General features: G+C 35.0%; 9 protein-coding genes across 9 annotated transcripts; 2 read left to right on the top strand and 7 right to left on the bottom strand.

The window, feature by feature from the left end:
- Positions 1 to 57,334: 57,334 nt before the first annotated feature.
- LOC145002326 (uncharacterized) lies at positions 57,335 to 59,604 on the bottom strand. The gene is made up of 7 exons (XM_078961623.1): positions 59,599 to 59,604; positions 58,743 to 59,481; positions 58,516 to 58,671; positions 58,276 to 58,446; positions 57,696 to 58,163; positions 57,484 to 57,602; positions 57,335 to 57,379 (listed from the first exon to the last, which is right to left on the bottom strand). The coding sequence occupies exons 1-7, from the start codon at positions 59,602 to 59,604 to the stop codon at positions 57,335 to 57,337; spliced, it is 1,704 nt and encodes a 567-aa protein (XP_078817749.1).
- A 13,233-nt stretch (positions 59,605 to 72,837) lies between these two features.
- LOC145002325 (uncharacterized) lies at positions 72,838 to 73,812 on the top strand. Its single transcript, XM_078961621.1, has one exon. It carries the CDS (start codon positions 72,838 to 72,840, stop codon positions 73,810 to 73,812), a length of 975 nt encoding a protein of 324 aa, XP_078817747.1.
- A 5,717-nt stretch (positions 73,813 to 79,529) lies between these two features.
- LOC145003481 (peroxidase 24-like) lies at positions 79,530 to 81,218 on the bottom strand. Its single transcript, XM_078962607.1, has 4 exons — positions 80,942 to 81,218; positions 80,654 to 80,845; positions 80,360 to 80,525; positions 79,530 to 80,192 (listed from the first exon to the last, which is right to left on the bottom strand). Exons 1-4 carry the CDS (start codon positions 81,179 to 81,181, stop codon positions 79,783 to 79,785), a joined length of 1,008 nt encoding a protein of 335 aa, XP_078818733.1. The 5' UTR covers positions 81,182 to 81,218; the 3' UTR covers positions 79,530 to 79,782.
- Positions 81,219 to 88,648: 7,430 nt separating this feature from the next.
- On the bottom strand, positions 88,649 to 90,920 carry LOC145002195 (replication protein A 70 kDa DNA-binding subunit B-like). Its single transcript, XM_078961490.1, has 8 exons — positions 90,797 to 90,920; positions 90,429 to 90,696; positions 90,201 to 90,285; positions 90,004 to 90,128; positions 89,667 to 89,748; positions 89,471 to 89,602; positions 89,236 to 89,390; positions 88,649 to 89,158 (listed from the first exon to the last, which is right to left on the bottom strand). The coding sequence occupies exons 2-6, from the start codon at positions 90,631 to 90,633 to the stop codon at positions 89,536 to 89,538; spliced, it is 564 nt and encodes a 187-aa protein (XP_078817616.1). The 5' UTR covers positions 90,634 to 90,696; positions 90,797 to 90,920; the 3' UTR covers positions 88,649 to 89,158; positions 89,236 to 89,390; positions 89,471 to 89,535.
- A 1,497-nt stretch (positions 90,921 to 92,417) lies between these two features.
- Positions 92,418 to 98,132, bottom strand: LOC145001273 (uncharacterized). The gene is made up of 3 exons (XM_078960642.1): positions 96,607 to 98,132; positions 93,598 to 96,509; positions 92,418 to 93,415 (listed from the first exon to the last, which is right to left on the bottom strand). Exons 2-3 carry the CDS (start codon positions 95,161 to 95,163, stop codon positions 93,386 to 93,388), a joined length of 1,596 nt encoding a protein of 531 aa, XP_078816768.1. The 5' UTR covers positions 95,164 to 96,509; positions 96,607 to 98,132; the 3' UTR covers positions 92,418 to 93,385.
- LOC145002324 (uncharacterized) lies at positions 95,617 to 97,213 on the bottom strand. Its single transcript, XM_078961620.1, has 2 exons — positions 96,607 to 97,213; positions 95,617 to 96,509 (listed from the first exon to the last, which is right to left on the bottom strand). Exons 1-2 carry the CDS (start codon positions 97,211 to 97,213, stop codon positions 95,617 to 95,619), a joined length of 1,500 nt encoding a protein of 499 aa, XP_078817746.1.
- Positions 98,133 to 101,131: 2,999 nt separating the features above from the next.
- LOC145003183 (magnesium transporter, putative (DUF803)) lies at positions 101,132 to 104,177 on the top strand. Its single transcript, XM_078962314.1, has 9 exons — positions 101,132 to 101,361; positions 102,216 to 102,314; positions 102,470 to 102,599; positions 102,774 to 102,862; positions 103,025 to 103,081; positions 103,176 to 103,234; positions 103,341 to 103,461; positions 103,546 to 103,694; positions 103,766 to 104,177. Exons 1-9 carry the CDS (start codon positions 101,251 to 101,253, stop codon positions 103,974 to 103,976), a joined length of 1,026 nt encoding a protein of 341 aa, XP_078818440.1. The 5' UTR covers positions 101,132 to 101,250; the 3' UTR covers positions 103,977 to 104,177.
- A 681-nt stretch (positions 104,178 to 104,858) lies between these two features.
- CYP711A1 (cytochrome P450, family 711, subfamily A, polypeptide 1) lies at positions 104,859 to 107,014 on the bottom strand. Its single transcript, XM_078960185.1, has 4 exons — positions 106,635 to 107,014; positions 106,278 to 106,430; positions 105,336 to 106,188; positions 104,859 to 105,252 (listed from the first exon to the last, which is right to left on the bottom strand). Exons 1-4 carry the CDS (start codon positions 106,901 to 106,903, stop codon positions 104,923 to 104,925), a joined length of 1,605 nt encoding a protein of 534 aa, XP_078816311.1. The 5' UTR covers positions 106,904 to 107,014; the 3' UTR covers positions 104,859 to 104,922.
- Positions 107,015 to 130,939: 23,925 nt separating this feature from the next.
- LOC145002323 (uncharacterized) lies at positions 130,940 to 131,388 on the bottom strand. The gene is made up of 2 exons (XM_078961619.1): positions 131,049 to 131,388; positions 130,940 to 130,956 (listed from the first exon to the last, which is right to left on the bottom strand). The coding sequence occupies exons 1-2, from the start codon at positions 131,386 to 131,388 to the stop codon at positions 130,940 to 130,942; spliced, it is 357 nt and encodes a 118-aa protein (XP_078817745.1).
- Positions 131,389 to 144,179: the final 12,791 nt, after the last annotated feature.

The raw sequence follows: 144,179 nt of genomic DNA, 5'->3' as shown, positions 1-144,179 counted from the left end.
CAAGTACGCATACTTCAAGTGTTGATGTAGGACTTTCAATTCTAGATCCGGTGGTTGAACAAGGGAGGGTGGCAATCTTGTGTGAGTTTGAGGTAATTCAATTTGCCTCACACTGAATTGAGTGGTTTTCTTAACCTCCAAATTGTTAACCAATCTTTTAAATTCGGGGTCTAGTGAGTAGAGCTTCAACTTCTTGGCTAATTTTCCACAATCAAATCCTTTGCTCAAAATCATCTCCAACATGTAACCATTAGACAACTCAAACAATCATTGGGTTAATGGTTCAACAACATCCACAAAATACAAAGATGTATAACACTCTAAAAATTCTAGCCAATTTTAACTTTTCAAAAACAACCTAATTTCATTAAGTTATTACAAAAAGGTTTTCAATACATTTATTATCAGAGTATTCTCATAACCATATCATAAAACAAGAACATGAGGAGCGGTACGATCACGCCTTCGCCTTGCCACGGTCTCCTGAAGTACCTGAAAACATTAAACCACAACTGTAAGCCCGAAAGCTTAGTGAGATACCCCCAAAATACCAACCGCATATACCATACACATAACATATCATAACAGAACATAACAGCCATGCACTTCGGGTCTACTGTGTGACTGGTCCGCCGCATCGGGCCTTCAGTCCACCTGGTCCACCCTCCGAGTCTAGCCATATACGTCGAGTCTACAGTGTGATTCGTCCGCCCGCACCGGGCATTCAATCCACCTGGTCCACTCTCTGAGTCTACAGTATGACTGGCTCGCCCGCACCGGGCCTTCAGTCGGCCTGGTCCACTCTCCGAGCCTCGGCACATCTGGTTCGCCCTCGTGGGGCCTACAACCTATCCGGACCGCTCGCTGGACCTTCAGAATATCTTGTCCGCCCTGGGTATGTTGTCCTACAACACAAAGCAGGACCCGCCTCAACCAAACTCCAGTCAACCAACCATGTGCACATGAACATATAACCATATAACAATTAATCATCAATCAACCGATCTAAAAGATCACATACATAGCTTACTCTAAACAAGATACCAATCTAACCGGTCACTAACATAGCATCATCCTATGTACCAGGATACCGACCTTAACCAGGTCTCTAACATATACCATCCTCACTACCAGGATGTAAACATAGCAAAGCAATAACATAAGAACAATACCCGGGTTACAATTCGATAAAGGGCCAGCCTTTGTGCCTTAGACCCTATCGATATAGTGAGGATAACTCACCTCGCAACTGCTGACTGAAAAGATAAGATCACGCTGCTCCAACCTCCGACACGAACTCCACCACTGATCAATACCAAATGACTGAACTCAATAAATACCAATAATTACCAAAATACCCTTGGGAGTCAACTGGTCAACTCTTGGTCAAAGTCAAAGTCCTCAGTCAAATTCAAACTTCCTGACTGACTCTACTCGCTGAGTCAGCCCACTAACTCGTCGAGTCCCTAGGCTCTGAAAACTCCCATATCAAGACCCAACTCGCCGAGTCGCCCCAAGACTCGCCGAGTCCCACGAACTCTAAGTCACTTCCTGCTCAACTCACCGAGTCGTCCCTCGACTCACCGATTCACAGCTCAACCAAAAAGGTTAGGAATTCACAACCAGACTCGTCGAGCCCAAGAACAGACTCAATGAGTCCAAGGAAATCTTCAACAGACTTACTGAGTTGTTCTTCTAACTCGTCGAGTTCCTGGCTATCTTCATCCAACTTGTCGAGTACACCCATGTGACTCGCCGAGTACCTTTAGTTCTTAATCCATACAGTGGCTTTCTAAGCCATGCAGGGACTCCCAACCATAGATCTACTCTCCTACAACCCATCCATCACATAAAGTGGCAAACTTTACGTGAATCCAAAGAGATTTAAGCATAATACACACTTGGGCTAAGGTTTGGGGCAAAAGAACTTCACCTTTGTCTCTTGGACATAGACTTTATAGCTCTTTGGATCATTACAAGCCTAGATCTGAGGTAGCAACCTCAGATCTTACACCAAACTCGAGATGGACCTCATTTATGCTCCAAAAACCCCACAATTGATAAATCTAGATGCACAAAAGCTCAAGAACGGATCTCTTACCTCCAATGCAAGCTCCCACTGAAAAATGAACCAAATCTCTGCAAAGCCCCTTGCTCCAAATCTTTTTGCTCTTCAAGGATCTCTTCACCAAACACTTATCAAGGTTCCAAATGCTCTCCAATGCTCTCACAAACGGATTTAGGGTTTCTGGACTTCAAAAGGGGCTAAAGGGACTGAGGGGAGGGCATTAAGTCCTTTAAATAGGGTGAAATCCTGAAGATTAGGGTTTTTCTCTCTTCAGCACCAACTCGCCGAGTTGGCCACTTAACGTGTGACCAGAATCGCGACTTGACTCGCCGAGTCTATCCATTGACTTGCCGAGTCGGCGTTCCTCATCTACACTAAGAACCCTGAACTTGCACTTCTGAACTCGGGGTGTTACAAGATGAAACATCACTAGGATATCTCATAGCATCGTAGATATTGAAACATATTGTTTCCCCATCAAACTCCATCGTTAATCTTCCCGCATACACATCAATCTTCGTTCTAGCCGTCTTCAAAAATGGTCTCCCAAGTAAAATTTGACCCGACTTGGAGTACACTTGTTCTTCTAAATCAATCACATAGAAGTCCACCAGGAAGACCAATTGGTTCACTTGCACCAAAACATCTCCAAAACACCCCTAGGAAAGACACTTGATTTATCCGCAAGAGAGATTATGACTCCGGTTTCACTCAAAGGTCCGATATTCAAGGATTCTTACACCGAATAGGGAATGAAATTAATAGAAGCACTAAGGTCAAGCATGACACTACTAAAAGTGACATCACTAATCTTGCAAGGAACTGTAAACATTCCAGGATCTTTGCATTTGGGTGGAAGCTTCCTTTGTAAAACCGCAGATGTGTTTTCGTTCATTGAGATTTTCTCATTTCCCTTCAAATTCCTCTTGTTGGTACAAAGCTCTTTCAAGAATTTTTCATATCTAGGGATTTGCATGATTTCATCAAGTAAAGGGGTGTTTACTTCCACCTTTCGGAAGGTGTCTAAAATCTCTTTCTCCTCCATATTCTTCTTTGAAGTTGCAGGTCGGAAGGGAATAGCGGTTGAGTGGCTATTGGTGTCACTAGGGGAATAGTCTTATTTTGAACTACGGATTGTGTAGCATTCTTAACAACGGGATCCTCAACGGGAGTGATCTCTATTTCTTCCTCCTCTTCCATTGACTTCTTCTTTAAACTACTTTCTCCGGTTCGTTTACCACTTCTCTGTTGGATTAATGTCTAAGTCCATAACTATAATTGGTAAGACTTGACCCGACCCAGCATGGTCCATTTGGGTTGCATACCATCATGCACTTGGATAGACTAAATGAGAGAAATAAGACACTTATGGTTATTAATATATTATAAGTTCTAGTATATTAATAATAAGAATAATGAGATTATTTAATTAGTATTGATCAAGAATTAATCTAGCATTAATTGAGTGATCAAAAGAAGACTAATTAAATATATGGGTTGATTGTGTAAATCATCCATACTTGTATAGTGGGCTCCATGGATTATCTAGTTGGGCCAAAACCCATATGATGCTCCATGGATGCTCCATGGTGTATTTGAACCCATGGATCCAAGGAAATGGAAAGTCATGACAATTAGGGTTTACCCTAATTGTATAACTATATAAGCATCTTATTCTTGAGGAAAATTGGCCACTAGAGAGAGTAAGAAAGGGCTAGCCGATTTTCATGAAGTGTAGAATTCTCTCTAAGTTATTCTAAGTGTTTTGATGATTGTGAACCATTTGAGGTGTTACACTTGGGGCACTAGGCACTCAAGCTTCATGAAGACAAGCACCATCAAAGAGGTATGTATTCTATCTTGTTATATTGATAGTTTTGTATGCTAGTTTAGAACAATACCTTGGATGTTCATATTTGCATGTATAATAGAGAAAACATAGATCCAAGGTATTTAGGGTTGCATGTACACTTAGGAGTGTTAGAATGCTCATAACCCAACAGTGGTATCAGAGCATAGGCTTGTTTTCTTGTTATACTTGCAAATGGAGCTGAAAAATCGAGTTTTGATGTTGTCAGCCCAACAGACTCGCCGAGTCCATGAAGGGACTCGATGAGTCCAAGGCAAAATGCATCCAACTCGCCGAGTTGTGTTCATGCACTCGACGAGTTGGACCCCAGACAACATATTTTCGAGGTTTTTGGCTAGAAATGGACTAGGAACATTACCCTAAGTTGTTTTGAACTTATAAACTTGTTTTTTGATGTGGTAATGTTCATGCTAATCCATTTTCAAAGATAGTTGTCAATAGATTCATGTTTTGTATTAGTTTAAAGGTTAGACTAATTACATGAAAAAGTTTGATTTGAATTATCTTGTTCTTATGAGTTGCTTAGATTAATAGAAAAGTTAATTGAAATAGTTATTTTCAATCCATTTTAATCTAAGAGTTGAGTATAAAATGTGTTTGTGTAACTTTTCCTCAAGTTACATGAAGAGTCACATTAAAGACTCATAAAACTCATAAAATTGGCAAAGGTTACAAAAATGAAGAGTCTAGTTCTAATTAATTGGAGTTATGACTCCATAATTTGTCCTCAAGTTATGGAGGACCAAGAGTCTCTTCATTAAATAATAATAAAAAAAGTGTAACCTTAATTAATTCCATAAGTTATAAAATAAAGAAAAGTTAAGTCTTTTATTAGTTTAAAGTCTTCCATAACTTGTCCTCAAGTTATGGAACTTGAAGAGTTTTTGGATTAAAACTACTTTAAACAAATAAGTTATGGAATTAATTAATTTTGAATAGTTTCAAAAAACTTGCCCTCAAGTTTTGGACTTTGTAAAGTTTTCACTTATGAATACTTTAATTCCAAGTTAGCCCTTAGAATTTTAAAAGTTAAAATTCAACCCTTATACTTTATAATATTATAAGTTAATAATATATATATATATATATATATATATATATATATATATATATATATATATGTATAAGAGTAAAGTCGGTCTTACCGCTAGTACGCCTCATTCACGAAGCCGGTCTATAAGGTGGGTATAAGGTTGTTGCCTATAAAATGGCAACTTAATGGGTGTCCACTCTCACCCACCGCTTGCTTGACTGGTGGAGGGTCGTTAGCCGAACGGGTTTGACAGGACTATAATTCTCCCTTCATTAAAAGTATTAATGATAAATACTAAGTAACTAAACTCTTAAAAAAAATACCCAATCTTAGTTACTTAGGAAAATATGAAGAAGGTGCTAATCCATGAAATTACACTTTGCACTTTGTTTAAGTCGGTTAGTGGAGCGTGTGTGGTTAACCGGCACACTAACTCGTAGTTAACAAGGTAGGGAAAGGGTAACTTAATGTTTATCATAGTATCGATGGAGCGTGTGTGGTTAACCGGCACATCGATTGAGGGGTAAACACTTAAGGGTACCAAGTAATTTGCATGGTTACTTCACACCTTGTTTTGTGATCCTCGGCATCCCAGTCACAAAACCTGAAGGGCACACTCGAGATTGAAACATGCCATTGAACAGTTCAATGAATCTCAAAGATCTAGGAGTTTCAAAACCAATTAAAACCTAATAATACATTTCGTTTATCTTGGTGGAAATTGGTGAATCGTCATTCACCTACCTTCAAATTGTTTTATAGCTTGGATTACGGCATACCTCTTCTAAGTTATAAAATAGTATGTTGGGTCCTAGCCTTAATATTTCATATTGGGTGTCATATTAAGGACTTTAAGATCAACTATCTTGAATATCTCCCAAAACATGTCTGGTTTAGACATTTATGATCTTCCCAAATCTCTTGAAACTAGCTTTCCTAAATGAAGATGATGTTCCAATGGAAATCATACTTCTGTCACCTCCCCCAATTATTCTCCCTACCCCACAAGTTCTTTAAAAGTTTAAAGTCACTCGAGCATTGGCAAGTAAAGGTCTTGGTGTGATCACATCTTGGAGATGTAGTCACATATTGACAAGTCGGGAGAGTTGGGTGTCAAAGTCTTGAGAAAGTTGGTGGTTCAATCACTTTCTAAGTCACATAGTGAGTTCTTTTGGAACACCTATGAAACAGACTATGACAAGACCCTTAATGATCTTATCTATTTGCTAAGATCAACTTCCTGAAACTTTATGGACATTGACAATGGTGACACTGGAAATAAAGAAAAAACATTCTCTTCCCAAGGAAAGGGATTGACCGTAGTCAACTAGGTTGACCAAATGGTAAAGAGAAAAAGGCTAAGTCTGTAATAGTCCTGTGTACCATTATCAAAGGGTCCATATGTTTATATTGCCAAAGTAAGGGTTATTAGTTGCGAAGCTGCCAAATTTACCTAAGGATGTTAAAGTCAATAAGTTTGACTCTACTTCAGGTAAAGTCCACTATCTAACTCTGCTAAGTTTCTATTCTGAGATTCTTATTACATGATGTGATTGGGTCACATGTTGATGTTTTAAGAATCAAAGAAAAGTGAAGAAAATTAAAGAAAGAATATGTTGAATCTGATCGCGTAGATGGATTTCTATCGCGTAGTTTGAAGATCGGATTCCTGAGCTACTTCTTAGGAGTTATGAGATATTGCTTAGGAATAGATAACAACAAGTTTTTATATGGATTGTAAGGATAAGATTTTCCGCAAAGTTTTAAAATAAAAGAAAATTTTTGATTTTATTTATTTTAATATATCCTTACAATGGCATTTGAGGAAAAATTGTTGCTTATATGATTTCATTAAGAGCAAGAGTGGAAATATGAAATTGATTCTTTCATTTGTGGTAATGTCTAAATTTACCAAATAAGGAAAGATTCTCATCATCCAAAGTCTCAATTGGACCGGGACTTGGAATCATGCAAGTTGTATAGCATGATGAATGAGAACTTTCAAGTATTGGAAAAATTAAGACTAATTACTTGTTCACATGGATGTGTGAGTCAAGTAATGGACTAAGGGATCGAGTACATAGTCATGTGCACTGATTAAGTCCACCACAAAAGATATAAGGCTATTCATCATAGTTTAATAAAGCTCAGTAAATATGATTATACTTACAAGCTTAAGTGTAACTCTGAGAAATTGGAAAAGGTTCCAATGCATGGCAGAGCGAATAAGAAGAATCAAATTAGGCAGAAGGATAGAAGTTCCTCAAATCTGAAAAGATGGGAGAGTACTTTAGTATCAGTTTTGTGATCATCTTAATGATTAAGAAACCATATCAAAATTAGTTCTCTAAGGAAGTCTTAGTGCATTCTTATGACTAAGAAGAAGGGATCTTGAATTTTGAAATGGTTAAATCAAGAAGATGAGTCATACTTCGTTCCAATACAAGTCTTAGAGTCATACTCCAAGATTGTAATTTAAGTGACATATCTTAAATAAGGTTTAAAACACGTGTCAAATGTAAGAGTAAAAGTGTCCTACTCTTGTTCATTTGAAGTTGGTAAGTTGTGATGTTTTGGATAAAACAAAGACCAACTTAGGCCAACTGTGTGAAGTGTTTGTCTTGGTTAGAATCCACACTATCTCTTGGATGTTTGACAAGGGAGTCTTATAGGTCAAGAGGACAGTGGGAGTCTTAAAGGTCTTGAAAGTCTCAAGAACTAATCAAGAATAAAACCTAAAGTCCTTCACTAGCACACGACTTGAGGTTTATAACCTATCGTGTTGACATATCTGTGCCCATTCCAGTTAAAGTTGGCTTTGCATATGAGCTCTTAGAGTTCTCAGTTTGTTGTACAACAACTTGGAAGCAATGGCAGGCCCTTGAGCTGCCAGGTGGCAAGAAATTAAGATTGAGTTCAGTCCATATGAGTTTGGATTTGTCATTATCCTTGTCTTGTGACTATGGTTATGACAATTCACATGGATAAGAACACATACACCATTAAATCTAAGTGTCATAAGGTTTCTCTCCGATTCATGAAAATGATGGTGAGGAAACACTTTCACTAAGTAGATTTTAGCTAGATAGCAATTGTGATATTTGCATTCTCAAAGTCGTTAGTGGAGCGTGTGTGGTTTACCGGCACACTAACCTGGACTTGTGAGAAGTGGCAAAAAGGTCTAACCATTATGATTACGGCATCCCTCTTCATAATTGTTTAGACACACAAGTGTGCTATCTAAGGGAAGGTGTATGATTTTGATAAAGTTCTATCAAAACAATCTAGTATCAGAAATCTGAACTTTGGTAAGAAAGTCAATAAAGTATTGATTTCTAGAAGTCCAGCGGATTTCTGAGTACATGTCAAAGCTAGTGGGAGCATAAGTGTTATGCTAATAATCATCATGTTAGTGGGAGCATGATAATTATGATAAATATTGCAAGTTAGCAATGTTAATTATAGAAAACAAAAGGTTTCAATTGGGAAAAAGTTGTTTTGCTATAATTAAGGGAGAGGAAATTATACTTCATCTCAAATCTATAAGCTTAGATCGTGAGGTTTTAATCATTTAGTCAAGGATATATATGAATTCATGTTGGAATGGCTCAACATAAGGAAATTCTGTATATGGGTCCATTATTTGCGTTCTAAAATTCGATTATGATTACGACATCCCTTTTTATAATCTGAATTATGAGAACTTGGTAAATAGAAATGGAAATGTTATAGCAAAAGACTGGTTTAGTCTTTATGTGAGACATCATGAATCGTGTCCCATATGCTTCGGATATAGGATCGATTACATGTGCTATATTCATCCTTTCTAAAATTTTCCAAATGCCTAGGGCATTAAGAAGGGAAAAGGTTTAGAACTGGATATGACTAAAAGGATTAAACAATTGTCGAGGACAATCTAAGGTTTACCAAAGATTGGTTGCTCAAGGACAGTTGGAAGTGTAGTGATAATTCTGGAAGGACCACATTGACATAATCTGTAAGGAGGCAACTCTTGTTCAGAAATGATAGTCAAAATGAATCTGGAAATTGTAAGGAGGCAACTCTTGTTTCAAAGTTAGAAATTTGAATCTGTGTAAGATTAAGGAAACTTAAAGCAAGAAGGATGTTTCCAAGGAATTGATCTCCTTTGGAATACTCTGTAATGATTGTTGCCAAGTCTTTGTGAATTTGTGCATAATCGTTACAAGAGGATCAATGCATATAAGTTTAGAATCTAACAGATTTCAGTAAATGACATGAATTTGGAATTCTTGTATTTACAATAAGGATTTGGGAGTGTGAAAAGAGAATCATTGAAGTTATGTTCAATTGATCTAGTTCACAAAGTAAAGATCATAGACAAACATAGTATGCATACTTGGTGTATGGCATGACTAGTGTTTAGAAAAACATAGTGTACATGCTTGGAGCATGGGACAACTATTGTTTTAAATTCAAGAATAAAGTTGATAGCTGAAACAATATACAATGAATAATGTGTAATCATATGGTGATAAATAAAAAGTGTTTTATTTATATTCATAAGTTCTGAGACCATATTGGATTCAATTATTATTGTGTTTCACTTTGCATGTTTTGACTTCCCGAATAAACTAGGTTATTCTTCCGGAATGACTAAGTTATTCAAACCATCCACAGTAGGTCATATGTTGGAAGTAGATATGAATTAAGATTGTCATGGGTTGGCTTGTAGAGGTCTAAGGTATTGGACAAATGGCTACAACACTCATGAGTGCTCATAAGTTCTGAGTATTGGATTCAACCCGCGCTCATTGGAATCACTTCATGGATTTTATCACAAGTGATCATGAGATGATAATATCTTATATTCTTCAAACCTAGAGATATGAGTTGTTACTATGAGTTGGTTGTACATTAATTGCACGAAACCGCATTTGGTAACTCGGTGCTATAAAACGTGTCTTTGTGTATGATTCAACAAGTAGTAGAACAAGCCATATGAGTCGAAGTTTATCCATTCCTTTTACCTTCAGGATAAAAGCGATATCTGTGGGCCCCTCGATGATTTGATGATGAAAAATGGAAGTGCTCGGCCGGGCCAGGACTGATTTGATTTGTTCAATTAGTCAGTCGTCATAAATCGGAAATCGGGAAACAACTAATGGATAGAGAGAATGATTATAATCCATGTCTCAGTCCATATGATATCTAGAATGGAGGAATATATGATCCCTTATCTAATGGACAAGTCATTGACAAGATCAGAGTTCATCTACAAGGTCAGAGTTCGACAGAAGCTTTTGAGAGCTAGGATTGCCAGTTGGTTCCTGAAGTCATACACAATAATAGTTTTAGACTTATCCAAGTGGGAGACTGTTGGATTAATGTCTAAGTCCATAACTATAATTGGTAAGACTTGACCCGACCTGGCATGGTCCATTTGGGTTGCATACCATCATGCACTTGGATAGACTTATTGAGAGAAATAAGACACTTATGGTTATTAATATATTATAAGTTCTAGTATATTAATAATAAGAATAATGAGATTATTTAATTAGTATTGATCAAGAATTAATCTAGCATTAATTGAGTGATCAAAAGAAGACTAATTAAATATATGGGTTGATTGTGTAAATCATCCATACTTGTATAGTGGGCTAATGCTCCATGGATTATCTAGTTGGGCCAAAACCCATATGATGCTCCATGGATGCTCCATGGTGTATTTGAACCCATGGATCCAAGGAAATGGAAAGTCATGACAATTAGGGTTTACCCTAATTGTATAACTATATAAGCATCTTATTCTTGAGGAAAATCGGCCACTAGAGAGAGTAAGAAAGGGCTAGCCGATTTTCATGAAGTGTAGAATTCTCTCTAAGTTATTCTAAGTGTTTTGATGATTGTGAACCATTTGAGGTGTCACACTTGGGGCACTAGGCACTCAAGCTTCATGAAGACAAGCACCATCAAAGAGGTATGTATTCTATCTTGTTATATTGATAGTTTTGTATGCTAGTTTAGAACAATACCTTGGATGTTCATATTTGCATGTATAATAGAGAAAACATAGATCCAAGGTATTTAGGGTTGCATGTACACTTAGGAGTGTTAGAATGCTCATAACCCAACATTCTCAAGGTCACCACATTAGCATTTGGGTTCTTTTCCATTTGAGAAGGGAGTTTGTCATGGGACTCCAAATCTCTTATAGATGTAAGTATATCTCCCCTGTGTGCTTCAAGGTTGGAGATACTAGACCTTGTTTCTTTTTGGAATTGTTGGGTACTAGTGGCTAAGGATTTAACAATGTCTTCAAGAGATATTTCGGACCTACTCGGTTGGGATTGAGGAGGTTGTTAATGATTATGTGTAGGGTGCGGTTTGGGTTGATTGTTTGGTTATGGATGTTGGTAGTGAGGTTGTTGTGGTGGGTAGGAAGGTCTAACCAATGCATTTTAGGGCAATGGTCTTGGGTTGTAACTCATGTTGGGATTTGGCTTCCAACTTGAATTGTAAGCATTTTGGTAACTGGATGCCTTGTTATGGTAATTTTGGAACTCTTCCATGGCGTTTACAAACCATCACATGTGGAGTTTGTCCTATGGCTAAATTTTGGATAACGGAGGTTAAATCCTTGATTTGAGACTCGAGATTTGATGTTCCTACTTCATTGACTTTGTGTTGTGTGTCTCTTTTCATGTCTTGGCGCGGTCCAAAGTGTTGGGAATTCGCGGATATGGTGTTGAAAAGTTGTCTTGTTTGTTGTGGAGTTTTACTAAAGACATCACCATCACTTAAGGCATCAACTAGTCTTCTTTCCATTGGTAACAATCCCTCATAGAAGTGTTGAATGAGGAGTTGTTCCGGAATTTGATACTGTAGACAACTATAGCACAAGTTGTTGAACCTTTCCCAATAATCATGAAAAGTCTCATTTTGACCTTGGCAGATTCCACAAATCTCATTTCCGGAGATTCTCCTCCGTCCCCTATTGCAATTGGGTTTATGGTGGGTGGATTTTATTATAGGGGTGGTGTTTTGGGAATTTCTTGGCGAAGGTCGGGGCTAGAATCGGGTTCTGTATCACTTAGTGAAGCGGTTTCAACCTCCGAATCCTCGTGAGGATTAGAAGTTTGACCAAGTTCTATTCTCTTTTCCTTCGCCAAATGCCTTGCTTCTTTTTCAATTTCCGGATTATAAATCAAGTCACATGTACATTAAGATCTGGGCATAGAGAAACAAATTGATTAAAAATAAACCAATCCCCAGCAACGGCGCCAAAATTTGGTGGTTGTCGAGGCCAACAAAATAAATACCATAAATATTACACACTAGAACAGTGTATAGCGGTAAAGGGATCGTTTCCACGGAGATTTGTTAAATTCAAATCTCTATGTAAATAACTTATTCAAGTACTTGTAAAACAAAAGTATAAGTAAAAAAAAAGGGGGGGGGGGGTTGTTTAATTCTTTTTGATTGTTTGACAAAATTAAAAATTAAGGTAGAATATAAGTATCACAAGTAAACAAGTGAAGGATTTGATAAAATTCAATGAAGTGAAATTGGTTGATATTGGATACACCACATGGATGACCTGGTTGACTTATCATTAGACTAAATGGAACAACACTTATGAATTGATTTAATTTGGTTATAGAAATCCATAAGCACAAATTACCTCAACTCTTCATTGTTATTAAAATGGCTAGAGGAGCTCTGAACACATTTCCTTAATTAAAATCACAAAATCAATGAAGCATATAATCTTGTGAAAGTCAATTAGCTTTAAGTTCTAAGAGTTACCAAATCCAAAAGATAATCAAATGCTTACATTATCATTATGGATGAAACATTTCCATGGTGTAAATGAAATGAAAACAAACATTTAAACCACTTGTTGCTTACTGATTTGAGGGTCCATTACTTAAGCAAGAAATTAGTCAACAAAAATAAGCATTCATTCATCAAAGCTCATGATCAAAGATAAATAAACACAAAAAGATGTTTAACTAGAAAACATTTACATAAACTTCAACACAAGATAACATTTAGACTTCAAAGAAACCAATCATCCATGGGATTTAACCCTAATCAACCAAATGAGAATCTAGCCAAGCATGGCCAAAATAAAAGAAATACAAGATAGTTTAGAAATAACAAACATGATTCAAAGTGCAAGATGAAATGAAATTACACCAATCTTCAAAATCTTCAATTTCTTCCCAACCTTTCTTGAGAGCAAAAGAGTAGTTGTTCAAAGTCTTGATAGTCAAAATCCTCCCAAATCTTCAGTAAAAAGTGCTCATTTCCGAATTCAAAAGCTCCCAAAAGCCATCCACCAACCTTCCAAAAATAGAGTCAAAAAGTCAAAACTCGGATTCACCACAACACGATCCACGCGGACCATTTGCGGATCCACGCGGACCACGTGGGTCTCGCTGATTGCATACCTTGGCCTATTTAAAATACAATCCAGCCCAATCTTCTCATTCATGCTTTAGCCCACATGCACAACTCTTGGTAGCCTAATTATGTTATTCTAAAGCCTCTAATGATGATCCAATGTTTCTTTGTCTTCCTTAACTTAGGTGCTCGTCCAAAGATTAAGTCCAACGTACTTCTTGCTTATATTGACACCAAGCCCAATTGCGACACTTCAAGCCCACGAGCAGATTATAAACTTCCAACAGTCCCGCACTCCTTTCAAACCTCTATAATGATTAGTCTTCGATAAATCTTGCAAATAAGCTCAAGAGACTGGAAAGCACCCGGTAAAGGAGAAAAATAACAAAAAGAGAAAATATGCATGAAGATTAACTAAAATGAGATGGTTTTGAACTAAAAATAAACTATGAAAAGAAGTAATAAAAATGAAACTATCAGAAACCTTATTCTTTACTGAAGGGTCCTGCAGTAGACATTTATCATCCGTAAAAAAAAAAACAAAGGTATTGAGTTGTGAAGTAATCTTAGGAATAGAGATACGATTATATTTGAAAGAAGGAACATACAGACCATTTGTAAGAACAAGAGACTCATGTAGGGGAACATTATAAACAAAGGAAACAGTGGTGTCATTTCCATTAGGAAGGCCAATGTATTGTGTTTGTGGAAATTTATATAAAAGTTAAAAAAGAGGTTTGTTGGAACAAATGTGATCTGTGGCTCCAGAATCCACAATCTAAAAAATATGAGGTTGTAACAGGTTGGATGACTTATAGACTTTGCAATAAAGCATTTAAAGTTAAAAGAAATACCATCGTTTTACATAGCACCATCAGTCACTTAGGGATCATGAGAGGATGTTGAAGATATGGATGTAACATAATTGTTTTGAATAAGTTAAAGCAACTGAATGTACTGATCTTGTGAAATCATTGGAGAGGTAGTGTAAATCACATTTTGCATACTTGACTTAGATTCTTCCTTCTTATATTTAGTAAAATTGAAATTAGCAGGAAAACCATTAAGTCGATAGCATTGAGATTTAGTGTGACCTGGATTCTCTCAGTGGTTGCATGTAAACTTCTTGGAAAGAGTAGATAAATCAGATGATACTTGCATTGGTACAAAATCAGTTTCAAGATAAGAAGGAAGATAAATGTAATGGTTTCATCATCAATATTTGCATATGATGATTTTGTAGGACTCATTTAGTCCCATGGGAAGTTGTATAAGTTGTTGGTGTTCAAACAACTTGTTAAATGTAATAGCAGCTCCACAAGTGCAATCAGGAATAAACTAAATTAAGAGAAGTTCATCCAAGAGTTTGGTGAATTTGGTGAAGTATAAAAAGAAATTATTAGCACCTTGAGAGAAAGAATAAAATTATTATGCATATGTAGATCAAAACACCATCAGATTATTCATGTCGTTATTGTAATTTATTCCAAATATCAAGAGCAATGGAGAAGAAAAGAAGACTTTCGGAAATATTTTTAGAGAAAGAATTCAAAATCCAGCTGATAATCATAGAGTTTTCTCAATACCAAGAAGAATAATGAGGAGAAGTAAGATCTGGTGGAGAAATGGTGCCATCAATGAATCCATTTTTTATTAGGACCAATAGCATAGCTGGTTAAATCATTTAAATTTTTTTTATTTATGGGAATGATTAGTCTCAATATTATCACTAATTTATCTCCTTAGATAGTTCATGTATTTTCTCATTCCTATTGTTGTAAATCAGCTATATATCTCCTCATGTATAGTCACTTTTGATTAATATAAGTGAACATATCTTTGCTCCTTTTATATGATATCAGAGCGTGTCTTTGCTCTGAAGAGCCGGTCCAAACCCTTATAACCAACTCTTTCATCACTTTTAATCAACTTCTTCGTGAACCTTCAAACCCGAAAAATGGCATCTAAATCTATTGTCCAAATCACAGCTGCTACCTATTTTTCAATCAAATTAACTTCCAACAATTTTCCAGTGTGGCATAAATTGATTGAATCAACGTCGATTGGTCTTGAACTTGAGTCCTTCATCTTGGGCATAAGCATTCCGACTACACATTTCATATCAAACAAATATTGTCATAAATAGAACCTACAATTACTTCCATGGTATCACCAATATCAAGTCGTCATCATTGTGATTCTTAGGAGCTGTTCGAAAACCATTCAACCTCTTATCTCATCTACTTATACTACCAAAGATGTCTGGGAATGATTGAACTCTAGTTTTGCAAGTGCTTTATGTTCGTGAATAATCTCACTCAAATCCAGACTGATTAAAAACCCTAAAGGCAATCACATTATTGTTGAATATCTTTAAGATATGCGTTCTATTGTAGATGATATCTCCCTAGTGCAAAGCCCTATAGCCAAAGAAGATCTTCATGTTCACATCTTATCTTAATTAGGTGACAACTACAACACCATTGTGGCTGCCATAAAAGTTCGAGAAATTCCTCTATCTTACCCATAACCCTTTGACAAATTAAGTGACTTTAAAAGATCACTTAAATAAGCTATAATAAACTCCGAACCAATTCTGGCTCCTGCTACTTACACCACCTGTCAACAAGGACGACAACACTACCGGTAGCCATCGAAAAACTTTGGCTCACAAAAGGTGACAGATGCAACAAAAGAGGAACATGTCACTCATCTTAGATAGCATCTCAACCACATGGAGGCCGAAAAACTCACAACAACAGGTTCTGCCAATTCTATAATATTTTTGGTCATCAGACTCTAGACTGCCAAAAATTGTCCAAGTTTTTGAGAGACAACAACATTATTGTAACGCACGCAGATTCGGGCTAGTCAATTTAGAGATAATAAGCGTTAAAAATGACTTTTTGATAGAAGATTATTTAGAATAAATAATCTTAACCAAATTATAGTATATGTCACAAGGATTTCGTACATTTAAAAACGTTGAAATCCGACTTATAACGAAGAAGTTATGACGTGTTAAAGTTTTGCGTTTAAATCGACATGGATCTGTGTATTATAAAAAGTAAATTTTTGACAAAATACTTTTTAGCCTTAGCGACCTAAACGAAAATCATAGTAGACGTTAAACCGAGAGTGTGCATATAAAGAACATCCAAATCTGACTTCTGTAACATCCGAAATTTTGAAGAGAAATTATTGAGAATAAGCCTATTTCTAGGTCAGCTCGACGAGTTGGAGTGACCAACTCGTCTGTTGAAGATGGATGAATCATGAGGGTTTATTGAACCAGCTTGACGATTTGGGGAGCCTCAACTCGACGAGTTGGTAGCTGGGAAGGAAACCCTAATTTTTTAGGTCTTGCACCCTATTTAAATTCCTTAAGTCCTTTTTATGGCCTCCTTATTCGCCTCCATTGTTGTCCAAACCCTAACTCGAGTTGTAGCCTACATTCTCAATTTTTTGGAGCCTTGGAAAGAAGTTTGGTGTGAATTTTGTGCACCTTGAAGGAATTAGAACTTATAGTTTCGAGCTTGGAGAAGGAAGTCTTGGATCCAAAATCACTCCATTTCTTGCAGTCATTTTAAGTTATCAAGTTCATACCTTGACTTATAGATGATTGGATCTCCTTATTTTGGGTTTTGATGTGTTTTATCCTCTTTTTCGGATGATGATTGAGTAATGTCATTTTAGGGGTTGCTCTTTCTGAGTTGGTTTTGGTACCCTTGAGCTTAAAGGTGAAAATTTTATGAGGATTTTGGTGTCATGCATGCATTAAGTCAACTATTAACTCCATTCCACGTCTAGGAGATTCATTTGGACATGCATGAACATAAATTTGGCAACTTTACATGGTTTTCCAGCTCAAGGAAGTCAGATCCATGTTTTGGAGTCATGTCCTCGTGGATTAAGGACTTAATGTGTTAAGAGGTGGGTTTCTGGCGAACTCGGCGAGTTTGTTGGTTAAACTCGACGAGTTGGCTCGGTTTTCCCCGACATTTTCAAATTGATAGAGGAACTCAGCGAGTTGGTGGATAAACTCGGCGACTTGACTTGGTTTTTCTCGATCTGTGCAAACCGATGGAGAAACTCGACGAGTTGAAAAAGGCGAGTTGGGTCAACTTGGACCGTTGACTTTAACTTTCGATCTATGTGTTTGATCAAGTTTGTTCCTAGGGGTGTTTTAAGTAATATGAATTTTAATAAGGAAAATTATGGGCTTAGGATAAGTTCCATATGGGGTTGGTCCCAATTTGGAAAATTGGGCGATTAGTGGGCCTTTGTGTATCTTTTGGTTTTAGGTGTCAGTTTTGGTTCATGTTGGATTAGGGGTAAAATGGTCATTTACCGCAAGTAAGGATTATGGATTATAACATGAAACCCAATTGCTAATTGGGTGTGTTGTTAGTATTGATAGCTCGGGAAGCCGGCAGGGCAGTAGCCAAGGATTTCCATTGGGGAGCTTCTGCATTCGATGTGAGCTTTCCTTATTGTACTTGCGGTTCGAAGGCATATGTCGGCCCTTTGGATTGTTATCATGGTTTATCGTATGTTTGTATGTTGTAGTGATTTGTTAGATCGGTATCTTAGTAAATAGGATGTTGTCATGTTGTATTGATCTGTTAGATCAGTATCCTGGTAGATAGGATGATGATATGCCTAGTGATCTGTGAGTTCTTCTTGTTATTGTTGGATTAGGTGTCTAAACCCATAATTGTAATTGGTATGTACTTGATCTAATAGTAACATGGTCCTTTTGGGTTGCCATCACCATAGTAACTGATAGGATGAATTATAGAGAAAAAGCTTAATTTATGATTTATTAATATATTATAAGAATAATATATTAAATGAGAAATCATATTATTTAATTAGTATTGATCAGAAATTAATTCGGTGATCAAAAGAGACTTATTAAAATAAGGGGACTAATATTGTAATTATAAGATAATTGCAAAGTTGGGATTGTGGATCCCTATGGAAGGGGTGTACGAATTCTATGTGTTAGCCCACATAGATTTCATCCAAAGATAGCTTCTAGAAGGATCTACTAGGCTGTTTAAGGCTTAAGCAGTCAGATAAGGGTTTTGCCTGAAACCCTAGCAGCTCAAGTATAAATACACCCCTAGGCTAAGGAAATCGACCCTATGCTTTTCTAAGGAACCCTAGCCGACTTCTTTAGGTCTACTCTCTCTCTCTCTCTCTCTCTCTCTCTCTCTCTCTTTTCTTGTTCTTCCTTGGTGTTGCTTGGTGTTTATGACTCCATTAGAGGTGTAAAAATTGAGACACTAAAGCTCTAAAGCTCAAGATCAACAAGCTACAAGAAAAGGTATTCTTCCAACTTTGTTTTTATGTATTGAAGTTCGAATATTGTATGATAGAAGTAAGGTTTATGCTTTGGATGATTATTTGCATGTATAACTTGAGAAAAACCTAGATCCAAAGCACTAGGGTTGCAAGTACACTATAGGAATGTTGTAGTGCTCATAACCCATCAGTGGTATCAGAGCTTAGGGTGTTTTTCTGTTATATTTGATGCGATGGTTAATTGTTCAAAGATGAAAGCAGTCGAAATCTGGACTTTGCCAGATGAACTCAACGAGTCCATAGTGGGACTCGACGAGTTGAGGCTACTCGAAGAGTCCAAAGCCTGACTTGACGAGTTGACTCGTCTGTTGGCAGATTTTTTGGATTTTTTTGGCTTAAATTAGATTAGGATCATTACCATAAGTTGTTTTAACTGATTAAAAACGATTTTTCTGATATGGTAATGAACACACTCATCTAATTGAAAGATAAATGTCAAATTTTAAGGTAACTACTAGATTATATGATTAATTGATTATTTGTAAAATTTGATTTTAATTTTTCTTGCCAAATAAAGTTGAATTAGGTCAATTTGATAAAGATAAAATTATTTGATTATTATTTGTTTGAAAATTTGATCTAGAAGTTTTGAAAAGTTTCAATACTTGTCCTCAAGTTTTGGAATTTAAAATTTGATTAAAAGTTTTAATTATGAAATATTAAATTCTAAAACCCTAGTGTTTTAAGTGTAAAATACAACCCTTATACTATTATAATATTAAGATTTTAATACTTATATATATATATATATATATATATATATATATATATATATATATATATATATATATATATATATATATATAAGACAAGTTAGTCTTACCGTTAGTAGGCCTCATTCATGAAGCCAATCTATAAGGGGGTATAAGGAAACTACCTATAAAATGGTGGTTGAATGGGTGTCCACTCTCACCCACCACTTCCTTGATTGGTGGATGGTCGTTAGCCGAACGGGTAGGATATGAAAACTAAGTCCTCATTAATAAGTATAATGAATATTAAAAAGTAAGTAAACATTTTTTTATAAATTCTCAATTTTAGTTACTTTAGGAAAAATTTGAAAATGATGTTATTCCATGAAATTGCACTTCGCACCTTGCCAAGTCGTTAGTGGACTGTGTGTGGTTAATCGACACACTAACTTGGAATAACAAGGGTGGAAAAGGGTAGCTCGAGAATTATCATAGATCAATGGAGTGTGTGTGGTTAACCGACACATTGATTAGATGGTAAATGAATCGAGAGTGCCAAACTAATTTGAATGGTTATTCACACCTTGTTTGTGATCCTCGGTATCCCAGTCACAAACATGAAGGGCATAATCGAGATTAAACATTCCATTGAAAAGTTCAATGAATCTCAAAAGAATCTAGGAATTCATTTCATTTAAAACCTAATTCCTCATTTCGTTTTTCGTGGTGGAATTGGTAAATCATCATTTACCTACCTTCAAATATTTCACAATTAGATTACGACATCCCTCTTCCAAATTGTGAAAAAATTGTGTTGGGTCCTAGCCTTAATATTTCATTTGGGTGTTATATTAAGGATTCATTATCTAAGCTAAACTTTGTCTTTTTTCTTTTCAAATATGGACCGAACAACGCTTCAAGCTCGAACTCCAACCCCACTGGTTCCTTTTCCCTCATGAACATTTATGCAAGGATGACCTTCGATAGATCCAACTTCAATGATTGGATTCGCAACATTTGAATGGCCCTTCATTATGAGGAGAAAGGATACGTTCTCGACAAGCAACTCAATGATATCAATGAAACTAAGTCCACTCCGCAAAAGATAGTCGAGTACAAGGCCCATGAAAAGGATGCCAAAAAGGTGTCGTGTATCATGGTCGCCACAATAACTCCTGAGCTGCAACGATTTTACGAGGACTACTAGCCTTACGAGATGTTGCAAAACTAGGTGGAAAAGTACCATCAATATGCACGTCAAGAGAGGTACGAGATTGTTGCCTCGTTGATCACGACCAAGATGAAGGATGGAGAGTTCATCACGAGCCACTCGCAAAGGATGCAAAGGTATGTGGATCGATTGCTCAAGTTGAACATCAACTTTGACAAAGAGTTAGCGATTGATATAATCCTACACTCTTTACCTTCTTGCTACAACCATTTCAAAATAACTTATCATATGAACAAGGAGGATGTCACCTTAAGCAAACTTCAAGGTCTTCTACGAACCGCTGAAAGTGGAATCAAAGACAAAGCTGTCATGTCAACTCTTGTTGTTGTTGTTCCAGTACTGACTATTGGACATGGTAAGGGGAATAAGAGGAAAGATCGCTCTAAGATCCACAAGGGAAAGTATCAAGATGGATCTTCTTCAAGTGGATCCAGAGGAAAAGGTGGTTCTGCTGCTCCCTCATCTGATCCAAATAAGGCAGAGTGCTTCTACTGTCACGAAAAAGGGCATTGGAAATGAAGTTGCCCGAAGTATCCGCATGACATCAATGATGAGAAGATAAAGCCCACCTTCGCAGGTATTTACACCATTCAATCTAATAACTCATCACATGCTAGTTATTCGGTCCTTGGATTTTATTCTTTAGTGATTAGTAGTTGTTTAGTTTTAGATTATAAATATTGTTGCTACTCATCTGATATGGCGAAGAATATTTTTTCTTTTGATGGTTTGTATAGACAATGTTTTAGATTTTCATTTAATAATGAAATTGGTTCTTATAATGCTTTCTATAATGGTTCTTTTTATTTTGAAGCATTGCCTTGTAATGGTATGTATGAAACTATGATGGTTCTAGACAACTTAGGAAATAATGTATTGCATATTGATTCGTCCAATGGTTTGGACAAGGCATGCTTGTGGCATTATCATCTTGGACATGTCAACAAGAAACGCCTAACCCAACTTCAAAAGGATGGAGTTTTGGAGTCGTTTGACCTAAAATCAGATGACACATGTGAATCTTGTTTACTTGGAAAGATGAATAAGTCTCCTTTCAATGGTTCATGTGAGATAGGTGAAGGATTGTTGGATCTCATACACACATATGTGTGTGGGCCCTTTAGATCCACCTTAAGGGATGTTAACCGCTTCTATGTGACGTTCACCAATGACAATAGCATATATGGATATATCTACTTAATCAAGCACAAGTCAGAAACCTTTGAAAAGTTCAAAGATTTCAAACATGAAGTGGAGAATCAATTGGGAAGGAAGATGAAGATGCTCAGATCCGATAGGGGCAGTGAGTATCTTAGTATCGAATTCCACGATTATCTTAAGGAATGTGGAATTGTTTCACAATTTATGCCACCTAGGACACCACAACTTAATGGTGTGGCTGAGAGGTGAAATCGAACCTTGTTGGACATGGTTTGTTCCACGATGAGTCTAGCTTCATTACCTATCTCATTCTGGGGGTACGCCTTAGAGGCTGCCGTCCATATCCTTAATCTAGTCCCAACTAAAAAGGTTGCCAAAACACCTATGAGATGTGGACAGGGAAAGTTCACTCGTTGGCACATATCAAGGTTTGGGGTTACGAGGCTTTCTTAAGACGATAGACTCACAACAAAATTAAACCTCGTAGTAAGTGATGCAATTTCGTCGGCTACCCATAGAAATCTTTTGGTTATCTTTTATATAGACCTAGTCACAACGTGGTCTTCGTATCAAGGAGATGGGTTTTCCAGGAAATAGAACTCATATGCCAAGAGGACAGTGGGAGGAAAATTGATCTTGAAGAGCTTCAAGAATCAAGCGATAAAGGAACCTCTAACACTAGCACTCAATGTGAGGAAGAGATTCCTATTGAAGCAATTGATGAATCATTTCCTCTAAGACGTTCATCTCGAGTTAGGATGGCTTCGGAGTTTTATGGTTTTCATATACTTCCAAAGGTGATACGTTTATCAGTGATAGCACACTAGTAAATTTGGATGAGCCTAATAACTACAAGGAAGCTATGGAAGGCCCTGAGTCTGCAAAATGGAAAGAGGCAATGGACAGTGAGATTCAGTCCATGTATGACAATCAAGTTTGGAACTTGGTTGACAATCTACCAGGTCGTAAGATGGTCCGGTGCAAATAGATCTTCAAGAAGAAGACCGAAATGGATGGGAAGGTGCATACATTCAAGGCACGACTGGTTGCGAAGGGCTTTACTCAAAACTTGGAGGTTGACTATGATGAGAACTTCTTGCTAGCAGCCAATATCAAATCTATTAGGGTTATGTTGGCTATCACTGCGTTTTATGATTATGAAATCTGGCAGATGGATGTCAAAACCGCTTCCCTTAATGGGAAGATGGCTGAAGATGTTTACATGTGTCAGCCAGTAGGTTTTGTAGATGCTAACTATCCCAATAGATTATGCAAGGTTGAGAAGACTATTTATGGATTAAAGCAAGCATCTCGTAGATGGGATCTTTATTTCGATGAGAAATTCAAAGAGTTTGGATTTTCGAGAAGCGAGGATGAGTCATGCGTATATGTCAAGGCTAGTGGGAGTATAGTTAGCTTTCTAGTATTGTATGTGGATGACATACTACTCATAGTAAACAAAATCTCGACCTTGCAGGAGGTTAAGTCCTGGCTTGGAAAGTGTTTCGCTATGAAGGATATAGGAGAAGCTGCTTATATTCCAGGGATAAGAATTTTGAGAAACAGGGATAGAAGACTGATAGGACTCAGTCAAAGTACTTACTTGGACAAGGTGCTGAAACGTTTTAGCATGGAGAATTCCAAGAAGGAAGAGTTGCCTATTCAAAGCAATACCAAGCTGAGTAAGACTCAGTGTCCGAGTAGTGATGCCGAGATAGCAGAAATGAGTCGAGTACCATATGCTTCCAACGTTGGCTCGATCATGTATGCTATGACATTTACTCACCCTGATGTGGATTTTGCCCTTAGCATGGTAAGCCGACATCAAGGGAACCCTGGTAGAGCTCACTAGATAGCAGTACATAATATTCTCAAGTACCTGCTAAGGACTAATGACTAGGTTCTTACACTTGGTGGGAGTGATGAATTGAGAGTGACAGGATATAGTGACACCAGTTTTCAGAATGAAAGAGATAACTTCCACTCTCAGTCGGGTTGATTTTTTACCCTAAATGGAGGAGCAGTTACTTGGAAGAGTTCCAAGAAAGAGACCGTAGTTGATTCAATGTGCAAATCAGAGTACATAGTAGCGAGTGAAGCGTCGAAGGATGCGATATGGTTGAAGAACTTCATTAGAGACCTTCGAGTTGTACCAGACATAAAGGAGCCAATGGAAATTTTCTTTGATAACGAAGTAACGGTTGCCTTAACCTAGGAACCAAGGGATCATGACAGATCTCGTCATATCAACAGGAAATACCACTTCATCAGACATCGGGTAGAAGAAGGACTCTTCGTAGTAAAGAGGGTATCATTAGAAGAAAATCCTACATATCCCCTTACGAAGGGTCTAAGTATGGTTAAGCATTTGTATCTGCGAGGAGCATTGGATCGAAGAATGATATTAGTTTTTGTGATTAGATAGGTGTTTAGAAACTTGTAATAGATAAATGTAATTGACATTTGATGATTAATTAATGGAGATTTATTTATGAGTAAAGTTTACTATCTTGTGTTAATTGTTTACTATTGTTTCACTTTTGCATGTTTTACTTCCAGAATAATTAGATTGTTCAAATTATCCACAGTCAATCTTACTTTGGGAGTTAGTTATGAGGTTAGACTGACATGAATTTGTGGTAGATTGTCTAAGTGTTTAGACATGACAAAGGTTTGCCGCAACAATTCATGAGTACTTTTGAAATAAGATTTGAGTATTGGATTTAACCCACGCTCACTTTAATCACTTCATGGAATTTATCACAAGTGATTGTGAGATGATAATATCGTATAATATTTAAACCAATATATATGAGTTGTTGTTTACAAGTTGGTTGTACATTAATAATGCGTAAACGCGTCAGTAACTTGATGTTATAAAACGTATTGTTGTGTACGATTTGGCAAGTAAACAGTACAAACATATAAGTCAAATTTTGTCTATTCCTTTTATCCTACAAGGGTAAAAGAAATATCTTAGGCCCCTCGATGATTTTATGTTGAATTGTGTCTCGGGCCCGGTCAAGACTGAATTGATGTGTTCATTCAAGTTCCATGTCAAACAAATCAGAAATCGAGAAACAGACTATTGGACATTGAGTATGACTCTATTCCATGTCTTTTTTCACATGATATCTTGCAGAACGGAGGATTATATGACCCCTTATCTAAAGGACACATCATTGACTAGGTCAGAGTCCAACAATGGCTTTTGGGAGCTAAGATTGATAATTGGATATTGAAGTTGCAATGGCAGTTATAGTTATTAGACTTATCCAAGTAGGAGACTATTGGCTTAGGTGTCTAAGCCCATAACTATAATTTGGATGTACTTGATCCGATAATAGCATGGTCCCTTTGGGTTGCCTTCACCACTGCAACTGATATGATGAATTATAGAGAAAGAGGCTAATTTATGATTTATTAATATATTATAAGAATAATATATTAATTGAGAAATCATATTATTTAATTAGTATTGATCAGAAATTAATTTGGTGATCAAAAGAGACTGATTAAATTAAGGGGGCTAATATTGTAATTATAAGATAGTTGTAAAGTTGGGCTTATGGATCCCTATGCAAGGGGTGGACGAATTCTATGTTTTAGCCCACGTAGATTTCATCCAAAAATAGCTTCTAGAAGTATCTACTAGGCTACTTAAGACTTAAGCAGACATATTAGGGTTTTGTCTGAAACCCTAGCAGCTCAAGTATAAATACACCCCTAGGCTAAGGAAATCAGCCCTATGCTTTTCTAAGGAACCCTAGCCGACTTCTTTAGCTCTCATCTCTCTCTTGTTCTTCATTGTTGCTACTTGGTGTTTGTGATTCCATTAGAGGTGCAACAATTGAGGCACTAAAGCTCTAAAGGTCAAGATCAACAAGCTACAAGAAAATGTATTCTCCTAACTTTGTTTTTATGTACTGAATTTCAAAAAATTGTATGCTAGAACTAGGGTTTATGCTTTGGTTGATTATTTGCATGTATAACTTGAGAAAAACCTAGATCCAATGCGTTAGGGTTGCATGTAGACCATAGGAATGTTTGTTATGCTCATAACCACTCAGTTATCTGTTCTGGCTAAATGTTTATAGGTTGCGTGAGCATTAGTAGTTTGGTTGGGTTAAGATTGTAATGCTTTGTGCTGTCAGTCAACAAACCTGGTAATATTTAAATTGATGTGTTATATGCCTGCTTATCTATTATGTGTATGTTGACATGGTCGTGTGTGAGGTTGGGTTGAGGCAGACCTACTTAGTATTGAAGGCTAATAGACCCAGGGTGACCCGTATAGACTGAAGGCCAGAGAGGCGGACCAATTAAGTCGAAGGCCCGGAGAACGGTCCAGACAGGCTAAAGGACCGGTGAGGCAGTCCAGACATGCTGAAGGTTCTATGAGCGGTCCAGACGGGCTGAAGGCTCTACATGCATGTTTTTTTTTTGTTATGTTTATGATTATGTGTTGTGGCGGTACCTTGGGGGAACTCACTAAGTTTTGTGCTTAAAGTTTTGGTTTATGGTTTTAGGTACTTCAGTAGATCATAGCAAGGTGAAGGCGTGACCGTACATATCCTCGTGTTTTTGGAACTTATGGGTTCTGGGATACTCTAATAATGTGAATGTTTTGAAAACTATATGTAAACGATTCCGGTATTAAATAAATGTTTTGGAAACAACTGTTTTTTTTTTTGTAAACAGTTCTTTAGAGAAAGGGTTGTTTTGAAAAGTTCAAATTTTATGAATTTTTATAGATGTTACAACTTTGTTTGAGGAAGTTATGATTTTTCTAAGATTTAGCGTAGGAGTATACAACCCGAAAATCGAATTTTAGATTGGTCGATTATTAGCCCACACAACGTAAATGAGAATTCAAGATCTCGTTAATAGGAGCTCAATGACATAAACACAGTCAAAAACAGACGCCGGGTGACAAAGTTATGAATTTTTAACGGACTTTAACTGTTTACGCCTGTTAAAATATAACTTTAAATAAAGTCAAAATTAGCCGACAGCGTCTAAACGAAAGTTGTAGATCTTGTCACTACCTATGTGTAGATATACAGAACATCAAAATGAAGCTCGTATACGAAAGTTACGGATTTTAGAAGATAATCAATTTGTGGATTTAACCTCGAAGTGCCACGTGGCAAGATCTAGGCCACAACTTCCTCCCCACGGCTTGGAACGAGATCGCGACATGTGGATTGATTAAGCCCAACGTAGCTCGAAGTACGCCCAACGTAACCCTTAAAAAGCCATTACGCCCAACATAATTCGTGAGTGCGCCCTTGTACTAGGTTGTTGGCGGCTATAAATAGTGGTGCTTTTCACTAATTTCTCCTCACCTCTTCACTCATTTCTCCCCCAAACACCCCCAAACCCTCTAAGCCTTTCCCTAGTACCTCCTAGGTTTTAGAAGTGAATCTCGGAGCGCAAGAATGCCATGAGAAGAAGAGCTTTCGGCTCAAAATTTCTGCCCGCACAGAGCCTGGTTTCTCGCTAAACCCCTCTGTTACGTCAAAGGAAATGACATTTTCTAGAAGCAAAGTGCTACCCGAATTTTGATTCATCACTTTCTCAAGTGAGTGCATAGTTACTTTCATCTTACATATACATATGAAGTATATAACATTAATACATGTTATATGTGTTTATTATCTGTGTTGTTGATATCTATGCTAGATGAACGATTTATACATGTTTTACTTGATTTTACCTGTATATGTATATTTATGCCTATAAATTGTTGGATTAGGTGTCTAAGTTCATAACTATTCCTTGATGTACTTGACCCGGTTGGCTTGGTCCATTTGGGCTGTATGGCATTACAACACCTGGATAGACTAAATGAGAGAAAGGACGCTTAAGGTTTATTAATATATTATAAGTTCTAATATATTAATAATATTATTTAATTAATATTGATCAAAGAATTAATTTGGAATTAATTAAGTGATCAAAAAGAGACTAATTAAATATATGGGGTTGATTGTGTAAATCATCTAATCATGTATAGTGGGCTAATGATCCATGGTTTATCTGAATTGAGCTAAAACCCATAAGGTGCTCCATGGATTGTCCATGGAGGTTACAAACCCATGGATCATGGAATGTGGAAAGCCAAGGCAATTAGGTTTTACATGTTGTAACCCTACTTGTGACACAACTATAAAGGACCCCATGACTAGCAAAATCGGCACTACTAAGTGAAGAACAAGAGGGCTAGCCGATTTTGAGTAATAAGTGTACTTCTCTCAAGGTTATTACAAGTGTTGTGTGAGACATTTCAGGCATCACACTTGAGGTGCTATGCTCACAACGTTCTCAAGGAATCTAAGTAACAAAAAGGTATGTTCTCTACTAGTTATTATGTTTCAAAGTTCCCCATGTCATGCTAGTTAAGATAAGAACCTTGGAAAATCAATTTTTCATGTATCTTAGTAAAACATAGATCCAAGGTTTCTAGGGTTACATGTACACCTTAGGAGTGTTAGAATGCTCAAAACCCTTAAGTGGTATCAGAGCCTAGTCTTGTTTTCTTGATACTTGATGCAAATAGTTGAAAAAACTCATATTTTATGCATTCTGCTGAGTGGACTCGCCGAGTCCATGCATATCTTCAACCAACTAGCCGAGTCACTTCATGCACTCGACGAGTTGGCATGTCAGAGTGCAGTTTTTTTGAGTTTTGCTGCTAGAAATGGACTAGAAACATTACCCTAACCTGTTTTGGTGTTTTAAAACTTTTTTAAGATTGTGTAATGTTTATACTAATCCATTTACAATGGCTAATATCAAATTTCCATGTTTTATATGTGTTAATATGATTCTTAAAAATTTGATATGAATGTTCATGTTTTGATGAGTTATTGATAGATCATAGTAATTGTTTGCTAAATTGTTTAATGATTAATTCTTGATCAATTATGTGTTTTAATGGAGTCTATAATTTGTCCTCAAGTTATGGATTACCAAAAGTCACTCTTTTAAAGTCCATTAAAGAAACACATAGGTTACATAAAATGAAAAATCTCTCATTTTAATACACCATTAACTCATAAGTTATGAAAGATGAAAAGTTTTGAAAGTTACAAAACTTGCCCTCAAGTTTTGGAACATGTAAAGTCACTTTAAAAAATTTAGTTCCAACCCCTACAATTTTAAAAGTTAAAATTCAACCCTTATACTTTATAATATTATATATATATATATATATATATATATATATATATATATATATATAACAACAAGTCGTTTTACCGTTAGTAAGCCTTATTCACGAAGCCGGTCTATAAGGGGGGTATAAGGTTGTTGCCTATAAAATGGCAGCTTAATGGGTGTCCACTCTCACCCACCGTTTCCTTGACTTGTGGAGGGTTGTTAGCCGAACAGGTACGACAATGACTTTAAATCCTCATTAGAAGTATGATGAATGTAAAGTAACTAAATATTTTTATAAATTCCCAATCTTAGTTACTTTAGGAAAATGTGAATAAGGTGTTAACCCATGAAATTACACTTTGCACTTTGCTTAAGTCATTAGTGGAGCTTGTGTGGTTAACCGGAACACTAACCTCGACTTAACAAGGTAGGCAAAGGGTAGCTTAAGCTTTATCATAGGTCGGTGGAGTGTGTGTGGTTAACCGGCACATCGATTGAGTGATAAACAGTAAGGGTACCAAGTAATTTTCATGGTTACTTCACACCTTGTTTTGTGATCCTCACAAAACTTGAAGGGCACACTCGAGATTGAAACATGTCATTGAAAAGTTCAGTGTACCACCCCAACCATCTCCATTTCTCATGATGATAATTCCATTCACTGCCCGATCCGAAGAAGGGTTTACGGTTGGTCCTCGCATATACAGCTCAACAGCCTCGTTTGCGGTCAGCACTCGCGTTCTCGGCCCAACAAGAGATCAATCCAAGCAATCATGAGAGGGTTCAGCATCTCGCATTCGCAGCCATCAGCGTTCAAATTTTTTTTGGGGGTTGCCCGGATTCGAACCCGGGTCTCCCATACTTTCCCCCCATCGTCTTACCAACCCATCTAGCTTGCTAGATATTGTTTTCCTTCCCAATTTAAATCATATGGACTCGCAACTTCAACCTTAATTTCGTAATTTTGACAAATTCAGCGCAAAATTCAATTAATTAAATTTTAAATTTCTTTTTCAACCCAAAAATTTTGACTTTTAATTTTTGACTTTATAAATTGACTTTTGACTTAAAATTTTGACTTTGACTTTCAAGTTTGACCTTTGACTTTAAACTTTGACTTTCTCGTTTAACCTTAAAATTTTCACTTTTAGCTTTTTGGTTTGACTTTTTAAATTTGACTTTTAAGGTTTATAGTCAAAGGGCATTTTTGATAAAAATGAGTTCTTCAAACAGTTCGGTCAATGAAGTTTCATGTTCTAAATCTTGTGAAGCTACGATTAAATTTCTTCGTGAACAAAATGATTTGCTAAAAAGGGAAAATGAGGATCTTAAATACGAAGGCTATACACTTAGGAAAAATCAAAAGCCACTTAAAAAACACTTAGAGACCAAAACCAAGTACTTCCGAAAACTTCAAGAAGAATATAGCAATAAATGTGAAAATTATAAATATGTTAAGGAACAACTTGCTAACTTGACTGCCGAACTTGATGCATTAAAAGCAAAATATAAAGATGTTGAATTCAATTTTAAGAAATTTGATGTGTCAAGTGAGGTAGTTGTGTCCATGATTGAAAATAGCTTAAAATTTAAAGATAACCAGCAAAAGGGTCTAGGGTATGATAGTGTTCCTCCTCCTTTCGCTCATAACTACTCTTATAACCCTCTGAATAAGGAAGAAATCGAAAATGAAGCACACCTTCAGTATGTCCAACCCCCTGCACCAGCTTCAGCTAAGACTAAACAATCTGGGACAACTGAGGGTGTTGAGGTGTAGAATACTAATGCATCTACTTCATGTGCAGGTAAAGTAGCAGAAGATGAGAACAAGGAGAACACTATTGAACAAACCAATGACTCCTTGAACTCTAAATCTGTTATTTCAAACTCAGTTTCTTCTAATCAACCTGCTGTTAGTAAATACAGGCCACCAAAACAAGCAAATTTGACTATCTGCTGTATATGTGCATGTGGGAACAACACGAGACGAGGAAAGGAAACGTCACCGGGGGTAGGAAGAAACAATTCCTACGTGAAGTAAAAGTCTTGTTTTCACTGTGGAACACCTTGACACATTGCCAAAAACTGTCCAAATCGTGCATACGTTCCCTACTACGCATAAGGATGGCAAAACGCACCAAGAGGGAGATACTTCAAAAGAAACTCTTTGAGGCCACGTTCAAACAATGATAACTGGAATGCCACGAAGGACAAGAATTCAACTCCCAAGGCCAAGAATCCAACTCCGATGAACAATAAGGGAATAGTGGCCAAGATATTAAATTCAAGAAATGCTCCAGTAAATCCAAGACCGGTTAGGTCAAAGCCATCTCGACGGCCGACTTCAAGTTCAAAATCATGTGATAAGGCATCCATCCAAACAAACAAGAAGTGAGTTAAACCTAACTACAGATGGGTATCAAATGTTCAGTCTCCCAAATCCTCTAATGATTCTAATATTTCTTCATAATTTGTTTGTGATAAACAAGATATGTCATGGGAGAGAGTACCTTGCAAAGATGACAAAGGTCAACCCAATTTCAAAATGGATTGGGTTCCAAAGACCAATTGATCATGCTTTGTGCTGGAGCAGCTATGGAGGTATATCATCAGACTTCAGTTTGTTAGTAGCGCCTATTCCAGGCACATGATAGGGGACATCTCGTAACTGTACAACATCAAAGATTTGTTAGAGAGTATGTGTCCTTTGCAGGAAAGGAAGAAAGGAAAGGATCACACATGGGGTTTTATGCTTAACGATGCGAAGAATTTTTGGATCTGTTCTGAGATAGAAATATGTGTGTTGTTCTCAGGCCTTCTGGATGCAAATTCAATCGGTGACTTATGGTTTGAGTTTTCTTCTCAATACTCCTAAGTTTTCTGTTACAATGATTCGTTTCAAAGACAATATTTTCTAAATTCCTTTTATGTCTTTCTCATGGTTGTAGAAATCGGGATTAATCGGCGATTAATCGAGGATTAATCGTTTGACGTTCTCCAACCGTTGAGGATTAGGGAATTAATCGGAAATTTAGGATTAATCGGGTTTGGCGGGATTAATCGGCCAACAAAAGTCTAAAAAGTCGAAAAATGTCAAAAATATCGAAAAAAAGTAAAAAAAAAAAAAAAGGTCAAAATTATTAAAAAAAAATTTTAAAAAAGTCAAAAAACTAACTTTCTTTTCTTACTCCAAAATTTTCAAAATTTCAAAATTTCAGATATTATATCAAAATGTTCATATTTTCGTATTTCCAAATTTCCAAATTACAACTTTTCATATTTTCTAATTTTGAAGTAGTTGTTTTTCTTAAGATATATTAATATTTAACTAATTTTAATATTTTATTAATAATTATTGGTCCTCGATTAATCCCCGCCAAGACCGATTAATCGCTTAACACTAGTCGACCGTCGAGCTACCGTTAAACGATTTTTACAACCTTGGTCTTTCTTTGTTGGTATTTTTTGTTGGAAAGTGATATAAAGTCTAGTACTAAAGGGCAATATGAAATTCATGTAATGCACTAAAGCCAAATTGTTTAGACTCTATGTTCAATGTGCTGGTTGGCATAAAGGATACAAAAGGACTAGACATTGATTGATAAATGAAAGGACTAGACAATATGAACTTAGATAGTTTCATTTGGTCTGACAATACGACGCGCGGATAGATTGAGCAGTGAGATAAACATGGGAACCTGCAAGATACACTAAAAATTAATTATCTAGAACTGTGGATCAACATTTCCCTGATGTATGGACTTATATCCTTAATTCCGGTACTGATAGGGCGACTGCGGGGTTCTGATAAAGTAGGTCTATAGGAAATTATTTTATTGTTTTCTATCTGTCAGTCATATGTTGCCTCCTCTGCGTGATTGGAACATATCCGACCTGGAATGCAACATATGCAACTCTATCTCTATGCATATCCTTATTTATGTAATTCTTTCTATCTGTTAGCCATATGTTGTCTCCTCTGCGTGATCAGAAGATCCAACCTGGGACACAACATTTGCACCTTACTATCTCTATAATCCTCTATCTCTGTTAGTCATATGTTGTTCCCTCTGCATGATTGGAAGATATCTGATCTGTGATACTACATATGCATTTCTATATATGTCTTCTATCTTAATGATTGAATACTCACCTAAAGTAAAGAGTTCTTTGGAAGTTCTTGATTACCGGGGTACACTAGGAAGTGGGAAACATGTTCTAGTGCATCTAAAATTGAAAACTTTAAAAGGTTGTCTGTAGATCTCGTTGCTTAATTTAAGTGGCCAACAATATCATGGGTTGTCGTCAGCTAAATGGTCCATTTAGGATCATATATATCACTATGCCTTGTCACTTATAATCTGTCCAATTTTTCAATATCCATTGTGTTTAAGTGGACCGCAATACCGATGATTTACCAGATTCAAACATACAGGAGTGTGCAGATAAACGATATTGAATTGATTGACAACTTTGATCTCAAATATTGTTGTTTTTGTTAAATTTGTTCATAGTTTTCTTCTATGCACAAATTTAGGGGAGAATTAAAAATTTTAAAAACCAAACCAAAAATCTAAAAATAGTGTTGTTTCTCTCTAATTTTTTTCAAAAAAAAAATCCAAAAAATATTTTTGTCTCTGTTTTATTTTTTTCAGAAAGTACGAAAAATACAAAAATATTATGTGTGAGTTTGTTTTTAGTTTTTGTTTTTATCTCAAATTTTCTTTGTCTTGAAAAGTGAATTCAGATGTAGATGAGACTCATGAACCTGCTATCTATAAACCTGCTAAAGTGATCCAGAATATTCGTTCTCTTTGATTTTCACTCTAAAGATTCTCAAGCTAAAAGCACTAATTTTCAAGAATCACTACAAGATACCTCCTCATCCAATGTGCATTTAGAGTCAAATTTTGAAGACATACCCAACTGCTCAAGAGGAAGTCATTTATTGAAGATTCATCATGTTCATCTTGAAGCTGTGAAGCAATCAAAGATAAACGTTGAAGCCAAGCTCCAAATGAAGATTGACAAGAAAGGCCAGCTACATTTTTAAGGGGAGTTTGTTGGGTCAAAAAGAAAAGAAAGCTATAAACCACGAGGGAGATTGTTGGGTCAAAAATATGGTTTATACTTTGCTTTTCTAAGCATTTACTGTTTTTAGTATTGGGTCGAAAATAATATTTGTAGCTTGGAACGAAAACCCATGTGTTTTCGGTCTAGCATTGGGTCTTGGGGTTGTTTTTTGGTCCATAAGTATAAATAGGGGTGAGGAGTGGTAGGAGATAGAGAAAAAGGGGGTTAAGTGTGTGTAAATCAAGGTGTTTTAGAGAGAGAGAGAGAGAGTAGAGAGAAGAATAGAGTGTTTGAGTGTGAATCTAGTGTTGGAACATCGTTCTAATCATTAAATATTATTGAATACATCATAGATTCATCAAGTTCTTCTTCTCCTTTTTCTCTATATATTTTTTTATCTTGAATCATCCAATTGATTGACATCAATCACCATTAATTGGATCTGATTAATACATCAAGCGGATTTGGGACTTACAGTTTGGTTTATTTGCTTAATCGATCAAGTTCTTTTTGAGTTGGGTTGGTAATCTGAGGAGTACGTGGGGCTTACCCAGCTGGTACGTTGTGCGTACTTGCTCCGAAAGGAGTACGCTAATAGTACGAGTTGAGTACGCCCCGCATACTCAACAGATTGACTTTTGGTTTGATTTCCTTGGGTTTGGGCCATACTTTGGGCTTTTAGGGTTTGGGGCTTATTAGGCCATTGGATTTCAAATTTTGGACCATGTATAGACTATGGACTTTCTTTTAAGTCCATGATGATTTTTGCGCCCAATTTGGAAGTTGGGCCTTATTTGGCCTTCGGATGCCATTTAAGGAATTTGGTCCTTTTGAGTAGATGGGTTGGGCCTTGGTTTTGGGTCAAGTAAGAAAAAGGGTAAAATGGTATTTTACGTTGGATGTTGGACAAGTAGCTTGGATTCTCGATTATGGGTCAAGATATTATTAAATGTGTATTTTTTTTTTGATGATGTTAGCACAGGGATTTTCCGGACCAACAGACCGAGATTATTTGAGAGATTCAGTAGCTAAAGGTGAGCTTCCTCATTATGTTTAGTGGGTCGAAGACACCAATGTCGTCCCATGGTTTATTATGATTAGGATGCTAGTTGTGTGTGTCACTGTTGCATTTATGATATTAATATGTATACTGGGCGGGACCCGATTATTATCCTGTATGCTATTTATTTTTGTGATTATCGCATGTGTTTATATGTTTATATGTATATCGAGCGGGGCTTGATGCCAGGCGGGGGCTGATGACTCATAGATGTGTTCCGAGCGGGGCTCATTATATGTCTAATATGTATGGTATGTGGTATTTTGGGGAACTCACTAAGCTTTGTGCTTATGGTTTTTAGTTTATGTTTCTGGTACTTCTGGTTCGAAGGGGAAGAGCCTGGGATGATTGTAGTGTACACACCACATCGTTCCACATTTTTATATTATTCTGATGTACTTGGATGTCATTCATACATACACTTTGATTCACCATGGTTTATATGATGTTGTTTGGATAATGGTTTTAATATATTTAAAATTGAAATTTTTAGTCTTAATGTTTGGGACGTTATAATTTGTACTATGATGTTTTGAATATTATGACTTGGTGTTTGATTTTGAACAATTGATGAATGAATTTCTAAACTTCCAAACAAAAAAAATTATTACTATATTTGGGACGTTACAGCACACAACTTACTTGTTATTATGGGACATATTAAACAATTTAAATACATAAGGATGTCTTTTTTTTATGATAACGATAAAATAATGGAAAAATAAATGCTTACTTCAAGACATTTGCGGACCTTTGAGTAAGGTTTGTGGTCTTAACTGATGAGTATCTATATCTCTTACATATAGTTATGAAATTGTTATTCAAGATGAATTAAAAAAACAATGTTTTCTTGTTGCTTCGATGCTAAACAGATAAAAGAACAAAAAAAAACTTGATTTTCATTATATACCCATTTAGTACAAAAATAGCCAACCATAATTAAGGAAGGGACAAAACCATTAAGGAAATTGGTAAATTGAGGTTTTATTTCTTAAACATGTGATAAGGTAGAGACATACCAGGACATGCAGTTAAAAGCTCGAATTCCTTCATCACCGCCTTAATGGCTTCAACGGACAACCCTAAACAGATCAAAAAAGTTAAAATTTTAAGATTAGTAAAATTGGGCCGAATTTGTGAAAATGTTTAAAAAAATGGAGGTGTCGATAACCGACAATTGGATAAATAGGGGATCTATTAAACGATTTAAAATGGAAGTCGCCTACCGAGATGAATACAACACCAAACGATCATAAATGGGTAATGAAAAGAAGTGTCAATTGTAAGGAATGAAATTGAATGTTTTTGGAAGGAATGAAATTTGTCAAATGAGTATAGCATATACCTCCAACTATCAGGCATTGACCAATTTGTAGTAAATTTTGTATTATTTGACCAATTTTAGCATTATTAACATCCTAACTTTCATATAAAAAAAATTCTTTTTTGCATCTGACCAAACTAATGCTTTTATCACTATTCCCTTTATCATTGTTAGTTCGTTGTTATTTCTTATTGCTTTTAGACATAAGTTTTAAACTATTTTTTGTATCACACCAAATTTTAAGCTAATTTTCGCATTATTACCATCGTATATATTCCATTTCATTTTTATTATTTGAATATAGTTTTTGTAGTTCAAAACCGATACGAATATAACAATACTGATTATATATTAATCGACTCTCTATAATGTATAATTAAAAATCAAGATAGTGTAATCATAATTTATTTACGTTAGTTAACTGTAATTTATTTGGGGATGAGGTTAGTTTTTGATTATTTATTTACGAAGTATAATATGTATTATGTATTAAAAGTGCTTACCTTTTAAATTTAGCATTTGTTACTTTAGAATTTTATTTTGGTTTGACATAGCCATGATCATCCCATATTTAATAATTTGCTCGTCTTGCACCTTTACTACCTGCTGACCGGCATTCATTAAATCAAGATTTAACATTTTTTAAAAACAAATATCGACAATAAAATTTTAAACTCAATGGGTATGCTAAAAGAGATATGAGACTTGGCTTTTGTGAGATCAATAATACCAAATTGGACCACTTTCTGCAAAATAATTTAAGAAACGAAGAAAACCTAATTGCCCAAATATCTAATATCATTATTTAGGTCATAACCTTGAAAATTTCAGCCAAAACTATGTTACATACTATCAAAGTTAAAAAATATCATTTAAAGTTAGATGAGAGTAATAATTTAAAAAATCATCTTTAATTTTTTGTTGGATGTATTTTCTGATAGCAGAAACAATTATCGGGCCAATCATAATCCTTAAAAACCATCCTAGCCAAATCATAGATCGCTTAATCAACAAAATAGAATACCACAGTCGTAAATGGTGATCAGATCCAGCTCTTGGGGTGGATGTGTCGATTGAAGAGATCAAAAGGGCCGTTTGGGACTGTGGTTCGGATAAGTCGTCGAGTCCTGATGGTTTTACTTTTAAATTGTTTAAAAAAATTTGGAATTTGGTTGAGAATTTTGTTATGGTTGCGGTTTAATAGTTTTTTAATTCTGGTTTCTTCCCAAAATGTTGTAATCCTTCTTTTATTGCTCTTATTCCAAAGGTTTCAAATGTTATTCTGTCAAAGATTTTCATCCTATCAGTCTTATAGGATGTCAGTACAATATCGTTACTAAAATATTAGCAAATCGTTGAACATGGTGATTGGTAATTTGGTTAGTGAGGATCAAATTGCTTTTGTGGCAGGTCGTCAGATTCTTGATGGCCCTATGATTCTCAATGAAATTATTTCTTGGTGTAAACTAAAGAGAAAAAATGCTATGATTTTTTAAGTCGAATTTAAGAAGGCTTATGATTCAGTTAGGTGAGATTTTTTGGAAGATATTATGTGCAAGTTTGGTTTTGGTGATAAATGGCGGGTTTGGATTAAAGGTTGTTTGATTTCTTCCATGGGTTCAATTTTAGTCAATGGAAGTCCTATAGATAAATTTCGGTTTTAGAGAGGCTTACGCCAAGGAGATCCTCTTTCTCCGTTTCTTTTTATTTTAGTTATGGAGGCGTTAGATATAGCGTTCTCTCGTGCTATGGAGCAAGGTTTCTTTTTAGGTCTTTCTATTGACTCAAGCATGAAAATCTCTCATCTCTTCTATGCAGATTATCCAGTTTTTGTTGGTGACTGGAATGACAAAAAATTCTCTAATATTGTTAGCATCCTGCAGTGTTTTTTCTTATCTTTTGGATTAAAGATAAATGTTCACAAATCTAGAATTTTGGGAGTTTGTGTTCCGTTCCAGGAGGTGGAGATGGTGGCCGCGACTTTAGGCTATCTTGCTATGAAATATCCTTTTACGCACCTTGGTTTGTTGGTAGGTGGTTCTATGTCTAGACTATAGTCTTGGTCAGAGGTCGTTCAAAAAATTAATGCTATACTTTCCAAATGGAAGATTAAATCTCTTTCGAGTGGGGGTGGTCTTAGCTTGTTTAAATCAGTTTTGGGTTCTATACCGACATATTTTATGTCTCTTTTAAATCTCCTATTGGTGTTCTGAATAGTTTAGAATCTTTGAGAATCGCGTTCTTTTGCGGTCAGGACAAAGAGGTTCGGAAAATAGCATGGATTTTTTTGGAATAATGTGCTTTCTTCAAAAAAAAAAGATGGTGGTTTAGGTGTTGGGAGTTTGTTTGATTTGAGTAAATCACTTTTGTTTAAATGGATTTAGATATTAAGGTCTAATCTAGATTCTTTGTGGGTTAGGACTATGAAATCTATTCATGGTAAGTGTGGTCTTTTGGGGAGTCCTGTTATTCCTAATCGTAAGTCAGTATGGCTTGATATTCTTCATATGGTGGTTGACTTGCGAGATAAAGGTATAGATCCTTTCTTCTATTCTTGACTCGGTTTCGCTTAATTCCATTCCTGATAAATGGGTTTGGGACTTAGATGTTTCTGGTGAATTTTTAGTTTCTTCCGCTCGGCATTGGATTGATCATCTATATCTTGGGTCGTGTCTTTCAGCTACTAGATGGGTGAGGGTGGTGTCTATTAAAGTGAATATTTTTTGTTGGAAATTGTTCATTGATAGGCTACCTTTAAGACTTAATTTGTCCATGAAAGGAATGGATATTCCCTCCATATTATGCCTTATTGTAATACTACTACTTAAGATGTTAATCACTTATTCTTCTCATGTACGGTTGCCCAAGCGGTGATTTCTAAAATTCTAGCATGATGGGATTTTGATTATCATCTTTTCTGTTCGGTTCAAGATTGGGAGGACCGGTTCGCTAATGTGCAAATGCGTAAGAAAGCTAAAGATATCATTGAAGGTGTTTTTTTGTTTCGTGGTGGTATATTTGGTCTTTTAGAAATAATATCATTTTTGCTAAAGACGAGCCTAAAAAGAGTCTTATTTTTGATGATATTGTCACTCAGTCCTATTTTTGGTGTTCAAATAGGTCTAAGTTAGATGTTGATTGGGCGGTGTGGCTTAAAAGCCCTATTTGTTCTTTTTTGTGATGTTTTCAGACTCGTGTTTCTAACTCCTTGCTAGTTTTTAGTTAATATAATTCTCCCATTCAAAAAAATAGTCGTAGATGGTAATCCAGTTTCAACATCTTTTTCTAAAAGATCAAGAAATGGACAATTTATTAGAATCTTATCACATTGATAAAAGTCATAACAAATTACAATAGATTTAATTGATATTTTACAATAATTATAAAAAATGAAGACCTGTCAGTGATAGAAAAAACCGAGGATGGAAAAAAAAAGCATGTAGCACTACTAAGTAACAAACAACAAAAACACATGATGCTAAAAATCTAGAAAAAATAAAACCAAAATTTATACATGGTTGTGAGGTGAGCGTAGAGAACTTGTGTCAGATTCTGTGAGACATTTCGCCAAACACCTAACGTGATTGTTCTAATAACCCATATTTTGAATGTAACATGACAAAAAATCATATGTTACAGGAAAGTGTAGGAAATGAACTAAATAACATGTATTTATATTATGCGAATTATTTTGAACAATGTTCCTTCAAAAATAAACTTATTGTTGTTGCATACCTACATACAAAGTTTAATAAAAAAATGTTAAGTGTAATTATGCAATTTGAATCTACCATATAAATACGAGCACATAGAAATTTAAGAAACAAATAAAAAATTTGTCTATAATACCGTAAATCTGATATTTAAGGAAATAAGATCATTCCTAATTTAGATTTTAACTTCTTAGTCTACTTCTGATATGGTTCATGTATTAATATTTAGAGAAACCGGTAGGCAATGATGTTGATATTAAGTGTTCTATATTGTTGTTACCAGTAAAAAACTAAGTTGTAGTTTAAAATTAAAAGTTTTTTTCATGGTAAGTATGTTGCTATAATTTGTAAAAAAAATCACATAGCTATTGATAGATAAAAAGAAGCGTATGTAGCTATTGCAGTTTGTAGAGGTTGTTGAGGATCGATTCCAAGTTAATAGGTTAAAATTTTAATATGAAAAAAGTTATACATTGTTGTTTTGTTTGACTTAATCTAGACTAAATGATGTAATATGTTAAGCCAAAAAAACCTTATAATGTTTTATGAGAGTTCAAAAATAGAAACATAATTTTGTTAGTCACATAAAACAATATTTGAAAGGTTGTATTTACTATATAGAAACATATACAAATTTGAATAATTATAGTTTAACCCTTTTCTATATTAAATTGTTTATAAAATCAATCCCATTAATAGTGAATAATATATAAATTAAAAGAGACATCTAAAACACGAAAAAATACAACAAGTTACTATTAAAAATGGTATAACAATGTACTTTAAAAGTACATTCTTAAAAATTGTATAATATGAAGTTATTATATTCGACAATAATGTTAGAAACAGGAACCAAGTTGAGATAATCAAACAAACAAAAATAGTAGTAGCAACTCTCACACTCTTTGCCCGACCTTTGGTGGAAACACCGAACAGTGTGATGGTATAAAGAGCGTCAATCTTACTAACTTGAGAATACATGCGTTTTGAAGTCAACATAATGCTGGTGAGTGCACGAATTTTTATTTTTGAAACTTTTTAAGAGTCTTTTTTCTTTGAGAAAGCATTTCTTAATCATTGACCTAACTTTCTATCTTTTTGGGATATCTAACGATCCTAACGTCTTTTAATTAGGATATCTTTTATTAATCCTACTATACCATCATTTTAGGATATCTAACTATTTTAATTATCATATCTGTTATTAATCCTAATTCACAATCTTTTTAGGATATCTAATGATCCTAACATATTTTAATTAGGATATCTTTTCGTAGTCCTAATTTACTATCTTTTTAAGATATCTAACGATCCTAGCGTATGTTAATTAGGATATCTTTTATTAATCTTAATTTACTATCTTTTTGGGATATATAATGATCCTAACGTATTTTAATTACCATTCCAGGTGTCCCTAATGGTAATCTAAACTCTAAGACAATTTTTAATGTATTGTTGTGAGCCCCTATAATCGACGCTATGACCGTAAATGTACCCCAAATCATGACGCTTCATCGGACGTTGACTAGTAACTTATATGGAATATATCCTGTTGGGATTGTAACTAGCAATCACAGGTGGGCTTGTCATGGCCCCGTATAGATCTACACATAACTTCCTATCTCCCACAAGACTAACGATTATAGGTATCAAGGATTTGTCGAATTTAATCAAGACTTTTGCATGAATAACCAACTCACTAACACATTAATGGTGGGATATCAAGTCCGCCAAGCAAATTACACCCTTTGTTTGCAAATAAAACGTAATATAACGGTAAAAAGGGGTATCGATCATCGGAGAAATAGTTCTTTTCAATCACCAATGCAATCTAATAGAACTGGTGTAATAAAACTAACTAACCACAATTAAACTAAAGGAGGGGGCGGGGTTGTGATTGTTTGAAAACTAAAAGACTTGAATAACTAAAAATCTTGAAATTAAGCAAGATGGTGAGACGCTCAACTATTGGGGGGAATTGGTTAACCAAGGCAATTCAACACAATGAACATTTGTGTGTTTATCATTAGGATTCAATATGAAGCTTATCATTCACCTCAAATTGGTTATAGCAATCATGAAGCATGATATGCCAAGATTCCTCATAGGTAGTATGGAGATTGGGGAAATCCACAACACACCTTCTTAATCAAAATCAAGGATTCAATTGAAGCAGTTGAACCCGATAAGTTGATTAGCCTTAAGAATGAAGGAATCCCCAATTCCTAAAGGATGTCAATGCTTACACATCCATAAAGGAATCATGATTCATAAGCTAGAGATGATTTCTACCATCATAAAACCCTTGTTCTAAGTAAATTCAACGATTCAATGCTAAACCAAAGAATTAAACCAACAATTGCTCATTCAAGTACCAAGCTCATGATCAAAGTATTAAAAAAGCATAATAAATATAAACTAGAATCATAAAAATAAAATAGATGAAAATTAAGCATGAATCCTTCTAAACCCACAAATATCCAAGGGTTTTAGCCAAAGTTAACCAAAATAGAGAAACTAGCCACTCATGGCAACAAAATAGCAATCACAAAAGTGTTTTTGCATCAAGAAACTACCAATTACTTAGAAAGATGATAAGAATATGTATCAAGCTCCAAAAATCTCCTCTAATGGTCTCTAATGGTGGAAAATCCAAGTATGAGCTGCTAGACCTAACCCTCAAAGTAAATGGTGAGCAAAATGACCAAAATGCCCAAAAGTGTGCAGTTGCGCAGGTACCCTCGCAAGTGTTGCACGACCGAGACTCCACCCTCACAAATATGGCTGGAATGCTATTGGCTAATTTTTCTCCACTACACACCCTACTACCCAAGATTCCTCCCTTGGTCCCCTCCACACCTCACATGATTCAAATTTGACCAATCATCTTCAAGCTTTAAATATGGATAGTCCAAGCCCAAAATAAGAATCCATGACCCATCTTCACAAACCCACTTCATCCAAATCTTCAACTTTTTAAGTCCAAATCTCCGTTGATGGATCTGTAAAGGCCAATAATACATCGAGAAGCCCACCAAGCCCATCTCCAGTCAAACCGCAACCGCAACGAGCTCCAAAACCCTGTAAAATATCTCATGCAAAATAGAAACTACCCGACATGATCCATGATAAAGAAAATAAAGAATATACAATGCAATACCAATAAAAAGACCTAAAAATTCTAAAATTAAACTAATAAAAAGAAGAAAATAAAATAAACTATCAATTAACCCTAGGCTTTTATATTTTATCTTTAATCCTTTATCTTATAATAATTACCCTTGTGTGTGTGTGTGTGTCTATATATATATATATATATATATATATATATATATATATATATATATATATATATCAAGGTTGTAAAATGTGACATCCCCATTTTCACAGCTAGAAAAGACCGATTTTTTTATCCTTTATAAAAATCAGAGTACCTCCTTTAATAAAAATGTTGCGGAATTTGTTCCAAGTAAAACATGATAAGTACGTTATCAAGGCATTTCCAAAGAAAAGTATTTTCATTCATTTTAAAACATTTGGGATGTCATCGTCAATACCGAAACATAAACATAAACAAAATTTACATTCATTATCACTAGTTATTTATATCTCCTTTAATCTCTCAGTGTAATGTGACTTCATATCAACACCTTTGATATAAATAAACTGAGTGGGTCAGGTTGGGAAACCCGGTGAGTACATAGGGTTTTCAACCCACAATAATATAATTATTATGTTTAATCATCAAACAGTTAACCCAATTACCCATCCCTATTATCTTCTTTACTCTTAAGGATCTACCCTAAAAATCAACTATTTCTCATTGATTCATTCCTAAGGATTATCCTAAGGAATAGGTATAAAGTCCATTGTTGTCAACGACACAGCTGTCAAGCACAACTACTAGTTCTATCACTTAGGCGCAGCTGCCAGAATTGTGACATTCTATGTGAGGTGCAACTGCCAGTATTATCCTTCGAGCACGGCTGCTAGGGTTATCTTGTTTATTGACATTATCGTTTTCAAGAGTCCACTCGCAATACATGTTAATGGGTTTTTAGAGTACACCGGTGAACACATCGTTCACAACACCTACAGGTTACGAGCCTGCTAGTGTTCCACTGGACTGTCTAGAATAGTCCATGGTTTTCATCCATACTCTGCTAGATGATGGGGACATCGCTTGGTTCATCACTTAGGTCATCGTTTGGCTCATCGCTTTGTCTCATCGCTTAGGTCATCGCTTCTCACCATATTTTACCACTTATATATCATCACTCATCATTCATCCCATCTCACATCGCTCATCATTTATCTCATCTTTAATCTACCCATGTTCTACCCAACACATTTTGTAGTTATAAAATACGTATATAGTTTAAATCATTTAAAACATATATAAAATCGGTCATCCAGCATAAACAACAAGTAATCAAGTAATATGCACACATAGCACGTAGTTTATATAAAATACTTCATATCTATTTGTCACACCCTGAAACCGATGGCGGAAACGTTCCGGGACGGAGGATGTCATGTCAAGTATCACAACCAATGTACATAGTAAGCATAGTAAACACAGCCATTACATTACATAGAAGTATTTACATTTGTTTGAAAGTATAGTTACACATGATTATATATATATATATATATATATATATATATATATATATATATATATATATATATACATCCAAAATGAACAAATGTGAAGACGAGACTGCTAATATGCTCCGTCTTCTCTAAAAGATTTGTGGGATACCTGTCTAATGTGAACCTCAGAATACAAGTAGTTTTGAAAATATCAGCATAAAGCTGATGAGTTCATAAGCGGTTTGTTTTTGTAAAAGTACAAGTTTCCTTTGGTTTTCTAAAAAAGTTGTTATCCAACAAAATCCCATATTTCCTTATAAGAAAAGTTTACTTATCCGTTTGTTACACAATCCGGTTAAGAACAGTTCAGTTATCCCAGGAAAAACCCTTATTTTCCTTAGAAGTTTGTAGTTGGTTGTCAATTTGGAATGCATTGTACAAGTATCTACCATACTTGCAGTGTTAAGATAAGTATTCTGAAAACCTGGTTATCCTTGAAAAGTACATTAGTTTTAACACATATATAAAACTAATAAGTAAGTAGAAAAGATTTCATAATCTAAGTTGCGAGTTCCATAACCATACATTAGACTAGATAAGGCTCGTACTAGGCCAATATCGTTGATATGACTTTTGTCACCCGTAGACCTGTCGGTCCGACTGTAGCTAGCAGCTAGGTGTAGAGTAATCAATCCCGTATAGATCTATACACTCAAGTCACGTTCTCCCTCCAGGAGATTCTGGTTACAGGGGTAGTCCTAGACTCTCGTATCCGGGGGAGTGTTACCAAGGACGTGTCTCCAATCTTAAGATTAATGAAATTAGTCCTTCACTCTCGTATCTAGTGGGAGTGTTACCAAGGATGTTAGAAAATCCTGTTGTTTAGTCCTCCACTCTCGTATCCAGGGGAGTGTTACCGAGGACATTAGAAAATCTGGTTGGTTAGTCCTCCACTCTCGTATCCAGGGGAGTGTTACCGAGGACATTTGAAAATCCTGTTTATTAGTCCTTCACTCTCGTATATAGGGGAGTGTTACCAAGGATGTTTGAAAGTTCTGAGGTTGATGCCTTTAACAGATTTTATGTGGAAAATCATTTGTGAAATATAAAATATAATATTTTATAATGAGTTTCACAAATAGTTTGAAAACACGGAATATGAAACATTTCATAAGAAATCATAAGTTTGAGTACAAGATATTCTTGTACTTTTTCTTGTATTCCCCCCTGAAAACATTGAAAACATGGAAAAAGTGTAGGGGTATGAACTCACCAGTCGAGAAATGTGCCGGTTAGGATGCTAAGTGTCAGTTCGGGGCTTGAATACACGCGAGGTTTTCATGTAATATGAAGAGATACATAATGTTGGATTAGTGTCTAAGTCCATAACTATTTTGGTATGTACTTGACTCGATGGTGCATGGTCCTTTTGGGTTGCCTTCACCAAAGCAACTTGATAGGATGAATTATGGAGAGAAAGGATTAAATGTGATTTATTAATATATTATGGGAATAATATATTAAAGGAGAAATCATATTGTTTAATTAATATTAGTCAATAATTAATTGGTAATTAGTTTTGTGACTAAAAGAGATTAATTAAACTTAAGGGACTGGAATTGTAATTGTAAGATAATTGCAATTTGGGCCATAGATTGCCTTATATTAAGGGATGGACGAATTCTAATGGGAAACCCATAAGGAAATCGTCCATGGGCTTAATTAAAGGAGTCTATGGGTTGCTTAGGGCTTAAGCATCCAAATTAGGGTTTCCTTGTTAGATAACCCTAATAGCCCAACTATATAAAGACCCCTTAAGGCTCAAAAACGTGGCTAAGCTTCTTGTAAGGGTTTACACACATTTTTGGCAGCCTCCAACCTCTCTCCTCTTCATCCTCTTGCTTATGGTGTTTGTGAACCATTAGAGGAGTGACACTTGTGACTCTAAGCCTTCCAAAGTCAATTCAAGGAGGAATTGGGAGTGTTATTGCTACATAACAATCAAGGTATGATCTTAAACTTAATTACATATTAATATGATTACTTGTATGCTAGAATTAGGGTTTATAGTCTTGGATTGAAAGCATGTACAATAGAGAAACCTAGATCCAAGCATTAGGGTTTGTATGAGCACAAAGGATGTCTTATGACCAAAACCCATCAGTGGTATCAGAGCCTAGCTTGGTTTCAATTGTATTGATGCATTGTATAACTGGAAAATTCGATTTTTTGGATTCTGGAGGCTGGACTCGCCGAGTCCATGGCTGAACACGCCGAGTCCATGCAGACTCGACGAGTCCATGCCTGACTCGACGAGTCAACTCGTCAGATAATGCTTATCTCGGGATTTCTTGCTGTTTTTGCATATGGATAGTTACCTTATCATGTTAGATCAATATTAATCCGATTATATGATATATTTGACTATATCTTTGATCTAAATAAAGATATTTATCAATTAATAAGATAATTGTTTCCTTATAAGATAATTGATTAATTATTTTGAGTAAATTGATAAATTGTTTTGCAAGAAATCATTAAATAAATCAAATATGGATAATTATGTGATTAAATGTTAATTTAAAATTATTTGTTATTTGATCCTTGTTGTTATGAAAGGTTTCATATTTTCCCCTTTAGGTTTGATAGTTTAAATTTGAACCCAAAAGTTTTGAAGTTTTGAAATTTAAATAGTTAAAACCCTAATGTTTTGAAAAAGGTTTCAAAACTTGCACTCAAGTTTTGGAATTTAAAATTTGATTAAAAGTTAATTAGGAATGTTAAATTCTAAAACCCTAGTAATGTTTTGAAAAGTTCAAATACACCCTTATCGTTTTATTAATTAATTAAGGAGTATAATTAAAAGAGATTTAATAAATCCATAAAAATTTTAGGTTAACCATTTAATTGAATTAAAAGTGTAATCGTTAAAGTTAACCACATAGTATTTTAAAAGTATAAAATGCACCCTATACTATATATAACATTAAAAGTCTAACATTATATATATGTATGAGTAAAAGTCAGTCTTACCGTTAGTAGGCTTCATTCACGAAGCTGGTCTATAAGGGGTGTTTAAGGAAATTGCCTATAAAATGGCGATTGAATGGGTATCCACTCTTACCCACCGCACTCTTGACTAGTGGAGGGTCGTTAGCCGAACGGGTAGGATAGGACGAAACCTTCCATTATAAGTATAATGAAATACAAAGTAACTAAATGTTTTTCAAATTCCCAATATTAGTTACTTAGACAAAAGTGAATTGATGCAATTCCATGAAATTACACTTTGTGCCCTTGCGAAGATGTTAGTGGAGCGTGTGTGGTTTACCGGCACACTAAATGGTTCTACGCAAAGGTAGCAAAGGGTGACTCAATGTTTGTCATAGTTCGGTGGAGCGTGTGTGGTTTACCGGCACATCGAATAGGTGATTGTAACATGTGAGGGCACCATGTAGTTTGCATGGTTATTCACACCCGCTTTGTGATCCTCGGCATCCCAGTCACAAACAAGAGGGGCATATCGAGATTTAAACATGTCATTGAAATATTCAATGAATCTCAAAGGATCTAGGAGTTTTCATAGATTTAAAACTTAAAATTATTTTTCGTTTTTCATGGTGGAAATTAGTGAGTCGCATTCACTTACCTTCAAATGTTCTTCAATTTGGGTTACGGCATCCCTCTCCCGAGTTGTAGAATATTGTGTTGGGTCCTAGCCTTAGTATTTCATTTGGGTGATTTACTAAGGACTCAATCAATCAACTAACTTGAATTCGTTTTTCTCCCGATGTCAAAGTTCGACAACTATGGTCTTCTCAAATCCTGTGGAACAAGTATTCCACATGAAGATGATATTCCACGATTCGATCGAGGAACAAGAAATCATGCTTCACTTCCTCCTCCTCCTCCAATTATTCTCCCTAACCCACAAGATTGTAAAATTGAAAGGTTCAATATCACTCAAGCCCTTTCGGCAAGTAAACATAAAGAGGGCAAGTCGGTGTGTGCACACGTCTTAGGGATGAAGTCACACATTGATAGATTAAGAATGATGGGATCCGTGGTCAGTGAAGCGATGGCTGTTGATTGGATTCTTTAGTCACTTCCTAACTCGTATAGTGAGTTCGTAAGAGAGTACTATATGATGAGCTATGACGTGACCCTTATAGATCTCACCTATATGCTTATTGCTGCTAAATCAGCAATGGTTTGGCGCAATAGAAAAGCAAAGTTGATTGGTGAATCTGCCTTCAAGACCTCTATTGATATAGACAATGGCAATGAAAGACATGCAATGATCGAAAAGTTTGATCATAAGAAAAAGGCGATGTCTGAAGTAGTTCCATGTGTTGTTCCAAAAGAGTCAATTTGCTTTTATTGCCAAGAGAAGGGGAATTGGAGACGAAGTTGCCCTATTTACCTAAGAGATCTAAGAGATGGGAGAGTCAAAAGTATGACTACGCTTTAGGTAAGAATCCACTATCTAACTCCATTAAGTTCCTATTCATTGATTCTTAATACATGATATGATAAGATTGCATTTGAATGTTTTGAAGGATCGGTGAAAAGAAAGGAAGCTTGATAAGAGAGCAAGATGAATCTAATCATAAGAGATGGATCTTGATTGCATGGACTTGATGATTGGATTTTGAGCTTAGATAGTTATGATAGAGTTGTTAGAAATTTTCTTCTTACATAGTTTTCAATAGATTGTGCATTGTAAGGACAAATGCTTTTCCGCTGCTTTTATAAATAAAATAAATTTTGTTTGACTTATTTATTTATTTGTTTACTTCCTTGCAATGAAATCATTATGTGAAAATTGATGTTTGCATATTTCTACAACGAATGGATATGATTCTTAGTTATGTTATGGAAATGTCAAGAATTTACCAAATAGGGAGAGTTTCTCATCGCCCAAGTTTCAATTGGACAGAAACTTGGAATCATGCAACGTGGATGCACGATGAATGAGAAATTTCGTATTTGGAAATTGGACTAATTCATTGACAAAGTGTCAAGTGAAGGACTAGGAGATCGAGTACACAAAGTTGTGTGTTGATCAAGTTCACCATGAGAGTAACAAAGATATTCGTCATGATTTACTAAAGGCTTAGTAAATATGATTACACTTACAAGATTAAGTGTAATTTTGAATTGATTAAAGGGTTTAGATCAATAGCAAAACGAATAAGAAGAATCAAGTAGGCAGAAAGATAAGAGTTTCTCCATTCTAAGAAGAAGGGAGAGTAGCTTTTATGCTTTATGATAGGTCTTAATGATTAAGAACCATATCTCAATTGATCCTCTAAGTGAGTCTTGGTACAATTGTATGTCCAAGAAGAGGAATCAAAGATTGAAGAAATGGTCAAATCAAGAAGTCAATCATACTTCATTCCAAAACAAGTCTTAAAGTCAAGATTGTGACATTGAGTGAATAGTATTAAGAAGGTTTATAACATTCATCAATTGTGGAAAGTTGTGATGTCTTGAATAAGGCAAAGACCAACTAAGACCAAAATTATGAAGTGTTTTGTTTTGATAAAAGCTACACTAACTCTTGAATATTTGGTTGTCAACAAATGTTTATTGACAAGAGAATCTTATATGTCAAGGAGTCAGTGGGAGTCTTAATAGTCTTGAAAAGTTTCAATAACAAATCAAATAAACCTTATCGATTATCACTAGCACACGAGTTGAGGTTTTACAACCTATCGTGAAGACATTATTTTGTTTCTGTGCCAATCCAATCGAGTTAATTATGCATGTGAGTCCTATGAGTTCTCATTTGAATGCATAAAAGGCAAGGACCTTGATCAATGGAAAGTACATTGATAGGAAAAGGTGAGCTGCTTAACTACTTGGAAAACGTGGTGAGCAGCTGTGCTACCATAAGGCAAGAAATCAAGATTAAGGAAGTTCGATCCATATGAGTTTGAATTTGTCGTAAACTTTGGTTTTAACAAATTCACATGGATAGGAACACATACACCGTTTAAATCTAAGTGTCATAAGATTTCCTCCTTCATGAAAATGATTGTGAGAAAATGCTTTCACTAAGAAAGATTTTAAAAGATAGTGATTGTAAAATTGCATTCTCGAATTCGATCATGGTTACGGCATCCCTTTCCATAATTTGAATTGTGAGGTTTGGCAATTAGTCTTAATTGTTAAGACACACATATGAACTATCTAAGGCAAAAGTGTATAAGTTCAAGAAGTCTTGATAAAAGATTATCAAAGCACTAAGTATTAGAAACATGAACTTAAGAAATTCAATAAGTATTGTTTTCTGAAAGTTAAGATGTTTATGAATATATGTCGAAGCTAGTGGGAGCATAAGTGTTATGTTTTATAATAATCATCATGATAGTGGGAGCATAAATGTTATGATTGTATGATTATTAAGGCACGTATTGCATAGTTGGCAATATTAATTATAGAAAACAAGAGTCATACTTTGCAAAGTTGTAAGAGTTGAAATGTTGTTTTGCTATAATTAAGGGAGAGAATATTATGCTTCATTTCAAATCTAAAGGATTAGGTTGTGGAATGTTAATAAATTTAGTCAAAGGTACATAGTGTGTTCTTAAAATGTCGATTATGATTACGGCATTCCTCTTCACAATTCGAATTTTGAGAACATAGAAAATAAAACATTGTGCGTCGTGTCCCATACGCTTCGAGTATAGGATCGATTGCAAATGATTTAATATTTGACCATTCTAAAATTTTCCAAATGTCTAGCGCATTTAGAGGGAAAAGGGACTAGAATTGGTTTTGACTAAAATAATTAAACAACTATCAAAGGACAATCCAAAGTTCGACGAGGATTGGTTGCTTTTGAGTAGTTGGAAGCATGGTATTAATGGACCATATTGACATTATGATGAATAGAAAAGATTCTATTAAGAAATGAGTTGTCATATGGAAATTATGGAAATGCATCTATATTGGGAAGTAAATATTGAAAATCTATGACTAGATTAGAACCTTTATGCAAAAGGATGTTCAAAGGTATGTACTTTGAGTGAGAGACATCATATCTAAGGAATTGTCTTGTAACAATCTCCGATAGAGGACTTTGTAATATCATTGGCAATAGTCTTTGAGACTTTGGTGCAGTGACATTACAAAAGGATCGTTGCATAAAGTGTTAGAATCTAGCATATTCTATAAGTAACAAGAATTTGATATTCTTACACTTAAGAAAATGGATTTGGAGTTGTAAAATGAGAAGGATTGGAAATGTGTTCAATTTGTCTATTTCACAAAAGTAAGAACCATAGATAAACATTGTGTGCATGCTAGGAGCATGGGATAAATGTTGGAATTCAAGTTAGAAGTTGATTACCCGAAACGACAGATAATGAGTAATCGATATGGTGATAAATAAAACGTGTTTTGTTTATACTCAAAGGTTTGAGGCCATATGGGATTAGTATTATTCTTGTGTTTCACCTTGCATGTTTTCACTTCCAGAATAATTGAGTTTATTAAGAATAATCGAATTATTCGAACGGGCCACAGTCGTTCATATGTTGGAAGTAGATATGAATGAAGACTGTCATGAATTGGTGTGTGGATTGTCTAAAAGAGTATTAGACATAAGCAAATGTTTGCTGCAACGTTCATGAGTGCTTATGAATATGATTTGAGCATTGGATTAAACCCACGCTCACTTGGATCACTATCTCGAGTTCTTAGTGAGACGATAACATCTTATATTCTTCAAACCGAGATGTGTGAGTTGTATCTTGCTAATCGGTTGCACATTGATAATATGTAAACGCACTAGTAACTTGGTGTTATAAAACATATTGTTGTGTGTGATTTGGTTAGTGAGTGCAAGCAAGCATTGTATCAAAGTTTATCCGTTCCTTTTATCCAAGGTAGGATAGAAGCGATATCTTTGGGCCCCTTGATGGTTTAGTGATGACATACGTAAATGCTCGGCCGGGCTAGGGCTAATTTGATTTGTTCAATTAGTCTGTCGTCATAAATCGGAAATCGAGAAGTAGTACAAAGAGAATGATTAAAAATCATATCTCATACGATATCTAGAATGGAGGAATATATGATCCCTTATCTAAGGACACGCGTATCTGATAGGATCAGAGTTGACAACGGCTTTGGAAAGCTACGATTGCAGATCGGGATCTGAAGTCATACGCATAATAGTTATTAGACTTATCCAAGTGGGAGACTGTTGGATTAATGTCTAAGTCCATAACTATTTTGGTATGTACTTGACCCGATGGTGCATGGTCCTTTTGGGTTGCCTTCACCAAAGCAACTTGATAGGATGAATTATGGAGAGAAAGGATTAAATGTGATTTATTAATATATTATGGGAATAATATATTAAAGGAGAAATCATATTGTTTAATTAATATTAGTCAATAATTAATTGGTAATTAGTTTTGTGACTAAAAGAGATTAATTAAACTTAAGGGACTGGAATTGTAATTGTAAGATAATTGCAATTTGGGCCATAGATTGCCTTATATTAAGGGATGGACGAATTCTAATGGGAAACCCATAAGGAAATCGTCCATGGGCTTAATTAAAGGAGTCTATGGGTTGCTTAGGGCTTAAGCATCCAAATTAGGGTTTCCTTGTTAGATAACCCTAATAGCCCAACTATATAAAGACCCCTTAAGGCTCAAAAACGTGGCTAAGCTTCTTGTAAGGGTTTACACACGTTTTTGGCAGCCTCCAACCTCTCTCCTCTTCATCCTCTTGCTTATGGTGTTTGTGAACCATTAGAGGAGTGATACTTGTGACTCTAAGCCTTCCAAAGTCAATTCAAAGAGGAATTGGGATTGTTATTGCTACATAACAATCAAGGTATGATCTTAAACTTAATTACATATTAATATGATTACTTGTATGCTAGAATTAGGGTTTATAGTCTTGGATTCAAAGCATGTACAATAGAGAAACCTAGATCCAAGCATTAGGGTTTGTATGAGCACATAGGATGTCTTATGACCAAAACCCATCACATAATTGTACCCAATTAGACTTTGAACCACCAATTAAGTAAGACAATACACTCCAAGGCGCGAAAACACTTTATTTTAAGTGTTAGGAGTGATGCGGGTAGCATCTAAGGATGTGTAGGGCCTAGATGAGGAGTTTACTCTTCAAGAGTAAGCCCTTAGGGGTGTTTACGATCCAATCACCATATCCCCATGATCTTACGTCCGTAAACTCATGGGTGGTGTGTTCTTGGATGTTTAAAGGTCTTACAATGCACAAAGGAAGGTTCTAGGGTTGATTCAAGGGCTATGCAAGTGATCGGGACTTGAAATGACCTTGGAAAAGGGGTTTACGGTTCTTGAAGGACACTTGGGGAGATTACTACCTTAAACACATGATTTTACGGCCGCAAACTCATATTTGCCCATGAATCATGTGTTTTGGTGGTTGTAGGTTAAGCATAAAAAGTTCTAGACCCAATTCTAAGCCATACAAGGTGTTAAGGGCACTTAAACACCCCTTCGAAGGTGTTTACGATTTTGGGAGACCTTCCCAAACCATAAACTCATGTTTAGCTCATTTGTGTATGGTTTGGTGCATCACATGAAGGAGTACAAGGTTCTAGGCACTCATGGAAGCTTTTGGAGGTGTTTAAGGGGCAATTTAACACCTTAAAAGGTGTTTATGGTCCTTGAAGGTGTCTTTACGGTCCAAGAATGTTCTTGGGCCATAAACTCATGTTTACTACCCAAATGATATGATTTTGGTGTTCAAATTTCGTATATGAAAGTCCTTAAGCCATATCTACGCACTAGAAGGGACTTGGAAGGGTTTTGGGGATTCAAAACCCCTTTAAGGGAGTTCACGGTTTTGGGAGGTGTTCCCAAACCATAAACACTTGTTTTTGAGTGTTTTTGGTGATTTAAACATATATTTGCAAGCTTAACAAGTTAAACAACAAGGTAGGGTAGATTACTTATGATTTTGGGAGCTTGAAGAGGCGTTTTTGGATCAAACTCGAGTTTTAGAGAGAGAGAGAGAGAGTAGAGAGAGAAAGTTATGAGGTGGTGGTAAAAAGCTAAATTGAAGTTCACTCATCCTTTATATAAGGATTGAGTTTGTGGCCCGGTGGAAATCTACCCGATACCGACGTTAAACTGGGTTTATGGCCGTACCCGATTAAGTTGTCGTAACCCGACTTAGTCGTAACTAAAAATTTTCCAATTAAATAACGAGAATGTTTTATTTTATTTCATTCCTACACTTACGAAAATAAAATAAGGGTCACAATTTAATTAACTTAAACCAAAAGTTAACGGAAAAATTGGAATACAAGCGGTTTTTATTAACAGGAGCGGGCTATAGTGACAGAAAGTTTTCGGATTGTCACACTATGTGTAAGATGAAAGTAGCTATGCACTCACAACACGTAATTTATATTAAATACTTCATATTTATGTGTAAGATGAAAGGGACCCTGCACTCACTTGAAAAGGTGGTGACTCGGTACTTGGACAACACTTCATTATCTCAAAACAATTTTCCCTTGACAAAACCTAGTATCAATATCACTAGGGTTTAGTCTAACGTTAACCGCGACTAATTAATAGTCTAGCTATTATTACTATTATATAAGTGTTAAGCAACACTCTTATATAACTCATAATAATAACCCAAATAATTATTTTAAGGTCCTAATAATGTTACTATATTTAAACATAAGCTATACTAAAGATAGGGTAGACGTAACTCACTTACAGCGGGTTTCTCTGAAAATCGGGCTCCACTGAAGCAGAGTTTCTGAGCCGAAGGCTCTTCTTTTCGGAGCCGTCGGGCGCTCCGGGGCTTACGCCTCGTGCTAGGAGGTTCCCTAGGCTTTTTTTTGGGGGGGGAGGGGGGTTAGAGAGAGGTTTTAGAGAGAGAAACAAGGGATTGAAGGAGTGAGGAATGAGCTTCACCCGACACCTCTATTTATAGGTTGCATGGGGTGTCACCACGTCATGGTGTTACGTAGGCTCCAAGGTTTCGCCCGACACCTCTATTCATAACTTTCGCATATGAACTCTGTTTTCAATGTTCTTTATGTACACATATAGGTAAAAACAAGATCTACAACTTTCATTTAGACTCCGTTGGCTAATTCTCGACCGATCTTAAATTTAACAGTAGGAGGAGATTAGACTGTTAAATAACCACGAAGAATTCGTAACTCCTTCATACGGACTCCGTTTTCGTCTGCCTTTTTATCGTTGAGTTCCTATTAATGAGATATTCAACTCTCATTTAGGTTGCGTAGGCCAAAAACCGCTCGAACTAGGATTTGAGTTTCGGGGCGTGCACTGCTAAGCCAAATCTTAGAAAAATCATAACTTCCTCATACGAAGTCAGATTTGCGCATTCTTTATATGGATGCTCTCAGGTTAATATATTCTACTACTTTTATTTAGATCAATAAGGCTAAAAGTCACTCTATCATAAATTCACTATTTACATCTTCCCGGTGTCGTGCCGGTTCCGTCGTGAAACTTCGACGGGTCATAACTTCTTCGTTATAACTCGAATTTCGGTGCTTTTTATATGTACGGAACCCTTGAGACATATTCTACAACTTGGTTAAGATTATTTATTCTAAATGATCTTTTGTTGAAAAGTTTTTTTCGACCCCTATTATCTCTAAATGGACTAGCCCAGATCTACTGGCGTTACGTAAAAATCACTCGGCGGTACCTCGGAGGTCGACTGGGTCAATCGATTACCTTCATATGATTATCTCTAAACAAAATACTAACAAAATATGTAAATATTCATAAACGTTTACATATTCAAGTCATCAAACAATACATGTCTAAAGTAAATAAATATTCATAAACGTTTACATATTCATGTCATAAAACATCATACAAAGTCCAAATGATCCTTTGTTGAAAAGTCGTTTTCGAACCTTATTATCTCTAAATTGACTAGTCCAGATCTACGGGCGGTACCTCGGTGGTGGACTGGGGTCAAACGATTAATCGGTGTAGGCGGGGATTAATCGGCGCCTAGGCGTGGACCCTTAATTGTAAAAAAAAAACTTAAATATTACCTGTGTCATATGATTATCTCTAAACAAAATACTAACAAAATATGTAAATATTCATAAACGTTTACATATTCAAGTCATCAAACAATACATGTCTAAAGTAAATAAATATTCATAAACGTTTACATATTCATGTCATAAAACATCATACAAAGTCCAAAATAAGTTTTATAAGATCAAATTCTTGATTGTTCATAGGCTTCTACTCTTTATCTCCGCATTCTTCCATGATGTGAACTCCATCCGATTCATAATCATCTTCTTCAAATACTTCCTCCTCACTCCGTGACGCAAAATCTTCATCTAAAAGTTCTCTTGTTCTTGAATTTTGTCCGAGTTCATCGGTTTCTTGACCATCACCAACTATGCCAACTCCATCTTCATCACAATCATCACAATCAACAATCCATTCTTGAGCCGTGTGACTATCATTAGCTAATAGCACTTCCATATTCTATTCTTTTCTCTTTTTGTTTTTTCCATCAAATTAGCATTAAATTGGACCTAAAAAGGATTGTTCATTTTACTTGCATCCAACTTATTTTTTTTTTCTTTGTGTGAATCTACAAACATAAAAATAATAAATGGTAAAAAAAAATATATACAATATTATGATATAAAATTATAATTTAAATAAATTGTTGAAATTTGAAGTTTGAATTCTAACCCCTTCAAAGGTGCTCCAATTCCTTTCACATCGAGATGAACTACTAGTTAAAGAAAGAATCCTAATTGCAATCTTTGTCAAATGAGGAGTTGCTCCACCAAACGTACCCCACCAAGTTGCTACGATTTTTAAACATAAATCACATTATTAGATTCGTAAATGGATAAATATGAATTTTCAAAAAATAATTAAATAAAAGTAAAATGTTTTACGCAGATCATATTCACGGTCATTCACTTCACATGCTTTAACTGCTACTTCCCGACAAAATCTATCCATTTTTTTCTTGTACTTCGGCAACTTAATAGTCACGACTTGCTTTTGCATCTCTAAATCTCCGGCAAATAATGTATCAAAAAACTCAAGAACCGCATCCATTACTTTGGGATCATGTTGGAGTTGCGGATCCTTATAATGATAATAAGGATTTAGAAGATAAGCCGTCAAATCCAATTTTGAATCTATTCTACCTTTCATTTTCTTTGATATGATATTTATGATAGGCTCATATGCTTTTTTGTTACCGCCTAAAGCATCAATGATTTTGTTTTTTTCTTTTTTAATCTCACCATAAACAAAACCCATCGAGGGCTTCCAATCCGCATCAACCATACAAAGGACTTTCACCAAAGGAGAAAACACCTTTAAGCAAAGTGCCACACCCGCCCAAAATGTGGAACCTATCACCAATGTATTACTAGATCTCCTTTTAACTGTATTTTAAATTTTACATTCTTCCCATTTGTTGCTAGAGAACATATGCCTTAGTTACTCTTTTTTTTTCAAACAAACTTTGTAATGTTAGATAGGCGAAAGCAAATCTCGTGACACCCGGTCGGATGATATCCCTCTTGTTAGTGAATTTTCTCATCATAGATAATGTTTTGTGATGGGCATAAATGAAGATGGTTAGTTTCTTTACTTGATTTAAGACTTTCGTGAACCTTGGTAGCCTACCAATACCTTCAAAAAATAATCATGATTAAAAACACAAATAGAATTATAAAACACAATAAATAAAATTATAAATACCTTTAAGCATAAGGTTAATAGTATGTGTCGCACATGATGTCCAGAAAATCATTGGTCTTTTCTCTTTTAGCAACTTTACGGCTCCCATGTTATTCGTGGCATTATCGGTTACTATTTGAACAGCATGTTCGGGACCAACTTCTTGAATGCAAGATTCTACATACTCATATATATGTTGAATTGTATGTGCTTCATCAAAACATTCTTTCAAAGATAAAAAATGGTACCCATCTGTGAATTGACACATAAATTCATAATGCTCCTCCTCTTTCTATCAGACCAAACATCCTTCGTAATCGAGCATCCATCTTGTTTCCATTCTTCATTTTTTTGCACTAAATTTTTTGTTCTTTCAACTTCTTTTTTTAAAATTGTGTTACTCAACTCATACCTAGTAGGAGTTGGAAGCCCGATTCCATATTGGCCAATTACATCCACCATCATTTTAAAGCTATCATTTTCAAAGGCATGAAAAGGAATTGCATGCTCATATGCCCACCTACCAATGAAACATTTCACAGATGATATTCTTTCTTTCCGAATAGCATTGTTAATATCAACTTTTTTGCCTTTTCCCGACTTCAAATATTCTTCGGGGTTTAATGTGCTTGCAAAGTAATCCATCGGTCCTATAACATATGGTTCCATCAAGCTCTCAAAAGTATTATGTATTTCATCTGTGTCTATATTAATGTTTTCATTAGTATCAAATCTCACCTCCGATCTTAACGCTTCATCATGTGCTTGTTTTCCCTTCTTTTTTAACTTTCCTTCGTTGATAGCATCTCGACATTTTAACTGATCATCTTTGGTAGACTTTTGACATGGAGCTACATTTCCTTTAACATGAGAATAACTCTTGTCGCCGGAGTCGAATAACGTCAGTGTAGGTGTGGTCGGAAGAAGTTGTAGCGAAGGTGAAGTTGCGATAGTCGATCGCTGGAGAAGAGAACGAGATGAAGGAGGCTGGAGGCGTAAAAAAAAAAGACGAAGAATGAAGGTTGTCCTTCTTTTAGTCGATTAGGTTAAGAAAAAAGGTTTAATTTTGACTTTTTTAGTTGACTTATGTTGACCTATTTAAACCGCCATTTACCGCCTTTGACCGTCATTGACCAATTCCGATTAATTGCCTATCAAAAATCCTATACATTTTACCTCCGCCAAGCGCCTAGGCCGGTTTTTATAACACTGATATATATATATATATATATATATATATATATATATATATATATATATATATATATATATATATATATATATATATATATATATATATATATATATATATATATATATATATATATATATATCGTCATATATATACCATAATTATGGTTATTTTAATAAGATATTTATGCAGAGTAACAACTACGTATTGTACATATCCTAAATCTTGTTTAGCATAATTCTTAGGTACTAAGGTTTCCTAGGGATTTAACCATTATAACATCCAGGTAACACCTACTTCTATAGTATTAGGCATTATAACCTTTAGACCTAAGATCATAGCTTAAAACTAGACATATTATCTACTATTATACTATCATAAGGCATCTAGCTTATTATAAAATGATTTTACATTTATAAGATAAATATTTTTATAAAACCATGTAATAAGCATGTATTCCCCCTGAAAACATTTAAAACAGTAAAATAGGGGTCTTGAGCTCACTCTAGTAGCGTATCAAGAAGCACCCGAACCGCTGCAACCGGAGTCTCTTTCCATCGAGAAGGTATCAAAGTATCGAGATAGAGAGTGTTTGGAGATTGGTTTGAGATGAAAAAAACAAGGATGCAAGCACCTTTATTTATAGTGGTGGTGCACGTTGGGCATTCTCCTGCGCGGCGTGCACTCACTTCGTGACCCATCCAAATCTTGCCACGTGTCACCCTTCCGGTGGTCCACGTTTCCAAATCTCCGACGAATCTGGGTCAGACGTGCGCGACGGGCATCACACACAACTTTAAACTCTTATTTAAAAATTCTTATTTTTTTCATATGAACTTCATTTCTTACTCTCTCTCTCTCTCTCTCTCTCTCTCTATATATATATATATATATATATATATATATATATATATATATATATATATATATATATATATATATTTGTGTAGCTCTTTCCTAGAACTACAACTTTCCTTTACTTTGTGTCGTCATATTTTAACTTTCATTTTTAACCCACTTTTTTATATTTTATATAAATCGTATCTCCTTCATACAACCTCCATTTTTGCTCTTCTTCATTTCAAAGTTTTTATCTCATGTTATACTACAAATTTCTTTTTATTAGTGTTAGCAAAACTCAACCAATTTCTTTTTTTTCCCATTTTAACGTTAATAACGTTATTAACGTGGTTGGTTTCTATTCGTCATAAATCATAAACCTTCCAATCAGAGTTAGATTTTCTCGACGTTTATATTTTTTGGATCACTAGGTCGTGTATTTTCCAAGGTTGTGAAAATCGTTCGGCGGTGGCTCGGCAGTTAACTTTAACCAATGATAACGATTAATTGGTCTATGCGAAGATTAATCAGAGACCCTAAATTATTTATAAATATATTTAAATTTTAATATTTCCTAAAATATTAAGTATTTGAAAATTTAAATTTTGAAAATTTTGAAAATTTGAAATTTTAGTATAATATTTTAAATTTTGAAAAATTAAAAATTTTAAAATTTAAAATTTCTGTTTAATATTTAAAAATTAAATTTTTTGTATTTTTTAAATATTTCCAACATTTGACCACTGAGAACAGCCAAGGACTGCCAAACCCGATTTTCACCGATTTTGATCAATTTCTGCTAAACACCCTAATCGTAATCGGTTCAAAGCCGCCAAACAATTTATCACCGATTAATCGGCTGCCAAGGTTGATTTGTGGAACACTGGTATTTTCCAAATACACTAACCATTTTAACTTTTTGATCACTTTATTTTCGACTCAACTTTCCATTTATCCTTCAATATGGGAAGTTTTTATCATTATGAGTCATCCTAACTCCTAGTAAAAACTCTCAATTGTTACAGATTTGATCAAGTTTTAAATTAAATTATTGATTTACCCTTTTGATGAACATTGTTCGTACTAAATTAATGATTTACCCTTCCGATAAAAAATTAAAGTATCATATTTTAGTACACATATCATCTCAATATTTATTGTTGAATTGCTTTTCCAGCCCAATGTTTTTCTAGTTTTCTAAGTTGAATTACCCTTTTGCCATTATATTTCCTTACTTAAAGGTTTTCTACATCTAATTTGCAGTCAAATTAACATAAATCACATAAATTTAGGAATTTATTAATACTTTCAAAAGGTAAATTCGAATCTTCATTCTTTATTTTATCCTAAATAAAATTACCTTTTTGTCCTAAACCTTAAAATTATACTTAACATTTATAAAAAATACATCCAATAATATCAAGACCATTTATTTATGATTTGAATTTAAAGTTATAGTTGTTGTAATTTAACCATCATATTAGGATATTAATTTACATTAAAATACTAAAAAAATATCTCTTTATTCTTATTATACCATTATTCTCTATTTTTCATTCGGTATTATCATATATCTATCTTAACAGATTATTTGAATTCTATATCAAGATTGCAATCCATATAATTCAGCCAGCAATTTAAGATATTATATACAATAAAAAACAATAACCAGATTGAGATAATCAAACAAACAGAAATAATAGCAATTCATGATTTGATCATCGTTTAAATTAAATTATTAATTTACCCTTTTAATGAATATTGTACATACTAAATTAATGATTTACCTTTCGTATAAAAAGTTGAAGTATCAAGCTAAACGAATAAAAAAACATGAACAGGAAAATGGGTAAGGGTGCATTTTTCATTCCATCAAAGTACTTTGTTATAATGTGTTTCAACTGATTTCCATCAAAATATATTATTTTTCTGGATTAAAGGTACATAATATCTTTTCCAATTTATTTGAAAAGTTTCAGAAAAAGTTTAACTGATTTCATGTAATTTGTGATAAAGAAAATCGAAATATATGAATATATATATATATATATATATATATATATATATATATATATTTGATACAGGAACAAAAAGAATAATCGAAAAAAATATAAAAAGCGAAAGAAAGTATTGACATTCTAGTGCACAACAACGAAAGTTTGAAATAGAGAATGATTACGAAAGTTATAAGTAGTGATAATGATATTGTAAGGGAAGGTTTACAGAAAAGCAACGATTGAAAATTAATGTGAGCCACAGATTCAAAGACTAATTGTATACGTATGTGATAATTTGAATATGATTTTTTTGTATTAATGGTTTTCTAATAAAAATGGATTGTATATTAATGGTTTACTAATATAAACAACTTTATATTAATAGTTGATATTTAATGTCTTAATTGAAATGATTTTTAGTAATATTTTTTTAAAGTTTGTCATATTAAAACCTTTAAAATCGGAAATTTAAGATTTAAAATCTGGAATGCGTTTATTAAAATTAAATACATTCCATTTCAACGGAAGTAAGTTAATTTTGCTTAACAATTGGAAAATTTTTATTGGAATTAATTACATTCTATTTAGAGAAGATAATGTCAGCAATTTAATTTAAAGAGCAGATACTGCAACAGTTTTTATGTTTTAATATATCTTTACTACTTATAAAAGAAATCTAACTATTTCTATAAATAGATTGAATATAATAATATTATTTTTTTAAGACGTACAAACGAGTAAGCTAATATTACAAACAACCATTAATAAAATAATATTAAATTTTAAATTTGTTTTGATTCCTTATATTTCTCAGCAAAATCCTAATTTCATGGTCATTCAAAATTTAAAACCTTTTCATCCTAATACGCTTCAACAAATATCCTTTAAATGTTGCATTTGCAGCTGATTAAAATATCTCATAGCAGACGTGTGTTTGTTCTCTCCACCTTATAAACCCTGCTATAAATCCCACTGCCATGAAGTATTTCCCTTATAAACCCTAATCGTTTTTCTCCCTCTCTTAGACGAAGACAATGTGTTTTCTTTAAGAAAAAAAGTTTGAAAATATTTCAATTTCTCAAAAAAATTTACCCCAAATGCGAAACTGGGTAAAATTTTCCATTTTGCGAAGACTACAGGGATGCGAAATGAAAATTCTGCACTTGTCTTTTTATGACCCCATTTTGCGAAGTTGGACCACTTATATTATTTCTTGAAAAGATCAGGTGCCAAATGCGAAACTCTAAGCTTTCTTCCCCAATTCGCATTTATACATTAAAAACTTCGCATTTTCATTCAAATTCTTCGCATCTTGCATCCATCCGTCTTTGAGTTCATTCGCATTTCATCGCATTAACTGAGAAATTAATCAGTTGTCTCATATTCGCATTTCAGTTGTTTGAGAAACCCAGATACGAACCCAAATGCGAAACCCACTGATTTCAAATGCGAACCAACCAAAAATCATCAACCACGTACTTGTGTCACCAAATGCGAACTGAATATCACCATTAAATTCTCCTCGCATTCCATAGATGCGAACACAATCCAGATCTCCGACTCCAAGCTTGCGAAATCAAAATCAATTAACCTCAAACAAATCGTGAACTTCTTATGCGAACTGTTTTGACCCACAAAACCAAATGCGAACTCAATTGATGTCATATGCGAACTGATTTCATAGATGCGAACACAATTGATTTCATATGCGAATCCACATCCATCGATATGAAACCAATACCAGTTACAAGCAATTAGTAGCAACCATCGATCCTCTAATTTTCAATTACTCAGCCTTCGCTTTTCATACAACCCGTCGACCCTGAAAAATCGATAAACACCAAATGTCTCATTTTTAGATCGATTTTCTGATTAAATGACCCCATTTTGCGAAGTTGGACCACTTATATTATTTCTTGAAAAGATCAGGTGCCAAATGCGAAACTCTAAGCTTTCTTCCCCAATTCGCATTTATACATTAAAAACTTCGCATTTTCATTCAAATTCTTCGCATCTTGCATCCATCCGTCTTTGAGTTCATTCGCATTTCATCGCATTAACTGAGAAATTAATCAGTTGTCTCATATTCGCATTTCAGTTGTTTGAGAAACCCAGATACGAAGCCAAATGCGAAACCCACTAATTTCAAATGCGAACCAACCAAAAATCATCAACCACGTACTTATGTCACCAAATGCGAACTGAATATCACCATTAAATTCTCCTCGCATTCTATAGATGCGAACACAATCCAGATCTCCGACTCCAAGCTTGCGAAATCAAAATCAATTAACCTCAAACAAATCGTGAACTTCTTATGCGAACTGTTTTGACCCACAAAACCAAATGCGAACTCAATTGTTGTCATATGCGAACTGATTTCATAGATGCGAACACAATTGATTTCATATGCGAATCCACATCCATCGATATAAAACCAATACCAGTTACAAGCAATTAGTAGCAACCATCGATCCTCTAATGAGGAAACAGTTTCCTATTCGATTGTGCTTTGCAATGACAATCAATAAAGCTCAGGGACAAACAATTCCATATGTAGGTATCTATCTTCCAGAACCAGTATTCTCGCATGGACAACTTTATGTTGCATTGTCCAGAGGGGTTTCACGTTGCAATACAAAAGTATTAGTAAAGCCTAACGAAAATTCAAAAGGTGATGGGGTTTATACAGCAAATGTGGTATATAAAGAAGTATTGCACGATTAATATTTTGTGTCGTCTTGACTGGTTGCTTTTTATTGGTTATTTGATGCATGATGTAACAAATAACACCATAGTTTGATTATATTGTCTTCAACATGTACTTTTTTTTAACATAACAATTTTGTAATGGAAACATATCACCGAAAGAACTCACGTGCCCCGCCGCTTTGCGCGGGTAGACGGCTAGTATATATATATATATATATATATATATATATATATATATATATATATATATATATATATATATATATATATATATATATATATTAATTAGAGATTAAAGATTAGAGATAAGTAAGTTCTAAATATTATATGTTAAAATTATTAAAGTCCCACGTTGCTGTTGACTGTTGTGTTCTTGAAGTGTAAACCGGACATTCTTGAGTACAAAAAGTGAATACGGGTTAGTTTGGTAAAAATATAAAATTAAGTAACAATAATAAAAATCTACTTAGTTTATTGGCCCTTGGTTACTTAGGTGAATTTTGATTGGGACTGGATCATCTTTCTAGTAGGCTCTACTTCTCAAAGTATGGTCATTTATATGTGGTCCATAAAGTAGAGTCCATGTTGATAGTTAAAGAAGGTGACATGATATGATGATAATATATTTAAAATTTATCATTATCATTACTCTATGTAGGATGTTATTTGTTCAGATGATATAGAGCATTCATGAAAAGAAACATTTAATTTATTAAATATCATAAATTAGATTATATCTCGAACTTTATAAATTTCAATCGTATTGTAAGAAAATTTTGATATAATTATATAGAAACTAGATTGATAATGTGATTATCTATTGAAGTTTAATGAGTTAAGTGTATTGTGGATGGAGTTTTTTACATGATTAATTTTATAAAAATCCCATAAATTTAACAACTTTTTATTTTTCTTATCAATAAAACATGCATCCCTATTTTGTTTGGTTATTCGGTTTACAAAAAAAAATGTAATGTTCCGATTTTCAAAGCCAAAAAATTCATTTTTAATTAAGAAAGTCATAAAACAGTTTATCCAAAACATTACCAATGTCAAACCAAATCATAAAACTGTAACAACGTGTCTCAAAACCATATCGTCAATAGTAATAAAAATCATAGTACAATCCCAGAAAGCTCGGTGCGGAAATCATGTGTGAGTGTGATGTGCCGCTACCACGCCGACTCCTTCCCCTTTGCTGAAGAGGTACCTGAAACAAAACTGAAAACTGTAAACACGAAGCGTAGTGAGTCCCTCCATCATAGCACATACCATACGTAACACATACTGTCAGGCATACCGGGTTGCCCGACCTACCCCATGCTAGGCATACCTGGGTGCCCGACCTACCATGCTGAGTATACCGGGGTGCTCAACCTACCCCTGTCAGACATATAGGGGTGTCCGACCTACCCCTCGGTCCTAACAACCGAACTTGGGGACTATCCCCCTCTTACTACTACTACCACATAAAACATAGCACACAAACATCTCAGTTAGTAGTACACCTAGATGAATATCACAAAAACAATTATCTAACATACAAATCCTACTGGTGGGCCGGCATTGTGGCCTTAGAACCACCGCTACTGGAAGGTAACTCACCTCGTAAACTGCGTGTCGAAACTCAAGGAGGAAATCTCTAATAGCTGCTCCGATGACTCCCGGCTATCAGAGACACATAACACTCAATCAGAGTCTATAACATTCCTTGGGGTAAAATGACCACTTTACCCCTTGGTCCAATTTGAGAACATTCAAAAGACCCCACTCTAACGTATTACATTCAAACCACCCTTGGCCCATCTAGACTCCCCAAAGGCCCACAGATGGCCCAATTTTCCAAATTAGGCCCAACCCTTCAAATGGGCCTTTTCATAATTTCTACTGTCTTTAGCCCAAAACAAAATCATCCAAATGGCCTAACACGGCCCAAGGGCCCAACGCTTCGAACTCCATATTCTGAGGCCCAAACTTACGCTTTACAGTGGGCCATGAGGCCCAAAATTCCAGGCCCAACCTTCTAAGGCCTAAAAACTCAAAGAGTCCACTCTGCATGCGTACGCGCGGCGTACCTGGCACATACGCCCGACGTACGCTAGCCTTGACCTCAAACGGGCAGTTGACCCAGTACGCGTGGCGTACCAGGGAGTACGCTCAACGTACTGGCCAGCTTCCTTGGGGCTTCACCCATAACTTAATCCATTCAGCCTTTATGTCCAAAATGCAGATCCAGTTCCTTTTAGACCTCCTAGACCATAAAGTCACGAACTTTTGTGCTTGCATGCAAGAATCAAGATTAAGGTAAAAACATGATTTTGGTCCATTAATCCCACTTTATGACCATCTAGCCCTTGCATGGTTTTGGCTTAACCACCAAGATCCGATTTTTATGACTCTAGCTGCTTCAAAGAGTCCAAAAGGACAGCACTTAAGCTCTGGAATCGGCCATACTCAAACACTACCAACAATGGGGTCCAAAAAGGGCATAAAAACCCCAAATAAACAAATCTAATCATACAATGCTCAAGTATGCAGCTTGATACCTCAAAAGAGTCAGAAATGGTGTCAACCATCTGGATCTACAAGCTCTTGGTGGATCCTTGCTTCTTCTTCAAACTCCTTTCTTCTCTTCTAACTAAAATAACACACAAACACTCTCAACAATGGCTTTTAGAACACAAGGCACACAAAGGGGGATAGGGTTTTCATGGTGGCTGGGTAGGAGTGAAGGGAGGCTGAACCAACAGGGGGGTTATGTTCTTTATATAGGGAACAACTAAAATTTTAGGGTTTAAGGGCCTGCACACGTACGCTGGGCATACTCCTGATACGTTGGGCGTACGTGCTTGGCCTCCGTGTTTCCTTTCCGCGAGTACGCTGGGCGTACCAGGCTTTGTACGCCCCGCGTACGCAGCCCCCCTCAGACCACTAGCAAGGCCTAAAGATCAAAGTACAACCCAAACCACACCACACTTCAATTATAATGAATAATAATAATACCTGGAAAAACGGATGCTACAAAAAATCTACATGTAAGAAATTTCTAATCAACAACAAACAAGACTACAAAATATAACTGATACAAAAAAAAAGGCAGGCGTAGAGGGTTCCACGATGTCATTGTAGTCCCTTAAAATTTAAAATACAATGTAATTTCTTTAATAAATTTTCTGGCATGCCTCTACTGCCCGTAAAATTATGTATACCATTAAGATTTTGTCCTTGTAACTGCCCTTAAACAAACTCCAAATAAACAACACCAAAAAACCCATGAAAAAGGGCCTAAAGCAACATGAATATATGTCCAAACATCACCAAGATTAAACATGTTAAAGCCCCTGATTCTATAGTAAAACAGTGACATATCATGATCGAGAAAGTAAATACCTTGAATTATTCCTTAAGCGACCCCTAAAATAACATCTAAAAGAGATAAATCCACAGATGCCAGAAAAACACTGAGCAATGCATTGAAAGTAACTAACTAAACATGTATGTGTGTCGGGATTTACGCCAAGAAAGAGGCTTTTGTGCATTTCTTAACTGACTCGGTAGAAGGAATGTCAACCTTTAGACCGAACAAAATTCTGATTTTTTGATGGATTGGAGGGAAACACGCATATGTGGACCTTAGAGGGGTATCCCATCTCGTAGGCTTAAGGGTTAGGAGTTTCACGGCGAGACATGTTGTTTTAAAAGCTACTACAGTCTACAGGTAACGTCATTAAACAAGAGAAATCGTGCATGGAAAATCAACATGTGTTCACAGTAGCGAGGCTATTTGATATCATAGCAGGTTACTTACCCACCTTTTTTATTTTTTATAATAAGTTATATAACTTAAAATTTGTGACATGCCTAAAAAATCTTAAATGAACCACCTTAATATTTTTGACAAAAAAAAATATGTATATATAAATCACATATTTAAAGCCCACATTCTATACTTTAATAGCTCAATATTTTTTAACATATAATCCAATATTCATAATATAATACAAGTTAAACTAAATAATAATAATAATAAATGTGAACCACGAATTAGCAATGTCGTTTAACAGCACATGACGCTTCAATCCTTCACAATCGTGGATCCAATTTTGCCTATGCGCTATTGCAACCGCCGATAAGTTATTCTATTTTTTTTTAACTTTGTGAGTATTAAATAAAATATGTGGAAGTACTATTTGCAATTCCATGACCATTAAATTCATCGTGGACCACAATTGTGAATTAATGATAGTAATGTAGTTCAATGTAGGCAGTAGGTTTAATTGCATTCCATCATTGCTAGTTTTTTTAAATTATAGTTTGTTTATACTTACTCCAAGAGCTTCAAAGCTATTGAAAGTTTGTTAATTAATGTTTAATAGTGATTTTTTTTCACTTTTTTGATTGTTCCATGATTTCACCATAATTTTTTTATTGTTTCAAACTTTCAGCATTATAAAGTATTAGTAATGATATAAGTGTGACAATATATCAAGATATAAGACTTTATTGAGTATAATTGTAAGATTTTTTTTGCTACATTTCGACCTGATCGAACCCGCAACTAGTTGATTTTTGATTTTTTAATTTTCTGTCAGTTTTATGTTCTAGACTCGCCATTTCGTGTTCATACCAACTACATTTGATACGTTTGATTTTTTCGTAACAGATGTCGTGGAACTTCTTAATAGAGTACAACGGATCATGTATAACAATGTTATATCTCCTAGATCTATAGTTGCAGTCTTCAAAAGAATGTTATATCCACTAGATCTATGGATGCAGTCTTCAAAAGAATTGATTTTACCATACAAAAAGACTTAACAATGCAACTTGTTGTCAGTTTGTCGTCTCAATCGTTGTACGATAATAACTAAGTTTTATTTAGTTGTATGATGATAGTTAAGTTTTATTAATTAGTATGAATAATAATAATAATAATAATAATAATAATAATAATAATAGTAATAATAATAGTAGTAGTAATAATAATAATAATAATAATAATAATAATAATAATAATAATAATAATAGTAGTAGTAGTAGTAGTAGTAATAATAATAATAGTAGTAGTAGTAATAATAATAATAATAATAATAATAATAATAATAATAATAGTAAGAGAATGCAAAATAAACTAGTAACCACCAACATTAACCAACTCTTCAAACGGAACAAGATCAACTTCAAACTATTAATTCGGAACAAAAGTTTTAGCACTTGAATCTATGAAAAGAATCCTAGTATTTATCTAAAATTCTAACATGTTGAATAGGTGAGGACTGTCGATGAAAAGATGGCTTAATAACCAAGCTTTAAACCATTAATTCAAATATAAAAATTAGATTACTTAAAATCATGAACAGATTCCAAAGGTACCTTGATAATTTGTTGAATCTATGAGTGCTCAATGAAAAAGGTAGTTTGAATAACCAATTTAATCTCTCAATTCTAATAGATATTTTAAAATTAAATTGATTAGCTAGAGATAAAATAAATCTTTAACAGTCGGTCGCAGTAGGTTTTATGTTTAGAAAGGAAACCTCAAGAAGGCTTTTGGCTTGAATTAGGCATTTTAGATATGACCATATTGTGGTTGTTTAACAACTTATGAGTTAATCCATTCGTATATTTAGCATTAAGTATTATCTATAGAGATGGCATGGATAGAGGTCAAGCGGCAGTAACAACCGGTGTAGGTGTAAGGAACATTCAATGGGATTCAAGAGAGATAACTACGTTCTTCGTCACGAACACCCCAGTCGAGCACATTGGGGAGAACTGAGAGAAATTTTCAAAAAGTTTGGGGAGTTGGTGGACGTTTTCGTAGCATGAAAAAGAAGAAGGAATGGACAATACTACGCTTTTGTCAGATACAAAGGGGCCACAGATGTTCTAGGTTTGGAAAGAGCGATCAACGGAGTCATCTATAGGGGTAGAAAGCTGGCAGTTAATGTATCAAAGCCTCAAAGGAGAGAACCGAGCTTGGCTACAGGGAGTAGAAAAATGAGGGCAGAACCACAAGTGCAGAAGAAGGTACAGACCCATGATGCATTCCGGGATCGCAGATTATATGCTGACGTGAAAAGACCAGGGTATGTCGTAAATGACAATCCAACAATCAACATTTAGAGTGAGGAAGTAATAAAAATATGGATTGGAAAAACGACGTTGATCGGTGAGGCCTTATCCTTAAACCATCTCGGTCACCTCCCCTCTCTCTTGGCACTTAGAAACGAGGTTAACTTTGAGATTAAATACATTGGGGGGCTACGGGTTCTTTTTGTATTCAATTGCACAGTAAAGAGGGATAGATTTCTTCATAACAAAAACTGGTAGAAATTTATGAAGTGGGTAAAAGTGGGGGATGGGGCAGAATTAGACTTCGAAAGGGTTGATTGGTTACGAATTGTTGGATTGCCTTCAAGGTTCTGGGGGAAAGTAACTTCACGTGTATCCTGAAGGCGTTCGGTATTGTAATTGCCCCTTTTGATGACATATTTAACAGAGTTGATATGTCTTGCATCAAAGTTGGGATTCTAACAACCATCAGGAGGAGAATCAATAAAGAGATTACAATCTTAGCAGATGGTAGATGTATAAAAATTGGAATAATTGAATTTGATGAGGAATGGTTCCCATTTAAATTCGATCCGCCGGAAAAAATCTCGGAATCAGATGATGAAGGTGATGACGAGGTTGACGTTGATGCGGTTTCAGACATATGGATAGAAGAAAAAAATGAAGATAGTATGGAAGAAGGGGAGATCGATCCAAGGGACGTGAAAGTAAACAACAACTCCGTCGACCATTCGCGGCCATCGTGGACAGTGAGTAGGGCACCCAGGTGAATAAAAGTTCAACAGCCGAAGCCCAAACATCGCATGGGGAAAAACAAGGTGTAAATAATGTGCCTGGGATGATCGATGTTGTAATTCCCAATGGAATTACTGATGTGGAATCCACCCAACTGGAACCCAATGGGGAGGCAAATGAGATAAATACGTTTAAGCCCAGTGGATCGATTAATACATTTATCTCTCTCAGAAGATTTGGTCCGTCTCCATCCAATAACTTTCGTGGGCCTAGCTCTTTTCAATTTCATTCGGATCCTACATTTGAGTCCACCCGACTCCTTGGTAAAAGACGTAGAATCGATAAACTGGAGGCAGAATTCACCATTAATCTTAAAAACCTGAATAATCCTTCTCAAGACCCTCCAAGAAACCTCTTCCCTGATCACGCCCCCCCCCCCCCAATCGACGAGACTCTTGTTGCCCCTCCTCTAATGAATGACAATATATCCAATATATCCACACATTCAATTGATATGAACAGGAACACAAGCGATATCCCAGACATGGAACAAGAGTTCGATGAACATGATTCTGTGTCATCCTTAGTGGAGCTAAGACGCACTGTTGAAGTAGGTAAGGAATTGGGGTTCGACATTGAGGTTGATAACCCTATCCTCAAAGAAGTAATGGGTGGTGAAGGTGAACAAATAATTGGTCAATGAATGGGCTAAGTCTCAACATCATAGGTATAAGTGAAGAACAAAAAATCACATGAGCGAGTAGATTAAAGCGACAACATAATTTATCTTTCATGGGGCTTCAAGAAACACAATTGGCGAATGTTGAATCAATAGACGTGGTTGGTTGTTGGGATTCACTGGAGTTTTCATGGTTTGCGGTTGAGGCTACTGGTAGATCTGGAGGCATACTAAGTATTTGGGATAATAATGTATTCAGTGTTATGGAGGTTATAAGGTCTAGGTATTATCTTATTACCATTGGAAGGTGGATTGGTATACAAGGATTTACCATCCTTGCTAATATTTACAGCCCACAATCACCTGTAGAAAAGCTTAAACTATGGGATGATCTGATCAATATTAAGAACGAGAAACCTGGTACATGGATCATATTCGGAGACTTTAATGTGGTCAGAAGGCCAAAGGAAAGAATCAATTCACAGTTTTGCTCCTCCAGCTCCAGTGCATTTAATCGTTTTACCGATGAGGCTGGTTTACATGACCTTAGGATGGGAGGTCATTGCTTCATGTTCTTTTGCGGGGACGACTTGAAACTTAGTAAATTGGATAGACATTTAGTCTGTTCGAATTTTATGAATCAATTTCCGGTTGCTTCTGTTACTGCCCTCCCTAGGGACTTATCAGACCATTGTCTTGTTCTACTTTCCACTGCAGTCTCAGACGTCGGGCCTCCCCTATTTAGGTTCTTCAATTCATGGATGTTGCATGAAGGTTTTGACGGGGTAGTTACATCTGCCTGGATAAATTTTGTTGGGTATGGTACTCCGGATATGATTCTTGCTGCAAAGCTCCGATATCTTAAGAAGGAAATTAAAAAATGGTGTGCAATCAACCACCCACAAGAAACGGTTGATCTGAGGAATCTTAAAAAAAGAGTTCATGAGATTGACACTATAGCAGAAGACAGACCACTAACTGCTAGTGAGATTGAAGAGCGAAGGGAGGGGCGGAAAAATAGCAGATTTGGAAAGGATGGTTGTGTTCGACTTGAAAGAGAAATCTCGGATCAAATGGATAGTGGATAGAGATGAAAATACGATTTTCTTTCATGGGTACGTTAACAATAAAAATAGGAGAAACAGATTGAGTGGTTTGATGATTAATGGAGTATGGATGACAGATCTTGTTGCAATAAAAGAGGAGGTTCACAGTTTTTTTCAACATAAGTTTCTTGAGAAATGACTTCTAGACCCAAATTCACTAGCCCCATGTTCCATATAATCTCTCCTGCTACTTGCATGTCTCTTGGAGTTCCATTCTCATTAGATGAAATTAAGGCTGCAATATGGGCGTATGGCAGTGAAAAGGCCCCGGGCCTGATGGCTTTACCCTTAAATTCCTAAAAAGCTACTGGGAAATGGTTAAAGGAGATGTTTTGGCTTTAGTAAAGCACTTTGAAGAGTCTGGTAGAATTGTCCAGGTTGCAACTCGTCTTTTATAACTCTCATCCCAAATACTAAAGATCCACTCAAACTAAGTAATTACCGTCCTGTTAGTCTGATCGGCTGCCTATATAAAATAATAGCCCAACTTCTTGCAACTAGACTGAAACTGATTATTGGGCAGAACATTGATGAGGTTCAATCAACCTATCTCGAAGGTAGGAACATTCTTGATGGTCCCTTGATAGTGAATGAGCTCTGTTCTTGGGCTAAAAAGGAAAATCATAAAATTCTACTATTTAAGGTAGACTTTGATAAGGCTTTAGATTCCATAAAATGGGAGTACCTTGACTCTATTATCATGAAAATGGGATATGGAGGAAAATAGCGAAAATGGATTAAAGGTTGTCTTGGATCCTCCTGAGCCTCAGTGCTTGTTAATGGATTGTTGACGAACAAGTTCTCGATATCTAAAGGGGTGAGACAAGGGGATCCCTTATCCCCATTCCTCTTTTATCACTGCTATGTAAGGTCTCAACATAGCGATGAAGACAGCACGTGAAAAAGGAATTTTCAAAGGTGTGACGATCCCGAGATGTGATACCACGGTATCTCATCTTTTTTATGCTGATGACGCCCTTTTTGTTGGCGAACGATCTGATCACAACATAAAGAATCTTGCCCGCATACTCCGATGCTTCCACATCTCATCCGGTCTTAAAGTTAATTTTGAAAAGTCCAAAGTCTTTGGAATAGGGGCTACAATGCATGAAGTCAACCGTTAGGCTGCCCCGCTCGGTTATGAGCCGGCGTCACTTCCCTTCAATTATCTCGGTGTTTCCATGGGTGCTAGCATGAACCTTAAGAAGAATTGGAGGCCAATAATTGATATATTTCAATCCAAATTATCTGCATGGAAATCAAAAACTCTCTCCTTTGGTGGAAGGTTAACCTTGGTCAAATATGTGCTTGGTAATCTTCCCACTTACTTCCTCTCATTATTTGTAGCACCTGTTGGAGTTATTAATACGCTTGAAGGGATTAGAAGACAATTTTTATGGGGAGCTTGCGAGAATAAAAAAAAATTAATTGGGTGGCATGGGACCAGGTGTGTGCCCCAAAAGAAAGTGGCGGGTTAGGTGTCGGAACAATTCGGGCCCTCAACATATCCTTAATTGTCAAATGGTGGTGGCGGTCCAAAATGGACCCCCCTTACTCAGGAGTCGGGTAATAAAAGGGATTCATAACTTACAATCTAAACCGAATGGATACATGTCCAGAAAATCGATAACATGTGTTTGGAATAATATTGCTGGTATCAAAACTAAGTTGCAGAAGTTTGGGATATCAATTGCGTCAGTGATTAAGAAACTAGTAAATGCAGGCAACAAAACTCTATTTTGGTGGGATACTTGGGTGAATGAAAATACCCTCAAAGAAGAGTTCCCTAATCTCTACAAGCTGGAAAAAACGAAAAATTGTTTGGTTGCTGATAAAGTTAAAGTTGGCGGCCCAGTTTGGGATTGGAAGTCCCTTCCCTTAAGCGCGGAGCAATTACAGGAACTAGCATCAATCTCCTCTATTATTAGGCTACTTCAACCTTCAACATCTCCAGATACATGGCGTTATGGTTTGAACAATAATAAGGAATTTTCTGTTGACACTCTACGACACAAGATTGATCATCCGTCTTCTCCCTTTGGTGAGTGTACGGTGATATGGACCTCTGTTATTCCCATAAAGGCTTCTTCTTTTATTTGGAGAACTAGTCTTGGCAGGGTTCCTACTAAAGTTGCCTTGCATCGGGGGGTATTAGCCTAGAGTCTACCTCATGCAACCACTGCAATGAAGAAATGGAGGATTCGGACCATATCTTTGTCAAATGTAATTTTGCAGCATCGATGTGGAATTGGGTATTCACTTGGTGTAATATTTCTCAGCCTAATTTTGATTCGGTCAATGAGATTCTCAAATATGCTGCAACTTGGGGGCATAGCTCTAAAGAGAGAAATACATTCATTTGTGTATGTTATGGAGCTATCCGGTGGATATGGAGGGCAAGAAACGACATGATATTTAAAAAGATATACTTATCTCCAACCAAAGTGGCGAACAACATATTTGAAAAATATTTATTTGCCGGTTCCAAAAAAAAATTAGTTAGAGATAATTATAAGAGATCATGTCATAAGCCACTTGCCAACTACATATTTGAAAAATCAAAAAAATTGCAACGTTAACATAGTAATGGTTATAATGATATTCACTATCCATTCCAATGTACATAGTTTAATTTCTATAGTTTGTTGAGCTCTACTAATTAAAATATGTTTTTTTTTAGAATTTCATATATATCCTTGTTTCTGTTCGTTAAACGTTTAAATATCATATTTGTCCACATTAAAATCTAAATATCATATCTACCATTCAGTCATTCTTAATCATTTAAAATATCATATTTGCTCAAACATTTTTTTAATTGATCATATTATCCTTACCCTCTCAACTACAGAAACCAAATCGACCAATACCCAAATACTAAGTTAATAATTTATTTGCTTCTAGGTTTATGAAGAACCTTGGCTAGCATCGTATATGAAGTGATGTTGAGTTTTATTATCACTAACTGTTTGACACATTCCCTCAAAGAGCAACACAAATATCAATACATTTAAATTACATTAGAGATTTTTTTTATTATTATAAGTTTTTAGTTCAAACATAATTGTGAATTAAATGATGTTTTTTAGAGATGAAAAGAATGATAACAACCAGGTTTGAAGGATCAGCCAACAAGATCGATGTTGGTGTAGTGATTATAGATGACAAATCTTATCAAACCCAAGACACACCTACATTACCAGATCATGGATTCCTCCCTCGTAAAATTGTCCAACGCCATCTACACGATATCCTCCCCTAATAAAAGAAGCTTTAGTTCACAAATAGTGTTTAATAAACAAAGAAATATTGGCTGATTAGAACAAGAAAGATGTCGAGAAGGCTATAAAAAAAGAAGAAGAATAGTGGTTAAGAAGAGTTTATCGCAGCCGGTAAGAGGATAAGGTTAATTTAGTTCATCCACTTGAGAAGGTAAGGACATTATGATCCATTTACTTTTTAGGGTTAATACCTTAAAAACCATTATTTATACATCCTCGTTTCGATTTAACCCCAAATTTATTTTTTGTTCTTCATTTGCCATTATATTTTAGAAAACATTTCATTTTTGGACCTTTGACCGGTCATCAACAGGTAATGATGACGTGTCAGTTTTTGTATTTTTTTGTTTGCATTTGGCCCCAACATTTACGTATAAGTTTGCGTTTAACCCCAATATTTTTTGTTCTCTATTTGCCATTATTTTTTAGACAAAATTTCGTTTTAGCCATTGGTCAGTCACGAATAGATATTTTAAAACGTAAGAGTTGAAACTACGACTTCTCATTGAGGGTGAGACGTGTTACCTAGTAAGCCAATAACTTTTTTTTTTGTATTATCAATATTTGTTGTATTTAATCTACACATGTATTTTAAAATGAAGGAAAAATATCTAGTGTAAGTCTTGAATCTGTAACATCTAATAAACAATATGACATGCTAATCTTTAAGCTAATCAAAATTGTTAATTCATTCGTAATTCATCTAAAAACAATTGGTTATGTTTACCGACATATTTGTTAAGAAACCATATATTTCTAAAGAGTAAAAAATGTGTCTTCTCTTTAAGGGACCAGGTGTCTTACATGTTTACATTAAATTCAATACAACAAACATTGATAATACAAAAAAAGAATCATTAACTTACCATCTAACACGCCTCGTCCCTTAAAGAGAAGGCACATTTTTTACTCTTTAGAAATATATGGTTTCTTAACAAATATGTCGGTAAATATAACCAATTGTTTATAGATGAATTACGAATGGATTAACAATTTTGATTAGCTTAAAGATTAGCATGTCATATTGTTTATTAGATGTTACAGATTCAAGACTTACACTAGATATTTTTCCTTCATTTTAAAATACATGTGTAGATTAAATACAACAAACACTGATAATACAAAAAAAAAGTTATTGGCTTACTAGGTAACACGCCTCACCCTCAATGACAAGTCGTAGTTTCAACCCTTACGTTTTAAAATATCTATTCATGACTGACCAATGGCTAAAACGAAATTTTGTCTAAAAAATAATGGCAAATGGGGAACAAAAAATATTGGGGTTAAACGCAAACTTATACGTAAATGTTGGGGCCAAATGCAAACAAAAAAATACAAAAACTGACACGTCATCATTACCTGTTGATGATCGGTCAAGGGTCCGAAAATGAAACGTTTTCTAAAATATAATGGCAAATGAAGAACAAAAAATAAATTTGGGGTTAAATCGAAACGAGGATGTATAAATAATGGTTTTTAAGGTATTAACCCTACTTTTTATTTTAATTTTAAAGATTCCTAAACAGAAAAACTAATTATAAAATATTATAAAAATTGTATTTAAATGATTAAAAATGGTAAATATGATATTTAGGTTTTAAATTGAATAAATATGATATTTTAACGTTTAAAGACGTATAAAAATCTCCCCCCCCCCCCCCCTCTCCCCCCTTTTTGCCAGGGGTGTGCATAAAACTGCATAAACTGTCCGCACCCCATAATGCGGTTTTAGACGCTCATGATGTGTATATCAAAAATATGTGTTTACAGTACCATAAGTTTATATTATAATTTTAAAATATTATAAAATATTTTGATATTATGCATAAAGAAGATGCTTATACAGACAATTAATTTTTTCTTCATAGAATATAAAGCACGACACAATTATTATATTTAAAACTAAATTTAATATTTATGTTTATGAAACGTATAAACCACACAAAAACTGCAAAACCGCCCGTACAAAACCGCACCGCATAACACGGTTTATTATCTTTGTGGTGCGGTCTGCAGTTCCTGAAAATAACAAACCGCATATGCGGTACGGTTTGCGATTTTGAGGATAAACCGCACCAAATCGCACCGCGAACACCACTAATTCCAACAGTTCAATAGACATTCACTTCAAGATTTCAAGATTCATTCTATGCGATGACATTTCATTGAATCGATACATATAGTATTCAATAGACATTCACTTCAAGATTTCAAGATTCATTCTATGCGATGACATTTCATTGAATCGATACATATAGTATTTCATCTCGATTCAACCATTCTGTTGAATCATGTCTGAATACGCGCGGGTCATTGTGAGTGAAAATTTAAGTTACGTTTCTTAAGAAATGTATATTACAAATGCCAAATTCATGAAAAAAACCAACTTCACAAATTCAACAAAATCATTCCTTAACATTTTCAAACCAAACTTAAAATATATTTAATATGATAAAATGAAAACTTAAATACTAGCTAGTACACCAGATTCGTCAAACTGGGACGAAATTAAACACAGCTAAGATAGGGTACATCCGTACATGTCAAAACAATTAAACAGACTTAATAATTCATTTGATTGCAGTCAAATTTCAAACCTTGTGACACATTATTTCCTCTCGTTGCAAGAAACTTCATACAAACAAACCAACACAATTAATATCGATATTCATTATTGACCATTAACGACTCGGCAACTTTTCCTGATCTCTCCTTGACCATTTGTAAGGACTCCAACACCACCCATTCGCACCATGGACTTAGCAAATTGGGCAAAGAAAAGCCCACGATTTTGTAGAAGGTTAACCATACGAGCCGATTGTCTGTTTGTAAGTAAAGCTGCATCTGATACAAATAGACCTTTATGTTGATTTAAAGCCCGATAGTAATCAGAGTCAAAGGTGAGAGAGCTTTTAGGATCCATTTCAAGAGCTGTGGCTGGGTTCTGAGGGTTGGGGCACAGTCCTCTAAGTGTTTGTGCATAACTCACGTCAAGAGAAGGATCAGCATCTCCTACACCTGTAAAGTTGTAAAGCCTTCTTGCAACGAGGGTGCAATGAGAGATCCCAATAGTATGTGCACCTATAGTACAAATACACAAACGTTTAGTAATTAATTATGTACGTAACCCAAAATAATGAAGCATAAAGTTTTTAAAATGCATGCATGCATGCATACACATACATACATACATACACACGTATATATAAATTAATAAGAAGACATGTAAAATGGGTATATATATTTACCTGAAAGTGCCACAAGATCATTAAGGTTAAGGCCTTTGGTTCCAAATTGGGTCAGGAGTGTTGTGAAATTGGCGCCTGCAGATGGTAAATTGCCACCAACTTCCGACGCCAATGAGACTGTTCCATCTTTCCTTCCGGTGAAAACCGGCCACATTTCCTTTTGAAACTGCAATTTTCCGGCAAGATTAGAAAGCTATCAATTCCGTGAAACAATCAGTACATATGTTTTAAAACATGGTTATTTTATATATTAATTATTACATGTTAGTCACATGATAATGACAATCGACTTACTTGAAAGGAAACGGCGTCTCTAGCAGCCAAGGCAACAATGTCGGCGCAGGAAACAATCCCAGGACATTTGGCTTCCAACTTTGTCTTTATTTCATCAATAACCTCGTACCCAGAAATGGATCTGTTTGGTCCTGCTGTTTTTTCAGTTGTCGTGTTTTGTGTAGGGTCCAATAGAATCGAAGCATCACACCCCTTCAAATGTGAAAGTTTTTATTATCATTCTTTATTTTTTTGACATAAAAAAGAAGAAGTTAAAATGAACTACTAATAATTAATTAAGTTACTTACTCTAACAAAGCAATCATGGTAATGAAGCCTTAGAAGCTTGGCAGCCATGGAAGGATCTGCAGAAACTTTGCTCCATACAATCTGCCTCACCGTACTTTCGACTGTAACCAAACGGTCCAAACGGCAAAGTTTCCCATAAAAGTTCATCTTTAACCCTCCACCATTACCACGACCACCGGCGCCCATGCATCCTACCACCAAAATGGAAACAAGAAACAATCTAATAATGTTTTTCATCATGTTAATTTCCTTTTATGGTTATAAGTTTGAGAATACCTTCAACTAAAGCCCTTTATATAGGCATACCCCTGCTAATTATTGAGTTTTGACTAAACTAATCTCACTAATGAAAACGAGTTTGAGTTTAAAAATCAATGTTGATAAGATTTTATATTGTCTTAAGTTCTAGACCTCAAATGGTTGTAAATTAGAAAAACCTTAGGATCAGTATAGAATTAATTATTAGTATCTAGAGTAAATTACATGAACAGTCCTTGTGGTTTGGTGAATTTTGAGCTTATGGTTCCTAATTTTTTTTAACTCATACCATCCATATCATCATATGGTTTATTTGTTTCAGGTTTAATAAATTACAAACCTGAGTTATATCCTTTATAGCCTTTTCTTACTTTTTAATTTATTGATTTTATTATTTATATTAATATAATGATAATCAAAATGGGCCATCTTATATATATCCACTCCCTTTTCTTGCCTAAAACCTTAATTAACACCATGAAAAGTCCACCGTCCATCCATGTTTGGAAGAGGAGATCCAGGCTCAAACCCCAAAAACCAACCGTGAAATTGAATATTTTTTTAATAAAATATTGAATGAATTAGATTATTAATATGCTGATAAAAATGAGATGCTTTATTTATATATATATATATATGGTAAAAAGAGTTATCTTTTATGAAATGTTACATTGTTGATTTAGGTGGTTAATAAATATAATTTTGGTATAGAGACACATGCAGGGTCCTTAAATCATGGAATTTTTGTATTAAGTATTAATTGTTTCATCAACATGGAATAAAATGATCGATTGAAGAGGAAAGATCGGTTACGGTATAGTTTCATGATTTTTATCCAATTAAAACTATGATTTTGATTTGATAAATTTGATGAATACATTATTTTTAAACGCGGGTTCTTTATAATAATTTAAGAATTATCTATAACTATTTTTAAAAATAAATTATAATTTTTTAAAAGCTTATTTATTTGACTAATTTTACTATAAATTCCTACTTTCCTTCGTTAATTTCCGATTTATGCATTGTTGTACTAATAAAACATTAACATCTTAATCATCAATACCATCATTTATAACTTATGTTACCTATAAAAATGTTCGAAAGAATATTGCGATACATTAAGTGAAATGGTTCATGAATCGCCTTTTTTCTTAATATGCATTTGTCTAATGAATTATTTTAAATAAATGTGTAATCGGGAAATATAAAAAATTACACTAATCAACATTTTTTAATTCGCTTCGGATATGAATGTAAAGTCTTGTATTAGATTTTATAACCTCATTCTATCCGACAACTCATATTCAGAAAGAAGTCAAAGGTTTTCTCATAATTAACACGTTAAAGATGTAAAATATATATTGTATTAGATTCTTATAAATATTTTTTATCGAGTTGGAGGTCACCAACTTTTAAAGGAGTAACTAGTAAGTAAGGTCGGTTTTTTTTTTTTTTTTTTTTTTTTTTTTTTGTATTGGATTATAAAAACGAAAAAAAAAATCCCGTAAAATTTAAATCACCATAAAATGATTAAATTATCGTCATATATCATCACAAGGAAATCCAACATAAACGGTCATTAATGACTTTTCTTTTAAAATGTTCTAAATGTAATGGTTTTGAAAAAATACGTAAATGGTTGATAATCATGAACATTTGTATAACTTTGATCATGTCGAGAAGTATATTCATGTTGAGTGAAATCTACAGTGAATTAAAGAAATCATTAAAAGTGTTTTTTGTTTTTCTTTAAAACCTATTCTGACCTCTTATTGCTGCGCGGCGCAGCATACACGCAACATTTTTCATTTTGCAGCTGTTTGTTTTATAGAAGTCTTCGGAGTAAAAAAAATTTGCATGGGTTCAGTTTGGCATAGCAGTTGTAATGCCTTTTCCAACCTCATTTTTTTGCTGAAATCTTGATGAATCTTGATTACATGTTTATTTCTGCTAAATTATTTTTTAGCTTTTTCATATTGAATAATGATAATTTCTTGTTAGAATATCATAAAATCTTGTTAAAATGTCATATATTATTAAATTTTCGATATTAAAAAACTATTTTTGATATATAAAATAAGTTTATTTTAAATTTTTAATATCTGCAGCAAAATGTAGATGTTAAAAAACAAACACACTTTTTATTACAATTTGTAACAATTTGATTCACCTCTTTTGCTGGAGAGAGTTGCAGAAGTAGTCCGTAGACTTCATAATTTTTTGTTTAAAAAAAACAAACAGCACGTAAGTGATCAAGAGAGCGATTTCTACTAATTTGATGATATTAACTTCTAATTTCTAATGATTCGTTTAAAAAAAAATAAAAATAAAAATAAAAAACTAAGTGATCAAGTAAGTTGGCCAACATGTGACTAACCCATTTGGTATATGTTTTACCTTTTAGATTGAAAGTTTTGAGTTTTAATCCTATAATTAGTGAAATAACATGTACTTATTGATAAATTTAAGAGCTCACAAAATATTTACTATGAAAAAATACATATTGTGAGTGTATGTTATATGCCCTGTTCTTAAACATAAACCATTCATAAATTACCAACTTGATCTCTAAGTTTAAAACAAAAAGGAAGTTCGAGTGTTATAAATCACTTATTATTTTTAGAATTGAAAAACATGGAACTAAATAAGTTGTTGGTTCTTGCATATTACAAATAAAGTCTTTTGTATTTGCTCATAAAATGATGGAAAAAATTAGCATGGAATGAAAACAAACCACCATAAGTTCTTGCCTATTACAAATAAAGTCTTTTCTATTTGCTCTTAAAGTGATGGAAAGAATTAGCATGGAATGAAAACAATCCACGATAAGTTCATCTCTATACCATAATCCAAATGTAAATGAAAGTTGAATCTACTTATAAAACCCCACCACATAAAATGATATATTGTGATAAGAATGACTCTATAAATATAAACACAATAAAATTGCATACTAAATTATTAAACTATATATCCAAAAATTAAACTATAGATAATCTATTAAAGTGTTAATTCAAAAAGGAGATGTAAAACAAAATAAGATAAATCAAAAAGAATTTTTAAGACAATTTTTAAGAACAAAAACCATTGACTTATAATTGTTGGAACCTAGTATTTGACTATTGGAGGACGTTTTACCATCGGGTTAACTGTTGTCCAAACTTATATGTAGAGTAAAGTTTACTTTTGTAAGGTCGTAATAACGATTCGATTTCCAAGTTCTTTTGATTCCCCTAATTTGGCTACATTCCCACCTTCTTTTTTATTTTAAATTGTCGATGATTTCTCTTTTTGTTTACAACGTAGTTAAACATGTATTGTGGTTACCTAGTGTAATTTGGGCTTGAGAAATGAGAAAAAATGGTTTATATTTTGTTGCTACTACATAACACCAAAAATTTAAGGTTTTCTTAGAATGATGGGTCCTAAATAACCGTACATGATACCTACCGTCTAGGCGGACCTAACTCCAAATAGACATTAAGTCACCTAAGTTACTAGTTAATACATATACACTTAATGATTTTAAAAGTTTGTATGGAAATAAATTTCAATGATCCAAATAAGACAAGTCAAAAAATACATATTAATAACTCTTTCTCAATAAAAAAAAAAATCATACATTTATATATCTCGTCCACAAACATACATTCAATGTATTTAATTGAAATGCTAAAAAGACAAACAAAAATGATTGCATCTTCAAGTACAAAATCCACTACTTTGCACGACTCTCTTTCTTAGTTTGTCTATTGAAAAATTATCTAATTCGAATGTATAATATGAGGTTAAATTTCAGTATGAAAAAGTCAATCAACAAAAGAATATCAGAAACCTTGAACATAGAAAGATAACAAAACACTTATAACTAAATCTCTATGATTTATTTTAATTGGATTTTATTCTTTTTAATATAACATTACTAAACTTGGTGCACCCTTATATTTAAAAAAGTTTCTGACAGATTTGACCTTAAGCCTATACTTAATGTCGTTGACAACTCATAGCCAAATGCGATTTTAAAACCATAGTTTGTGCACGATAGAGAAAGTCTTTAAAGTTACTTTTTTTAATAATGTGATTCCATGATCGAAAAGTGTTGTGGAAAGATCGTATTTTTGGTATCTATCACACGGTTTTGTTTCAACTTCGTCCTTATCAATAATATATCTTGATATCTCCATTTTACTACTTAATTCAAGCTTTAATTTTCATTATAGTTTATACACGATCAAAACATCGTATGATTAGTGCTAATGCTTAATGTTATCGAGCTGTTAAGCTTGGGCCATATCAAATGTTAGCTAGCTCAACTCATGTAGTTGAATGAATGAACCATTTGGTTGTAACTATAAGTTTGAACTAGCCAACTATAAGTTTTAACTCGCCAAACCTTTTGATCAGTCAAGCTAGCTAATGAATTGTTCTATCTATAAAATTTCATTCCAAAAGTCAAAAGACATTTATCTTATACTACGAGAGAATATAAATATAAAAATGACACTATTATTGGTTAAAACAAATTAAGATAGTTTATTTGCAAACTTTGGAAGTTTACCAAATCAACGTCGTATGTACAATACGAAGTCAAGCCGGTGATTAGGATTCCGTTACTGTTTGTATTATTAAATGTAAAGTTATGATTAATTATAATCTATGTTATGATAAGATTATTTTAGCGGGATATATTTAAACTTATATTATTTTAGTAATTATTAATCACAAATTATATATATTATTATTTTATTAATTAGCTTCACCACAAAAAGATCATTTCGAGAGATGTTGTTCAACGTGTTATTGGTAATGACAAGTATACTTTATTCTGAAAATATCATTGGATTGGTGGTATTCCTCTACTGGTTCGGTTTCCAATATTATTTGTTTTAGAAATAGAGAGTGCTCTATAAATTAGAGATGGGATGGTATTGATTGGAAATGGTCTTGGTTTCATCCCATTACATCGGGAATTGTGTTCGATCATTTGCAACAACTTTTAGATGTTATTCATGATTTACGCTTATCGGATTCTGAAGATAGGTAGGATAAATTACAATCCATACAATTAAGGCGCATAAATGTGTACGGATATACAATCAACTTATTACAATAGACAAAAATTTACTTCAGAAGTTCCAGAGTCGAATTCGAGAAGACCGGGCCGGCCTTCTGCCTTCTTACTTTGAATTCTTGATTTTTTTTTTTCGTTTCAACCTCTCGTTGTTTATTGAGCCTTTTGATCCATACATCCCTCATCAATATGCATGCCTCAATTTTCCATCTTTTCTAATCCATGCTTGCTTTGCATCATGTAAAAACATAAAGTTTATTACAATTAACTATTGTAAACATAAAAATATCGAAAATTACGGCTCAAATTGGTCATGGTTATACCAAATCGAACTGTAACTTAGTTACAAAGAAAAATCGATTAAAAAATACCGATTACTATAATATCCATGTTTGCTTAGTAGGAGAACTATTTGTTAGCCCAATGGAACTTTCGTGATTACCTGGACAAATGCTAACACGTCCTTGTTCCTTCCACTATGGTCATCGATTTAGCAGATGATGGAGAAGGACAGACAAAGATGAAGCGATCTTCAAGGACAATTGATTCCAATTAACACGACCCTAATCCGGCAAAGATACAAAGAAAACTTGCGAAGAAGCACTAAACGGAATCTAACCCCGACAAACTTTAGAAGAAATCAAGAGTGGATACCCATTCAATCGCCACTAGTCAAAAGTGCGGTGGGTAAGAGTGGATACCCATTCAATCGCCATTTTATAGGCAATTTCCTTAAACACCCTTTATAGACCAGCTTCGTGAATGAGGCCTACTAACGATAAGACTGACTTTTACACACACACACACATATATATATATATATATATATATATATATATATATATATAATGTTAGACTTTTAATGTTATATATAGTATAGGGTGCATTTTTACACTTTTAAAATATTAGGTGGTTAACTTTAACAATTACACTTTTAATTCAATTAAATGGTTAACCTAGACTTTTATGGATTTATTAAGTCTCTTTTAATGATACTCCTTAATTAATTAATAAAACCATAAGGGTGTATTTGAACTTTTCAAAACATTACTAGAATTTTAGAATTTAACATTCCTAATTAACTTTTAATCAACTTTTAAATTCCAAAACTTTAGGGCAAGTTTTGAAACATTTCAAAAACATTAGGGTTTCAATTATTTAAATTTCAAAACAACAAAACCTTTGGGTTCAAATTTAAACTATAAAACCTAAATGGTAAAATATGAAACTTTTCATAACAACAAGGATCAAATAACAAATAATCTACACTAACATTTAATTACATAATTATCAATATGTGATTTGTTTAATGATTTCTTGCAAAACAATTTATCAATTTACTCAAAATAATTAATCATTTATCTTATAAGGAAACAATTATCTTATTAATTGATAAATATCTTCAATTAGATCAAAAATATAGTCAAATATATCATATAATCGGATTAATATTGATCTAACATGATAAGGTAACTATCCATATGCAAAAACAGCAAGAAATCCCGAGATAAGCACTATCTGACGAGTTGACTCGTCGAGTCAAGCCTGGACTCGTCGAGTCACCCTGGACTTGGCGAGTTTAGCTATGGACTCGGTGAGTCCAGCCACTAGAACACCAAAAAAACGAATTTTTTTAGATATACAATGCATCAATACAATTGAAACCATCCTAGGCTCTGATACCACTGATGGGTTTTGGTCATAAGACATCCTATGTGCTCATGCAAACCCTAATGCTTGGATCTAGGTTTCTCTATTGTACATGCTTTGAATCCAAGACTATAAACCCTAATTCTAACATACATATAATCATATTAACATGAGAATAAGTTTATAGTGTTACCTTGATTGTTATGTAGCAATAACAATCCTAAATCTCCTTGAATTGACTTTGGAATGCTTAGAGTCACAAGTGTCACTCCTCTAATGGCTTACAAACACCATAAGCAAGTGGAGAAGGTATAAAGAGAGAGGTGAGAGGTTAGAATTCGTATCTAGGACCTCTTGGGAAGGGATACACGAATTCATGACCCTAGGGGTGTTTATATAGGTGTAGAGATAGGGTTTCAGTCATTATCCTTATCTAGTTGATTATCCATTAAGCAACCAATAAGATAATCCTTGAATCCTTATCATACTCGAATTCTAAGGCTTTCCAACCTTAAATTCGTCCACCATATAAATAAGATAATCCTTACCTTATTTTGTAACTATCACATAATTACAAATCAGCCCCTCTAGTTTAATTAATTACATTTGATCACAAAACTAATTCTTAATTAATTATTGACCAATATTAATTAAACAAATATGATTTCTCCTTTAATATATTATTCTTATAACATATTAATAAATCATATTATCCTTTCTCTCTTTATTCATTTCTCCAATCAAGTTGCTTTGGTGAAGGCAACCCAAAAGGACCATGCACCATCGGGTCAAGTACATACCAAAATAGTTATGGACTTAGACACTAATCCAACAGTGAGACGCTCTTGAAAGGCTTTTGCTGGAGTAACAGAAGCAATAGATGGAGGATCAGTTGATGCAGTGAGTGTTTTTTTGATGATGCTGAGGCAGTTGGTTGGTTGATAATGTCTGTTTCTGTGTGATTTTCTTTTTCTGGAGAAACTATATCTTCAAAAACAGCATCTGCTACAAATTCTTTAGCACCCGGCCTACAGAATCTTGCAAATCAGAATTGAATTATTTTTGGTTGGCCTATGAGAATGGTGAGTGGTGCAGGCAATGTGTACGGATCAGTGTATCCATGATGATCAATGAGTGTGTTGCAATCTGTTTGGAACAACATTCTAGCTGCAGCATCAAAAAAGACTATCTTTGCTTGAGCGGTCTCATCTGCGATGTATGCTGTGATAAAAAACCTGTTGAACGATTATTAGACATATATATGTTAAGATCATTATACTCAAGTAGTTGACATAAAAAACATAGTACTTACAAATTGTTTGGTTTAGCAACTTGATCATGATCTTCGCATGCAAGTGTGTTTCCTCTTTTTTGAAGATTTTTACGACATTCATGACATGCTTTATAAAACCAACCCTTGCTTGCATCTATGCTAACCAGAGATGCTTTGCAGGTGAACTGAGCTCCCTGTAATATTATCTATATTAAATTTAAAACTATAAAATTTGTATATATATTTTAAGATAAGAGAAGGTTTGATGGCTTACTGCATAACGGTTGGGTTTTAAGATAGCAAGTCTACCAATGGAAACCTGTTTCTTTTCTTTTCGACTTATACATCTTTACTTTTTTGGTATTTTATCTTGAGTACAGGGTTTTGATTATGTCGTTCGACAAACCTAAAAGAGAAAATGAGCTATAAGATATGTCACAAAGTTATATAAATATGATCAAAAAACTTACTCAGCAGCCATTGCAGCAGCCTCGGGAATAGTGGGGTTGATGTAAATATATGAGGCTGGAGTTGCTGTCAGTTGCAAATTTCCTATTAAAGAAACCAACATAACAATGCTATTAATTACAAAATAAAATAAAAATAAGCAAAAATAATAAGGTTGGGGCAGTTTCTATAAATGTTGGTTAATGCAAGAAATAGGAATGTACTTTAATCTGATTTTCTAATATAGCATAATACTTTAAACTTTATTTGTCTATTTCTTTTTAAAAAAGTGTTTTTCTTTATTAAGCATTGTACTTTGAAAGAAAAATGCTTCAATACAATAAAATGAGAAAAATGTACCTAGATACTGTGTGACTTTCATTGAAGTAATAGCAACAATAACAGGAGAAGATAATGCTTCGATAGCTTCTTTATCAAATGAGTTAGCCGCCTCATCCCAGAAAGTTGTCTCAATCATTGTTCCACTAAACAAACATATTTCAAATATTAAATATGATATGCTGTGGTCTTTGTTAGATATATGAGATAGAAAATACCTCAAATTTTCTAGTTTGAGTTTCAAAATTGCATTTCCTTGAGTTCTGACTACTTCATACACATTTTCAACTCTTCCGATATAATCTTAACACAAATATAACAATTTTGTGATTTTAAAAGAAATATATATATATATATATATATATATATATATATATATATATATATATATATATATATATATATATATATATATATATATATATATATATATAAGTATTACATACCTGTGAGTGTCTTATGGTTATCAAGCCTTGCACCTAATTGACCATATGCAAGAAAATTGAAGTAGTACAAAGGAAATCCATCATCATGTATTTCTTCAAATTTTGCTGCCCTGCCTAGCTTGATTTTGGTTTTGTGTAGGACAGTAACAAAGAAAGTATTTGCATTATCACACACGTAGTTGCTTACAGAGTAACAACCATCCATCTTGATTATCGAATCAAAGTAGCCTTTATCTCCCAAGCAACCACATGCTTCTATTGCATCTCCCTGCCAAAAATGAATGGTTTTATATGTATATGTATAAGTATCTAACATAGAATTGATTATAATTGACAATTGCATGTAATATTATGGTGACTCCACTCACACTTTTATCAAGAAATATGTAGCAACATTCAGCTTTTTTCCCATATGATAACCATTTCCTAATGACTTTTATTTCATTGGCTTGTCTCCATCACCAGGGTTTAAGTTTGCTACCATAGTTGTATCCATTTTTGTAGAATCTGTGAAGTTCAAATTAAAATGAAAAATCAACAATTAATTTTTTTTCCATAAAAGATTGGAATTTTTCCTAGTACAGGGAGCTTTTCTGTAAGTTTATTATTACAGGTACCCTTTTATACACAAATGATGTTGAATAATTAATGAATAAAAGTTCACTATTAGATGGAACCTTTCTGTAACTTTACTACTACACATGAATTATTCATGTTAAGTTTGTTTCAGATTATTTGTATAACAAAGTTAGAATATAAATGCAGAAAAATGCAAGAAATTTTAAACTAAATTTTAAAAAATAAGCAACAATTGACAACATACTTTTAAACTTTGGGCTGTAAAATCATGTTACCTGGATAGTGTTTAAAAGCTGGTTTAAAATTTCTTGCAGTTCCAGAAATAAGCATTAAAAAATCGGTTTAAGCTTTTAAACGTTTTCTTTATAAGTACCTATAGGTATAAAAGGACAATGTTTATGTAGTTGTGTATATATATTTCATTATCACATTAGAATCAATAATTCAGAGACTAAAACCCTAAAAAAAATTGAAAAACTTGTAAGACTAATATATTGATATGATAATTAGGCATGAATATATTGCAAACATAGATTCAACAAAATTAATTAACGAAGAGAACTAACCTGGAAGACAGGAAGCCGATATGTGGAAAAAATGAACTCGCATGAAGTGTTTTATCTGGTAATAAGGAGTGGCTGGTGGAAAAATCACAAAATCTCCAAATCGAGATCGAAGAGAACCGTACCTAGAAGATTGCGTGAGGAAAAGAGGGATAAGGCTTACTGGTTCTATCGTACTTGGAAGATTGCGTGAGGGAAAGAGGAAACAGTGAGTGAAGCATGGGCATTGCTATATGCGATAATCTTTTTTTTTTTTTAAATAGAATTTTTGATTTTAGGGATAATAAATTGAATTGTTGATTTTAGGGATAAGAGTTGAATTGTTATTTATTTGTTTTTTTTCATCTAATTTATAGTTTTAAATTTTCTGTTATCTAATTTAAGTTATAAGGCTTATCATTTAGTTATTTATTTTTGTATTAAGGTTTAAAATAGAAGATAAAAAAAAATAAATCTAAAAAAACGTGATTAAGTTTCTTTTATTTTTTGTATAGTTATCAAGCCTAAAGTCAATTTAATACTCATGATTAACCAGCTGTAAAGCAATAAAGTTAATTTTAGGTCTTTTGACAAAAAATTTGTATTTGGTTGTTTTCTACTTGAATTGATATATGGAACAGAAAAAAGGAATTAACAAATATATTTTGTTTCATCTTTTGTTTGATTGCAAATGAACAACTCTAATTTATTTGTTAAAGCTCTAGAGTATGAATATTAGAATTAAATAACCATGGTTTCAAGTTTGAATTTCTGAATGTTACTTTTCTGAATGTTACTTTTAGTAGGAATATTGTAAACAATGTTTTTTCATTTTAGGTGGAACCCTATTGGAATTACGGAGAACGACTTAAAAAGATAACAACGTTTTAAAAATGTACAAAAAGACCATTATTCTTTTTTTAGTGTAAAAACATCATTTTACCGAGTATTATAGGTTCACCAGTTTTTTTTATTTTAAACAGTAAAAAATATACGGGATAATACATGGCCTTCCACTTCATTATTTCACCATACAAAGTCATAAAATGATCATTGGTTCTCCATGGAAGAGTGCAACATCATATATGAGTACCTGAAATCTTCATAGCCTGATAAATTTTTAATTAGAATAGAAGAAAACATAAACCCCTGCTCTATTAGCATAACAACTTTAAGAAACATGATTTATAGAAGAAACCAATTTTTTTCCCTTTTTGGTCCCTATTTAACTGTTTCATAATATTTTTTTTTGTCTATTTACCCCTTTCATGTGCCTTACACATGTAATTTTTATTATAAAGAAGGAAAAGACCAAAAAGCCCATGTGTGCAGGTGCAAGCCACGTCAATGAGGTTAATTACATGAAACAGTAAAGAGAAAGAGACCATTTTTTGGACCAAAACCAAAAAAGACTCAAAAGCATGAAGGGTAAAAAAGTAAATGACACATCGGTTACCTATTTCTCCTAATTATGACCTGCATTCTTGTAGTATATTAAAAGTAGAACACGAAAAACTGCCAAGAAAAAATAAAATAAAAAGTTCTCTTGGTTATATAAACATGTGGAAGAGTGCAACATCATTAGCACTAAAAAAAACCAAAAAAGCAATAGGAGGGGTTTATAAGTCTGTACATTCTTTTCCTTTTACTTAAATAATTTCAAAACATAACCAATAAAGATATTTTAGTTACATTTTTTTCTCTATTACTTATATATTATATAAAATTATGTCACATAATTACCTTGCAACTGTTTGATCTCTTCCACTTCTATCTTCAAACTTCAATATTACCAACATCATCGGTGCTACTGCTGCGGAAGGTGATTTTTTTAAGTCAACGAAGAAGAAGCTCCATATCTACAGCCTAAAATAGAAAGAGCTTCAAATCAGGAATTTTGTTTTTCCCAATAAATGAAAATTCAATTAAATGTGATTTTTGAGTGAAGTAACTCTAATACTAAGTACCAAACAATGGTCATTACGTAAATTTTTTCATTAAGTTTTAACATTTTAAGCAATAAATCACAAAAGCATTTAATTACCAACCTGTGAAGATTCTAATTTTGCTAAAAAATTTGAGAAGACAATATTTTTTGTACAATTCGATGGCTGGTCCTCTTGTCTTTTAATCAGTATTTTGAGACCAGCTGCTGATGTAGCCCTAGATAGTGCAACGTACAATTGCCCGTGGCTGAAAATTGGATGAGGAAGATAAATTCCTATCTTGTTTAAAGACTGGCCTTGGCTCTTGTTGATCGTCATGGCATAACAAACTTTGACCGGGAATTGCTTTCTTTTGAAAATGAATGGTAATTCTTTATCAGTGTGATTCAAAGTGATTCGAGGTATATAAACTTTGTGGCCTATCTGAACTCCAGTGATGACTTCTGCCTGAATAAGTCTTGGTAGAAGCTGTGTGATGATCATCCTAGTTCCATTGCAGAGCCCTTCCATCTGATTCATGTTGCGGAGTAACATGATTGGAATACCAACTTTTAGTTGAAGATGGTGAGTAGGGAAACCACTAAAGTTAAGTTGGTTCAAATATTCAGACGGATAAAGAACCTCCGTATCCCCTCTATCATTCGCATGTGGAATAATTGAGTCGAAACTTAGATAAACAATAGGTTTCCCTGGCAGATTACACAATATGAGGTTGTTAATTTCATCTGCAGTTTCGTTTTTAGGGCAAACAATGGCTTTGTCACAGAACATGGTTGCTGTTGGATTATGAAAAATGTCTTCGTCATATATAAAGCGAACGAAATCCTTAAGAGCATCTTCATGATCTGGTATGAGATATTTTTCTGGTATCTCTACCCATTTGGTGTTAGTAGGATCATCTTCATCATCTACACCAACACGTCCATCTCCTATCTGCAACAACCATGATGAAAAAGTAGCAATTTCTTCTTTTTCTTTGGTACTTAGATTAGGTTGAAGAAGCCGCATATTTTTTGATAATTTACATACTTTGAAATGGCTCCATACTGACGATTCAACTATAGATGACTCTATGATGTCTCTCTTGCTCCCTTTAGGTTTTACAGGTAAAGTTTGTCTGAAATCCCCACCCAGCAGCACTGATTTTCCACCAAAAGGTTGCGTTGGCTCATTAAGTATATCTTTAAGTGTCTTATCTAATGCCTCAAAGCATCTTCGATCTGTCATTGGTGCCTCGTCCCAAATAATCAGTGCAGTTTCACTAAGCAAACGGGCAAGCTGTGTGTTTTTGCTTATGCTACAGATGGAGTTATTGGTAAGGTCCAATGGAATCTTGAATTGAGAATGTGTTGTTCTTCCTGAGGGTAGCAAAAGAGATGCAATACCAGAAGATGCAACTGCTAAAACAATTTTCCCAGCAAACCTGAGCGCAGAAATGATTGTGGTCCAAAGGAATGTTTTACCGATACCACCATGTCCATAAACAAACATAAGCAGTTCATGGTTTTGCAAATAAGCTTTCATAACAGTCTCATAAATAATATGTTGCTCGGAATTAAGCGCAGACACCATAAATTCCTTTTTTTGGCTCAGAGAAACTCTATCATAATTTCTCTCTTCCATGAGCAATTTATTTTTTAATTCTGCAAGCAAGTGCGGTGGAGGCATAGGCAAACCATAATCACAAAGTGAGGAATAATTGTTATTAGAATTTAGCAAGATCTATAACTCATATAATACATACTGTTGCAAGTCAACTTCATTAACATGTAAGTTCACAACATGTGAATCTGCAGCTGCTCTTTGGACTATATCATCACTCACTTGCCGCCATTGTTTTGTCCATAGAGCAAGAGGATCTGCAACATCACAGAATATAAGCATGTGAGCAAACAGGGATCTGAGTTCTTCAGCAGTTGCCCAGCTAGAAGCATCATCGAATGCATATGTCCATTCTTTCTCATCACCAAGTAGGCCCAATTGTTCGCATGCAGCACGATAAGTTGGAAATATGACATCACCTACTGTCTTAATATCATTAAATATCTGACATCCAACCTGGTGACTGAGAAGCATCCTTAGATAAAAGAGCTCACCACATGTTGGAGGAATATAGATTAATCAACCAATAGGAGGCGTCTTCTTTGACTTTCTATGACACCAATCCTTCCCTCGAGCAATCCATTTATATCTTGATAGATAATCAAGATAAGTAAGATGATGACCGCTGTCATCAATCTGATTGTTTTTTAGCCATTGTGTAAGAGTTGTTTTCTTTATCATTGGATCATCAACAACATCTTGTAATAGTTGTTTGTCCTTAAACGTAACTGTTTGCATGTTTTCCAAATGAACTGCTAGCACTTGCACGGCAGGATTTCGATGATGGATGTGAAAGTCGAATATCCTCCAAGCTGCCTCATGAGGGCAAATGAACCTAGCATCTACAAAGTTTTGTATCTCATTGATGTTGCTCGCTTTTTTATCAACTTTATCAGAAGGCTCGCCTAGAGATTTAGTAATTTTGGCTCTAATACGGTCAGCTCCTTTGGAAATGTATTTGAATAAGTATTTAATCATCATACTCCAACCACAATATTCAACATTGATATGAGCCTGAAAAACCAGAGAAAGATTTTTGTTGTATGGGACAACATATCCATTATCTAGTTTGATTCCATATTTCACTGCAAAGCACCCATCATTTCTTCTCTTATAATGAACATACCCATCCTTATCAAACCGTGTGACATCTTCATATTTTTTTGGAAAATGCTTTGAATAGACCCCATCAAACATGCATGGTGCTTTCATCTTTGCAAGACCGCATGGTCCATGCATCATAAGCTCAGTGACAATCTTGTAGAGTTGAGGATCAACGACTGGATCAGGGATTTCAGCAGAAATAAACCGATCAAGCTGTTCTGGGGTATGAATTTTATATGGAGGTGAGACCCACAGGAGAGTATGGCAATGGGGCAGGCCTTTTTTTTGGAATTCTATAGTATACAGCTCTGCATTCATAAGAAAAAAAACATAAGATAAGGATATAATATTTTGAGACAATATATTGTAATGGATGAACAATATGCCAGTTAATAATGACATTACCTGCTACAACTTGTCCGAAAGGTTTTTCATTTTTCAAATAGTGAATAAAATCCTTAACCTTCATCTCAAATATTCTAGCAATAATATCAGCCCTGTCCTCAGCCTTCATTCCAGGATATTGTGCTAGATATCTTGAAATCTCTGGCCATTTAATATTGCAAGTGTATGTTATAAAATATTGAGGATTTCCATGTACTCTACATATAGCAAGGGCATCCTGATAATGCTTGTACATATATCTAGGACCGCTAGTAAAAGAGGCGGGCAATATTGTCCTTTTCCCGACATCATGTCCATCAGAATCACCTTTCAATAACGCATCATGAACGCCCTGAAGGTACTCGGTCCTAAAAACATCTTGCATTGATTCAATGTAATCCAATCTATTTTGCTCAATAGATATATATGCATTAACTAAAAACTGTTGGAACAACCTGCCTCCTCTAGGTAACAATGCATATATGTTGAACCGATCATGTAGTTGAAAGCTGTAAAACATATTCATCGTTAGTTGCTTATCACCTATACATCCATCATTTACTTGCTTAAGCTCGATCGACCAACCATGCTCACCAAAAACAAACAGTAACGGGAACTGCAACGCCATATACAAAGGATGCAACTTATTTATTCTTCAAGGCCGCCCATCTCTCATGCGGATTATTATGTCAAAATCATTTTTACATGTAGGCCCGCTGTCATAAACAATTCCGCCTAGCACACCCAGAGTAGGAGCATTATAGCGCATTTGGTTTCCACTATATAACCTGACCATGAACTCTTGAGGTTGTTCGTGAAGACATATATCTCTAGCTGTTCTGAATAGCTTGACTAAATCATTGATTTTGTCTAAAATGTCAATCAAAGTCTTGACAATTTCTGGTTTTAGATCGCCAAATTCAGAGCCACTAAAATGACGAAGTCTGTTGCAAACTTCATTATTAGTATCATAGATATACATTTGCAAGAACCTTGGATTACCATCAGTTGGTGGACACAAAGATCCCATCTAATGAGAAATCTGCCCTTCTACCTTGAATACATAAGGCCCTGACCCATTATTAACTGAATCATCCACTTTTTCCCCGAATGAAGTCATGGCGAACATCATGTTATAAGCACGGATGTTTTCCATAAAGTGCTTATCTTTAAAGAGTTCGTTAATTATCTCTGGAGGCTGCCTTGGTAGCGGCAACATTACCCGACCGCCTTTGCAACAACGACTATATTTAGGTCTTTGATTTTCGGGAAGACCTTTCTGTCATTCAGCATACCAGAAGCATGCATAGCAATGCTCGCAGATTTGGTCACAATCACCCAAATCCAAATATGCAGTAGATGGACCTGGAAAACATGACAAACAACATAGTTAATAACATCTGAGTCATGCTTAAGCAGGTGGCGAACATATCATGCATACACATGAGAAACCCCATCAAGAAGAATGGCAGACGGATATTTTTTAGACATACCATTGATTCTGTTACTGTGACTATCACCTGAATTAAAAGATTGAGAATTATGAGGTTGTTGTACATGAGGTGTTGAAATATGAGAGTCCTTGAATACTGAAAGTTTTGTACACATAAGCCTTTTTGACACACAATTTTTTGTTGATTTAGAACTCGATGGGCTATCAGAAAAAGCATGTGGGCTAGATTGTGGAGAAGAAACATAATTTTCAAGTGGATGTTCATCATTATGATTAAGCTTTTTCTTTTTTTGTTGCATATTGTTGTGAAACGAATCGGTGAAAGAAATAAGTTGGCTTTTAATATAATGGAAAATCATAACAATATAAGATAGAGGCATCAAGATATAGCAAAAACAAATCAGTTAGTAAAGAAAAAAGGCCAAGCAAAATAAGCGATGAAAACAACACATTATACATAGCACGGATTAGAGGGTACCTTTTTTGAAATCCAAAGGTAGGAAATAGAACTAAAGCAACCGATAACAATATAAGGAACCTGAAACAATCATTTAATGGCTAAGAATGTAGACATGGGCAATAAATCATTTACATGTAACATAATAAAAATCAAATTTAACAACTGTTCAAACTTTGATGCTAATATTTCTTTTTGTTTACCAAAGGAAAAATGCATTATGGCAGAAAGCAAAGAAACAAAACTGGTATTTTTGTTTATTAAAGGAAAATTTGATTATATAAGTACACTTTCAATATGTTATTCAGGGAGAAAGAGAAATTAAGGCATTTAATTAATAATTGGGAACTGAGATTAATGAATCTGTGAAGAATAAACTAAAATGAGGAATTTTTACCTTTGTCTTGCTGTCTTGGGAGCTCCATTCAGACCACTATCCTGCTTGCTTCTCTTATGACCCCTGAAGTCGAAAGTCGATTGCAAGAATGGAACTGTGAAGATGAACAGATTGTGGTGATTGAAGGCGACAATAGTTTTTTTTACTAAATTTGTTTATTGCTGGTCTACTTTTACTTAAGCCCTAATTTATAGAATCAACATAATACCATGGGAACTTTAGCCCTAATTTCTGCTCATGGTTTTCTATCATACGAACATAAAATTCTGATACAGACTCAATAGAATAGCATGGAAACTTTAGCCCTAATTTATTCCCATTTTTTTTCTGTCATATGAGCACAAAATTTTGACATGGGAACATAGAAGGAAAGGAAAATGACCCAAAAAATCTTTGAAGATGCTCAAAAGATGTCAAAGAAGAAAATACCTTATGATGGGTGAGGTGTGGCTGACAGCTATGAGGTCATAGAAATAGAGAGAGGAGATAGAGCAACCAGTGCAGAGAACAGTTCCAGCAAGTGGCGCGCATGTGGAGGTAGATGTGACGATGGTGGTAATTGGCCTGAGATGTAGAAATTCAGAGAAGAGATTGAGCTATTCGTGCAGAGAACGGATCGAGCAAGTGGTGTGCAGGTAGAGGCAGGAGTTGCGGTATGACAATTGTGGTAATTGGTTTGAGATCGTGAACTGTATAAAGCAGCGTTTGACTCTTTGAAGCACAGTGTAATAACACTGTAGGTTGATGTGCTCTTACCTACAGTGTAATAACATTTGGAAAATGTTAATGTTTACAATTAGTCTTTATATATTTTTAAATCTTAATTTTATTTGAGACATAGTTTTTTATAACAAGAAAATTTAGTTTTCTTTACAACTTTTTTTTTACAATTTTCATTGTTACGAACCATTTTTTTTTCGGTTTTTTTTTATGTCTCTAAATCTGAATTTTTTAATAAATTTATTTTATATATTTTCATTTTTGTACATGTTTTTAGCATCCAATAAATAATAGATTTAATGTTATTTAACTATAATTTTTATTTTTATAAATAACTAAAGTTGCTTAGTTTGATTTTTAATCATAATATTTATCCTGGAATATCCAATTCAAAGTTAAATATATCATTGAGAACATCTTAATTTTACATAAATAATGATATAAATTTGCTTTATCCAGGCTTATATTTGATATGACATACTTAGGTCCAGAAAATCATTATTTTATACCATTATAACTATATTTCAGTATATTAATATAAAATATGTTTTATATATTTCATATTACTAAAATATGAAGGTTACATATTTCTATTTTGTTTTATTTCAACTTAGAGAGAGGTATAAAATACAATTTCTCTTCCACATGCTAATGTGCTAATTTTGACTTAACCCTACTCCACAAACCTCTTTTGAACTCACTGTTAACCTTAGAACTTTTTTTTGGTAATGGCATCACTTTTATTAACCACTGCACAGAAAGAAACTATATAGAACAAAACAAAACCAAATTACATAATATTAAAGGGAAGACAACACCAATCAATCCATCTACAATTTCCAAAACGACCTCTAAATTTGACCCAATTAAAAACTAAAGAGAACACCTCGTCTACCAATTTGGCCGGATAAATACATTTTTTGTTGAATAATTTATCATTTCTTGCATTCCAAATAAACCAAGGGTCCTGTAGAAGATGGTGACAATAATCTTCCGTTTTTTTGGACAGTTCCGCTAATTAGCCGCAAACTCAATCATCTCCCTTATGGAAGTAAAATCACGAGTAGAAATATTGCACCACCTCATAATCAACACCAACACATCTCGAGAAAAAGAGCAGCCAGTGAAAATGTGATTCGCCTCGTCAACATCCACGCAACACAATGGACAAGAGGAGTCGTCAATTAAAACACACCTACACAAGAGAGCTTTCGATGTGGGGATTCTACCAATACAAGCCCTCAAAATGAAGCAGTTAACCTTCAGAGAAACAAGATACACCCAGTAAACCAACTTTCAAGCCATTTTTATAAGCTTGTTTGTCGTTAAAAAATATCAAATTAAAAAAAAAAATTAATGAATTTCATATATCATTACTTTCATAAATTTAAAACATAAATAAAAAACAAATAATCATTTTAGGCTAAAACATAAAATAAATATACAAATAATGGTTTTTAACTTTTTATGTTATTAATTTTTAATTTTTTTCATTAGAAAATAGGAAGCAGATGAAAGTTGGGGCATATTCCGGCAATCGACCCAACATACATGATCCAACGCGTCCGTCTATAGACCGAAAAGAGGGGGAGAGAGAGAAATAGAAAGAGAAAGAGAAAGAGAGCTCTCGAAAGTGAGATGTGGGAATCGATCTTCCTGACGGTAGCAGCCACAGCCGGTAACAACATCGGAAAAGTTCTCCAGAAGAAGGGCACTGTCATTCTCCCTCCTCTCTCTCTCAAACTCAAGGCATGATTCATTTACGCATCCATTCTCTTTGTCGGTAGTCTGTGTATACATGCATCTTTCTTTTGTAGATAATTAAGCTCTTGATCTACGCCTTTTGCTAGTGGTCTTATGTGCATAGTTCATGTTAATGTTAATTTGTTGATTGAGAGTTCACTGCCATCTCCATTTGCTCGCTTGATTTATTTTGCAAATCGGTTACACTAAGCATTTGGAAATTAGGTAATGTGGTTTTAGATTTACATATTTTAGATGTGAAAATAGGTTCATTTCTTGATAAATAGTATGATAGAATTGAAAAGCTATATCCCTAAGAAGGGGTAATAACTATTTATGCAGCGGACTTACAAGTTATATGAGTTTACCAAATTATACAACAATTGATTTCTTACCAATTTGTGCAGCCAAGTTTGATTTGTTACCAAAAGTTTTACCAGTTTATGAACGCATAAACGGTTAAGAAATCCAATCTGTTGAATAAATTGGTAACAAACAGAAACATGACCACATAAATAGGTAAAGAAATTCACTTCATTGAATCTTTAAGTCATTATTCTTTCCTAAGAATGCTCATACTTGATCCAGTGATGATACTGTGCATCAATTTTGAGTTTCTCTTTGAAATTGTGTTTTGATTCTGTCATTTTAATGAGTTTTTAGTTGTAGGTAGGTCAAATTGTCATATCCCCAATATGAACTTATGAATCTATTGTAGGGTTTAGGATATGACAAGATTCTTCAGCAGTCTCCTATCTTAGATCAACTTGTTTTGTATGAAAGAGTCTTCTTTTGACTTATTTCAAGTGTGGATAATGAATTTTGGGTTGAAATTGATATGCAATTCTTTTATCTTGTAGGTGGTAAGAGCATATGCTTCTAATAAGCCATGGCTGATAGGCTTTATCATGGATATCTTTGGGGCATTGCTGATGTTACGCGCATTATCTCTAGCTCCTGTAAGCTTTCTTGATCAAACATCTCTCTCTATAATTATGAAGTTCTCTTTCATCTTACTCATCCATACATATCTAGAATATCATTCCTATACCCTTTTGGGGAAAATAGGCATCCATAAATGACATGTATAATTTGCTATATATCTGTGATCTAGGTCTCTGTGATTCAACCAGTTTCGGGATGTGGTCTTGCAATTCTATCTGTGTTTTCTCATTTCTACCTGAAGGAAGTCATGAATGCTGTTGATTGGCTGGGTATTACCTTGGCTGGCCTTGGCACCATAGGTAATGTGAGTCTCTAAAGTTGTCTTCTAACAAAACTATATAAGCTAATCTGGTAATGTGCTATAATAACTATAAGTAACTTAAGAGTGTTAAGAATATATGTTCTGTATATGTCAGTTTTATCATGACTTGAGGTTTATGTATATGGTTTTTACTTTTTATATATGCATGCAGGAGTTGGTGCTGGAGGAGAGGAGCAAAAGGCCTCCTCAATATCTATCTTACACTTGCCTTGGGTGGCATGTGGTGTTGCATTTTTGTTTGTAGGTATCTTATTCTTCAACTTATTTGTCCTTTTGATGCTAATATTATTAGTTTTTACTTTAAATGAGATCTATTTATTTACTTGTACAAAAATTACCAATATTTTATGTAAGCATAAAAGAGACATCTTTGACTCTTTGTATATGTATTATGTAATGTAGGTACTCTTGAATGGATGGCTTCGTATTTACAGACGTCAGCGAAGAGAGCAAGAACTGGTTAGTACCCTTGTTTTTCAATAAAAATTTATATAATCTTTTATATATATATATATGTATTTATGTGTATTTACTATTTTGGGATTTTATGCAGATGCAATCTGAAGTTGTTGAGGAGATCATATACGGCTTGGAATCTGGCATTTTGTTCGGGTATTTTTCTCTTTCAAGTACCATATATATCTGCAGCCTGAACAAATTTTGTATGCAAAAGACAAGAATGCCCTTTTCTATAATCCTTCGTATCTATCGAATGCAGGATTGCATCTGTAATTTCAAAAATGGGATTTGTATTCCTGGAGCAGGGATTCTCCGCATTGCTTGTTCCTGTTTGCATCTCGATCAGTATATGCTGCAGTGCTTCAGGGTTTGTTTACCAGGTCTCTCAAATATCCTTTACTCCATTTACCATTTTGCCCTTTTGCTAATTTTGCTAATTCAAAGAATATTATTTATATAAACAGACCCGTGGATTAAAGCATGGTAGAGCAGTTGTTGTGTCCACATGTGCTGCTGTGGCTTCAATTGTGACAGGTGTACTTGCTGGCATGCTTGCTCTTGGAGAACGCCTGCCCGAAAGTCCAACTTCCCGTCTTTGGCTTTTACTTGGATGGTAATAGATTAATATCAATCTGCTGTCTGTTGTCTGCTATCTGCTGATACTCCTTTTGGTGTCAAATGCAGGTTGTTGATAGTTACGGGTGTGATTTTATTGGTAACATCAACACGGTTGGTTCGTTTTCTACCGCGGAAGTGGCGACCCGTGGAGCGGACCTTTGGATCTCGGCAACCGAGTTCTCTTAGAAACCGGGAGCAAAATTCAAACCCGAGTACAATCATCCAGGCAGCAACATTGCATCATTTGGTAACATCTCCATCGAAAGCAAAACCTTGATTGAAATTAAAGAGGTAAAAAAATGAGATGAAAATGTCCGACTTATTGATGTTGATGCACAGCTGTAATGTTTAGGAGGTCGGTCATAAATAGAGAAGTATACATGTTTTGAGTTGATTAGAGCTTGATGTTTCATTATGTATACAAGATGATGATGCTACTTTTTCCCCAATCGAATCTGTTAGCTTTTGAGGGTGCAAAGATTTTTTTTTTCTTTTACAAATCTTGGTGTTATGACTGGCAATTACTATGATTGATGTGTATGGATTATGATTACAAAAATGTTTTGTGAAGGTATTTGAATTGTTTAGAGCTTAACTACATGTCCAAGTACTACATTTTGTACTTGGTATGATATGATTTTGGTGTAAGCCTCCCAAATATTGTTGCTTTTACAATATTTGTCAACTTGTTTCTCGTAACATTCACCAATATGCAAAATCAAAATGGTATCGACATGATTCTCACCTACACTAACAAGGGCCGATTGAAACTGATGTGCAAAGTAACGGACCTAGCATTTGGATATTTAAAAGATGTTTTATTTGGGAGTTTCTATCAATATCAACATCAACAATTTGAAGATGAGTGGCTAACAATCCAACAACGTGTAGAAATTAAAGACCAAGAACTTGTCAACCGAACATACATATTCTTCAATGGTCACTTTTCAAGAATATTACACCTAAGATTATACACAATTCTAGCACTAGAACTTGGAAGTGGCATCAAGATCCTTCCATCATCTTCTTGAAGGTTCTTAATTTTGTGTACAACTTTCCGAATTTCTGACTCAATTTTCATGTACGTCTTGAACTTGGTGGTTTGTGAGAGTATACTTTGATATGATCTAAGGTCAATCAATATATAAGAAGAATCCTCTGACATAATTCTTTGGATACATTCCAATCTTTTTATTACACAAGATTTTTGATGGAGGTTACAATCATGTTCGTTTAATGGCTCTAACCTTAACACCATATTTGAAGTTAAGAACTATCCCAAAATCAAACTCCAGAGGGGTTTCCATATTAGGTGAGTGTCGAAAGACGTATCTCTGGTATAAATGAACCAAAGTGAGCTTAATTTCTTGCAAAGAGAACTTCTGACCAATACATGCTCTAGGCCCAATCCCAAAGGGTATATAGGCATATGGATGCCTTTGCTTTTCTTCATCACATTTCGGGTCAAATCTCTCTGGCTTGAATTTATCCGGGTCCGGGAAATTCTTCGGATCCTTTGCTAAAACTCCAATCGCCAACCACACCCATGTCCCCTGTTCGTGAATAAAATGAAAGAAATAAGAATGGAAGAACGAATTTGAATGGATAGTTGTAAGTTATGCAGTAAAGGAAGTACCTTGGGGAGAACATAACCTCCTATCTCTACTTGTGTTGACGTTTCGCGTGCTACCAATGGAGAAACTACGTAAAATCTCATTGATTCTTTAACCACCTGATCAAGATACGGGAATCTTGATTGAAGATCATCAGCAGTTGGAATCTTATCGTGTGGACCAAATGCATCGATCTCTTCAAGCAACTTCTTTTCGACTTCTGGGTGCCCAGAAACCAGATAAACAATGGAGGAAAGTGTAAATGATGTGGTTGCAGATCCAGCAAGGAGATGCTCGTATGTGACACCACTAATGTAGTCTGGTGTGAATAATTTTGTTGTGGTAGTCTCTGATTCCCTTGCGTTCAATATCAGTGACAAGAAATCATTCGATCCTCTTTCTTTGTCTTCCATCTTCTTGACCACAATCTCATCAATATGACAATTCAAGTTCTTGTTTGTTCTTTCAATTTTCCAGTCCAGGGTGTACGGAATTCTCTTGAGTATCTGGCGAAAGGGCTCTTGGAGTATCGGGAGAAGGAGCCCTATAATGATTGAAAACGAAGCCGACAAGTCCATTTTGAGCATCTTTGTAGAGTAGATGTGTTGCTTGATGAAAGAGTCGATTTGGGTATCGTTGTGTTGATGGTGGGTAGGTTTAGAGAGGCCAAAATCAAAACCAAAAGCCGCTTTTCCGATCACATCAGTAGCCATTTTGAGTGAAAGTTCGTTTAAGTTTATGTCTTGATCCTCTTCGATTGGGAGATTCTGAGATGTGGTTTCGATGAATGATTGCATCATTGGGATTAATTTTGCCAAGTGTGATGGCTGGTACATTGAGAGTATCGTGTTGCGCATTGTTGACCATCTTGAATCCCTGAAATTGAGAAATTGAGATCGATCGTTCGTGTAAGGTACAAGTCTGCGTCGTTGCAGGGTACAAGTTGTCAATGCAGAGAGAGGTACCTTATCCAGAAGAGACCTTTCCGATGAAGTGGGGAAGCCAAGATAGGCGAAGGGATGCTTCTGTTTGGAAATTCTTTGAATTTCTTGATCCCGACTTGTCTGCATAGTTCTGGATCAGCTACAATCACTAATGGCTGTCTTCCCATATGAAACCTGATCAACATTTATTACACAACATTCAAGTTGACCAATTTTGACTTTACAGACTCTGTTCATTTCACTCTCATACTCATCTTTTTCCTAATACGACAAACAGTTTGACTTTCTTGTCAAAATTAGCAAACTTTAGAAAAGCACAGATGATATGATATGATATGATATACATGATTTGATAGAGAGCAAAAATGGAAGTGAAACCTGAAGATCGGGCCATATTTGTTGGCGAGAAGAGAGAACAAATCGGGACCATGTTGAGCAAGCAAAGGCAAGTGTCCTACAAAGGGAATGGCTGGAGGACCTGGTACTTTCCGAACACCCCAAAATGGTCCATAAAAGTAGACCAAAATCCCAGCTACCAAGGCCAATATCGTGAATACTGATGACGAAGACGACAAGGAGAAGGAAGGTGTTGTTAATGGAATCAATCCTCTAAACTGTGCGATTAGTGCAGAGATTGATGTTTCCATGTGAAAAGAAAGAGATGATTAGGGGAGTGGAGACGAAAAGGGTATTTATGGGAAGACAAAAGGGGAATCAAATGGCGGATGGTTTTGGTTGAATTTGGCATCTAGTTAAGCAGCTTCTCTTGTCATTATTCCCATTCGAATTCGAAGTGGTTGTGGTCGTGTGGGGTAGGGAGTCTTCTTTATGGTATGTATCTTTACCACCCATCCATTCCAATTGTTTAGAGCCTAAGCCTGCCGGGAGTGGAGGGAGCTCCACACGTGAGTTGCTTACGTGGATCCTCTCTTCACGTGTGAACACCACCTCCGGCTCCAGTACGTTGGAGGTGGCGTGGCGTTGGAGACGAAAGAAGACGAAAGAGGGGATTGACCGGGGCTTTTTGATAGTTGAAAAGTATTAAAAAAAAATTTGTTTTTATTTTTACTTTATTCTCTCTATATATACATCCATTTTTACATAAATTTTTCAAAACAAACATACAAACTGTTTCAAATCAAACACACACATTCAACAAAAAATGGATAACGATTTTGATGACGAGTTGGTTTTGCACATACTGTTATCTGCGGCAAAAGACATGACTCATACGAGAGGTGAAAGTTTACACCGCGAGAAGGAGCATAGAAAATTGATCAACCAGGATCGAGAAGGGCAAATGAACTTTTGGACATGATTATTTTGCCCATGATAGTTTATATGATATATCGAGATTTGAAGAACATTTTCGTATTAGTAGAAATTTATTCCTAAGTATAGCTAGAGATTTTGAACATAATTATGAGTTTTTCTAATTACGATGAGATGCTAGAGGTAAACGTGGTTTTATTAAAATACAAAAATGTACGGCTGCTCTTGGACAATTGACATTGGCATAACTACAGATGCTTCAGATGAATATTTGAAAATGTCTGAGAGGACGGGTCGAGAATGTACATATCTTTTATGTGAGTATGTTATAAAGCTTTACCGTGACATATACTTGCGACATCCGACTAAAAGTGATGTCAAACCGTTGTATGCCCGCATCAAGCTAAACATGGTTTTCCAGGGATGTTTGGTAGTATTGATTGTACACATTAGGAGTGGACAAATTGTCTCAATGCGTGGTGTGGTCAATTCACGTGAGGTAATCATTGGGTCCCGACTGAAATATTAGAGGCGGTTGTTTCACAAGATTTATGGTTTTAGCATGCATTCTTTGGTATGGTGGAGTCCAACAATTACCTGAATGTGTTTCAAGCATCTAAGTTACATAACAATATTTTACAGGGTAAAACACCAGATATGTCATACGTTTTAGATATGTCATACGTTTTAAATGAAAATGAATATAAATATGAGTATTACCAAGCTGATAGGATATATCCAGAGTATGCTACTATTGTCAAATCATATTCATTTACAGCCGATGAAAAAAGAAATTATTCAAGTTAGCACAGAAGTCTATACGGAAGGATGTGGAACGAGCGTTTGGAGGCCTAATAGAAAAATGTCACATAATCAAACATCCAACACGAACATCTGATAGGGAAAAACTAACGATGATGTTGACTGCTTGTGTTATATTACATAACATGATAATAGAAGAAGAGGGCAAGGCTATTTGTCCATATACCGGGAACGATATATTTAATCCACCTGCAGTAATACAAGTTGGCAGCCCAACATACTTCTCTAGAGTTTTGGAAATACAAAATTGTGAAACACATCACAATCTACGTCATGATTTGACCGAACACATATGAGGAAGACAACTCCAAAGGGGAAATGACGATGAAGACGAAGAGGATGAGGGCGATGAGGATGCAGACGATGACGACGAGGCAGATAGGGACGATGAGGATGGTGATGACAACGAGTAGTATTTGTCAATGGTTTTGTGTTTTAAGTTTTTATTTTTTTTAATTAAGTAGTGTAATGTTTTATTTTTTTATGTTTTATGTTTATTTTAGTAATTTAGGTTTTGAATTTCTATATTTTTAATTAATGAAATTTGTTTTTTTTTTTCAATAAATTTATTTATGTTATAAATTATGTTTTTCATTTAATATAATGTAACAGAAAAATAAAAAGATAAAAAATATTTATTTACGTTATAAATTATGTTTTTTATTTAATATAATGTTACAAAAAAATAAAAAAAATAAAAATATTTATTTATGTTATAAATGATGTTTTTTTATTTAATATGATGTTATAAAAATAAAAAATAATAAAAAATGAATATTGTTAGTGACAAGGCGGAACCAGAAACTTTCTTTAAGGGTAGCACAATTTTTTTGACTATTCTATGCATACAAAGGATCTCATACATCAGCTATATAAGTTTGAGCATGTAAGAGATAAATTGGTCAATTTACACCTTAGAACAACCACATACTATCTATGGATTTTGAGGAAAATTTAGGAGTTTAGGAATATGTTTTGTCACTTTATGTTCTCCACTTTAAGAATACATTATGTCTAAAAGAAATGGATTTTTAAAAAATGAGTTGTATGTGGTTTTGTCAACAACTGAAACCTATAAGTGTATAACAGTACTTACACTATACAAGTCAAAGCAATTCAATGGAAGATGACGTTAACAATATTAAACAAATAAACCATGATCATTACTTTGAATTCAACAATAAACAACTAAAACCTACACAAAGTTTTAAAATAAAAACCACACAATGTTTTTGTATTGGAAATTCATATAAAATATAGTTTTATATTCTATCCTACTATATAACGAAATTAAAGCCATTTGAATTGATTATAACTTTGCTAGACCACCTCTAATTACTTCGTTTAAAATAATAGCTTTATTTTCAATCTACAAGATACAGTTTAAGCTCTCTAGGAATGCCTAATACTAAGCATGGAGGCCCTTGTACCATCAGAAGCATCGTAATTTTGTTGTATCTTTCCCTAAGATACATCTACAAAGAAATAGAACGAAATTGTGTGTACTAGTGGTGCTTGTCATTTTTTTTAAATCTATATAAACTGACACCAATGATATTTGTTAATACACAAACAAGATAACATAAGTTAAAATTTTGGGGTCCAAAGAAAATGAAACAAAAAAAGTTTATGCGTCTTTCATAAGTTAACCTTTAGGGTTCCATCAGTCGATGAGACAAATTAGCAACACATTATTATTCATGATCAAAAAGACCCAATTTGTTTCAATCTAGTGCTTTAGGTATAACATCAAACACTTGGAAGGCATAATAAAATAAACCTTAGCACTTACCAATTTCCAGCAATAAGGATTACCCGAGTGAACTAAAACTTATTAACAGTTGCAGATGAGATCGATTGTGAAAGAAAAAAAAAACAATACGGAAACCCATTTGGATTCTTAGTCAAAAACGAATTGAGGAAAATCATAATTTTAAGGATAAATTAGGTTAAGAACACGTACTCGTGTGATCCTTTGTCTAATCATCTTCATCAGCAAGGTCTTAGGAGTAGCACCTCCGTAATCTAGTAATAGCACCAGGCCAACATAAAAAAAATTATGTTTCTCGGACAAACTTGAGGGGTAGCACAGGTTACCCCTGGCTACTAGCTAGTTCTGCCACTAGTTAGTGATAATCATTTCTTGTCTTTAGTGGGTTGGTGATGAATGTGACGTGACGCAAAGGTGGTACCACTTTTTCGATGAGTTGGTGTTGACCACTCCTCACAGCCTAACCACATATCCACGTCATACATTTCTTATATATTACCAAAGATAATATTGTTTAGAGGTTAACCACATATCTATGTCTTGTATCATCAATGTAAATTAAGTTAATCAAATAATTAACGAATTAATTCTTCTGCAACTTGTAAAGATCATATAGCTTGAAATCTTTCCAATATGTTGTCATTGTCAACATCTTACAATATAGTTTCTTGATGAATCTAACACCATTTGTTATGCAATTGAGTCTTTACAATCTTCATAAAACTTGTTAAAGCAGATTTTATGTCAAGAAAATATGTGTCGAGCTGATTGTCATGAACAATAACATATGAAAAGTTTGAAGTGTTAAGCTCGGTTAAATGAACCAATTTTTCTTTCTTCATAGACAAGGGTATGTTATTGGATCCTGAACCACTCTGTCTATCACAATTTTGAATAACTCAATATCTTAACTCATAACAATGAAAATGCATATTAAGACACCATCTCGAGCTGCAATGCAAATACATCATCCATATTTAGATATCAATGTTATAGATGTCACAAATTGAAAAAAAAAACTTTATTGACTAGATATTCCAACTCGTTGTTTCTCATCATTTGTTACACTTGTTTTGTGAAAAACAAAACCAAAGATTGTGCTTTAAGCAACAGTACAATTCCTTTTGATTTTCATTTGGGACTCCACCATCTTCAAGACATATATGTTATCCATGTTTAGCAATGATGTATAATGAAAGACTCATCATGTGTATATTGTACTCCGAATGATATAATTTTGGTGTAATACTTTATCGATGCTTAATAAGAATATTTGCAGCTTGTTCTTATAAAATTCACCAAGTTATCAATCATACGAAAAATGAACGTGATCTACATGATTTATAGCTACAATAACAAGTGTTTACTGAAGTTGATGTGCAAAGTAATGGAGTCAAAGTTTTGGACACAAATATGTTGCACACTAATCTTATGCACTGCAAGTTAGGAGTCAAATTTTTTCAAGGGTGAAGAACTCTAATGTACAGTGATGTGTACAATCCCAAGAAAGAGTTCAATAACATAACATTTTTTGTTGAGATATTGGAAACAAGTGTCATTTGTTATATGTTAAAGACATCAAAACATTCGTCCACCAAATTAATTAAAAAAAAAAAAATACTATCCACACTATTTCTAGCAATATGCAGTGGCGGGAAACTTTTGCAAGTGGTAGAATAAAAAAAAAATCTCGATAAAAAATAATAAGGTAATTTCTTTTTTCTAAATTACGATTTCACTTGACTCGTCTACTAATGTAGCAAACGTATCCATACCAATTTCTTCACAAATTTACTTGATTGTCTCTTTTGAAAACCATTGAACAATTCTCATTTTTTTTTTAAATCTTTGAAGATGCTAGTTTTTTATTTTTGGAAGCATTTTCTAAAGTAACATTAAAACGCATGGTTTCCAAAATTGCATATTTCGATCTTTTTGAGTTATCAACTCAAATATACATTTTTCTCAATTAAAAGATCTTAAGGAATGTGCACTTGTTTTTGCCATTAAAGCAACTTGTTTTGCAACAATATTTGGAGTATGTGCATCTCAATTAGCTTGAGAACTAGATCCAGACGTCTCACCTCAAAATAATACACCATTCTATAGATTGTAAGTTGCATACAAGCTGTTATTGGTAAAAATCGAGCACCTTTAAGTACACTTTTGAAAATCTCTAACAAATTTGTTGTGAGTAATTCATCTCCTTCCACCATCATGTGTAAGTATCCATCTATTAAGTGGATGACTCTCCAACCAATGTTGAGCACGTGGATTTAGCTTTCCAATTTCTTACATTATGGAGTTGAACTTTCAAATTTGATTTTGACTCTCGACACAATAAGCTAAAGCTTTCAATTCTGAATTACGAAGGTTGCCATAAAAGCTATTGATGAAATGTTGTAAAAATTACATTTAAAATAAAAAAATAATGTAAGTTTTTTTTTTGGAAAGGAAACTTCCATAACGAGGGTTTCCAGGCCAACTTTTGCACATCGAGTAATCCCTGTTACAAACATGAGGCTTTGCATCATGCCTTGGAGTCACTGTAGGTGAACATCCATGGCCACAAAGGCTAAGTAGTGTCAGGATTTGAACATTGTTCAATAGGTTATCCATCATATCTTCAACATGTCTTACCAAGTCACAACAACCGAAAGTAAGTTAATGAAGTAAGTTTTTGAAATGTCATAAAAGAAATCCAACAATACTTATGCAAACCACATGACTCTAACCTTGGAGATTCATGCTCATTTAAAGCCTTAAGGATTCCACCATGACGATCATATATTAGACATATGCCTTCACGGTCTTTAACCACATGATTCTTGACATGAGAAAGAAACCAATCCCAAGTATCATAAGATTCATTTTCTATAATAGAAAATGCAAGTGGCAAATTTTGATTATTACCATCAACTCCTATTACAATCAACATCTTACCCTTGTACTTACCATACAAGTGTGTGCCATCAATGCTAATCACCGGTCGACAATAGTGAAACCCTTTGATAGAGGGAGAAAAAGCCCAAAAAACACACCTAAATTCAACTTTATCCACATCGGTCGATCTTGAAACACACCATTTAACTATATTTCCTAGAATGAACTTTTGAAGTGTAGATATCTTGGTACAACAACATAAGACTCTTGCCAGTTTCCAAACACACGTTCAATGGTTTTTTGCTTTCCATCCCAGACCTTTTAATATAAATGAGTATAGCCCAATGTTGTAACTATATCAGCTCTCAATGCAAGAATATTGATAGAAGGTTTCTCTTTTATAAGGTGCCTAGTTTAGATAGCAATCAAGCTTGCATCTAGGTTTGGATGGTCTTGAGAAAGCTTATAGTGTAAACAAGTATGCGGACCGATATATGTTGTGATTTCAAAATATCCACTACGTTCAAACGGATAATTCCAAACCAAATTAAAATCCGTTCAAACGGAATAGGGAGGTGAATTTCGGAATCTTTCTCATTTTTTCTCATCACTTGGTATTACTCATCGTCTTTCATGCCCTCACACGAGTGAACAAAATGGACCCATTGAGCGATGTCACCGTCATGTGGTCGAAACTGGCATTACTTTACTTGCCAAATCTCATGTTCCACAACATTTTTGGCATTTTGCTTTTGACATAGCCGTTTATTTCATTAATCGAATGCCATATCGGATGTCACAATTAGCATTTTGCTAGGAAATTCTACTCTCAAGTAACCATTCACCTAGTGTAATAACTTGTACTCTAACCGAATATCATACTCTATACTCATTCAAATACATCTCATATGTTCAACTAAGGGCTGAAAACCTTAGAAATCCTGGTTCAAGTTCATTATGGACTAGGATTTCCTTATTGGGCCTAATGGACCAATAAGCTTCCAATTTGACTATTTTGGGCTTAGAACCCTTAAATAGGCACTAATTGGACCCATATTCATAGAACTTAACATTTTGGGCCATGATGGGTCTAAAATGGATTAGCTTACCTATAATGGGCCTTATTGGGCCATAACAAATCTAACTAATCCTAATGGGCCATAAACCTATTCTTTTATGCCAATTGGGCCGTGAATACACTTAAGGGACCAATGGACCGAAAACTTTCTTAATGGGCCTTAGAGATTTGAACTAAGACAAGAAGGTGGGCCAAACTAACTCACCTCTCTCCTCTTTAGCCTATTCTCGGCCAAGTTAAAAAAAAAGTGAATTAAATTGCAAGTGTCACCTCAAAGTTGCATGGTGGTCATCCATGCATAAAAACCACCATACAACAAGACTAGTATCATATATCAAGGCTAATGCCATATATCCAAGCACACTTTTCTCTTGTATCTTCTTTTTCCTCACTATTCTAGGCCAAAGAACACACACACACACACACACATTCTCACATTCAAAATTCTCCAAAAACTCTCTCAAGCAATCACTTTATCTCCTAAAAATTTCGAGATTTTGTGTTGGGTTTTAAGAGTCTTCATCAAGTTTTTTTAACCTCTTGGTAAGTTATATTATGCATAAACATCTACTTCCCATCTTTCAAGCTAAAACTCTTGTTTACATCCTTTGATTGTGTTAAAAACTCTTAGATCCACCACCATTTCGAGATTATATCAAAGAACACAAGCTAGGCTCAAAGATTCTTCTTCTTCTTCATCTACATCTCAAAAACCCCCAAGGTGAGTTCATACTCCATTGTTTTCGGTTTTTACATGATTTTTGGGGGAGAATACAAGTAAAATGTGTAGATCTATGTGTATATGCAAGAATACGTGTGTTTTTCATGACTTATTTGTTGATTATGTGTTATATGCCTCCTAAATCTAAAAATATGTTATGAATATTAAGTTTTTCACTTGGATCTACAAGAAAACCTTGAGAAAAGTATGTGTTATCAAATATAATACATATAAACTTGTAGATTTGGGATTTATACACTTAAAATAGTAAAAATGAGTGTTGTGTTCAAAGATCCATAAACTAAACTCATAAATCAGCCCTTGACAGAAAAGTTTTGGTCCAATCTCGGATTGTTTTGACCAACTAAATGATAATATTTTTCAAAACTGTTTTACATGCAAAAAGTTCAGGTCTATAAATTTAAAATGACTACTCTCACGTTTTCATACGATTTTTCTACAATTTTTGGCGAATTTTACAAAACTGCTTATCATTTCCGGAAAAATTTTGGACCAACATGTGAAGGTTAGAAATTTCACACTAGTTTGAGGCCGTTAAAAATTATGAGAAAATTTTGAACAAAGAAGACAAAATTTCCAAACTCCAGAGTTTACGGATCCAAATTTCAATTTACTATGATTTTTCTACAAATTTTCCAACAACCGGGTCAGAAAAGTCAAAAACCAGAAAAAATGTGCGTTTTCACAAAAATCAAGCCAAAAATGATATTTTTGACAAAAATGGGTTAAAAATGTTATTTTTCCAAAAATAGCCATAAAAGCAAGTTTTGAACATAATGGAGACTAAAGTGTTATTTTTACTAAGATTGAGCCTTAATTGTAAATTTTTGGCTTGTTGGGCCAAGAGTGTCATTTTTACAAAAAGTGGTCCTGCTAACACAATTTGGCAAATACTTGGTATAAAACGAACAGAACAATAAGAAAACGGGTTAAACACGATATGTACTTTTGTATTGGATCGGGAAATAATATACAAGTTTAGCGGACCTTAGTTGTCCCTTTACAAATATATTGGATCTTGAAATACTAATTCACTTTTGTATTGGGCCTGAAATATAATATACATGTTTAGTGGGCTTTAATGTCCTTTTACATGCTTAGTGGGCCTTAGTGTCATTTTATGTGTTTAATGGCCATTAGTGTCCTTTTACATGTCTATTGGTCATGGAATTTACATTACATGTCATTTGGACCCTTGATGTCCATTTACATGTCAATGATTCCAAAAATTTATTAAATATGTTTAATAGTATAGTTTCATATTCGCGTAAATTTTGGTAAAGACTCTAGTGAGAAATGTCGGTTGACACCTATTGAGTGTATGATTGTAGCCTGTAGTTATAGTCAGAGTCTCCTGGAGGGAGAGCGGGAGTTTGTGTATAGATCTATACGGGGTGACACCCCACACCTGAGTTGTTCGCTACAGTTAGACTAGGCCAGTCTAGTGTGACAAACTTTATCTTATGATTCTTCGGCGTTTATTAAACATCGCGACACGCGAAATTGTCATTATCATGTATGGTTATAACGACTCACTTAGAGAATAACTCCATTATAGATTTACGGAATCCTTCATCAATATAACACGGTCTTTGGCGATTAACACTGCTTCATTCTTTATAATAAGAAAATATCGGATTTTTTGAAATGTAATTTTTATACATTAACACACATGCATTAATACAAGATCGAACACAATCTTCACAACTCATTTTTTTTTAGAAAATATCAGATTTTCTGGTGTTACAAAACTATACAAAACTGTTTACTTAAACATGCTTATGAACTCACCAACATTATATATGTTGACCTTTTCAAATTAACTTGTATTCTCAGGAAACCGTTAAGCAGGTAGACTTCAAGAATTTGACAACTTTTTGTACTTGTTTTGCTATTATATACATTCTGTGTTGGCATGTAACTTATAACTCACTACTCGATGTAAGAAATGATAATTGTAAATTTGAATGTATGATGATGGTGTTTGTTACGTTTCATTTATATACAATGTAATGATATTCCAAGATAAAGTCACCCAACCTCCGAACGTTTCTGTCGTTCCGGTTCGGGGGTGTGACATTTGATAAATTCCAACATCTCACCTTTTGAACACGTGTTTAATCACAAACCATATTTTTCATTCCTTCATGTGTTTGGTTGTCAATGTTATCCACATCTTCATCAATACAATAAGCACAAAATGGATTTTTGATCCTTATGATGTGTTTTTCTTGGTTATGGCACCTCTCATTATGGTTATCGGTGCTACGATCCCCTTTCTGTTTGGATTTATTTAGCTCGTCACTTTCGATTCCATGAACAATCCTTCCTGTACAAAATTATTTCCGTACCGACCCCATCTTACCCACTATAAATCCATACATATCATCTTATCCTACTCCCAATCCCACCATATCAACAAATACACCACCTACAACACTTAGCTCGACACTACCTTCAGCTCCACCATCTCCATCCCAACCCCCTCTTCTATATACTTATCATAGATGCCCCAATACCCTTCCCTTATCCCATTCATACGTACCTTCTTCTACCCAAATTCTACCATGTTATCGACCCTACAACCTTCCCCTCTCCTAAAACCTAACTGACCACATTTACCGTTGCTAACAAACACCCCCAACAGCGTCAGGCCATGATAAAGGAAAATTCAACTATTTTACGAAATGGTACTTGGTCTTTAGTTCCTTGTGTTCTAAATTCTACTTTTGCTGACTGCAAATGGGTCTACAAACTCAAACGAGACCAAACCGGGCTCATTAAGCTTTATAAAGTACAATCGGTCGCTAAAGGGTTTCGTCAGCAGCAGGGTATTGACTATCAACAAACTTTTAGCCCAATTATCAAATCCACTACAATTCAGGTAGTTCTTTCCTTGGCGGTTGCACAAAAATGGCCCCTTGCGACAACTTGATGTACAAACGCCTTTTTACATGGAAATCTAACTGAGACGGTCTATTTGCAACAACCTCCATGCTTTGTTGATCCCACAAAGCCTAATCATGTTTGTCTTCTTCTTAAGTCCTTGTATGGACTGAAGCAATACCCCCAAACATGGTTTCATCGATTGTCCACCACTTTTCATGCTCTTGGCTTTCATGACTCTAAAACCGACCCATCGTTGTTTATCTACTCCTCCAAAGGTGTTCTTTTGTACATGCTCGTCTAGGTTGATGATATTATCTTAACGGTAAATAGTATGGTTGCCATTGGCTGTGTTGTGCAAAGTCTTAGCCGAACCTTTACTATTCAAAACTCACTGTCATACTTTTTGGGAATTGAAATTATGAAACATGATTCTGATCTACTTTTGTCCCAAAGAAAATATATGCTTGAGCTTCTTAAACGAGCCGGTTTATCCAACGCCAAACCAGTGCCATAAACCATCACCACTACATCCAATCTTCCTCGTGCAGATAGCCCTCATTTTGACGACCGTGTCAAATACCGCCAAACAATGGGTGCACTTCAGTATGTGACTCTTTCACATCCAAATATTTCCTTTGCAATTAACAAGGTATGCTAGTTTATCCATTCTCCAACTCAAAACTATTGGGTAGTAGTCAAACGAATATTACGATACTTGACACAGTTACATATGGGCTTTTGATTAACCAAGACTCTGGTACACATCTACATGCTTACCTTGATGCAACTTTTAATTCTCTTAGTGCATTCTCAGATTCTAATTAGGCTGGTTGCCCAAATGACCGCCGGTCCACTAGTGGATATACTATATATCTTGGGTCTACTGTCTCTCAATCATCTACAAAGTCTGAATACAAAGCCTTTGCTGTATAGCTGCTGAACTCACATGGCTTCAAATTTATTACATGAACTTCAGATCCCTACTCGGCCTATTCCAACCTTGTGGTGTGACAATCTAGGCGCAACATATTTATCAGCCAATCTTGTTTTTCACGCACGCACTAAACATGTTGAGGTTGATTTTCACTTTGTTTAGGAAAAAATTGCCCAAGGACAACTCTCGGTTCAGTTTATCTCCACAAATAATCAGATCGTAGGCGTGTTTACTAAGCCTCTACCTTCACATCAATTTCTCTTTTTCGATTTCTCCTTTGGAACTAAGTGTTGGATGAAAGGGCTTAAGAGATTAAGCACTTAATAGAAAAGTGCCTTTTGGTTTAGTATGATAGGTGTACCTTTGGGTACACTGCGTGTACTTGTGAGGAGTTCGGTCCCTGGATGGTGAGTACGCTGTGCGTACGAGCTGAGTATGTTGGGCGTACTCAGCCTAAAGTTTGACTTGTTGACTTTGACTTCCGTTGTCTGTTGACTTTTCGACCAAGTTTGGGTCAAACTTGACGGTTTTGAGCTATTAAATAATATTTTATCTGGTTCTGGTATTAGTGGATTTGTGGGTGTAAAGTATCCATAGGCTTTTTCCATCCTTCGTATCAAAAGAGCATGTTTCATCAATCAACATCTACAAAGTGTGTCATATCTCTATATTTTAAGTGGTAGCCTCTAACAATCTCTTAGTATACTTGCAAATGATCTAAAATTATATAGATAAATAAAACCATTATCATAAAATCAAAGGACTTTATGAGTACCAAGAAAATAAATAGAAAAAAAATAATAATCATATGAATATTATCACTACAACACCCCCCTTCCTATGGGTGTGAAACTACTGAGATATGCAAGAAAAAGATGAATGAAAAATGTTAGTGTCATGAGGCATAATAAAACATGCCTAGTCTTAAGGAATATGATTAAAATCTAATATGTTGTTATTACTTTTCGTGTTTCATCCCTTTTGGTATGTCTATGGGCATGTTCCATCCCTTGTTTCCATGAATCCATTTCATCCATATATGTTTTTCATGTCTATAAGCTTGTTTGATATTTACTGTACCACATTGCTAGCAAAAACTTATCTAAAATCGTGAGCATCCTCCATAAACCTCAAACCTCATAAAATAAAATGTCTAAACAACATATAGTTATGTCTTCCATGAATGATATGCATGAGGTGATTCATGTACATGATAACTTAACACCACTATCATCATTTATCATTGATAGAAATATACCATCTAAGCGTTTAAAGAATCATAATTATCTTTATCGTGATCAAATCATAAGCAATCATCATTGCATATTAACTATGTTTAAATTGGAAAATGTAAAATTTAGGTCTTTTGTAAAAGAAAAGGTAATTGGTATTTAGCGAAAAAAATAATAGCAAATGGTTGTGACATATCGCCTCAGGGCCGGTCCTGAAAAATGAAATATTCTTAAAGGTCCAGGACGAACAAGAAAAAAAAAGCTCTTATCTTTATTAAAATTTTGTATTTCTAAATAAAAATATATAATAAAAAAACTTGAACCCTGTGCAGTTGTCCACTTTGCCCACCCTTTAAGCCCCATGTATCGCCTAAGCAAAGACAACAAGGAGTTAATGAGGAAACATACTAACATTCTCCAAAATGAAAAGTTACCCTATTCCTAAGGATATGCTTGAAAAAAGAAAAAAAAAAAAATGAAAGTTAAGGTTTAAAACAAAAAATTGAAAAATATCTGTTCTTTTATATATTTAATCCTTGTGTTTATTTACATAGCTTTTTTCTTTTCGAATTAATCGAAAATATACTTTTTATTATATGAGGTATGAAATTGTGTTTCATTCTATACCCTAAATATGTAATATTGTCCCTGTGATATAATTCTTACGGGTGATGTGTGAGTTTCATAAATGATGTTCATGGTTAAAACATTGAACATACGAAATAATACAAAATAATCCTAGTGATCCGAGATTTTCCTCACATGTAATGCGCCATTGGATATGTTTAGTGTGAGTTGTCCAAAGGATACGACTTACTCTTTAATATCTGTAATATCGTAAGGAACAACGAATTACCTCATTGCTTGACAAAGATCAATACTTATTTGTGCAACATTGTGTTTCAATTTTTATTAACTATAAGAGAGTAATTCATCATTTTATGAATTTATGTTGTTGACACGAATTATATAGCAACATTTCAAAAAGTTTAATAAGTTATATATATATATATATATATATATATATATATATATATATATATATATATATATATATATATATATATATATATATATATAAACGTTTCTGTCATATAAACTAAAAATTATATGAGACGTCCTTTGCTAATAAGTTTATAACTAAAAAAAAGCATAAACTGAACCAAATAAATAAATAAATAAATCCTAACGAATTGAAACCAATAAAAAACAATTGAAACCAATACAAAATACAATCAGTGTCATTCCAAACATATTTTGGACCCAGGACGAGAGAAAAAAATAAACCTTTAAAATATAGAAATTTCATTAAGTTTTTTTTATAATAAATCAATAATTGAAAGAAAATTATTTCTACTATCTTCTAAATATAACAATTTCCATCAAAATTTGTGCCCCTTTAAAAGATAGGTCATGGACGATCGCCCCTATCGTTCATCTTCTGAGACGGGCCTGAATACAATGATGCAGTTTATAATTTGATAAAACCTACCAAAATCGGTTTGATGTGGTTTTATCCAAGGATTTAATCCTAAAAAAGCAAACCGCACCATTATAATTATATATTAAAATATTAATTAATTATTTATAAATTAATTATATTGGTTGATTGATATTCATTATTTCATTTGGATTTGAATAAACATGTATCATGATAATTCAATTTTCTTTCTCAATTCAAACATAACCTAAGGCTTGTTGATCCTAATTTATTGGAATTCTCACCAAGCCTCTATCTTCAATCGTCCAACCCCCATTACCGAATACCGATTGTTGGCTAAAAAGGTAAAACAAAAAAAATGGTTTCATGTTGATGGGTTAGGCTGTGTTGGGTACTAAAATTTTAATTAAAAAATGTTTAATTTTTGTTTTGTTTTGCTTTTAAACCCGCACCACAATAGAAAAAAAAACAGCATTATATTGTGTGGTTTAAAAACGAAACTGCACCACTTGAAACACAACACATTGCTATTTTAAGATTACAAAAACCGATGCGGTTTGATGTTTAGTTTTGGCCTAATAGCTCATCATGCTCACCTCACCTGTATTAAGAAGTAACCATTTTTCTTTTATATATCTATGATCTGATTTTGGTTTTGTACAAATATAGAAAGGACAATGATGCATTGTTCGTAGCCTCTCCTTTGTTTTCTACAAATTCCACAATTCCAGCAATCTCTTGCGCATAAAACAACATTTCATATGACAAATTTTGACATCCATCTTCCAATCCAACTTGAAATGATCATTCTCTTGTTCCAAAATAATCCGAGCTTCATGTTGTCATCGTTCTTCTTCTATAAATTCTGAATAGCAATGGTGAGAAACTTTCCAACACGTGAGAGTTCTCCACATAATCCATTGCTATCATTTACGTTCATATTTGCTTTTGTGTCAACCGTAATCACAATTGTTTCATTCCTTTGTGGAGCCCCCAAGAAGAAACGGCGAACATCCATTCCATCAACGAATCGAGAAGCGTTAGCAGATGAAGAAACACAAACGTTCGAGGTGAGAATCGATGATAAAATGGACAACCACCGGTCTTTTGATTTACCACCACCACGAGAAACCAACATCGAACCACTTCCACCACCACCGGAAACAATCAATAAACCACTTCCACTACCACCTTCAATGGTGAAACTAAGGGCGGCATCTTTTCACGTCCGATCAAGCTCAAATGCATCGCAAAAGGGGAAATTGTCATCAAGTATGAGCATGAGATCTATTGGAGGGTACAAGAAGGCGTCAAAAAAAGAAAAAAAACGTGGAAAGAATAAGTTGAGCCATGAGGATTCTATTTGGAAGAAAACCATAATTTTAGGGGAGAAATGTAGGGTTCCTGATGATGAGGATGAAGCTATTCTTTATGATGAAAAGGGAATGAGGATCCCTACCTTCCGCCGCAAGCAGACTTCAGGATTACAAATATCTCGACAAAATTCAACCTTCGAATCAAATGATATCGAGAAAGAGGATGTATAGGAAGTGTCAAAAACATGAAGAATTTTGGTAGGATTATATGTCGCAATTTATGATAGAATGAGAGTTCAAATTCTTGGATTTCGTGTTTTGATTTACAGATTACACGAGTATAACATGTTCATCTTGCTTTCGTATTTTTTAACTTTGTTTTCTTTATATAAACATCATGTTTATTATACTTTATTTAGTATATAATACTTTCCAAATTCCAAACCAACCCAACATTATATAATATAAAAGTTGATAAAATTTTGCGATCGGTCCCGATTAGTAAAAAATATCGTGTTGGGATAATTATTAGAAATTAACACTTTTGATCATTGTTGCTTCTAGTTTCTTATGGCTGGTCCTTTGATGCATATAAAATATCATACGAACTTTCTAGAGTTGATCTATATAATCTCTAAAGTATTTCGTTGCTTTTTGAGGAAACAAAGTCGTCAACAACCTGTACTTTATCCACTTTTGATCATTGTTGTTTCTAGTTTCTTATGGATGGTCCTTTGATGCATATAAAATATCATACAAACTTTCTAGAGTTGGTCTATATAGTCTCTAAAGTATTTCGTTGCTTTTTGAGGAAACAAAGTCGTCAACAACCTGTACTTTATACACTTTTGATCATTGTTGTTTCTAATTTCTTATGGCTGGTCCTTTGATGCATATAAAATATCATACGAACTTTCAAGAGTTGGTCTATATAGTCTCTAAAGTATTTTCGTTGCTTTTTAAGGAAACAAAGTCGTCAACAACCTGTAAAGATGCCACATGGAAAAAATAAAAACTATATTTACTAGTGTTAAAAGTCAAGTTAGCAAATAGTCAAACCTAAAAAAGTCAAGTCACTTCATAATTCATCGAAGAATACATATGCAACCCGTGTTGTAAAACTCGCCGATTTGACCGATTACTCCTCGGAGTATTCGTTATTCGACCCCTTACCGAGATGAGTTACAAAATCTCGAGTATTCCCCAATCGGCCTTTTATTGAACTGAGCAGTGTTGTAAAATTGGTCAACTCGGTGATTAATATATATAATATACTTATTGATTTATTATTTAACACATGCATATGTGATTATTACTACATATATATCTTATACTTTTAGTAATTATTCACAAAGTGATACCATTATTTATTTTTTAGTTTTTATGTATTCACATGTATCTAATTTTGTTATATATATCAATCAACTTATGATTTTGATATATATAACTTCTTTAAAAATATTTCTACATGAATTACCGAATCCGAGTACTCCCTGAGTACTCCTGAGTACTCGCTATTCGGTAGTCGGTCGAACAAGTACCAAGTAACGAGTTTTACAACGTTGTATGCAACTGAAAGTCCATCAGAATTGGGCGTTTTATCTTCGATTTTGAAAGTTGTTCAGAATTTGTTTATTATTGTACCTAGGAGTAGATCTGATGTGTAATTCCTTGAATTTTTTCTCATAATTGTTTTGATAACAAAACAAATGCCAAACAACTAATTGGAGGGAGATTAAGTGAGCAAGACGACATGAAGTTACGACCATTCAAAATCACACCAGGGCTTGGAGAGAAACCAATTATCGGGAACAATTACAAAGGTGAAAGTAAGTAATTTGTAGCTGAAGAGATCTCTTCCATGGTACTCATCAAAATGCACGAGAATTTCGAAGCTTTTGTTGGTTCATCTGTCAAAAACATAGTTATCACCGTACTTGCTTACTTCAACGACTCTAAATGCCAGGCCACCAAATAGGCCAAAGTTACCGCCAGTTTAAATGTGATACATATCATCAACAAACCCACTAATGCAACCATCGCTTATGTAACACCCCGTTCTTTAAGTGTTTAATTATGAGTCCCTGAGATTTAAGAGGAAGGGTAATTCTGGTCCTTTTACGAGAAATGAGTTTCAACCGGGAAGGTTTCGGGCTGGTGTATGTGTTAGAAGCACTGGGCTTCTCGTCACTCTCGTATGAATGATAAGTTATTTGGGAGCGGTTTTAGATTAGAGTAGTTGCGGTGTTTTGAAGTTAATCATTGTTATAGCTCTTTGTGGAATAAGAGGGAAATGGTCCCATGCATGCATGGCATGCATGCATGCAATTATTTTGAAGTCTGTTTGGGTACGCCCAACGTAAGCTGGACGTACGCCCAACGTAAAGGGGCGAGAAGTTGCGGGTGGCCAGGTGAGTACGCCCAGCGTACTCTCAGAAACTCCAAGCCCTAATTTAGGGTCAGCCACTATATAAGGAACATGTTGGTTCACCCCTTAGCCTCCTTATGCTCATCATTAACCTCTGAGAAACCCTAGATCTCGTATTCTCTCCATTATTGGGTGTGCTTGACCTTAGAAGGCTCTTTTTGGCAAAAGAAAGGCTTGAAGGAGAAAAGAGAAGTTGTCAAAGAAGAAGAAGAACGATTGGAGCTTGTAGATCTGAAGAGATACCATCCTTTAGAGCTTGTTTGAGGTATAAAGCTTCTTGCTTGACCTTCATATTGTGTAGATCTATGTATTTTGAAGCTTTGTCACCATTCTTGTCCTAAAAGTCCTCACCTTGTTGCATGTATCGAATTGGTCAAGATTACCTGTCCTTTCAGACCTTTGGAGAGGTCTTGAGTGAGAAAAATGAGGTCCCAAGGGCTGTAGTTGTTCCATGTGTGAGATATATAGGTCTTAATGGATTAAGACCTTGGATTAAGAGCTTATGGACGTCCTAAGTGATAAAGTTTGAGACTTTATGGATTCTAATCATATTTGGCCTAGGGATCTGAAGTTTGGGCTTAAGAGCTTAAGCCATTAAGAGATTAGAAGGACTTAATGAACCTCGCAGTTACGCCCCGCGTAACCCCTGAGTACGGCCCGCGTAGCGGGCCAGTGCCCCGTTTTCTTATGTGATCATTGCAGTACGCCCAGCGTACTCCTCCTGTTGGACTTTCATTTTGGGCTTTTGAGTTTGGGCCGTTGGTGGGCAGTTGGTTATTGGGCCAAGTCTGGGAATTTATGGATAGAGTATTTTGGGCCCAATTATTGTCATGGACATTGGTTCTAGGCCCATTTGGTGAAGTGGGCCCAATTTGGTAAATTGGGCCAATGTTGGACTCTGTATGAGATTTGGACTTTGGTCTTGGCCCGATAAGTGGAAGTATGATTGACCTAATGATTATTTTGTTATGATGGTTAGTTCGGGATTTGCGGTGAGTTGGTGATTTGAGAGTCTGCTTCTTCAGTTCAGAGTATCGGCATTTACGAGGTGAGTTATCCTCACTATATCGACAGGGTCTAAGGCACCAAGGTCGGCCCTTTATTGAATTGAGATTCGGATATTGTTGTGTTTCAGAAGACAGGAGGCAAATCTACCACTTCGCCTCCCAAAGCAAAGTCTACCTTCTACCACTAATCTCGGGATATGTCTTTTAGAAGACAGGAGGCAAATCTTGTTGGGTTTTTAGCACTATAACACTCATATGGTGCACATTCAACCCTAAATGCTTTGGATATATGTTTTCTCTATTATACATGCATATATCAATTTTTCCAAAGCATTGTCCTAACTAGCATACAAATTTCCAATTGAATAAAACATCTAGTTAGATGACGTACCTTTTGAAGGACTTATAGTTCTTGACCCTTGAAAGCTTGAGCACCTCAGGTGTGATGCCTCTAATGGTTCACAAACACCAATATGCAAGAGGATTATTTAAGAGAATAATCTATTTATCTTAAAGAGAATAGGCAACCAATTTTGGTCTATGGAGGGTTGTAATTATAATGTGGACATGCTAGGGTTATACTTTGTAAGACCTAATAACCCATGACTTTCCACATTCTCATGTTCCATGGGTTTAACTTCCATGGACTATCCATGGATTAGTTTAGCCCATAATCATTGATCATTAGCCCACACAACAAGTATGATTGATTTATATAATCAATCCTCATACATTTATTTAGTCTCTTTTGATCACAAAATTAATAAATTTATTAATGATCAATACTAATTAAATAACTCCATATTAATATATTATACTTGTAATATATTAATAAACCATAAATAACCTTATTCTCAAAACTCATCCTATCAAATTGTAATGGTGAAGGCAACCCAAAAGGACCATGCTACAGTCGGGTCAAGTACATACCAGTTATAGTTATGGGCTTAGACACCAAATCCAACAGTCTCCCACTTGGATAAGTCTAATAACTATTACTGCTTATGCACTTCAGGATCTGACTTAGCAATCGTAAGCTTTCAAAAGCCGTTGTCGAACCCTGACCTAGTCAGTGACGTGTCCTTCAGATAAGTGATGATATAATCCTCTGTTCTCAAGATATCATATGGATAAATACATGGAACAATGTCATACTTATTGTCTGACAGTATGTTTCCCGATTTCCGATTCGTCTGACATAGAACATAAATAAACACATCAATTTAGTTCTGACCGGCCCGACACATAAGTCAAAACAGAATCATCAAGGGGTGCAAGATATCGCTTTTAACCCTCTTAGGATAAACGGAACAGATATAATCCAACATTATATGCTTGTAATAACTACTCATCAAATCATGCACAACGATACGTATTATAACATCAAGTTACTGATGCATTTTCGTATCATCAATGCACAACCAACTTGTAGTCAACAACTCATATATCTAGGTTTAAAGACTTATATGATATTATCATCTCACAACCACTCATGATAAATTCCATGAAGTGATTCAAGTGAGCGCAAATTTAATCCAATACTCAAATCTTATTTCATAAGTACTTATTAATGGTGTAGCAAACCTGTTGCTATGCCTAACTCCTTAGACAAATCTACAAGCCAACTCATGACAATCTTATTTCATACTTACTTACAACGTATGGTCGACTGTGGATGGTTTGAATAATAATAATAATAATCATAATTTTATTATTCTGGAATTCAGAACATGCAAAATGAAACAATAGTAAATAATTAACACAAGATAGTAACTTTACTTATAAATAAAACTCCTTTTATTCATCATCAAATGTAAATTACAATTTAGCTATTACAAGTTTCGATTTATCTAATTACTAAAACTAATATCGTCCTTTAGCCCAATGCTCCTCGCATGCTGCAAGTGCTTAGCCCTAGTCAGTCCTTTTGTAAGAGGATCTGGTAGGTTGTCCTATAACGATATCCCCTTTACCATGAGGTGCCCTTCTTCTACGTGATGTCTTATGAAGTGGTATTTTCTGTCGATATGCTTGGATCTAACATGATCTATCGGTTCTTTAGTTAAGGCAACCGCACCTTCATTATCACATAAAATCTCCATAGGCTCCTTTATGGATGGAATGACTCCAAGGTCTCCGATGAAGTTTTTCAACCATATCGCCTCCTTCGATGCTTCACTTGATGCTATGTACTCTGATTCTCACGTTGAATCAGCTAAAGTTTTCTGTTTGGAACTTTTCTGTGTTATTGCTCCTCCATTCAGGGTAAACACCCAGCCCGACTGAGACCAGAAATTATCTCTGTCGGTTTGGATGTTGGTGTCGCTATACCTTGTCACTCTCAAGTCATTACTCCCACCGAGGGTAAGGATCCCATCCTTAGTCCTCCGCAGGTACTTAAGATTGTTATTAACTGCAATCCAATGAGCTTTTCCAGGATTTCCTTGATATCTGCTGACCATGTTTAAAGCTAAGGCCACATCAGGGCGAGTACAAGTCATAGCATACATGATCGAACCAACTGCGGAAGCATATGGTATATGACTCATTTATGCTATTTCAGCCTCTGTACTCGGACTCTGGGTCTTACTCAGTTTGGCATTGCATTTGATAGGTAAGTCACCTTTCATGGAGTTCTCCATGCTGAAACGTTTCAACATCTTGTCCAAGTAGGTGCTTTAATTCATTCCTATTAGCCTTTTACTTCTGTCTCTCAATATCCTTATCCTTAGGATATAAGCAGCTTCTCTGAGGTCCTTTATAGAAACACTTCTTATGTCAGGACTTAACCTCCTACAAGGTTAGGATGTCGTTTCCTATGAGTACTATGTCATCTACATATAATACCAGAAAGCTCACTATACTCCCACTAGCTTTCACATATACACTGGACTCATCCTCACTTCTTGAAAATCCAAACTCTTTGACTTTCTCATTAAAACAAAGATTCCATCTGCGAGATGCTTGTTTCAATCCATAAATGGATTTCTCAAGCTTACACACCCTATTAGGGTACTTTGCATTGACAAAACCCTGTGGATGACTCATGTAAACATCTTCAGCCAACTTTCCATTAAGGAAAGCGGTTTTGACATCCATTTGCCATATTTCATAGTCATGAAATGCAAAAATGGCCAACATAACCCTTATAGATTTAATCTTCGCTACTGGTGAGAAGGTCTCATCATAGTCAGCTCCCGAAGTTTGAGTAAAGCCTTTCGCAACCAGTCACGCCTTATATGTGTGTATATTGCCATCCATGTCAGGCTTCTTCTTGAAGATCCATTTGCATCTGACTGTCTTTCGACCCTGTACATTGTCAACCAAGTTCCAAACTTTATTGTCATACATGGACTGAATCTCGTTATCCATAGCCTCTTTCCATTTTGCAGACTCGGGTTTGCCATGGCTTCCTTGTCGTTCATAGGTTCATCTAAATTTACCAGTGTGCTATCATTGATAAATGTATCACCTTCAATAGTAATATGGAAACCATAAAACTCAAGTGTATTTCTAACTCTACTTGAATGCCTCAGAGGTAAGGACTCGTCAATTGGATCAACTGGAGCTTCCTCCTCAGGTTAATTGCTAATGTTTGAGGTTCCTTCACCGCTTGACTCTTGAAGCTCTTCAAGGTCAATTTGCCTCCCACTGTTTCCTTGTCCTATCAGCTCTCTTGTGAAAGACTCCTCTCCTCTCAACGAAGACAACATTGTCACTCGGTCTGCAGAAGAGATATCCAAAGGATTTTTGTGGGTAGCCGATGAAAATACACCGGTCACTTCGAGGTTCGAGCTTGTTGTGAATTTCTTCTCTCACAAAATCCTTGCATTCCAAAAATTTGATGTGATCTAATGTGGGAACTTTCCATGTCCACATCTTGTGAGGGTTTTTGGAAACCTTCTTGGTAGGGACTAGATTAATGATATAAGCAGCAATCTCTAAGGCATACCTCCAAAATGAGATAGGTGACGAAGCTCGACTCATCATAGAACGAACCATGTCTAGGAAGGTTCTATTGTGACTCTCAGCCACACCATTAAGTTGTGGTGTCCTAGGTGGCATCAATTATGAAACAATTCCACATTCCTTAAGATAGTTAAGGAACTCGATGCTAAGATATCCTCCTCCACGATCGGATTGCAACATCTTTATCTTCCTGTCCAATTGATTCTCCACTTCTTTCTTAAACTCGTTGAACTTTTCAAAAGTTTCCGACTTATTCTTGATTAAGTAAATATACCCATATCTACTATAATCATCAGTAAAAGTCACATAGAAGCGGTTACCATCCCTTTCTCGTGGTTCTGAATGGTCCATACATATCAGTGTGTATGAGATCCAACATACCTTCACCCCTTTCACAAGTACCAGTGAAGGGTGACTTGGTCATCTTTCCAAGTAAACAAGATTCGCAAGTATCATCCGATTTTAAGTCGAATGAATCCAAAACTCCATCCTTTTGGAGTTGGGCTATGCGCTTCTTGTTGACATGTCCAAGACGACAATGCCACAAGTTTGCTTTGTCCAAATCATTAGAAGAATCAATATTCAACATATTATTTCCTAAGTTATCTACAATCATCACAGTTTCATATATACCATTGCAAGGTAATGCTTCAAAATAAAATACATCATTACAATAAGCATAGATACCACCATTTTCATTATTAAAGGATAAGTTAAAACCTTGTTTATACAAATTGTGAAAGGAAATAACATTTCTCGCCATATCACCCGAGTAACAACAGTTATTCAAGTCTAAGTTTAAACCATTATGAAGCAATAAAGAATATACTCCAATCTTAGTCACAGGCAACACTTTCCTATTTCCCATGATTAAGTTTATCTTCCCGTGCTCCACATCCCTACTTATTTTTAGTCACTGCAAATCAGAACAAATGTGAATACTACAATTTGTATCAAGGACTCAAGAATTAGCATGTGATAAGTTATTAGATTGAATAATGTAAATACCTACAAAGGAGGGCTTGCTCTTGCCATCCTTTATGTCCTGCAAGTACTTGGGGCAGCTTCGTTTCCAGTGTCCTTTTTCATGACAGTGGAAGCACTCTGCTTGCTTCAGATTGGAAGAGGGATTAGCAAAACCAGCTTTGGTCCCACTTGAAGAGGATCCATCAAGAGACTTTCCTTTGCAGCTCTTGGAGGGATCCGTCCTCTTCTTTCCCTTCCCTTGTCCGATTTCCAGAACATGGACAGAAGAAGTAATAGGATTAGACACAACCGACTTGTCTTTCAGATTACTTTCTGCAGTCCTAAGAAGGCCTTGAATCTTGCTAAGAGTGACCTCCTCCATGTTCATATGATAAGTCATATGAAACTGATCATAACAAGGAGGTAAATAGTATAGAATGATATATATTTAGCCAACTCTTCATCAAAATTGACATTCAATTTTATTAAGAGGTCCACAAATCTCTGCATCTTTTGCAAGTGGGTTGTGATGGGTTCACCATCCTTAATTTTTGTTGTGATCATGGAGGCAATGATCTCATATCTCTCCTGCCGAGCACTTTGATGGTATCTTTCCATCAAGTCATGATATATTTCAAAAGGGTAGTAGTCCTCATAGGACTTCTGCAGCTCAGCAGTCATGGTTGCAATCATTAGACATGACACCTTAGTCGCATCCCTCTCATGAGTAGTGTGTTCAACGATATGTTTAGGAGTAGCAATGGTGGCATCAATCTCTTTGAGCTCTTTATCTAGGACATATTCTTTGTCCTCATAACGAATAGCCATTCTGATGTTTCGAATCCAATCATTAAAGTTCGAGTCATCGAAAATGACCCTCCCACATAGGTTCATGAGGGAGAAAGAGTCTGAAGGGATTGGGTTGGAAGCATTGTTTGGGATAGACATTTGTAAAAGAAGAAGAACAAAGTTTAGTTTAGATGATAATCCTTAATATTACACCCAATATGAAATATTAAGTCTAGGACTCAACACAATATTCTAGAATTGCGAAGAGGGATGTCGTAATCCAACTGTAAAATATTTGAAGGTAGGTAAATGACGATTTACCAATTTCCACCATGAAATATGAAATAGATTATTAAGTTTTAATTGGATTTGAAATTCCTAGATTTTTTAGATTCATCGAACCTTTTCAATGGCATGTTTAAATCTCGATTGTGCCCATCAAGTTTGTGACTGGGATGCCGATGATCACAAACAAAGAGTGAGTAACCATGCAAATTAGCTTGGTACTCCCAATGTTACAAATCACCTAAACAATGTGCCAGTTAACCACACACGCTCCATTGATCTATGATTAACACGTAGTTACTCTTTGTCACACATTGTCAGTACCAGATTAGTGTGTCGGTTAACCACACACGCTCCACTAATGAGTTAACAAGGTGCAAAGTGTAATTTCATGGATTAGCACCAATTCACATTTTTTTCTAAAGTAACTAAGAAGAGGGAATTTAATAAAAGTTTAGTTACTTTATATTTTTTATCATTATACTTTTAATGAGGGAGAATTAATGTCCTATCCTACCCGTTCGGCTAACGACCCTCCACCAGTCAAGGAAGTGGTGGGTGAGAGTGGACACCCATTAAACTACCATTTTATAGGTAGTAACCTTATCCCCCCCCCCCCCCCCCCTTATAGACCGGCTTCGTGAATGAGGCCTATTAACGGTAAGACCAACTTTATCTTATACATACATACATAACATACATATATATATATATATATATATATATATATATATATATATATATATATATATATATATATATTATTAAACTTGTAATATTATAAAGTAAGGGTTGAATTTTAACTTTTAAAGCTCGAGTGTTTGGAATTAAAGTTTCATTTAATGAGACTTTGCAAATTCCAAAACTTGAGGGCAAGTTTTGAAACTTGTCAAAACTCTTCACAATCATAACCTATGAATTTAATATGATTTTAATGAAGAGACCTTTCATTTTCCATAACTTGAGGACAAGTTATGGAAGTCATAAAAATGCTTTTAGATCACTATTCTAACAACTAAAATTATCACATAATCTATGATCTAACTAAACTCATAATCAAGATTATTTATAGTCAACAATTTGAAAGCAATTTTGTTTAGCATATAAAAACAACAATTATTTTAAAACTTTGACAATTATCTTGTGGTTCGATAAGTACAAGCACTACCATATCATTAAAAAACATTTCCAATGATCCAAAACAGTTTGTGGTAGTGTTCCAAATCCAAACCAGGCCAATAAACTTGAAATTTTGCACACAGAGCCTTCAACTCATCGAGTACATGAACTGGACTCGGCGAGTTGCTTTGTTACTGAGTGGACTCGTCGAGTCTGTTCATTTACTCGGCGAGTTCACCAGTCAGAGGCAAAAATTTCGACTATTTCAGCTTTGAAAAACTAGCAAGCATCAAATATAATTGAAAACAATCCTAGGCTCTAATACAACTGTTGAGTTTTGAGCACTATAAGACTCCTATGGTGCACATGCAACCCTAAAATTATTTGGATCTATGTTTTCTCTATTATACATGCATATTTTCAATTTTTCCAAAGCATTGTTCTAACTAGCATACAAATTTCCAATTAAATAAAACATCTAGTTAGATGACATACCTTTTGAAGGACTTATAGTTCTTGAACCTTGAAAGCTTGAGCACCTCACGTGTGATGCCTCTAATGGTTCACAAACACCAATATGCAAGAGGATGATTTAAGAGAATAATCTATTTATCTTAAAGATAAGAGGCAACCGATTTTGGTCTATGGAGGGTTCTATTTATAATGTTGGACATGCTAGGGTTACACTTGGTAAACCCTAATAAACCATGACTTTCCACATTCTCATGCTCCATGGGTTTAACCTCCATGGACTATCCCTGGATTAGTTTAGCCCATAATCATGGATCATTAGCCCACACTTCAAGAATGATTAATTTATATAATCAATCCCCATATATTTAATTAGTCTCTTTTGGTCACAAAATTAATAAATTAATTATTGATCAATACTAATTAAATAATTCCATATCAATATATTATACTTGTGATATATTAATATATCATAAATAACCTTATTCTCAAAATTCATCTCATCAAATTGCACTGGTGAAGGCAACCTAAAAGGACCATGCTACAATCGGGTCAAGTACATATCAGTTATAGTTTTGGGCTTAGACACCAAATCCAACAAATCTGACCTTCGACCCTCGGGGCAGAAACTCATCCTAAACACTTTAGCCATATCCGCTAACCATCTCCTACTGGCAATGGGGTCCTTTTTCCAAAGAACACAACATCTCCAAGCACGGAACACACAGAAAGAAATAGTGTGAGCTCCAACAATAGACATAACCTCAATACAAAATGTTCCAAGATGCTCATCCAAAATTCCATCCTTGACCATACCAAAGATTACAGTTGCCTGCTCCAAAATACCATAGGTAATCTCTAACGATATGAATTCCTGCATCCGCTCATGGATTGGCTCAGTACCTGCACCTAACCTTGAACCAGAACCTGAACCCCCTTCTGGAGTGCTCTTCAGCATAATGAAAAACAAACATGGAAATGTTCAGAACATACCCAAGAATCCTCATCCCACAGGCTTCCTAGATTCTCCAAGACCCTCCTCAATTCGAGTATGGATCCTGTGCTTTCAGTAGTACGGGCCCAAAACTACCTTCCACACCTATCCATACTTTCCTCAAGAATCATTCAAAATCCTCTAAGCCACCTTCTCAAACTGATACTCCAAGCACACGCTAAAACAACACGACTAAACCCACTGAAGAACTTCCTAGGCTTTCCTAGGTTTCTGGCCTCACCTTGCCATCAGCTGCCAAAGAACTCCCCGTAATGTCAATTAACCACCTCATGAATACAATCACATGCAACAAATCTTAGATAATCCTTCGAATAAAATACTCATCCCTACAACGGTTAGTTAACTCACATCACATCAGAGTTCCACAAAGCAACAATAGGGTCAAATCCATCACTCTGAGATTATTCAACCTTTGTCACATGTGACTTAACATATTCACTTAATAGTTAACTCACATCACATCAGAGTTCCACAAAGCACAAAGCAAGCATTTGTGCAATAGCACTCTAATTATAGAATAACCAAAGAACATTCAAACTCACATACTACAACTCATGCTAGGAACTGATACTCTCGCTGCCAGTTGCCTTATGCATGCAAATTATACACAATACATGATCAAATAATTTGTTAAATAAAATACTCTACCCTAGGACCACAACCAAACAAGGACTAGGAAATCAGGCCAAATTAATCATTATAGGGTTATATGATCCTAATCGTATACAATTTTTAAAGCATACACTTAGCAATTATTGATACCAATACATATTCCCAATATAGCATAGCATCCAATGCTTCCTAGGATACAAGGCATCACATATCAGGCCAATCTATCATGCCATTCCTGAAAGTATCCCTAACCTCATCCTACCATGCAATTCTCATGACTTATAATAATAACAAACATGTATGGGTATTATGGGAATCACTTACTTGAGCTCGGCCGATTGCACACATCATACCCCCTTTGTCTTTATAAAATCCTTTTAGAAAATTATTCCACTTTGCAAATCTTTATAGAAACTCATTTTCTTTCAAAATATTATCAATTCCTCAGTTTGAGATGAGACATACCCGAGAGTGTGCTTCAATCCCTCAAACCAAGGGTCTGATACCAACTTGTAACGTCCCAAATTATGAGGTAAAAAACTCATTTATAATTCAACCAAAACATTAATTATCTTTAAGTCAACATTAAATATCCTTTTTCTAAATATTCAAAAGTAATTTATAATAAAACAGTTATCAGAGTACATCCCCAAAATCATCATATGCGGAAAAATGGGTAGATGCAGTGCGATCAAGTCGAGCCCTTCCCTTTCGAATCGGAAGTACCAGAAACCATAACCATATAAATGGTAAGAACAAAGCTTAGTGATTTCCCTAAAATACCCCATACCATACATAATAATCACATATTGGGTCCCCACCCTTCATCGGGCGTCGCCCGACATCGGGTCCCGCCCCATATCAGACCATGCCCGACATCGAGCCCCTTTCGGTATACATATTTGTCAGTCATTAGGCCAGGCCGGCATCTAGCCCTGCCCGATACACATATAAACATGTCAACTTATCATCATACGAACACATGCGATAATCACAAACACAATAACATACAATACAATCATCGAGCCCCGCCCAACATCGGTCCTTTCCCGGTAAGCATTCCATCACATAACACATGCAATAGTCATGAATACATCTATCATCCTAACATAATAAACCATGGGCCGGCATTGGTGCCTTCGACCCGCTAAACACAATGAGAAAAATCACCTCGATCCGTTGATAATCAAATAACTGCTCGGGTTGCTGAACCGAATAACCTCATGTTAACTAACAATAAATAAAAAACTTAATCAATAACTATCTCGAAACCTAAAACCTGAGGCCCACTCCATAAACCAGCTTCCTAAAGGGTAAAATACTATTTTACTCTTTTCTTCCTTAGCCCAAAACCAAGGCCCAGCCCAATTGCACAAAAACCCCAAAATGGCAACCTAAAGCCTAATATGGCCTAAATTCCTAATTAGGCCCAAAAACTATCATAGGACTAATTATAAGAAGACACATAGCCAAACCATAGCCCAAATCATAATTCCAATGGCCCAACAAGGCCCAAACCTTAAAGGCCCAAAATGACCATTCTGTGGAGTACGCTCTGCGTACCAGAGATGTACGCCCCGCATATTCAGTAATGAAGCACAAGGTACAAGCAATTGATGGAGGAAACACCCATTACGTTGAGCGTACTCTTACATAAGCCCAACATACCCATCAAAGACCAAAAATCCACATTAAGCTCTTAATGGTTAATAAAATGACTTCCAAACTCAGGTATGGTCCTAATGAGATGTCTTAACATGTAAAGTTGGCAAATTTTCTCCTTTGCATGGCTTAATGGGACCAAAACCTTAATAAAATCCATATAAAACACCCAAATTCATGCATGGCCCAAAATAATTCATCAAGATGACATTTTTATGAACAAGGGACCTCCCAAAGGCCAATATCCAACATTTTAAGCTCTTGGAGTAGCTCATACTCATAAGGATGACTCTAAGGACCAAAATGAACCCAATATACTCCTTAAACTAGATCTAAAACCTAGATTCATCAAGATAGAAACTTTATACCTCAAAAAGGTAGATCAAGATGTAATAAGCCTGGATCCAAAGGCTTCAAGCAATCCCACACTTCTCCAAGAAGTTCCTTCTTCTTCTATGAACACCAAAAAGCATGAAATATTACCAAAAGCTCAAAACCACTCAAATGGGGGCTAGGGTTTCGTTTCTAGGGTTCAAAGGGATGGAGGGTGAAAATAATAAGATTTGGTGGTGAGTTAAGGGGCTTAAATTGGTTCCAAGACCGTAAATTAGGGTTTGCGTCTGACTAGAGTACGCCATGCGTAATTGTGGTACGCCCAGCTTACTCTAAAGAACACATGCGAACAAAAATCTCGAAAGCCATAACTTCTCCAATATAAGTCTGATTCTGACGATCCTTATATCCACAGAAAGGTAACGAGAATCTCTAAGATTTTATCAACTCATCCTTGCCTTAAAACGTCCTGAACAAAAATCCAATATTTATAAAATCCCGAACTGACACTTTACTGATGTACCCCTTGGCTCCGAAACACAAATCGAACTCCCAGATCACCTAAATTACTTTACCCACACTCAAATGGGATAAATCTCTTTTTTCCAAAGGCCCTAAGCCTTATGGTACTCGATCTTCGGGTCACCGCCCCATATTAAGAAATGACTCGGAATAGGGCGTTACATAAGTACGAATCTTAATGTTGAAAACATCCTTATTTAGCAAGGTATCGGGTTTTCTGGTAACTTGTACGCCATGTAAGAACTTAATGGTCCAGGTTATTTGATGAAAATGCCACGTTTACTCAATTAAAATTGATAGGCTTTAAATTAGAGTGCCCCGCTTCCGTTTTCACTCTGTTCATAATGAGTCAAAAAAAGTGTCACACCCCCGAACCAGACGGCGGAAACGTCCGAGGGCTTGCCGTGACTCAATTGTATACCATAACATTGAATATATATGAAACATAACAACATTCGTTACCATTCATCAACATATTACAACCAGTAGTGTTTACATATCCATCGTTGCTTAAACATTACATTTCCAAAAATTAAATTGTTTGATTCCTACAAAATAAACTGCAACCGTCACTGAATGTGATTTCCCTTGATTCACTGGTTCCCTGAGAATACAAGTATTTTGAAAAACGTCAACATATGAAATGTTGGTGAGTTCATAAGTAGTGTTTAAAATCGAATGTTTGCATTGTTTGAGAAACCACCAGAAAATTCCGATATTTTCTGAAAAAGGAACGCTTTCGAAAAAGGTTTGTGAAGATCCATAGGTATGCTTTGTTTGTTTCTATACAAAAAAAATGTTCATTTAAGTTGTATGCCTTTCAAATTGTATGTGTTGAAAACCCTAGGAAAACCCGATGTTCTCCTAGTACTTTGAGTTACACGAAGTTACGTTGAAACCATTGCATAGCGTAGAGTGTCAGTCCCGGGCGACGTTGGAAGGTTCTCGAGCATTGATTATTTACTACAAACCCGCGTTACACAAACACCCAGTTTGTAGTTATACTAACGACTCCGAAGGTGTCGTCAGTACTAATCACGTTATCCAATCGCCCTGACTATGAGTGGTCCCACATCCGAAGAGAAAGAGGTCACGAAGACCCCGGTAACTCCATTAGCCGGTTGGGGATAAAATGTACGAGGGGTCCGAGACCCGCCTCGCATAAAATGTAGACCTTACTAGCAAGACCAAAGGACCCTTGGGGACCGGTGGTAAACAAGCCATTGAAAGTCCATTTACGTTGTGTCGGATCGGTAAAACCCAACACTCCGTAAAAAAAAAATGTCTTCGGGCCTTAAGATCAGGTCATTGAGCTAGCTAGGCTCAACGAACAAGATTTTACACTTGTGGGGCCCAAAGATGGTGCATAGACGTCTGCGCACGCTCGTATGTGTATGTATAACCAAACGTTACTTGTATGAGTTGTAGTGTTAGTAGTTGTAGATTTTTATTGGCTCGAGACCGAGCCAATTCGTTTAACAACGACTTTTGGTATTGTAATGTTTTGTATTTCGTTGATAGTCGCGATGCCATTATTTGATCAAATTGTGTATATTGAACTAGCCTTGAAATATTTCTGTTTTCAGCCCCTCATCATTTGTAAAAATTACATTTTTAACCCTTTATATAAAATACTTCCCGGTTTAGTCCTCAAACTATTTTTCTTGACATTTTAATACCAAAAATTATTGAAATTAATATTTTTCAACATATTTTTCATAAAAACAGTTTAAGTTCCTGGAGATGCAGTTTTTACGGTTTTAATCCCTTCTTTTCGCAACTTTTACAATTTTGGCCCAATTTGGAAAAATTTTGCAACTTTGGTCCTTTTTAAATTTAAAAAGCGTTTTTAACCTTCGAAAAGGAGTTGGAACACTTATAGTCCACTGTTTTACAGAAAGTTACGGTTTTGGCCCTCCAAAACAGAAAAATTTGCATAATGGGCCTTATTGGGCCGAAAATTACAATTTTAGCCCATTAAGCTTAAAATTTATGATTTTAGTCCACTAAATGAGTATATTTCCAGAAATTTACTTATGAAAACTGTTTTAGCACACTTCATCCATCGGAATCTGTGAAATGACGATTTGGACCCTTATTTTTGCATTTTTCACATTTTAGGCCCAAAATTTGTGTTTTTAACCCAAAGAAATTATCATTAACTACTTAGCCAATTTTTCTTGAAGCACTTAGTGTTTAGAAATATATTTGAAGTTAAAATCATGTAGCACAAGTTACATCTCGGTTTTGATGAGTTTTGAGGCTAGATCCAACATAAAAACACATAAAAGCATACATATAAGCATAAAAATCATACAAGGCACACAAATACATATAGATCTACACATATGACTTGTATTCTCCCCCCAAAAACAAGTGAAAACAGAAAAGAGGGGGTATGAAGCTCACCTTGGGGTGTTGGTTCGGTTTTTGCAAGGAAAATGGAAGGAAAAATGAAGTGTTTTTGGCCTTGGCTCCCTTTGATGAAGATCTCGAGTTTTGAGAGGGTTCTAGGATGCTAGATCACGATTTTTGCATGGATTAGGAAAGGATTTTGATAACAAAAGAATTTAAACCATAGATCTATGCATAATCTTACCTTAGATGATGATTTACTTGCAAAATCCTCTTGGAAAGTCCCTAATTTTCGAGATTTTTGGAGAGGGGAGGAAGGGAGTTCTTGAGTGAATCTAGAGAGAAATGGAGATATTTTTGGTGTGTGTATGTGTATATGGCCGAGAGTGAGAGAGAGGAGAGAAGAGATGTGATCTTGAGGTGATACTTGCATGGGAAAAGGAAATATCTTGCATGGAGATCCTATGGACAATAGTGAGGTGGCAACCAAAGTCAACTTCCCTTGGATTTGGGCCTTGGGCCGAGAATATGAAGGGAAAAAGGAAAAATTTGGGCTTTTGCCCCTAAGCCCAACATTAGAGGTAGTTTAGGGTATTTATTGGCCTTATAAAATAAAATTGTGGTTTTTATGCTTTATTAAGCTAGGTTAGGTTAAATTATGGATCAAAACTTGTGTTTTATTTCATTCTCGGTTCTACCTAGCCCAAATTATTGAAATAAACGAGTGTGGGTCTAATTAGAGCCCAATTAGGGTCCTAAACCCATGATAGTCCAATTGGAAGCTTATTGGTCCATTTGGATCCAATAAGGAAGTCTTAGTCCAAAATGGACCTAACAAGAACTTCTAGGGTCTCCAATTGTTTGATGACTACTTATAGTACTTGTATTTGATTGAAGTTTTTGATTCACATTAGGTTGAATGCATAGATTACATGGCTCAAAATTTACAGTTGTGACATCATCCCCCCGTTAGAGGGAATTTCGTCCCGAAATTCTGTTTGAAAGCTAGGTTTGAGAAAAACTAGAATAGGTGAGGGTACTTTTGCTTCATTTGATCTTCGCGTTCCCATGTGAATTCTGGTCCGAATTGTTGTTTGAAATAATAGGCAGTTTTGTAAAAATTACCCTAAATTGTAGAAAAATCGTATGGAGATGTGCAAGTAGCCATTTTAAAGCTGAACACTTGAACTATTCGCACCTTGTACAGTTTTGAAAACAAAAATGTTTAGGATGCCCAAACAGTCCGTGAATGGAGTTGAACTTTTCTGATGAAGGCTTGAGTAATTTCAGTAGATGATTGTTGAAGAATGGAAGTGTTTAATTTAAGAACACTTGGAGATGCCTTGAAGGTTTTCGAGAATTAAGTGTGGAAGAACACTTGAATCCAGCCTTGGATCTCGAAATTTTGCGTAGAAGAGTTTGAGAGAAAATATGATGTTTGTTACTTAGTGGAATGAGAGAAATGAGAGAAAATGAGGAGTGTGGTTAGTCGTTCCAGCTCAAAAACGTGGGAGTGAGTGAAATTTGAGTGTAAGGGAACATTGAAGTGACATAGGTAAGGTGGGGAGGTATGGCTGGTCATAGAGTGGGTGTGGGGTGGTTGCTTGTGGCTGCGAATCAATAACACTGCTTTGAATGCGAAGTTGGACTTAGCTTTTCTATAAGTTTCAATCGATTTTGAGAGTATTGTTCGCATTTGTATGAGTGTAGTCGATGAATCGATAAAGCTAGAACATATGAGTTTTGGTTCGCAATTGGATTGATGATTGAGGGATGATTCGTGAAGAAAAGCGCGAAGTCAAGGACTATGAAATTGTTGTTTGTAAGAATTTAAAAACTCGATTGTGGTGTTGTTGATGCTCATTTTTGCGAAAGTAAAACAATCGAGTGTTCGCATCTATGAATCAATTTGAAGTCAATTGGGTTAATATTCGCATATGGGTTCAACGTATGAATTTTTTTTTTTTTTTTTTTTTGATTTCGCAAGTTTAGAGTTCGAGAGCTAAACTGTGTTCGCATCTGGAATGAAAATTTTGTGAATCGCATTTGATTGATTAGGTTAAAATGCGAAGAGATGCGAAGGGTGTAAGAATGAAGATGCGAAAGTGATTAATGCGAAGGGATGCGAAGGGTGTAAGAATGAAGATGCGAAAGTGATTAATGCGAAGGGATGCGAAGGGTGTAAGAATGAAGATGCGAAAGTGATTAATGCGAAGGGATGCGAAGGGTGTAAGAATGAAGATGCGAAAGTGATTAATGCGAAGGGATGCGAAGGGTGTAAGAATGAAGATGCGAAAGTGATTAATGCGAAGGGATGCGAAGTATTTCACAGTGGAATGCGAATTGGGGAAGAAAACAGAAGATTTCAAATATTGTCCCTGGAGTTTCGCATTTTCGGAAATAAATACTCAATTTCGCAAATGGGGTCATAAAATGATGAAATTGCAGAAGAGTTTCGCATTTTTGGAAATAAATACTCAATTTCGCAATTGGGGTCATAAAATGATGAAATTGCAGAAGAGTTTCGCATTTTTGGAAATAAATACTCAATTTCGCAATTGGGGTCATAAAATGATGAAATTGCAGAAGAGTTTCGCATTTTTGGAAATATAAATGAAAATATATCTTTTGTTGTTTTAATTAAGGAAATAAATATTTTATATGAATACTCACCAGGAAAAACGCATATCATACATTCCCGATGAGTATGCATCATTGTTTTATCAGTTTGGCTCGCCACGTACTACAGTTTTTTTTTTTTTTTTTTTTAGGTTAAAGAGATCTAGTTGTTCGTACTTTTCGATTCATGTTTTCTTATTAGAGTAGTGGGTTGTTTAGTAAATACTGAACGTAAGTCCAAGTACACAAGGGTTAGTTGAGCTGAGAGGTTTGACTTGTTGACTTTATTTGACTTTGAATTGACCAGAATCTGACGGTTGTCACATAATTGACACTGGCATCAGGTCTATTCATAAGACGTGTTGGTTAAGGGTTAGGGTACATCCAGTGTAGATTTCCCTAGTGGATTCGGTCTTCCCATTGGCCATTTCCACCGTATAGGTTTCATTTAGCTTCTGGGGCTGTTGTTTTAATAAGTGTTTAAACTTATCGCTTACGAAACTCCGCTCCGCTCCGATATCAAATAAGATGCATGCATAAGTGTGGTTTAGGAGGAACGTACCGGTCACAACTGCGGGGTCCTGAACTGCATCACTCTGACCCATAGTCAACATTCTTCCTGCTCCTCTGTTTCCTGAGTTGTTGTTGTTAGGGCAATCTCGGCGGACGTGTCCAGTTTTCCCGCATCCGTAGCAGGTGTAACTAGGTCCTGCGCCATTGCCGCTGGCATGAGGGTTGTTATTGTAGCGAGGGTTATTGTTGTTCTGGTTGTTTCCCTGATTCTGGTTCTGAGAAGGATAAGTCCTGCAGAACTTTGCGGTATGTCCCCTTCGGTTGCAACTGGTGCAATGGAGCTCCCTACATTCTCCTTGGTGATGGAAACCGCACTTGTTGCATTTGGGATGCGTACCGGAATAGGGTCTTGAAGTGTTTGAAGCAGCTGAGGCTGGAGCAGGTGGTGTGGCTGGAACCGGTGCAGTGACAGCGTTAACTGCCACTGTTTGCTGCTTTTTAGAGGCCTCGGGGCCCTGACGCCCCTTTCTCTTGTTGTTCCATCCTTTCTTACCATCACCCTCCTTTTTCTTCTCAGTCTCTACCGGTTTCTCGCCCTTCTTGTGGTTATGATCATATAGCCTCTTTGCCAGTCTCTTCGCACTGTCAAAAGTTTCAGGATTCGCAGCTATCACATTTCCTTGGATGGGGGATGTCAGTCCCCAAATGAATCGTTCAATCTTCTTTCCCTCTGATGTGATCATACCCGGGCACAAAAGAGATAGTTCGCTGAATCTCGATATGTAAGCATCGATGTTCCCATTCTGTACCGTGAGATTCCATAGTTCCTGCTCCATCTTCTGTATTTCGCCTCGGGGGCAGTACTCAGCCGTCAGCAT

The sequence above is a fragment of the Lactuca saligna genome, chromosome 6 (genome assembly GCF_052625555.1).
Source record: "Lactuca saligna cultivar CGN05327 chromosome 6, ASM5262555v1, whole genome shotgun sequence".
NCBI lineage: Eukaryota > Viridiplantae > Streptophyta > Magnoliopsida > Asterales > Asteraceae > Lactuca > Lactuca saligna.
This window is presented reverse-complemented; position numbering and strand designations above follow the sequence as displayed.

Excerpts from the sequence above, each read along its gene's own strand:
- LOC145002326 (XM_078961623.1), bottom strand. Across the intron at positions 58,164-58,275 it reads CGCCTATCTAACATTACAAA|GTTCCACATTTTGGGCGGGT; the intron begins GTTTGTTTGAAA and ends CATTGGTGATAG. Across the intron at positions 57,603-57,695 it reads TGACCGTGAATATGATCTGC|CAACTTGGTGGGGTACGTTT; the intron begins GTAAAACATTTT and ends TAAAAATCGTAG.
- LOC145002325 (XM_078961621.1), top strand. The coding sequence starts at position 72,838 with ATGGGGCTTCAAGAAACACAATTGGCGAATGTTGAATCAATAGACGTG.
- LOC145003481 (XM_078962607.1), bottom strand. The coding sequence starts at position 81,181 with ATGATGAAAAACATTATTAGATTGTTTCTTGTTTCCATTTTGGTGGTA. Across the intron at positions 80,526-80,653 it reads GAGACGCCGTTTCCTTTCAA|TTTCAAAAGGAAATGTGGCC; the intron begins GTAAGTCGATTG and ends GGAAAATTGCAG. Across the intron at positions 80,193-80,359 it reads TGATCTTGTGGCACTTTCAG|GTGCACATACTATTGGGATC; the intron begins GTAAATATATAT and ends TTTGTACTATAG.
- LOC145002195 (XM_078961490.1), bottom strand. The coding sequence starts at position 90,633 with ATGGATGGTTGTTACTCTGTAAGCAACTACGTGTGTGATAATGCAAAT. Across the intron at positions 90,286-90,428 it reads TAACCATAAGACACTCACAG|ATTATATCGGAAGAGTTGAA; the intron begins GTATGTAATACT and ends ATTTGTGTTAAG. Across the intron at positions 90,129-90,200 it reads CTCAAACTAGAAAATTTGAG|TGGAACAATGATTGAGACAA; the intron begins GTATTTTCTATC and ends ATGTTTGTTTAG.
- LOC145001273 (XM_078960642.1), bottom strand. The coding sequence starts at position 95,163 with ATGCCTCCACCGCACTTGCTTGCAGAATTAAAAAATAAATTGCTCATG. Across the intron at positions 93,416-93,597 it reads CAAAATTAGAATCTTCACAG|GCTGTAGATATGGAGCTTCT; the intron begins GTTGGTAATTAA and ends TTTCTATTTTAG.
- LOC145002324 (XM_078961620.1), bottom strand. The coding sequence starts at position 97,213 with ATGGCGTTGCAGTTCCCGTTACTGTTTGTTTTTGGTGAGCATGGTTGG. Across the intron at positions 96,510-96,606 it reads TTTCGGACAAGTTGTAGCAG|AGCTGTATACTATAGAATTC; the intron begins GTAATGTCATTA and ends TTATGAATGCAG.
- LOC145003183 (XM_078962314.1), top strand. The coding sequence starts at position 101,251 with ATGTGGGAATCGATCTTCCTGACGGTAGCAGCCACAGCCGGTAACAAC. Across the intron at positions 101,362-102,215 it reads CTCTCTCTCTCAAACTCAAG|GTGGTAAGAGCATATGCTTC; the intron begins GCATGATTCATT and ends TTTATCTTGTAG. Across the intron at positions 103,462-103,545 it reads CTTCAGGGTTTGTTTACCAG|ACCCGTGGATTAAAGCATGG; the intron begins GTCTCTCAAATA and ends TTATATAAACAG.
- CYP711A1 (XM_078960185.1), bottom strand. The coding sequence starts at position 106,903 with ATGGAAACATCAATCTCTGCACTAATCGCACAGTTTAGAGGATTGATT. Across the intron at positions 106,431-106,634 it reads AAATATGGCCCGATCTTCAG|GTTTCATATGGGAAGACAGC; the intron begins GTTTCACTTCCA and ends AATGTTGATCAG. Across the intron at positions 105,253-105,335 it reads GAGGTTATGTTCTCCCCAAG|GGGACATGGGTGTGGTTGGC; the intron begins GTACTTCCTTTA and ends ATTCACGAACAG.
- LOC145002323 (XM_078961619.1), bottom strand. The coding sequence starts at position 131,388 with ATGGAGGAGGTCACTCTTAGCAAGATTCAAGGCCTTCTTAGGACTGCA.